Here is a 121,896-nt window from a genome sequence, read left to right as displayed (position 1 = left end):
ATTTCCCAGAGGAGCACTGGACGGCCTTTTCCGTCTCTTCATACCTACTAGGCAGTTTCCAGAAAGAGAACCCCTGCTGACCCATTATGCGCTAGAATGGAGTCAAACTAAGTAATGCAGCTGTGCCATCTAGTGTATATCATGTAAACTGCAGGACCAAACCATAGGGAACTGCATGTGAAGGGTTACCATGGACAAGCGGCTGTACACAAGCCCAGCATCACAGCAGTGAATGCACAGAGGTGTCTATGATGGTGCTTGGAGTGTCATTCTTGGACTGTAAACAAGTGGAAGCAAGTGTTGTGTACACCTGAATAACAGTGCAACATCTCCCGTTCGGATGGCTGGACATGGGTGTGGTGATTGCCTGGAGAGCAGGGTCTAGCCAACTGTATCGGTGAGTTGGGTAGACAACAGTGAGGTCTGCAGGAGGTTCTGTTATGGTGTTGGGTGTTTCTGCTGGGAAGGACAAGGGCCATTGGTTATATTGAGGTCCACCCTCAACATCAATGGGTGCAGACATTCCAGACAATGTGGCATCACCTACCCTGTGCCAATACTTTGGTACAGCTCCATGCCTATACCAACATGACCGGGCACCATGTCATACAGCACACCGTGTTGAGGCTTGGTTTGAGGAGCAGAACGTCTGCGAACTTCATTGGCCAACCCAAAGTCTGAATCTCAATCCCATGGAGCATCTTTGGGACGAACTAGAACGCTATATTAGAGCATGCCCAAGACGCCCATCATCCCCCCATCACTATTTGAAGCTCTCCTTCAGGACTGGAGGCAAATTCCTCCACAAATCTACAGGAATTTGGTGGAAAGCGGTCAATGAGAGTCACTGCAGTCATGGAGGCCAAAGGTGGTCCAACAACGTACTGAAAAATGTGGATAAAATCAAATTTCATCAGCTTATGATAGAATGGTAGAGTTGGAAGGGACCTCCGGGGTCATCGGGTCCGACCCCCTGCTCACTGCAGGATTCTAATACTTTTGCCAACATAATGTACTATAAATCCTAAAAATGCAGCCCTAACCTCACATATAGGGAGACATTAGATCTTGACATATGGAGCCATTATAGGTCTTCTATAGAAGAAATGGATAATAAATGAAGATACGTGGAAGCCAGGAGTAAAGTTTAGAAACATGCCGTCATTTTATTACAAAATGTACAAAATGCATTCTTCCAGTAGATCAAGGATTGGTTCTATACATACAAGACAGCTGGTAAATGCCCGCTGGAGCAGTCTTGGAGACGGGCACAGTGTAGTACATACATGTATAATAACAGTAATCTGACCACACGTGGTAACAAGTAATGACAAGAACACTTAAAGGGGGTCGGCTGATACATTTTCCCCTGCAAGATAAACGAAGCGCAGAGCGGACACCGATGGGGTCACCTGTTACCACCCATACATTGTTCTTAGAGGGGAGATCACGGCCCTGAACTCTCCACAGCTGGTAATGCAGGAGTCCGAGAGGACGAGTCTCCCCCTGCTGGTCATGTGCAGTTTTCTAGCCAATCATAATAGTAAGGTTACTCATCTGCCGTGTGATTGGCTAGAAAGCTGCACATAACCAGTGGAGGAAGACTCCTCCTCTCCTCCGCCTGGATCTCAGACAAGCAGCATCTACATCGGGAGCAGATAGGATCTTGCCGCTTTGATCGTCCGTTTAGTGCATCTCTAGGCGGTCGGCGATGCTGCAGTGATGCCCCCCGATCTCGAGCACTGCAAGTAATAAGGTCCTTCACAGATCACATTTAAGGTGATAACCGGCGTTCTGCAACAGTCGTGTCACATTCATGCTGCTCTTTTTCCTCCTTATATAGTAAAATTCCTCTAATCCGGCATTATTGGGATCGGATAGGTATCGGACTGTCAGACATGAAGCAATCGTTAACAGGACTGACATATGGTGATAATACAGTTTACAGGATTGTAGAGTTACAGTAACGCGTTAAAGGTCAAGTTAACGTTTGCTACATCTGTGAGATATTCCACATCCTAGTGCCGGACTACCAGACTGGATTATCAAATGCTGGATTAAAAGAATTCTCTCATGGATAACTTCTGTCTTTGGTATAAAGTATATTCAGCATTACACAGCAGCAGCACAACTATGTATTAAGATTTGTGAACGCCCCTGCCTCATATTGCATAACCGTAAAATATGGCGCCCCTTTGTCATTGCTCCGCCCATTTTCTCACCTAAAGGCTATGCCCACCTTTACTGCCATTTTTTTTTTTGTATTGCCCCGATGCATATAAAATGTGAAAATTAAGCAACTAGTTTTTAAATTAAAAGTGTAAAAAGTTCCCGTTTTGTGCCTACAGCTCCTATGCAGGCTCATAAGTAAACTTGGTAACAGATAAAAACCCCATGTAGTCTGATGTGCAGCTATACGATCTTCAGGAGGTCCCCTGCATCTTGCAAACCCATCACATGTATGTTTGCGCATAGCCCAGTACAGACAGAAGGGAATATGAAAGGCCGGATCAGACTACACAGTTTGTAGTCTGTTACCATGGAGATGCATTATTCTGCATAGTAGCTGTATACACCGAGTGAGAAATATTTAATACCCATTACAAAGCTGTTTAACGTCTCTTTTTTCATGTGTTGACACAGTAAGCAGTCATAAAGGTGGGCACAGACTTTATGAGGTCTGTCAATGTGTTGTCACACGTGAGTATGCGGTCGGTCGACCCAATCAATAGAATCGGCATTCATTTTCACAGTTTACCGCTGGTTTACTTTAAAAAGGGGACTGTACATACATTGTACATTCACAACATTACTGATGTCCTAACAGGGAGAGCCCTCCTTCTATGAGTTGTGGGGAAGAACTAATCTGTCCCTGACTGGCACTTTGGAAGGTTGGGGCTCATCTGTCCCTGACTGGCACTTTGGAAGGGTAACATTTAAAGGGGTATTCACATGTTCTATCATGAGATATGCCATAACATTATGAGAGTCTCTAAATACCCAAAATATGAATGGATCAAAGTTCCCACGGCGTTCCCCCTCCCTGCAGGAACCGCAACACAACCCCAACTGTGCTCCAGCCATGCAAACCATTCTTCATCAGCCCTATATGCAGCCATGCATTGGTTGCCTTCATCTCAAGCTTACTGGTCTGGTTGCTCCCATATACCAACGTGCCATTTGGCAACAAGGGAATCACTTGTAAAGCGCCCCCCACTGTCCTGCAATCAATAGGATTTCTCAAGGAAGCGATTATAATCAGATGGGTTTGAGAAGCGATGCAAACAGGGCTGTATAACTAAGAGGCTAAATAAGCTCCCCTAGTGGTGGCTACAGGTATAACAAGATCTTTAACGTGTTACTTTATGGTTAGACGGGACATCTGGAGCACCAACCCCTCCCTATTATGAGATATTAAGACAAGTTTCGGCACAGAATTTTAGACTTTGAAGTAGTGATGATGGACTGAACGGCCATGAATGACCTAGTGAGGCACTGGTTGCTATATTCTGGTGAGTCAATGTGCCGTGTATTGGATGGATGCACTAAAATATACATGTAAAAACAGAAAAAAAAAATCCTAAGGAAAAATAAGTCAGAACGGTCGCGCAGTTAGATGCAACACCCCGATTCTGGCGCTTAGGGAACCTGCAAGAGACATAAAAACAAAATAGACACATGAAATGTTGGTACTAACCAGGAGCCACCATCACCAATGCAAACGGGCGCAGAGCTCCAAGGGTGAGCGCTACTGAGGTTAACCGTGGAGGGCGCCCTCTAGTGTGTATTGCATGCTTTTAAAAATGCTCCATACAGGGATTGCTATAACCCATGAATGATAGGGTAAGTCATGCACCCACCCTCCCGCTACTCCAGACCCCTTCCTCCCATAGTATTGTATAGGAGCGGTCTCTGGACCCGCCCCTGTAGTGTGAGGTAGTGGGGGAGGGATGCCCAGAAAGATATGAAGACGTCCACGATCAGCCTGTAGTGCATAGGGTTGGGTAGATATGGCTTTGGACAGTTGTTGGGACGTCGGCCATATTTTCAGGTTGTGTTCAGTAACTCGAGCAGTGCGCCGACTGCGCCGAAGTAACCCTGAAATTAAAGGGGATGCGGATCAGTAACTTGCAAGTTAGGATTCACTCTTGACAGACTTTTTTTTTGGTAAAGCTGGGTGTCAAACATGGCTGCCATTGCATTTCCTGCAACTATAATAGAAGGCCCTCATGCAGACGTCTAGGAAAGCTGGGTGCTGTAATAGCAGCCCCATGCGACATCTCTTAGCTTTCTCAGAAATGCCTGAATGGAACCTATAACAAGCTTGACAGAAGAGATGGCCATAAATGTTCCCCTTGTAAGGAGTCAAATTTTAAACCCCCCTTTGAGACTACAATCCTAAAGGGGTTTTCTCACTTTTTGCTATTGATTACTTTTCAGGATAGGTCATCAACAGCAGATCAGCGGGAAGGCGCTGCTCAAATCCCTGCTGATCCCCTGGCCCGCGGTCAGTGCATTCTGCATGGCTGGTCAGCACTGAAGGTCTAACAGACCGTTATCACTTCCATCGATTTCAATGGAGTGAAGCCATCTAATCCATTTCCAGCTCCAACCCCGACGACTACATCCAGCCCCGCTGCGCTGGCCGCAGGCCAGAGGATCCGCTGATTGGCAGGGATTCCTAGCGGCGCATGCCCGTTGATCTGACATTGATGACCTACCCTGAGCAGAGGACATAAATAGCAAAAAGCGAGAAAACCCTGTAAGTCTACAGTCAATATCGATGTCCTTGCAAAAATGGCGCCAAAGTAAGCGTAATTCAGAAATGGATGACACTTTCCTCCCTCCTTAAATGACATCACATGTAGAAGGGCAAGGAGGTAGGGTCCTCACAACTCACCTCATGCTCCAAGAAGAGAGCTTTCAGCTGCCCCTTGGACCAGTAGTCCATTGCATAGGCCAATAGCTTGATGGAAATGGTATTAATCCTGAGGAAGTTGCCCACAAACACCACACGGCTGATGTTCTGTAGGAGGCAGAAAAACCGAGAAGTCACGTTTACCATCATAAGTGAAAATGGTAGGTTTGTGGCGGTTTTACAGGGTCGGCTTAGTCAAGAGCAGAGACTGTGATGATAAATGGTCGTAGGAATGTAATACTGATGTGCGGCCACTAGAGGGAGCCTGAGCTCACTGGCAGAATCTATAGGACGAGGGGACTTCTGCTCTTTCATAGCCCTGTACAATGCTGCTTGACTTAGATGCTACAAGGCAGCACTGTAAAGAAGCTGAAAGCTCAGAGCAAAGCGGCACATCGCAGTCCTGTACTGGAGACACGGCAGAGGATCGGACTTTCTGGATTAGCAGATTAGCTCTGGCCATATCATACCTCGTTCACTGCGCACATCCTGGCTAAGGATCCGATGTTATTGGTTATGGTGATGAGGGTGGCTCGGGCCAGGTCTTCCTTGCTCACCAGATCCCTCCTCTCCTTGCTCATCATGTTCCCAAAGCTGCAGAAATAAGAGAAGGGTAAGGGGGGCGGCATGGGGTGGCACATGTGACTTCTGCCCCATACCCCTGCAATCTGATGTGCCCATTACTACTCCTCACCTGGAGGCCACAGCGTAGCCCGGCAGCCCGAACCTCTCGTAGTCTCCTCCGTAAATGTCCCGCACCAGCTTGTCCACTTTGGTGCTGTCCCCCAGAGCGGCCATCTCCAGAGCCTCCTCGAACGTGGAGCATCCGGTCAGAAGACAGCAAAGGCCAAAAAACGTGCCGCCGCCGAGACTGAGGAAGAAGACCGAGGCAATTAAGGACAATATGGCAATGTCCAGCATTCATTTCAGGAAGCGCACATTATATAGTGCAGCACCAGTTGGCGTGGATTGGGGCCACCACGCCAGGGGAAAGTGGCTTCTACATGACCCAGCCGTACTCATAAACCAAGGGGGAATTTATTAAGACAGGCATTTCCTAAGCTGCTTTAACCCTTTGCAATCCAATTTTGGATTCAGGGTTTCCTAGGGGGCTTTCTCTTTCTGCCATTATACAATGGCACCATCTGCTGGCTAGAGCCAGTACTGCGGTATGGGACATGCTGGAGAGGCCCCCGACAACAGAGCGGCCAGTAATCTACAGTAAGAATACCCTGACGGATGTCTTCCGACATTGGAGCTGTACAGCCTTCAAATGGGAATGTCTTTAGAAGTCAGACAGTGGAATGGAAAGGGTTAATGTGAATCCCGCTGGAGAAGGCAACGCCAAACATACCGCGGCACAAACCTCGGCACAAACCTCTTAGTACATTTGGCATATGCTGGGCCTCCCGTGTGACAGCCGTAAAGTAGTGCAGATTTTCACTATAACTTCGGCCAGTTTGTGACGTAACTTGTAGTTCACCTGTTAAGCCATCCATAGCCCCGCCCTGTACTAAGCCCTACAAACTTTTATTTAAAGTTTTTTTTAGTACTGAAAGTGGCAGAAAAGAGCTAAAATAAATAAATAAATTCCGCAATTCTAGTGATGGACGGTCCTTTATGAGTATTAAGTGTCTAATCGTGTTTTCCAATGGCTCCCATCACCCAAACCACATTTAATGCCCTTTTGGCTACTAGTAGTTCAGACCTTCCCCTGTAGCAGGTTGTCTTTCCATAGGGCAGCAGAGGCCGATGACAAATCCACCTACACACCAACTAAAATTCTAGCAGTTTTGATAAATGTGGTGTAAGATTCTGCAGTCTTCCCTCTAAGGCCTCCTTCCCACGAGCGTGAAGGGCTCCGCCGCGTAATATTCCGCTGCGAAGCCCGTCACGGCGCCCCCCAGAGCCCCTATACTTACCTGCGGGAGATAGCGTGAAATCGCTTCCCCGCCCACCGCCGCCGCGTCACCGCCCGTCACCGCCCACCGCTGCCGCGTCACCGGCCGTGTCACGTGCACGGCCGGCCGTGTCACGTGCACGGCCGGCCGTGTCACGTGACGCGGCCGGCCGTGTCACGTGACGCGGCCGGCCGCGTCATATGACGTCATATGACGCGCGGCGGTGGGAAAGCGTTTTTTCACGCTATCTCCCGCTGGTTACAGCGGGAGATAGCGTGAATGGACGGCTTCCATTGACTTCAATGGAAGCCGTCAGTGCGTACAGCCCGTCCTCACCCGCAGAAAATAGAGCATGCTGCGGGTGAGGACGGGAGAAATCGCGATGCGTAATTCCGCGGTGGAATTACGCATCGTGAGCATTGTGCTATTAGGTTCAATAGAACCTAATAGCTGCGGGCAACGCAGCGGATTTTCGCCGCGAATTACGCGGCGGAAATCCGTTCGTGGGAAGGAGGCCTAAGGCAGTCATGTGAGGCTGACATTTCTTGTAACTCACCTTTCAGCTTCGCAGTGTAGACTAGGACAGTATGAGCAGAGCCATCTCATTATCATGTATCGGCTCTACTGTATTTTCTGGTATAGATACAAACAGTAACACAGAGAATGCTCTGTATGCATCCACCTAGGGCCCTTTTACAGTGAATGACTACCAGTCATATTCTTACTGGATAGCGGAAATCATTGCTCAGCATAATCTGAGCGGCGGACGATAATTTATAAGTCGTTCGGATGATACAGACATAAAAAAAATTCAATAATAATCATTGAACGACGATTTGCTTGTATGAACAGGCCGTCACTAATCTATGAACCACAGCCTATCTACAGTGAATGGAGGCAAGCAGGCCGGAATGATCCTCAGCTCGCTCCATCTTCAGTCACTGAGCGGTGGTCACTTCTGTGAAGAAGCACAGGAACGATCATCACTAGAACAATCGACAAGCAGAGGTGCCATGTAAAAGAGCCCGTAATCCCTGGTGTACGGGGGAGGGGCTATACGCCACCACTTCCTGTTGACAGATATAATCAGAACATTTCTCAGTCAGTTGACTCCCATTCATGTCAGCGGTCATACAGCACCCACAAGATAAACATTCCCTTCTGTAGACTTAAAGGGGTGCGCCCATCTTGGGAATCATATTTTAGTGCTCGAAATTACAAAACAAGGCGCTCAGCCATAAGAGGTTTCCTTCCAAACTGCTCCGTTCCTCAAACATTGCAAATATTGATTCCTTTGCCCTCCGGTTGTTTACTGCTCACTGCCAGAGAAACAGACCACCTCTTCTATGGACAGAAACAGCAGAGGTGGTCGGGGCTTGCGCACTTCTCAGGAGCGCATGCGCACTAGCTTGGGTCTGGCCAAAAGCCTCCATCCTCCTCTGCCATTTCTCTCCATAGACCCGATGGTCAGCTACCCCTTTAAATCTGACTGATGACACGAACGTTACAGGTAAATGATGCTAACAGCTTGCACTCTGCCAATACCTACAGCAGGACCCCCGATACACACCTTGTGCCCGACACCCGCTTATAGTCATTCTGGGAATACACCGCCAGGATACTGACTCCCGATCCAATATTAACCAGTAACAACGGGTAAGGGTTCTTCAGGGTGTACGGGATTTTCTGGCACTTTTCAGGATCCTTTGGATTTTCCAAGTAGAAACACTGAGATTGTCCATTAAACCCAACGGATTCAATGAACAGAACACCCTTAATGAGACAATCCAACTCGTCAAGCTTCCAAAGCTGAAGTCCTCCAACCTGCAGACAAGACAATGAATCAGACACCATTCCAATAGACAGAACTAGAGCAGTTATATTCTTGTACATAGGGGGCAGTATTATAGTAGTTATATTCTTGTACATAGCAGCAGTAATATAGTAGTTATATTCTTGTACATAGACGGCAGTAATATAGTAGTTATATTCTTGTACCTAGGGAGCAGTATTATAGTAGTTATATACTTGTACATAGGGGGCAGTATTATAGCAGTTATATTCTTCTACATAGGGGGCAGTATTATAGTAGTTATATTCTTGTACATAGGGGGCAGTATTATAGTAGTTATATTCTTGTACATAGGGGGCAGTATTATAGTAGTTATATTCTTGTACATAGGGGGCAGTATTATAGTAGTTATATTCTTGTACATAGGGGGCAGTATTATAGTAGTTATATTCTTGTACATAGACGGCAGTAATATAGTAGTTATATTCTTGTACCTAGGGAGCAGTATTATAGTAGTTATATACTTGTACATAGGGGGCAGTATTATAGCAGTTATATTCTTCTACATAGGGGGCAGTATTATAGTAGTTATATTCTTGTACATAGGGGGCAGTATTATAGTAGTTATATTCTTGTACATAGGGGGCAGTATTATAGTAGTTATATTCTTGTACATAGGGGGCAGTATTATAGTAGTTATATTCTTGTACATAGGGGGCAGTATTATAGTAGTTATATTCTTGTACATAGGGGGCAGTATTATAGTAATTATATTCTTGTACATAGGGGGCAGTATTATAGTAGTTATATTCTTGTACATAGGGGGCAGTATTATAGCAGTTATATACTTGTACATAGGGGGCAGTATTATAGCAGTTATATACTTGTACATAGGGGGCAGTATTATAGTAGTTATTTTCTTGTACATAGGGGGCAGTATTATAGTAGTTATTTTCTTGTACATAGGGGGCAGTATTATAGTAGTTATATTCTTGTACATAGGGGGCAGTATTATAGTAGTTATATTCTTGTACATAGGGGGCAGTATTATAGTAGTTATATTCTTGCACATAGAGGGCAGTATTATAGTAGTTATATTCTTGCACATAGAGGGCAGTATTATAGTAGTTATATTCTTGTACATAGGGGGCAGTATTATAGTAGTTATATTCTTGTACATAGGGAGCAGTATTATAGTAGTTATATTCTTGTACATAGGGGGCAGTATTATAGTAGTTATATTCTTGTACATAGGGAGCAGTATTATAGTAGTTATATTCTTGTACATAGGGAGCAGTATTATAGTAGTTATATTCTTGTACATAGGGAGCAGTATTATAGTAGTTATATTCTTGTACGTAGGAGCAGTATTATAGTAGTTATATTCTTGTACATAGAGGACAGTATTATAGTAGTTATATTCTGGTGCATAGGGAGCAGTATTATAGTAGTTATATTCTTGTACATAGAGGGCAGTATTATAATAGTTATATTCTTGTACATAGAGGGTAGTATTATAGTAGTTATAGTCTTGCACATAGGGGGCAGTATTATAGTAGTTATATTCTTGTACATAGGGGGCAGTATTATAGTAGTTATATTCTTGTACATAGGGGGCAGTATTATAGTAGTTATATTCTTGTACATAGGGAGCAGTATTATAGTAGTTATATTCTTGTACATAGGGGGCAGTATTATAGTAGTTATATTCTTGTACATAGTGGGCAGTATTATAGCAGTTATATTCTTGTACATAGTGGGCAGTATTATAGCAGTTATATACTTGTACAAAGGAGGCAGTATTATAGTAGTTATATTCTTGTACATAGTGGGCAGTATTATAGTAGTTATATTCTTGTACATAGGGGCAGTATTATAGTAGTTATATTCTTGTACATAGGAGAGCAGTATTATAGTAGTTATATTCTTGTACATAGAGGGCAGTATTATAGTAGTTATATTCTTGTACATAGGAGAGCAGTATTATAGTAGTTATATTCTTGTACATAGGGGGGCAGTATTATAGTAGTTATATTCTTGTACATAGGGGGGCAGTATTATAGTAGTTATATTCTTGTACATAGGGGGGCAGTATTATAGTAGTTATATTCTTGTACATAGGGGGCAGTATTATAGTAGTTATATTCTTGTACATAGGGGGCAGTATTATAGTAGTTATATTCTTGTACATAGGGGGCAGTATTATAGTAGTTATATTCTTGTACATAGGGGGCAGTATTATAGTAGTTATATTCTTGTACATAGGGGGCAGTATTATTGTAGTTATATTCTTGTACATAGGGGGCAGTATTATAGTAGTTATATTCTTGTACATAGGAGGCAGTATTATAGTAGTTATATTCTTGTACATAGGAGGCAGTATTATAGTAGTTATATTCTTGTACATAGGAGGCAGTATTATAGTAGTTATATTAGGCAGTATTATAGTAGTTATATTCTTGTACATAGGAGGCAGTATTATAGTAGTTATATTCTTGTACATAGGGGGCAGTAGTATAGTAGTTATATTCTTGTACATAGGGGGCAGTATTATAGTAGTTATATTCTTGTACATAGGGGGCAGTATTATAGTAGTTATATTCTTGTACATAGGGGGCAGTATTATAGTAGTTATATTCTTGTACATAGGGGGCAGTATTATAGTAGTTATATTCTTGTACATAGGGGGCAGTATTATTGTAGTTATATTCTTGTACATAGGGGGCAGTATTATAGTAGTTATATTCTTGTACATAGGAGGCAGTATTATAGTAGTTATATTAGGCAGTATTATAGTAGTTATATTCTTGTACATAGGAGGCAGTATTATAGTAGTTATATTCTTGTACATAGGGGGCAGTAGTATAGTAGTTATATTCTTGTACATAGGGGGCAGTATTATAGTAGTTATATTCTTGTACATAGGGGGCAGTATTATAGTAGTTATATTCTTGTACATAGGGGGCAGTATTATAGTAGTTATATTCTTGTACATAGGGGGCAGTATTATAGTAGTTATATTCTTGTACATAGGGGGCAGTATTATAGTAGTTATATTCTTGTACATAGGGGGCAGTATTATAGTAGTTATATTCTTGTACATAGGGGGCAGTATTATAGTAGTTATATTCTTGTACATAGGGGGCAGTATTATAGTAGTTATATTCTTGTACATAGGGGGCAGTATTATAGTAGTTATATTCTTGTACATAGGGGGCAGTATTATAGTAGTTATATTCTTGTACATAGGGGGCAGTATTATAGTAGTTATATTCTTGTACATAGGAGGCAGTATTAAAGTAATTATATTCTTGTACATAGGGGGCAGTATTATAGTAGTTATATTCTTGTACATAGGGGAGCAGTATTATAGTAGTTATATTCTTGTACATAGGAAGCGGTATTATAGTAGTTATATTCTTGTACATAGGGGCAGTATTATAGTAGTTATATTCTTGTACATGGGGGGGCAGTATTATAGGAGTTATATTCCTGTACATAGGGGCAGTATTATAGTAGTTATATTCTTGTACATAGGAGCAGTATTAGAGTAGTTATATTCTTGTACATAGGAGCAGTATTAGAGTAGTTATATTCTTGTACATAGGAGCAGTATTATAGTAGTTATATTCTTGTACATAGGGGGCAGTATTATAGTAGTTATATTCTTGTACATAGGGGCAGTATTATAGTAGTTATATTCTTGTACATACGGGGCAGTATTATAGTAGTTATATTCTTGTACATAGGGGGCAGTATTATAGTAGTTATATTCTTGTACATAGGAACAGTATTATAGTAGGTATATTCTTGTACATAAGCGGCAGTATTATAGTAGTTATATTCTTGTACATAGGAGGCTGTATTATAGTAGTTATATTCTTGTACATAGGGGCAGTATTATAGTAGTTATATTCTTGTACATAGGGGGCAGTATTATAGTAGGTATATTCTTAGACATAGATGCAATTTTAATCAGATATGTAAGTGGTTATCTTGAATAACAAAGTGACAGGCTGTGACCTTCTTTGTTTATCGTGATGTTCCGTTTGTAACCGGCTCCTAGATTCAGACTTTTCTCATGTGGTTGTGTCCCTTCCAGTAATACTGTACAAGTTCTATGTCCGATGCAGCTTCCCTCATTTGCTCTCATGTATCGCCCTTCCTAGACTGATTTCTCCTTCTACAGCTCAGGAAGGATCTCCTCTCACTTGTGTAGAGCCATTGTTGCTGAGGCTTGTGGGGTTTCCCTGCTAACTGCCTTACATCTGCTTTCCTCTCCGTCTATAGGCCACCTGAGGTCTCCTCTTTGGATGCTTTCCTCACTCTGATCTGCTCTGTACAATGTTCTCTCCTTCCCGGCTGCCATCGCTAAAACAGCCCCTATGCTCAAAACAAAAAATTATCCATAAAGGCCAGATTTGACCACAGCAGACTTACCAAAATGTTGTTGCTAAGTTGGAAAGTTTATCTGCAGCCAGCTGAAGATACATGTTTGTGTGGATGTCGTTAGTCAGTCAATCACTTGTCATTCTGCATACGCCCCACGGACAACTGATCAGTTGGAATTCGGCTGATCACTATCTTACAGAGAATACAGGGTGTAGTCATAAAGTCGGCTCCCGCCTGTATCTCACTACTGGTGTCCTATATAGATATAACACTAGTGTACTCGGATAGGAAGACATAGATGTACTACATGATGCATGGCGCACGGACCCCTGGGGGCCCCGGAACATGGATTTCAATTTTGTGTTGTGTCACCTCTAAGAGTAAAACCCAACTGCAGAGTTGAGGAGCAGCATGTGAGAAGCAGAGTCCTCTCCAAGTCCTGTGGGACCCCCGCTGTGACCCATGTAAGGAAAGTGTTCTGGAAGCGGCCTCAAATCTGCAGTGCCTACAATATTACAACCAGACCTCTGTGCCCCCCTCTATGTGAACGCACCCAGCAGCGGCCGCTATGTAAGGGTTAACCTCTTTGTTCCTTGTCAGCTCTGCTGCTAATTAGGTAATCAAGGTTTGCTACTATATATAATCTGCTCTGCACTCATTAGGGCTTACATGTGGATATATAGTCCCGGGCTGTGGATGGCGCCTCCAGCAGACATGTTCTGAAGCCCATTACAGCTCGTCCTTACTTGCTGATCCTGGTACTTGTGGTACTACACCCATCATACTGACTACCTTCCTGTCTCTTGGATGCTTCATGCGATTCACGAACCGCTCTCCTGTCCTGACCCTCGGCTCCATCCGACAGCTCCTTGTCCTGTCCCCTCGTTCCGGTCCGGTCACTGCTACTGCATTCGGTTGCCAACTTTTTTGGGAGCCACAACCTAGTAAGTCCCTGTAGTAAAGTTTATACCTCCCCACGGGGTTATCTGAGCTATTAAAGGGGTTTTCCAGGGAAATACTATTGATGCCCTATCCTCAAGACAGGACAGAACTAGTTTACTGACCGCGAGTCCGCCCCTCAGGATCCCGGCCAATCAGCTGCTCCGGTGCCTGCTGTCAGCACTGCTCCAACCCTGGTGTGGTGGCCGGTGCTTGTAACTGCAGGCACCAATCCCACTGATTTCGAAGAGCGCTATGCCTGCAGTTACAAGTGCCAATGACTACATAGAGGTTGAAGCAGTAGCTTCCGCTTTGACTTGTGTGTAGCAGCCGTGGTGGACCCCGGTTGATCAACTATTAACGTCCTATCCTGAGAATAGGTCATCAATAGTGTTTTTGCCTGGGAAAGCCCTTTAATGTTGTTAGCCAATGTCTGATTGGAGGTGATCCGACCACCACTGGTCAGCTGTTTGGACACGAACAAGACCGCAAGCCGATGTTACCAATGAGCAGCACCGCGGCTGATGAGTGAGGATGCCGAGACTTGAATCCCCACTGATCACATACTGGTGGCCCATCTACTGAATCCAAAGCTGCGGCTCCAACCCAACAACGTGGTTGGCTGAATGGATGACAATCAGGATGGTAATGACTAACGAGGACATGAGAGAGGTCGGGATGAGATCCCACAAGACCACAGAGGCTTGTAAGTTGAGAAAGAAGACCAGGAGACAAGACTGTTGCCCGATGGGGTATCACGATAGACACACACTTCCTAGTTTAGGATGAAGATATTTACAGATCTTGTAGAGCTTGACCCAAGGCACCCAACCTTTAATCACACGACAGAAGTGGTCATGGAGCCCGGCCCTCACCACGTTCTATTCTCGAGAACGACACAGCTTGTCCCTCATGATACTTACGGTTAAGAACTCCTCTTCAAATTTGTAGGCCCCCCCGCCGGTGGCACACAAGGACGTGTGAAGGCTGGAGAACTGCTTGTCTCGTGCCATCTGGATGAAGACAGACATGTCATGGGTGGGAAATCGGATGAAATGTAGGTTTCCCTTGCGACCACACAAGGTCAGATCCTTCAGTTCCAGGTGGACGTCACGTAAACCGGTTTGCCCATAAGCCACGTTTGACATCAAGTACTTCCGGATGCTCTTGAGGCTTTCCACTTCTTCTTGCTCCTCTTCAGCCGTGATATCTCTGGGTTCAAAATAGACAAGTTTGACCAGCGTCCCACCAATATCCAAGCCAAACCAAGGGAAGGCTAGGACAAAAGACACACACGTTATAGTCTCCGAGGGGCCAAGGAACGGCAGCATTCTTATGTCATCGGAGATCAGCCATACCCTACACAAGAGGTAAATATGGGGGATTGGTGGTTCGACCCGCTCTCAGCACTAGGGGTGAGCTGCTGACAGGTCCTATTCAGGTCACTAGTAGCCACATAGAGCTGTAGACAGATCGCCCCCTTGTTGTGACAATAAGCAGATAAAATTTTAACATGCAAGTGCGGGGAAGAAGAATGATGGCTGGCGGCTCGGGATGTGATCAGATTATGGCTAGTCAGCAGCACGGCTCAGCCGATGGATCACTCAATAATCATCACAGCACGATCCCAGCCAATCAGGGGAAAGAGTGATTTATCTCCGACTCCATGATGCTTCCTGTAGCTGTCCAGAGCAATTATGTTACTGCTGCCCGGTCAGGAATATAACAGCACTTTTTGGGGGAAAGACGGTCTCCTTCAGCCCCTCCTCATTACAGACACTGCAAACATCTATGACCCCGCCCCAGCTCATTAGACACCCAAAACATCTATGACCCCGCACCATCTCATTACAGACACTGTAAACATCTATGACCCCGCCCCATCTCATTAGACACCCAAAACATCTATGACCCCGCCCCATCTCACTACAGATAGCCAAAACATCTATGACCCCGCCCCTTCTCATTACAGACACTGCAAACATCTATGACCCCGCCCCATCTCATTAGACACCCAAAACATCTATGACCCCGCCCATCTCATTACAGACACTGCAAACATCTATGATCCCGCCCCATCTCGTTAGACACCCAAAATATCTATGATTTCGCCCCTTCTCATTACAGTCACTGCAAACATCTATGACCCCACCCCTTCTCATAACAGACACCCAAAACAGCTATGACCCCGCCCCTTCTCATTGCAGGCAGCCAAAACGTCTATAAAACCGCCCCTTCTCATAACAGACACCCCACATGATACCGCCCCTTCTCATATCTAAGATTTCACCTCTTCTCGTTACAGGGATCCCAAAATCTTTGACCCCGCCCCTTCTCATTTGACTTTCCGTGCTGTTTCTATGATCCGACCCCTTCTCATTCTCCTCCCTAGGTCTAGGACACTTCCCATTTTTATTACATATTCCTTGCTGTATCTATGACCCCTCCATATCTGTTTCTTTTATTATAAATCCCTTCCTGTATCTATGGCCCCGCCCCTTATAAGACACCTCCCTGGATCTAGGCCCCACCCTTCTCATACATTCTTGACTGTATAAACAACCCTGTTCCCTCATTAAGCCCCTCCCAGTATCTACGACCCTGCCCCTTCCATATATTGCTTCCACCCTGTATGTGTGACCTCCCTTCTGGTTACGGACACATACATGCATCTATGACCCCGCCTCTTATAATACATTACTCGCTGTATCTGAGACCACACCCTCTCATTAGACTCTGCCCTCCATGATCCTATCTGTGACCCCACCTCTTTTCCTTATTCACTATATCTGACCCCCCCATTCTTGGAACATACTTTTCCCATTATCTATAACCACACCCTTTCTCATTATAGACACCTCCCTGTATCTAGTACCCCGCCCCCTCTTGTTAGACTCCTCCCTGTATGCATGTTCCTGTCCCTTGTCATAGAACCCTCCTTATATTTGTAACCCTGCCCCTTTGCATAATAGATTCTTTGTACCTATGACCCCACCCCTTCATTCTACTTTTCCTGTATCTAGGACTCCACCCCTCTCTTTAAACTCCTCCCAGACCACCCCCCCGCTCATAAATCCCTCCCTGTATCTGTGACCTCCTCTCTTCTCAGTATGGACATGTATCTACGATCCTTCTCATACAATCCTTGTTATAACTATGGCCCACGCCCTCTCAATAGACTCCTCCCAGTATCAAGCACCCCATACCTTCTCTACAGACACCTACCTTTATCTATAACCTCATCCCTCCTTATTATACACGTCACCCCCATACCTGTTCCCTCCAGACATTATTAAATGTTACATAAAGCCTCAATTTCAAAAGGGGGTGGAGTTAAGGCGGGGCCACACTATAAACAGGCGCAGCTGTAAAGAGACCGTAAATGGGGGGGCCATTGCGAGAAAGGTGTTCAGGAAGAGGGAGGGGGAGCAAGATTTTACTGACCAGAGAGGGCGCTATGCGTATGGATGGGTGATGGAATTAAAGGGGGTGTCCACAATTAGAACGAACACCATAAAAAGAAAGTATGAAGAGGGGCTGATAACAAGCAGGTCACATGACTGCGGGAGGCAAGCAGCTAGAAACACTGGCAACATAAACAGAAGCCCTATAATAATGGGCTGCCACTCCTGACATAACCCCGCCTTCTCCATATACCCCGCCCTCTTCACGCCCATTTGCTTTAGGTACGCCCCTTCACGCATCGCTAAAGCCCCTCGTCTAGGTATAAACACGGAAATGACCACGCCCCTTATGCACGCCCCCCACATATAACCCCCTGCGGTCCGGCCTCCCCCCTCCGCACACACCAGTACCTACAACAAACATGGCGCCCCCGCCCCGTACAGCCCCCGACTCCCTCCCGTCACTTACGCGGCCTGTTTTTCCGCAGGGAGTCGAGGCGCGGCCGAGCCCGGGGGACGGAATTCAGTCTCTCCCGGGGAGCTCCGGCGGACGCGGACGGACCCTCAGCGGAGCTGATTCTACGTCGGAAGACCGAGTCCTGTCCTCCCGCCTCATCGTTCTCAGCGCCCAGCGGACCGTTCTGCGCCATCACCACCCGCCGCCGGCTCCCAGCAGCAGCCCGTCACTGACGGATGGCGCATGCGCTCTCAATCCTGCCTGCTCTGAGGAGCCAATCAGAACTCAGAGAGCGAGTAACTGACGTTAACCTCTACCTATCGCCGTGGAGAATGCTATGGCGGCGGGCGGGGCTTGTCGGTGAGTGACAGCTGGGTGGTTTCCATGGCAACGGCAGAGGATGTCAGTCAGGAGCCTCTGGAGGGGCTATTTTTGGAAGCAGAAGAAGCCGAGCGTTCAGTGTGCATCCTCATTGTTACTGGGGAGAACAGGAGCCCTCCCCGGTCATGTGCCGGCCGGAGAGCGGGCGCTGGGGGCACTACGTGGCCGGAGAGGAGATGTAGATGCCCCCCGCCTCATAACAGAATGGCGCCGAGCGCTGGGAGGTAGCAGAGCGCTTATATCTGGGGGCCATTAGCTGCGTAACGGAGAATCGGGGCTAAAATGACAAATATCAGACATTGTATATAGCGATGAGATGAAAAACGTAAAGGAGTCCGTGCAAAACGCCATAATTAGGACATTCAGTCACCATCGTGTCGGTAAATGGCGCCAAGTGTGATTTATGACCACAATTATGTCCGTTTCTGGCGTCTTCATAGGAATTAGTTCCGTACCGTATTATTTTCGAGAATAGAAAAATGGCGGCAGAGGAGGAGCGTAGATCTGGTACCGTTATGTTCACACGTAGCGGAAACGCTGCAGAGCTTCTGGAGCAGAGAAGTGTGCGCCAAAATCCGCTGAATTCACATCGAAAACCGTCAGAATCCACGGGTGGTGTCTCGTAACGATCCGCGGATCCGCAGCTGATTTCAGGCTGGCCGGCGCTCCTCTCGTCCCACAAACCCGCTGGGAACTGCTACTGGGCGCCATGAGGCGGCATCACATGGATGCCAGCGGCCGCGCTCCGTAGGAATGCCAGTCCGCAACTGGTGTCGAGCCAAAATCCACAGCAATGGCGCAGGTTTTGACTCTGTTTTTGATGTGTAAATACAGATTTTGCTGCCGCATTTCTGCTACGTGTGAACGTTCCCTTAGAGCGACCCCCATTCCGGCACTGTCGGGGGTGTATTACCAGCAGTTCTTCTCTGCCACCCCTCTGGTTCCGGCACTGTCGGGGGTGTATTACCAGCAGTTCTTCTCTGCCACCCCTCCGCCACTGTCGGGGGTGTATTACCAGCAGTTCTTCTCTGCCACCCCTCTGGTTCCGGCACTGTCGGGGGTGTATTACCAGCAGTTCTTCTCTGCCACCCCTCCGGTTCCGGCACTGTCGGGGGTGTATTACCAGCAGTTCTTCTCTGCCACCCCTCCGGTTCCGGCACTGTCGGGGGTGTATTACCAGCAGTTCTTCTCTGCCACCCCTCCGGTTCCGGCACTGTCGGGGGTATATTACCAGCAGTTCTTCTCTGCCTCCCCTCCGGTTCCGGCACTGTCGGGGGTATATTACCAGCAGTTCTTCTCTGCCACCCCTCCGGTTCCGGCACTGTCGGGGGTGTATTACCAGCAGTTCTTCCCTGCCTCCCCTCCGGTTCCGGCACTGTCGGGGGTGTATTACCAGCAGTTCTTCCCTGCCACCCCTCCGGTTCCGGCACTGTCGGGGGTGTATTACCAGCAGTTCTTCTCTGCCACCCCTCCGGTTCCGGCACTGTCGGGGGTGTATTACCAGCAGTTCTTCTCTGCCACCCCTCCGGTTCCGGCACTGTCGGGGGTGTATTACCAGCAGTTCTTCTCTGCCACCCCTCTGGTTCCGGCACTGTCGGGGGTGTATTACCAGCAGTTCTTCTCTGCCACCCCTCCGGTTCCGGCACTGTCGGGGGTGTATTACCAGCAGTTCTTCTCTGCCACCCCTCCGGTTCCGGCACTGTCGGGGGTGTATTACCAGCAGTTCTTCTCTGCCACCCCTCCGGTTCCGGCACTGTCCGGGGTGTATTACCAGCAGTTCTTCTCTGCCACCCCTCCGGTTCCGGCACTGTCGGGGGTGTATTACCAGCAGTTCTTCTCTGCCACCCCTCCGGTTCCGGCACTGTCGGGGGTGTATTACCAGCAGTTCTTCTCTGCCACCCCTTCTGTTCCGGCACTGTCGGGGGTGTATTACCAGCACTTCTTCTCTGCCACCCCTCCGGTTCCGGCACTGTCGGGGGTGTATTACCAGCAGTTCTTCTCTGCCACCCCTCCAGTTCGTGCACTGTCGGGGGTGTATTACCAGCAGTTCTTCTCTGCCACCCCTCCGGTTCCGGCACTGTCGGGGGTGTATTACCAGCAGTTCTTCTCTGCCACCCCTCCGGTTCCGGCACTGTCGGGGGTGTATTACCAGCAGTTCTTCTCTGCCACCCCTCCGGTTCCGGCACTGTCGGGGGTGTATTACCAGCAGATCTTCTCTGCCACCCCTCCGGTTCCGGCACTGTCGGGGGTGTATTACCAGCAGTTCTTCTCTGCCACCCCTCCGGTTCCCGCACTGTCGGGGGTGTATTACCAGCAGTTCTTCTCTGCCACCCCTCCGGTTCCCGCACCGTCGGGGGTGTATTACCAGCAGTTCTTCTCTGCCACCCCTCCGGTTCCAGCACTGTCGGGGGTGTATTACCAGCAGTTCTTCTCTGCCTCCCCTCCGGTTCCGGCACTGTCGGGGGTGTATTACCAGCAGTTCTTCTCTGCCACCCCTCCGGTTCCGGCACTGTCGGGGGTGTATTACCAGCAGTTCTTCTCTGCCTCCTCTCCGGTTCCGGCACTGTCGGAGGTGTATTACCAGCAGTTTTTCTCTGTCACCCCTCCGGTTCCGGCACCGTCGGGGGTGTATTACCAGCAGTTCTTCTCTGCCTCCCCTCCGGTTCCGGCACCGTCGGGGGTGTATTACCAGCAGTTCTTCTCTGCCACCCCTCCGGTTCCGGCACTGTCGGGGGTGTATTACCTGCAGTTCTTCTCTGCCACCCCTCCGGTTCCGGCACTGTCGGGGGTGTATTACCAGCAGTTCTTCTCTGCCACCCCTCCGCTTCCAGCACTGTCGGGGGTGTATTACCAGCAGTTCTTCTCTGCCACCCCTCCGCTTCCGGCACTGTCGGGGGTGTATTACCAGCAGTTCTTCTCTGCCACTCCTCCGGTTCCGGCACTGTCGGGGGTGTATTACCAGCAGTTCTTCTCTGCCTCCTCTCCGGTTCCGGCACTGTCGGGGGTGTATTACCAGCAGTTCTTCTCTGCCACCCCTCCGGTTCCGGCACTGTCGGGGGTGTATTACCAGCAGTTCTTCTGTGCCTCCCCTCCGGTTCCGGCACTGTCGGGGGTGTATTACCAGCAGTTCTTCTCTGCCACCCCTCCGGTTCCGGCACTGTCGGGGGTGTATTACCAGCAGTTCTTCTCTGCCACCCCTCCGGTTCCGGCACTGTCGGGGGTGTATTACCAGCAGTTCTTCTCTGCCACCCCTCCGGTTCCGGCACTGTCGGGGGTGTATTACCAGCAGTTCTTCTCTGCCACCCCTCCGGTTCCGGCACTGTCGGGGGTGTATTACCAGCAGTTCTTCTCTGCCACCCCTCCGGTTCCGGCACTGTCGGGGGTGTATTACCAGCAGTTCTTCTCTGCCACCCCTCCGGTTCCGGCACTGTCGGGGGTGTATTACCAGCAGTTCTTCTCTGCCACCCCTCCGGTTCCGGCACTGTCGGGGGTGTATTACCAGCAGTTCTTCTCTGCCACCCCTCCGGTTCCGGCACTGTCGGGGGTGTATTACCAGCAGTTCTTCTCTGCCACCCCTCCGGTTCCGGCACTGTCCGGGGTGTATTACCAGCAGTTCTTCTCTGCCACCCCTCCGGTTCCGGCACTGTCGGGGGTGTATTACCAGCAGTTCTTCTCTGCCACCCCTCCGGTTCCGGCACTGTCGGGGGTGTATTACCAGCAGTTCTTCTCTGCCACCCCTCCGGTTCCGGCACTGTCCGGGGTGTATTACCAGCAGTTCTTCTCTGCCACCCCTCCGGTTCCGGCACTGTCGGGGGTGTATTACCAGCAGTTCTTCTCTGCCATCCCTCCGCTTCCGGCACTGTCGGGGGTGTATTACCAGCAGTTCTTCTTTGCCACCCCTCCGGTTCCGGCACTGTCCGGGGGTGTATTACCAGCAGTTCTTCTCTGCCACCCCTCCGGTTCCGGCACTGTCGGGGGTGTATTACCAGCAGTTCTTCTCTGCCACCCCTCCGGTTTTGGGCCCTGTTTTTGGCTGTCCAAGATGGCTGTAGTAATTTTCCATCTACCTAATGCACACTGTGTGTAATCGGTCGGGGACGATGTTGCGACACAGGTTCACAATGGCGCGGCGATGACAGATGGAGGCGGAGACAGCAGGGTTTTTTAATAAAAATCTGCTTCACTGAAGGATTAGGCGCTTACACTTCCTCGGAGGGCGCGGGGACGTGGCATAATTAACCGGACGTCGCACACAAATATCACGTCTCCAACATACATTGCGCAGTGGGCGGAGTCACTGCAGGGTAAATCTCTTCTCCTCTCCAAGGGCGACAGTGCACTTCACTACTTCACTCTTCACTTTTGCAGCCTAATGAGCCATTGGTGTCAGAGTACACCACAACTTTTTGAAGCTCGGCGTCACTGCGAACACGAACACCCCTTAGATGCCAATCATCATCTCCATACAGTCTCCTTGACGCCAGTACTCAAACTAGCGCGGATCGCCACTTCCTGCCCCCCTTACACTTTGCATCATGAACCTTCACATCGCTCACCATACTGCACCCAGTATTACTAACTGGTAACTATTAACACATCGCAACCCGTGCTTTGAAGTCCCTTTGAGGAGCCGCTCCCCGGGTCCCATCCGTCAGTCGTGGTCGCTGTCCTTAGTGTGTGCATACTACTGTCGTTGGACCGGTCTCTAGCAGCTTGCTCCTGCATCCAGATCCTAGGTCATGACGCCGTCATCTACTTCAAGGACGGAGTCCCCTGCAGGAAAGGAGACTCCCTCTCCTTCCATGCCACGCTGCATCATGTTTGGTCCCTGGTCATCGGGTCCTTTTTCCAGACACATTACTGTGCTGCTCTCCCGTCATGGGGACAGCACCCTGGTCACCACTTTCAATGGCCGCTGCCACGTCTCTGTGGCCTTCCTGCTACACGATCTATCCCCTACTGGCCACTCTCCTAACAGCCCCCCAGCATGGGGAAACTGCTGCTGTGCTGCTATGAATGGCCTCTGCCACTTCATGGCCGTTGATGCTGTTGACTCTCTCCCCATACACTTGTGATGCAGCTCTAAAACTTCTCCATCTGGCCAAGATGGCCGTTGACATGTGACCTGGGGGGTGTGGGTTAGCCCTCATACACAGCCCAAGTAAATAGAGCTGTGTGGAGCTTCATGAGTTAACCCCTTAAACTCCCCCTTATATGTCCACTACTCTGTGACTGGCTAGTGTTGATCATGTGAGCAGATCTTGCCAATCGGAGAGCAGTGCACTGGGAGAGTTAGGTGGTTTGAAGACTGTTGACCATCCTGGACAGTTGTAAATGGGACCTAGAAATGCCAGAACGTAGGGAGGGCACAGGGCAGATAACAAGTGCAGATAATATACCTTCCTCTCCTTCTAGGCCTGGGACAGAAGTTTGTTCTGAAACTAAAAAGTGGATTTAAAGGGGTATTCCGGAGACTGGGCGAAAGTTTCAGAAGCTCCCTAATGTTTCCACTTTTTGTCATTATTCCAACCATTCATCTTAATCAACGAACTGAACTTCAGCACTTTTTTGCCGACTACACCGCCGCTCCTTTCCAGCCAGCTTCAGATTTCCACACTGTTATTTAAACGGCTGCCGGGGAGTGCAAAAACTACATCTCCCACAATGCTCCACTGCCAGTTACTGACGAGTGTGCATTCACAGCTGTGATCGTTCCCAACAAGAGAAACCAAGTAATCTTGTAGATATGATACCTATTAATGGCCAACAAAAATACATGATGTTATAGCGAGCTTTCCAACCTCTCAAGGTCTAACCTGAGAAAGGACCCTGAGCAGTTGGAAAGCTTGCTATAACATCATGTATTTTTGTTAGCCATTAAAATCATATCTACAAGATCACTTTGTTTCTCTTGCTGGTTTCTTTTGCTCTACTGGCTAACACCGTACCAAACTTTTTTAATTTCCCGACTGTGCAAACTACGTCATTAGAGAATGTGAAGGCACTGAGCATGCTTGACAGTAAAACAGTGGAGCTTACAGGACGTAACCATTGGGTACCTGCAAATTGTGACTGGCATATCTTGGTCACAATATAGGTATTGCCATCATTGGTGGGTCTAGGTAGAGCTTTCAGGTTGCAGCTAAGTAAACTCAAGCTACATCTTGGCAACAATTGTGTTTTTTGCCCCTAAGTAGCCATTTGCTCTCTAAAATGTCATTCATGTTGGGATCTTAAGAGTCGGGATGAAGTCATGTGACATTGCATTCTTTGGGGTTGCACTACGAATAAACCATAGCAACTACAGTGACTCCAGTCTTCCACAATGTTGGCCATGGTGACCTACCAGGTCGGTTCATAGATTATAATGGGCCTTCCCATTCTCCACTGAGTAAAGCCAATCTTGGTCAACAGCAGCCGAATGCAGAAGTATTCTGTCACAAATTTATGCCTGTGCCATTGATAGTTTTGGCACGAGACACCGTTACAAGGGTAGCCTCATTAGGTCAACCTCTTAGGGGATATTGATTTCATTGAGGAGGGTCTCTTGCCCAAGACCGTGCAATTTATGAGCTTAGAATGGAGAGCAGCTGTATCAGGATCAGTGGATGTGGACCTGCTGTGCCACACATTTTTCACTGGCATAGGGCCAAATCCAGAGGTGAGACCCAAGGTCCCCCCGTCTTCATGCTTTAACCTTACTAATTGGGATGTGGACTTTACTACTGTGGCTCCAAGCTGTTACTTGAGACGTGGTCCCAGTAATGTGGTGGTTGACTCAGCTATATACCAAGCTGTGATACCTGAGTGTGTAAACAGGAGTGTAGTCAGACATTCGAGGTCAGAGGAAGGCAACACAACTTAAGGGGGCTATACCAATGACATTGTTATCTCTATCTGGACGATAGGGGATAACTAGTTGACCGGCAAAGGTCTGACCGCTAGGACTCCCACCGATCGGCGGGCCCATGTCCCTAAGAGACTGGCAAAATGAATGGAATGGCAATATGCATGCTCGTCCACCGCTCCATTAATTTCAATGTTAGTGCTGAAAATAGTCGAGTTCAATCTTCGGAATGCTCTTTGAAATGAATGGAGTGGTGGCTGAGCATGTGCGCTGCCACGCCATTTTTCTTCGCAACCTGTAGGGGTCCCAGCAGTTGGACCCCCACCGATCAGCTAGTTATTGTCTATCCTGTGGATAGGGAATAACTTAATGTAACTGGAGTACCGCTTTAAGAACTAGGGGCAAGCCAGAGGTCAGAAAACAGAGAATGGGTTCAGGGTCAGCGGCAGACAGAAGTATAAGGAGCCGTGCTCAGGAGCGGAGATGGGAATTAAGTCAGGATTAGCCGAAATTAGGAACCCGAGAGTCTGAATACACTTAAATAGCACCTTAAGCAGAACCAAAAGACCACACACTCAGGCATCAGGTGAGGGTGTCTGATATAGCCAGTGGTAGCAGTGGTGCACGGACGGCTTCCATTGAAGTCAATGGAAGCCATCCGACCCGCGGCCCATCCACAATTGACATTCCGCGTCATTGCCTAGCGACGGTGTGGGAAAAATAAACATTTTTTAAAAAAATCTGTACTAGAACAGATGGCGGCTCACAGTACAGATAAAGAAGTATGCGGAAACCTACCCGTTTGTGTGCAGACAGCCTAACAGTGACAGAACATTTTAAGTACGATTGCCTTAATCGGTTACCTTATTATCTGATTGGTTTTCTGTTTTTGTTTTCTGTTTTGTTTGTCTCAAATCCAAAATAATATTATTGCAGGAAAGTAATAACCTTTTGTATGTGTAGTACCCCAGAGTTCGGGTCCCACAGCACTGCTATTGCTATTTAATGTGAAGTGTGTATATATATGTTTGTAAATGTGTATAATGTTAACCTATGTGTATGACTTTAAATGGTCAATAATGGGTTAACTTTCGGTGTACCTAACACTGCATGACTGTGCATAAGACTCAAAGACCTCACAGTCACCCATAGCTAGCCTGGGATTGGATAGAGAGGGTTTCCCTAGCTCAGGATTGGTGGATAGGATAGGTATAAAAGATAGAGAGTAGGCGGGGTTAGCCAATTTAGTTCTGGAGATAGCTGAGAGAAAACAGCCAGAGATAGAGACCAGGGAGTTACATGGAGAACATCTTCACGAAGTCTTCCACAGGAAACATCTACCAGAGTCAGTGCGGTGGGAAGGAAACCTCTAAAGTGTAATTACAAAATCAAGTTTAATTTAGAGTGTCAGTAGGAGGGAGAAACAGAAACAAGCAAGGTTAAGCCAGCAATCAAATCCCAGTTAACCCTTTATAGCTCAAGTCAGCTAACTGAATCTGTAGTGAATGATCCACATGCATTCTGTGACCTAAATAATGTCACCGCAATGGACCTCATGTGGCACAGAGTGTTAAGGCAGCAGATGCAGTTCTAAGCTCTCACTCACAACCTGAAGGTCATGGTTCAGGTAGCCGGCTCAATGTTGACTCAGCCTTCCATCCTCCCAAGGTCGGTAAAATGAGTACCCAGCTTGCTGGGGGTAATAAATAAATTACCTGAGAGTGCTGCGGAATAAAGTCCCTTTCTCTATCTTCCCTGGGAATGGTGTAACCGCTATTGCGACAAAGAACTCTCCTAATATAGTTGTAATTGTGTTTTCATCTAAAGTCTGCTTCCTGAAGTGCTTCCCACCACCTACAACAACTGCACTGAGGTACTACACACCACTACAGGAGTGAAAGGACTACTACCCCCTTTTTTGTTTAGTTCTCCACTTTTTATATTTATTATTTTTGCTTGGAATTGGTCTTTACCCATTTACGGACTGGCGTCACGACAACTAACATTTTACCCTACCAGATTCCGTGGGTAGCAGGCCATAACAGCTGTTGTTGTTTATTTTATTTGAATTATTATTTTTACTACTGGCTTAGGTAGGCCCAATAGACCCCATTTTTGCCATTTAACAGGAGGAGCAATAGACCCACCATGACTGCCATCTCAAATTCCCCTCGCTGCTTAATACCTCCTAGGTCTGGGTTGTTATAGAAGCCAAATTTTGGCATCACGAACAGGATGAGCTTCCGCGCTTTAAACCAGCATTCACACAGGATGCGATTTTTGATGCGGTTTACTTTTACACTAGAGTGGAGTCATCTGAGTGAACAGTCCTCGGACCCTGAACCTAAGACAAGTTCCATATCAACTCTCTGAGCCTTATGGAGGAAAGAACAAGGTTGTGGATTCTCTGAGTTTGAATGCCTAGTAGAGTAACGTATTCCGGAAAATAATAGTGTATTTATTCAGCCATCTTGAAAATCTGGATGTCAGTGTTACTGAAAGTCTGGAAAAGTAACTTTATTGAAAGAAAAGAAAGTCAAGAGAAAGTGTGTTTTACAGTGTTTCATACTGTGATTAAGAACTGTTTACTACTGTACTGCCGCATCAGCAAAATCCAGAATGGCGGCTAGAATGTGAAAAATTGTAACTGCGCCACAGCTTCAGAAAATGGCACTCAAGCGCGGGGAAACTTCTGCATCATCTTCCTACAAAAGCCAGCGAAAGCACAGAATACATCTAGCTAAGCCCCACCACTGGGCAGTCCTGCATTCTACTAGTGCCAAATCCCTGCTGGACAATTTCCGTCTTGTCCCAGCCAGAGAGGAGACAACACCTGCGCACCTCCACGACCAAAGACTGCTATCCTTTCATCGCAAGATGTCTTCACGGTGGAGGCCTGTCGACTACCCCTCAAAGCAATCTGGCTGGACTTTTGGGGACGAACCCCAGATCCTTACGCTGATACCAGACAAGCCTGAGGCCTCTTCTGGAGGCCGTGGTTCCCTCGCTGAGCACTGTGATGTTCCCACTGCTAGCAGTGGAGCTGCCGCTGCTGATAGCGCTGCTGGCCTGGGAGTAGACAAGGGACTAGGTAAGCGACTTTCATCGGCACCACTACTCCCACAGATCCCTATGTTGCCGCGGAGATCCCTGTCACTCCAGGCCTCAATCCTCCTGCCGCCACCGTCAGTCCCTTGGACCCCACTAAAGATGCAAGCCCAACCACTTCTGCAGGCTTGCAGGTGAACAAACCTTCTTCTCCCCTACGTGTGGGGAAATATTTAACGACGCCAAACAGAATGTCACGGTAGCTAAATGGAAGGCCGTCAGGGAGGTAAGTCAGCGCCTCGGTCATCCCAAAGCCAAGGCGATGTATGTGAATTTTCTCCGTCGACAGTAGTTCAGGAGAACTGTCCACCAGAAGGCCTCATTTAGTGTATCATGATAAAGCTCCATGATGAGGCGCTTTATCCGTCATGGAGAGTGTCTCCATCTTCATCCGGGGTGGAGGGAGCTAATTTGGTTCCATGGCCTCTGTCACTGGATTTCCCTCCCATGTGGAAACTTCGGAGGAAGATGAACCACCCTAGTGGCGTCCAAAATAAATGTTTATGCAAAGGACTCCCGTTATGCAGGGCCTTTAGTTATCCTGAGGGCCCTTGATGTTGAATTATTTAGTAGTGGCAGAGACTTTTGTGTTCAGGTTGATACATTCCTGCTACTGTTTGTTGTATTTTTGTGTTCTTCACTAAGACTCCCGTCTAGGTTGAGCAAAGTTGTTTCAAAGACCTGAAAGAGATTCCTTCTACAGTTGAGCCTTTCTTTATCCACCAGATCATTATGGACGTTAATGATGTTCATTAACGTCATTATGGCCTCTTTCACACGGGCGACAGCGATGTCACCGCAAGAAAATCACAGCGATATCGCATCGGTGCTCTGCGTGATATCACTGCGTTTTCTCATGGTGATATCACAATTTTGTGTCGCTACAAGGTCAGTTAATTGTTTTTGCTATTGGATTGTATACTAGGAAGATATAGCCTGCTGCTAGTATAAGAAGTGAAGGGGTTAAGTGAAACCATTTCTATATACAGAGAGTGATACGAGATAAGACAGAAGATAAGATAGTCCCTCAGACCCCCTCTTGCATTCCTTCTCACTGAAATCATAGGGTTTCATTGTATATTCTAGTTATACCTTAAAAGGTGTAACTTATGTTAAACATTTTAGTTGTAGCCTATCATGTATTTTAATTATTCTTGGAGGTATATACTTTTCCTGTGATGTCATTTATGGTATATAAACCACATTCAACTTTGAATAAATTAGAAATCATTTGATACCGCATCAGGCTGGTGGGATTTGTATTTCTCCTAAGGGCTCATGCTTTCTACACGAGATATGAGATTGTCTTCTCCTTGGTAAACAAATCAAATTCTCCTTACATACGACTTTGTAGCACTCTTTTGCTGGGATTTTTCTGGTGGAGTGCAGGGGGAGGGTTGAAATATAAACCCTACCCCGAAGATAAGCCCTAGGTGCCTAAAAAAAAAACATCACCTAAAAGGCACTGTTAGGCTCCACCTCAGGTCCCTGGCAGACTTGCTTGTAGTTTTCCCTCAGAAGTTTGAAAAACCCCACCTTCAGGAAGCGCTTGATGTGATTTGCTCTCGAGCGCCGCGGCTCAACAAATCAGAGCCAACGCTTGCTAAACCAATCACAGCCACTGTGACTACCATCTCAAATTACCCCTTGCTGCTTAACCCCTTAGTGACCACCCCATAGACTTTTTAGGTCCTGCTTTAGTAGACTTTAATCCCCAGGTTTGTAAAAACACGCTCGCTCTGGGGATTAAAGCCACATGGGCTAAGGACGTGACAGCTCCCTGCTGTCAGCTATTTGAGGTAGCCGACAACCTGGAGCTGTCATGGGGGGCCACGGAATTTGTTGTTGAAGATGATATTGCATGACTGCTAAAGCTAATCAGAGGCCACAAAATCAGCCTTATGAACTCCTGGGATCATGGCACCCAGGTTGTGGCCGCTGATGCCAGGATGGGTTGTGATGCTGCAGCCTCTGATTGGCTGCAGAGATCACGTGATATCTGGTGACATCATCTTCAACCAGAAACACCGTGAGGACAGTGGGAATACAGTGCCAGATCATCCTGAGCCTGAAATTTGTCAATGTAAAAGGATCTTAAACCTAAAGTTTATCTAAAACGCATTACAATGGCCCTTTCTGTAAAGATTGGAACGTTGACTGCAAATTGAGGTTTTTGTAATATGGACAGTTTATGGGAAATTGCATGAGATATCAATGTGTTTTGCCCGATATGTATTTTTCTCGGATGGTTGCAAAGTAAAACATAGGATCGTAGCGTTTACCATTGCATGCATACATATTAGATAAAAGTCAATCAAACCAGCTATGGAATCATCAGTGATCTAACAGGTGTGAGGGCTTTTGTGTAGTTGACCAGTGCCGAATGCCAGAGGGGTAAGAAAAATGAGCATGTTGGATTTTAACTGTTTTCTAGGAGGAGCCATTTCAGGAAGGGGAGAGGGTGATCGTAGAAAACACAGTCCTTTGGATTTGCGTTAGAAAGTCCAAAAAAATATTTTCTTTTGTAATAACTACTGTCCCAGGAACCGCCAACAACAACTTCCAACACCAGGAACATTTCCACACATTCATACGAGGGACGTTAGCAGATGCTTTGTACTTTAGGTTTAAAGGCCCTTAAGTCCGTTAGATCTAGTTTTGTCGACTTTTCCATAGGAGGTATAAAGAAAGGCAAACAGAAGCAACTGTGATTGTAATTAACACTGTTCTTTCGAGATCCCTTCCCTCTGCCTTTTTGCTAGAGTTTTGCGGTGTGCTCTCATAAGTTGGCTCACTGGTATTTGGGGTTTTCCTTGGCATGTTCCTCAAAACATCGTCATTGCCTTTCATGAGGTCTTCTTCAGGACTCTCGCTGAAATGAAGACTATAATGACTAAAATCTCTACTTTCAAAGCTGTTCTCCTCCGGCTGCTTTGATGAATGATCAAGTGGTCTACGACGTCGTGAGTTGGACTTCGAGTCAAACGAGAAGTCATTCTCCTCCGGACTTCTTCTTTCTCTTGTCTGCAAGCTTCGGTTGTTAGGAGTGCTTGCTGGTGGAACTGTATCCCGTGTGATGGATCTAGAAGACCGATTGTTAATATTAATCGAATCATTGCTCTCTGTACAGTCACTTATTTCAAATTTAGGGCTACAGGACATTACTGATGACACCCCACTTCCAGCTGTGTCATCTCTAAACCCTTGTGCAGACAGCAGCACTCCTGGTTTACTGGGACAGTCTTCATTAGAATCGTTATTGTTGTCCAACGGTCTGCAAGAAGAACCTGAAACAAGCTAGAATGACATAATGCAAACCAGATGTAAACAGTATAGAATAAGAATAAACGTAAAATCAAACGAAAATTCTGTACAATTATGACGAAACTAGATTTATATAGTCTTTTATTATGTTTTACTACTTCTTAAAAATTTAGAACTTAAAAAACAATGCCTGATGTCATCATATTCTGCCCCCCATTATTTTATTTTTTCATTGATAGGGGTGGGTGGGCTTGTTTTTTTTTTGCGGTTGGGGGTGGGGGGGGGGGGGTGGTAGTCATTTTTATTGGTACCATTATGGGGTAGTTACAACTTTTTGATTGCTTTTTACTTACTTATTTTTTTGAGTGGCAGGATAACCAAAAAAGGCAATTATGGGATTGTGTATTTTTCTCTTAAGTTTGTGATAAATATTGCAATATTTTGATATTTTAGACTATAAGTCGACAATTATGTTAATTATTTTATGGGTTTGATTTTTTTTTACGTGAAAACTGAGAAATGGGGATTTTTAACTTAATATTTTTTCCTTTTCGTACTCATAGAGGACTTGGGCTTATGATCGTTTGATTGCTTGTACATTAGTTCAGTATTGCAGTATATTGTAATTTTACTGGCAGTCTGTTAAGTCTTGCCACAGGTAGGGCTTAATATGCATCCATGTATGACAGCTGTGGGAGCCTTCATTAGGATGTGCGCCATGCCAACACACTGGCACTCATGATTACATCGAAGGAGGCTGATGAAGCGTTGGAGGAGTTCCCTTAAGCTAGCTGCTTAGACACCACGGTCAGTATTGAAACAGTTAAATGGCTGCAATCGAAGCTAGCTTCCACTTTAGCCATTGCTGGTGGTCATCAGAAACAGCTGATAGCCATCAGGGTTACTGCTGCAGTCTGTGTGATGATGGAGGCATGTGTAGCCTGCCCCCTATATCAGCATTCTTGCTGTGCTACTGGTTTAGCAGCTGAAAATAAGTTGACAGCTGTCCTTTAACCAAGTGGTTTTCAATGTGGGCGTTATTGCCCCCTGGTAGGCATTTTTACTTCTCACAAGGGCGGTGGAACGAAAAGGGGTGGCAGGGGGGTGTTGGAAATAAAGGGGGCCGTAGGGGGCCGTTCTGTGTTTGCTTTGTTGATTTTTTTCGTCTAGTAACTACATTTTTCTAAAAATTAGTAGTGATATCTCGGTTTTCGTCGATAATCCGTCTGAAAGCAATCACTGAAATCTGAAACAGACCAAAACCGAGGCAATTATTTCCATATGAATCACTTACATGTAATGGAAGTTGTGTGTAGCCTGCACGCCTCTATCATATAATGTATGACTTTATAACTCCATGACTCCGCTACAGATCAATCACACTTCATAACACTGGATAACCTACAGCACAACCTAACCCGCTGTATTCCATAATGCCGCTGATTGGCTGGAACCGCTTCAAACTTTCAGTTGTGTGGGTCTCTGGGAGTTGTAGTCCTAGTGGAAGCCAAGCGTTTTTTTAAAATACTGATATAAACTACAACTCCCCGAGACCCACACAATTGAAAGTTCCAGCCAATCAGCAGCATTATGGAATACAGCGAGTTAGGTTGTTCTTTAGGTTATCCAATGTGATCTGTAGCGGAGTCATGGAGTTATAAAAGTCATACATTATTATAGGATAGAGTGACATAAGCAGTGCATTCTTGAAGCATACTTTATAAAAATGGCTGAGAAGAAGAAATGCCGTAAATATTCAAATGAGTACTTCAAATATGGATTCATCCTTTCTCCTACAAACGGACAACTTCCCTTGTGCCTCGTTTGTGAAAAGGCACTTTTGAATGAAGCTATGAAGCCTTCGAGACTGAGTGATCACCTTGTAAAAATGCATTCAAAGTGGGTAGGAATATTTCATTTTTCCAAGATTTAAAGTCAAACTTTGAGAACTGCGGCACTGTAGGCAAGCTGTTTAGTAAATATAACCTTAATGCTGACAAAGGCCTCCCTGCTTCCTATAAAATATCTTTATTAATAGCGCAATGTGTCAAATCATATACTATTGTGGAAACACTTGTAACCACCAACACAAAAGGCTCCTCTATTTACAAAAGAGTGGAAGAATTTTTCCAAGAAAAAAAAACACCCCTTTAAGAAATGTACTTGCTTGTGCAACCCACGGAGCTGCATCCATGATTGGTCGATATTGCGTATTTATAGCCCATTTAAGATCTGCTATACCTGGCATAATGGCAGTCCACTGTGTCCATCGGCAGCATCATGTTGCTAAACATTCATGTGAGAGATTGCATGATTCTCTGCGCTATGTAATTAATGCTGTTAACAAGATAAAAGCGCACTCTTTGAACGAACGTCTTTTCCACAAGCTTAGTCAAGACCATGACGAAGAATTCAAATGTCTACTCCTACACACCGAAGTGAGGTGGCTGTCCAGAGGCAAGTGCTTACGATACTTCTACGAACTTTTGACATAGTAATCGAGTTTCTTCGGCTGATTGACCCAAGCCTTTGTGATGCAATCGAACTACGACGTCTTGCCATTGCCTATCTCACAGACATATATGACAAACTCAACGAGATCAACACAAATCTACAAGCAGACAAAATGAATTTCATTAAGGCTAAAGGCATAATCTCTTCCTTTAATGACAAACTGGACCTTTATACCAATAACCTGAGTCGATGCAAGTTCTGTCAGTTTTCGAGTCTTCAAGAAATTGCAGGCAAAGACGGAGACAAACTTCAATATGCAGACTTTTTTTGCTCACACCTCAAACAAGCCAAAGAAGACATGCAAACTAGGTTTCATGATCTATGTACCCTTGAAATACCAACGTGGGTACTCAATCCACTTTCAGCAGACGTAGGAGATTTCATCCCAGGTTACAAGCGCAGTTGATCGACTTGAAACACGATAGTGAAGCCCAAGCATTTTTCCAACAATGTGGCTACGAATGTTTTTGGGTGAAAGTGAAGAATTCCTATCCTATTCTGTGGCAGGAAGTTAAGTTGCTCGTGTTAGCTCTTTCATCTACGTACTTAGAGGAGAGGGGCTTCAGCGCGGTTCAGCAGCTCCTGACAAAAGCGAGAAACAAACTTCAGATATGTGTAAGGGGCGACTTGAGACTGCGGTTGACGAAGAAAGAAGCAGATATCGCAAAATTGGCGTCCGCTCATCAGGCCCAAGGCAGCCATTAACCCCTTCCCGCTCCAGGGCGTAAGTTTACGTCTTGGCAGCGGGGTACTTCCCGCAACAGGGCGTAAACTTACATCCTGGGGATAGCGCGAGATCACATATGATCTCGCGCTATCCCGCAGCGGGAGACGGCTGTCAGTCACAGCCTGCTGCAACAGTGGAGGGGCATCGGAGATGCGCCCCCGCTGTTAACCCCTTCCCTGCCGCGATCTAAGTAGATCGCGGCAGGGAAAGAGTTTATAGAGGGAGCGCGCTCCCCCTGTGTCTTCAGCTGGCTCTTGCGATGTTATAACGAGAGCCCGGCCTGTTGCCATGGCAACAGGACGCCAGACACTGGCGTCCTGTAGTGCCAATGCCTATGATCGCTGCATAAGCGATAAGGCATGACAGGGCAGTAGCCCTGCCATGCTTTATCACAGCGATCAGCAGTACTGTGGTCAAAGTCCCCCAGGGGGACACAAGTTGTGTGTAAAAAGAGATTAAAAAATGAATTAAAAAAAAAAAGTTAAAAAAACCCTTTTTTATGCTTTTTCACATATTAGCATAAAAAAAGGTTAAAAAAAATGAAAACCCCACATATTTGGTATTGTCGCGTCCGTAACGAGGCATACAATAAGCTGCACATGGTTTTGAGTATGCACGGAAAAAAGCATACAAAAAAACGCTAAAAAACTGAGGCAAAATGCTAATTTTTAGCATTTTGCCTCCCTAAAAACGCAATAAAAGTGATCAAAAAAAGCCGTATGTACCCCAAAATGGTACCAATAAAAAGTACAGCTCGTCTCACAAATAATAAGCCCTCATACAGCTCTGTACATAAAAAAAGGTACAGGACTTTGAATACAGTGATTTAGAGAAAAAAAAGATTTCCAAAAAAAGGATTTCTATTGCAGAAAAGTGGAAAAACCCCCAAAAAAGTAAGAATTTTGGCATCGTTGTAACCGTACCGACCTGCAGAAAAAATGGATTGTCTTATTTATGCTGCATGATTAACGCTGTAAAAAAAAAATCTATGGCAGAATTGATGCGTTTTCTCTCCCTGCTATCATAAAAAAAATAATAAAAGTTTTACAATATAGTCAATGTACCCAAAAGTGGCACCGATAAAAACTACAGTTCGCCGTGCAAAAAAAACAAGCCCCTATAAGGCCGCGTCGACGGAAAAATAAAAAAGTTATGACTTTTGATAAATGGAGAAGAAAATCAGCCAAAAATCATTGCATCCTTAGGCCCAAAATAGGCCGTGTCATTAAGGAGTTAATGACAAAGATTGATTGTGGCAAAGATTATTATAATCAGTCGAATTTCATTGTTCTTGCATTCTAATTAGTCTACTGGCCATTACGGATTAAGGTGTATTGTATCCACAAGTAACCGGTGTTTAAACATTTAGCACCTACATTTTAGCAGCTAAAATTGACTAAAGTTCTTCTTTGGTAATTTTTAGAGACGTGTCTTCACAATTAAAGGGGTTGTCCCGCGCCGAAACGGGTTTTTTTTTTTTTCAATAGCCCCCCCGTTCGGCGCGAGACAAACCCGATGCAGGGGTTAAAAATAAAAACCGGACAGAGCTTACCTGAATCCCCGCGCTCCGGTGACTTCTTACTTACCTGGTGAAGATGGCCGCCGGGATCTTCTTCCTCGGTGGACCGCAGGTCTTCTGTGCGGTCCATTGCCGATTCCAGCCTCCTGATTGTCTGGAATCGGCACGTGACGGGGCGGAGCTACGAGGAGCCGCTCTCCGGCACAAGCGGCCCCATTCAGAAAAGAAGAAGACCGGACTGCGCAAGCGCGTCTAATCGGGCGATTAGACGCTGAAAATTAGTCGGCGCCATGGAAACGGGGACGCTAGCAACGGAGCAGGTAAGTGAATAACTTCTGTATGGCTCATAATTAATGCACAATGTACATTACAAAGTGCATTAATATGGCCATACAGAAGTGTATAACCCCACTTGCTTTCGCGGGACAACCCCTTTAATGCTAATCTGTTAAACACCATCAAACTTTCCAAAAAAGGTATTCGGTATTTTAATTTGTACTTTTAACTTTGTAAACAAGGTAAACTTTGAGTGGGTTTAACCCTTTCCAATCCACTGTCTGACGTCTGAAGACATTCTGATCGAAGGCTGTACAGCTCTGATTTCGGAAGACATCTGGCAGGGTATTCTTACTGTATATTACTGGCCGCTCTGTTGTCGGGGGCCTCTCCAGCATGCCACATACTGCAGTACTGGCTCTAGCCAGCAGACGGCACCATTGTATAATGGCAGAAAGAGAAAGCCCCCTAGGAAACACTGAATCCAAAATTGGATCACAAAGGGTTAAATTAGTAAGACATAGGGGGCGCTGGCCACCATCCCAATACCTAAAGGGGGCGCTGGGCTGAAAAAGCTGAACCACTGTTTTAACCCATTTTATCTAGAGGACAAATTTTGGTCTTAATGGCCAACCAATATTTCAGTTTTTTTCATCCTAGAGTCATAACTTTTTAATCTTTCTTTCGACATTGCCGTAGGAGGGCTTGCTTTTTACGGAGCAAGTTGCATTTTTTGGGTACATGTAATATATTGTATAGCTTTTATTCATTTAGGTGGTGGGGGGAATGGGGAAAAAAACCAAATTTTATTAAATTTTTATGGCGTTCAGCATGCAGAACAAATAATGTGATTCTCCGAGTCGGCATGATTCCGGCGATACCGAGCTTTTATCGTTATTTTTAGGTTGGGCTATTTTCATACTATAAACGCACTTTTTCTAAAGATGTGATTTTGTCGCCTAGCCTTTTTATTTTTCCATCGGCGGAGCTCTATGAGGGCTTGTTGTTTTGCAGGATGAGCTCTAGCTTTAATGTATCCCATTTTGGGAACATAACATTTCAATCAGTTGATTCTGTTTTTTCTGGAGGCATGATTAAGGTCAGTCCGATTATGTCAAATACCGAATCTATATACTTTTTTAGTATCTTGCTACGTTTCCAAACTTTAAATAAAAAAAAAGAAAAGATGTATTTCTTGTACCGTCGCAGTCAAAGACGCCTAACATTTTTTTTTTTTCGGCACTAGTGCTGTGTGAGAGTTGTTTTTCTTTTTTTTTGGTACTTTTTATGGTGCAGTTTGACGATCTGCATTGCTTTTTAATTGCTTTCTATTACGTTTTTTCGAGAGGTGAGATATGCAAAATCAGCAATTTTCGACGTGTTTTTATCACAGTGTACACAGTGCAGGTTAAGTAATAAGTATTAACATTTTTTACGTAAGTCATTACGAACAAGGTGTTAACTAAATTTGTGGTCTTCATTTACATAGTAGGGGGAAAGATGCGGTTTTGACTTCATTTTATTTTTTTTCATATAATTTACTTTTTTTTAACAGTTTCCTCAAGTTTTTTTTTTTTTGTCTCTCTAGTGGACTTGAATGTCATTACTTTTGATTGCTGTTCTAATACACCGCAATACTGAAATATTGCAGTGTATTATATCGGCCTATGAAGCTCAGCAAGAGGCTGAATCTCATAGGCTACAGTAGATAGCAGACCTGGAGACTATCTTCAAGCCTCCAGCTGCCATAACAACTCATCTGGATTCTGTAATCACATCAAGGTGGCCCGATGGGTGACAGAGGGAGCCCCCTGTTTTTTAACCTTTTACGTTGCATGTAAAGTTAAATGGCTGTAATAGGATGTTTCTTCCGTCCGCGTCATTAAAGCTGGAGCCTGGCTGTCAATATTCTGATTCCGCGATGTGAAAAAGATCATGCATCAGATTAAGGCCCGTTGGTCACCGTTGTAGAAAGGCATATTGGTGGTGATTAAGGGGTTAAAGTGCACGGGTTGTTTCAGGTGCCTTTTCAGAATTAGCTGCCATGTGGGTACGTTACCCGTCTGTCCCATAATGTAACCAAGATCTCACCTGTGGATTAGCTGGCCTTTCCCTGTTCGGCTCCTCTTGAGCAGTTTTTCTGTTTGCAGGACCGTATCTTACGGGTCGGCTGTCTGACACGCCCTCAGCCTAAAACACAACATCGTCAGAATTATTTTTGATCGGTTTCCTTATTATGTAACTAGCACCCCAGTATATACAAGTCGTTAGTATTATCTGGTTTAATTATTTCTTTTCATCTAAAACTTTCTTGAATCCTTCACTTCAAATGGGTCATGTGATCTCATTGTAACCACCTGGGAATTACTTGACTCTCTGTTCTCCCCAGGAGCCACTATTACATTCACCAGAACTTCATGTATGATGAAATGGCATGGACTGTACCACACAGGCAATTCATGGAGGGACACAAAACTCCTATGGCCGGCTGCACACGGACAGGTTGGATTCCAGATCCTGCACTGGAATCTGACCCTGTGCCTGGGAGGTGACCCCGCGTATCTGTCATTTTCTGTGCTGCGTATGTTTTGGATGGCTCGCCGTTGGACATGCGCAGCACAGAGTTTTAATTTTATTCTTAAACCCCTGCTTTACCTGCGTCATCGCCTAGCGATGATGCGGAATCCGCGACCTTTCCACAATGTCAATTGCAGTTGATTTCCACTCGTGTGCTGGAAAAAGCGCTTTTCCTTAGCATGCTATGGAAGGTATTTGCTGCGGAACCTGGAGGCGGACGCCTGCTCCAGATTCTGCAATGCAAATCCGGTCGTGTGCAGCCGGCCTATAACAGTTACGGATGATGATTAGAGGCTCCTGTCATACATTTATAATGAAGGAGATCACAGCTCATGCTCCTTGACTCCATACTTATGGTCTTTAGCTTATTTAGGAAAATATAGAGGGTAATGATAATCACAATGTCCTCCAAGCAGGCAGAGATAGTGCTGGCTTTAGCTGTTCCCAGGTAAAGCTAGCACCATCTCTGCCTGTGGGAGGACAGTTATAATGGTTTGATCCTGTGCTGATGTATCATGGGATTGGTAGCACAGCAGAGGAAGATAAAGCAGGAAGAAATCTGAACAGCAAGACGGCATGTGAGAGGTATCAGACGGGGCTGCACTGCATGGAAGTGACTGCAATATACATAGGAGACATCCAGAATGTGACAGACAATCAGGTGAGGGGTGTAGTGATGGAAAAATGTGTTTTCATCGGAGTGGCCCTTTAAATTCAAATTACAAGATGGAGCAGGGACCACTTTGGCAGTTCATAATAAGGATTTCACTTATCAGAAAGTAGCCGTCCCCTCACATAGTGTTGTTAACGCTATTTTGTCCTTCAGATTGCAGCGTTTTTGGTTTATCTTGGGTTTTTCAACCCCATCTTGCAAGAGCCATAATTTTTAAACTTTTCGGCAATGTAGCGGCACGAGGGCGGATCCTGCGGTAATTGTGCCTGCGGCAATCAAAGACATTTTGGATGCAGCTTTGGAAGTGAATAAAGAATTAGACCTAGATTGGATGCAACGAGCCATCGTATTGGTCGGGTTCTCACCCTGTGAATGCTGGACTGCTCGCTCTGTTCTTCACTTCCCTCACGGTCCAGCTGTCTGGCGTTAACAGTCATGTAGGCGGGGTCTGGTTCTGGAAGGGTCTCTGCCTGTAGTAAGGGACAACAGACGTGCGTGTAAAGGGCTTAATGAGGAAATGTCACAATCTCACATGGTAATAGTAAGTCACTAAACCCAAGTGCTGAGAATTAACTGAATGCTTTGGCTATACTAATTTAACCCCTTAGTGACACAACCTATTGTGGTTCTAAGGGTGCAATGATTTTTGGGGGATTTTCATCTCCACTTTTCAAAAGCCATAACTTTTTTTTATTTTTCCGTCAACACGGCCGTATGTGAGCTCTTGTTTTTTGTGTAGTCTTTATTGGTATCTTTTTGGGCTACATACGCCTTTTTTGATCACTTTCATTGCGTTTTTTGGGAAACGGAATGAACAAAAAAGTCATTTTGGTTCCATTTGTTAAGCTTCTTTTTTTTACAGCGTTCGTCTTGCAAGATAAAAGGTGGTTTTGATTTATAGTTCGGGTCGTTACGGATGCGATGTCACACGTGCTTTTGTTTTTTTTTTATTAAAGAGGGGAAAGTGCATTTTTTTATTTCTATATTTTTTACAGCCGGCCCATACTAAAATGGCGTGGGCTCAACTTCTGAGCCTGCGCCATCCATAGGACGTAAATTTACATACTGCAGAGGGAAGGGGTTAAAGGGATACTCCAGGATTAGAAAATGGAATCTATAGTTTGTCTCTGGTATGTATAGTTTGTCTCTCGTATTGCCAAGCCCCGTGGGAATGTGCTATTCTGTGAATGAGGCTAAGTGCAATACCAGGCAACTGCATAGCCAAGGGTGGCGCTGTTTCTGAAAAACATCAGAACATTATGCTTATTTGTAAATGCGGCACTCATTATTTGGGCCCCTAGACAAGCACCAGAGTGGATCAATAACTGGTGCATCATTTTAAAGGGGTTTTCCGAGACTAAGTTATAATGACCTATCCTAATAGTTGATCGGTTGGGCCCCTTGTAGATCATTTTATTGCTGGGCCATATGAAGTCGATGTGTTCCTGGAAACACATAGCTCCATACACCCTACAGTGGCCACGGATGGTACTGCAAACATAGTTCCCATTCACTTAGATAAACCTCAATGGCAAGTGGTTAGTATTGGGGTGACCGAATGGGACTGTTGGGCCCAGTGGAGGATCCTCTTATACCCTGGTGGTCCAGTCCAGTTCTATTTTCAGCAATGGATGGTTTGGGAAGCTGACTATCCACAAATAAGGACAAGCCGCACTTGCAATAGAAGTGCTTCCCTCTCGTTTCTCACCTTGTCGCACGTAGGTTGACCCCGCTGGTTGTTGGCCCCTCCTTCTCTGCTTATAGAAGGACTGTAAGAAGAAGTAGTCGGAGTCTCTGGAACCTTTTTGGAACGAGTACAATTAGTGTTACACAACAGGTTATTGGCCGGTGTGCGATATCAACATTTACCCTTCTGATATATACCAGCATTTTTTGGTTGTAAAATGAACATCTCAAGTAGACCGACCTTTACTGGAGGTTCATTCTCAGAGGACGGTTGGATGGACACCTCTGTCTGCGGGTGTTTGAAGCTTGGAGATAAACTACGACTAGGTAACGGATCATCCCCAATATGTAGATTTTCTGAGATCGAAGCCTCCTATAAAACAATCACATAAAAAATGTGAATTTTTGTCACTATTTCTCTGCGTTGGTCTGTATGGATCCCAACCCACATACAATAGGTGACCATGGGAAAAGAAGTGCCGCAAACAGCTGACGCCGCAGAACTCTAGCCTTATACATCACCAGAGCCAGAGATAACAGCTTATACACCAATCAGCCATAACAGAACCACCTGCCTATTATTGTGCGGGTCTTCCTTGTGTCATCAAAATAGCTCTCATCCATCAAGACATGGACTCTACAAAACGTTTGAAGGTGTCCTGCGGTACCAAGGCATTAGCAGCTAGTCCTGTAAGTTCTAGCTGCAGCCTCCATGGATTGGACTTGGTTTTTCTAGCACTTCCCACAGATGGTTGATCGAATTAAGATCTGGGAAATTTGGAGGCCAAGTCATCACCTTGAACTCTTTGTCATGTTCCTCATTCATTCCTGAACAGTTTTTGCACAGTGACCAGTTGCACTATCTTCTGAAATTAAGAAATACCGTTTCTAGGAAGGTGGGTAGTACGTGTCACATTCACATGAATGCCAGGACACAAGCACCCAGAAGAACATTGGCTATTACGCTGCCTCCACCAGCTTGTCGTCTTCTCATAGTACATCCTGGTGCCATCTCCTTCCCAGAGAAATAAGGAACACACCCCCGGATGGCCATATGATGTAAAAGGAAATATGATATGTCAGACCAGGCACCTTCTTCCATTGCTCCATGGTCTAGTTCTGATAAGTGTGCATTGTGGGCGCTTTTGGTAGAGAACAAGGGTCAACATGGACACTCTGTGGCTCCATTAACTCTTCTGTAGGATCAGACTGGACGTAGAAGCATTTGCTTCCTATGTGTATCAATTAGCCTTGGGCTCTCCTAACCCCGAAATCGATACACTGGATGTCCTTTCCTAGACTACCTTTGGTAGGTACTAACCACTGTATAATGGGAACACCCCACAAGACCAGCCTTTTGAAGATGCCCTGACCCAGTTGTCTACACATCACGATTTAATGCTTGTCAAAGTCGCTCATACCATTATGTCTAGCAGGTCTTCATGCCATCAAGACATTTACTTCAAGAGCTGACCGATCACTGGCTGTACGAAATATCCCACCATAATTGCTATTTTCATAAGATAACGTCACGCACTTCATCAGTCAACTGTTTTAATATTATGGCTAATTGGTGTATGACCTAATGCAAAATCTGCACAACTTCCCTATAACAATCATTTGTTATTCAGCCCTCCCCCACCCAGGTGTATATTTACGCCCTGGGAGGTATAGAGTTTCCGCGAATAGGCATACAGTTACTGACAGTTGGCCTTCCGCTACAGCGAGGATTGGTTGAGAACACCGATTGCGAATGTTGATCAGGGAGCCTAAAAAATTCAGAGGGAGGACGCTCCCTCTGTGCACATCATTAGCTCTCCGCCATGTAATCACAGAGGTCTGATGGGTTGCCATAGCAACCTGGCACCAGGCAACAGCATCTGGGTCTGCCATGGTCTGTGATCGCTATCAGAAGCAATAATGCATTGCAGTACAAAGTTACTGCAATGTATAATCAGAGCAATCATAGCATTGCAGTTTCAAGCCCCCAACAAGGACATAAAATAGGTAAACAAAAAGAAAAAATAATAGAAATAAAACACTGAAAGTACCATATATTCCAGCGTATAAGGCGACCTTTTAACCCCGAAAAATCTGCTCTGCAGTCAAGGGTCGTCTTATACGTCGGGTATACAGTTGCCTGAAAAAAAAATGAATGCTCACCTCCCGCGGCGCTGCTGCAGGCTGTCTCTCCCCCGTGCACGCCGGCAGAGCATTGCTTTCTGCAAGCGGGGCTTGAAATCCCTGCCTCCAGAAAGCTAATGCTCTGATTGGCAAACTCAGGCAGCGTCAGGCAATGAAAGCTGGCGCTGCGTTAGCCAATCACAGCCATTCAATGATGTCAGCATGCATGGGGGAGCGAGAGCCTGCAGCAGCGCCACCGGAGGTGAGTATTCTTTTTTTTTTTTCACACTGTATTCCCGGCATGTAAGACGAAAAGACAGGGGTCGTCTTATACGCCCTGTCATCTTATATGTCGTAATACACGGTAAACCTTTTTTGTGCAGTTTCCCCTCTTTTGTTTAAATAATGTCTTAAAAAAACATGTTGTTGCATCAGTATCAACCTATACAATAATGAACACACTTTTTATTCTACACAGCAAAAACATGGATCCAAATAGCTATTTTTGTTCATGTCACCTAAAAAATGCAATAAAAGTGATCAAATAAGCCATATGTACCCCAAACTGGTATCAATAAAAACTACAGCCCGTATCGCAAGAAATAAGCCCTTAAAAGGGTCCTGTCAATGGAAAAAGAAAAAAAGTTATCGGACTTTCTACGAAGCAAAGCAAAATAAATAAATAAAAAAGAGTCTTAGTCTGTAAAAATGGAGAAACCTAGAAGAGAAATGTGTAATTTTAGTTATAATTGTACCGACCCGCATTTATGCTGTATGATTATTGCTTAAATAAAATAAAATAAAAGATGGCAAAATTGTTGTTTTTTCCTCCCTGCCCCCCAAAAACATTTAGTAGATTTTATACAATACATTATTATGACCAAAAAATGGTACCAATAAAAACCACAGCTCGTCGTGCAGGAAACAAGCCCTCGTATGGCATGTCGACTCACGAATAAAAAAGCAGAGATGAAATTCCCCAAAAATTGTTGCATCCTTTTGTCCAAAACAGGCCCTGTTACTAAGGGGTTAAATCACAATGTGACATATTACACCCTTATGTGACAAAGGAGCCTCAGTGCCCCCTCTACCTGGGTGACTGCCACCTTTGTGCCACCTATACCCACCTCATTATATATAACTGGTCTACAGTAGCACAGGGGTTGGCAGTCATACTGTATGTTCTTCAGATCACAGTGTGTAGAAGAACTTACCTTCTGTATAGGGTCATCAAAGGTTGCTGAGTGGTGTGGAGTGGATTCTGGGACTGGACTTCTAGCTGTATCCTCTTTTAACCTACTTTCGTCCAAGGTTATTTCTGATGAAACATCTGGGGATCTGGGTGGAGCAGGCGGGTTTGGTCTGAATGGAGGAAGGTTTCTAAACTCATGGTTTTGTTGGGATGGTGACGTTCTGATGGTCTCCTGTTCAGGTTGGTTCTGGTTGAACCTTTGAGAAGAACCTGGCTGTGTGTCTAGGGAGGCTGATGGCATCTGTCCTGGGAGGCTGGAGCGATGTTCTGGATTGTCCAGAGGTGGTTGCCGGTTGTTGTGGTTCAACGATAGAGGGAGGGATTGAGGAGAAGACCCCCTACCTGCGAATAGAATAGATATCAGTACAAGGATGTTGCGCATATCTTCCCGATGTGACCCCCCATAACTCTGTTTACTGACACTCAGATACAGAAACTTGATATCAATAGAAACAGAAACTCAAAAACTTGAATTTAGTAAAACCATCTACCATAAGACGTCCTTGTTGGCCATAGCAACCAATCACAGCGCAGTTTTCATTTCTCAAGCTGCTGGGTAAGATGAAAGCTGTGCTGTAATTGGTTGCTATGGGCAACAAAGACATCTTATGGTAGACAGTTTTGCTAAATGAGGCCCAATAGCCTTTATTCTGCCGTAGTCATCGCTAGGGGCATATGAGACACAATGGCTACCGAGCAAGACAGGAGAGCCGCCGACTGTGTGGAAGATTCTGCGCAAATGTTTGTGAGGTTATCCCTGACGATCACAATAGTTACCGACCCTGAAACCGGACGACAAAGTGCGGTGACGTTCTTTCTGCGAGAGTCGGCAGACTGGGATGGAAAGCGATGGTGTCATGGAGGCTTTACTGCTTAGTGATGAAGCCGCCTCCCACCTTTCTGACTTTTTTTTAAATCAAAAAAGAAGAAAATGCCAAAGTTAAAGTAGATTCAATTAATTCATGGAGTCCTTTAGGAAATAATATATTTAACTTGTAGATTCAAAAAGATCCCCTCTGTTTTATCTCCTGGAATGTGTTTGGAATATGGGTTGGTATCTGCTCAATCGGGGTGACTCGCAAAAGTTTGGGGTCAGGTATGGGCTAGGGAAGAATGTCTGGAAATCACTCCGTAGTGCGAACTTGAGGATTCTGTTCGATGTAGGTTTATTCATTCTCTTATGTAATGGCTGAAATGTTCGGCCTATGTATATTGTGAATTGCATGGCCATTAGATGAGTTAAATGTCGTAATCCGACTACAATTTAGGAAAGACTTAATAGGGTCTTCATCCTGGGTGACTAGCGATGAAAAGGTCATCAGTTTAGGGAGGGGAAGATACTGGAGGGTTTAGGGGTCTTTATGTCTAGACTATGAGGAATTAATGAATTGCGTAACGTTTAGGATCTCCTATACATGATAATGGGAACTTTAATAGTGGATCACTCTGAAGGATACGCCAATGTTTTCATTTATAAGTGGGATTATAGGTGGTGATAAAGTTATGTGTGTAATTATGGTTGTGGTTGGGAATACTTTCTGGTTTTTTGCAGAGATATTCCTCTTGAGTCAAGAAGCTAGCCCTGAAGAGTGCATTATTCACTAGGCTCTTAGGATATTTCTTCTGTGTGAAATGTTTCTGAAGAATGGTAGCTTGTTCTCTAAAAGATGCTCTACTTTCTGCGAATACAACTAAACTGTCCGACAAGAACGTTCCTCAGCTGGGGGGTTAATGTGCACTTGTATAGTCAAGAAAACTGTTGACATCTACCTCCTTGAAGTGGGTCTTTGTGCAAAGTTGTTTCTTACATTCAAAATAAATATAGAGATCCTAAAGTATAAGTGGTTGAGTTGGAAGGGACCTCCAGGGTCATCAGGTCCAACCCTCTGCTCAGTGCAGGATTCACTAAATCATCCCAGACAGATGTCTGTCCAGCCCCTGTTTGAAGACTTCCATTGAAGGAGAATTTACCACCTCGTGTGGTAACCTGCTCCACTCATTGATCACCCTAACTGTCTAATATCTAATCTGTGTCTCCTCCCTTTCACTTTCATCCCATTGCTTCTAGTCTTTCCTTGTGCAGATGAGAATAGGGCTGATCCCTCTGCACTGTGACAGCCCTTCAGATATTTGTAGGCAGCTATTAAGTCTCCTCTTAGCCTTCTCTTCTGCAAGCTAAACATTCCCAGATCCTTTAACCATTCCTCATAGGACATGATTTGCAGACCGCTCACCATCCTGGTAACTTTTCTCTGAACTTGCTCCAGTTTGTCTAGGTCTTTTTTAAAGTTGGGTGCCCAGAACTGGACACAGTATTCCAGGTGAGGTCTGACTAAGGAAGAGTAGAGGGGGATAATACCTCACGTGATCTAGACTCTATGCTTCTCTTAATACATCCCATAATTGTGTTTGCCTGTTTTGTTGGTCAGAATAGTCATAAGTAAAGTTCAACCACTCCATAAAACAATCTATTCCCGATGTATCACCTTTCCATATGAAAAATAATCAATGAAACAGCGGTAAAACACTATACTCTTCGCAAATCAGCGTGAGGGAAGTAAAATGGTTTGCTCAAAATGACCCATAAAAAGATTAGCATATGAAGGCGTGAATTGCGTTCCCATAGCACACCCCTTTATTTGTTTGCACAGAGTTCCTCCAAATTCAAAAACATTAATGTTCCGTATACACATTATACACTTCAGTAGAAATTCCTTTTGGGGCGTTGGCATCTTTGTGTCAAAAGCAAGGAAGTGATCTACCACTGCCACCCCTTGGTCATGGGGGGTATGTGAATAAAGGGCTCACACATTGGCAGTGACAGAAGTGATCCTAGAAAAATCTACATCTAAAGTGTTTAACACACAAATCAGTTGTGTGGAGTCTCGTAGGAATGAGGAGAGTTGGACCACCCACTTCTCTAAATGTAGATCGATCTAGTGGGACAAATTACTAGTGCAGGCATTAATTCCTAAAAGAATGGGTCGACCTGCTGTATATTTTTGGAAGGTGGTAAAAAAATGGAAGAGAGGATTCATCTACCATCAGAAATTGCCATGTCTATGAGTTCATCATAGTTGGCCTTGAGTTGAGAGAAAAAAGTTGGTGTCAGAAAGAATATTGAAGGCTTCTTTAAGATAATCGTATTTATCCTGAATAACGACTCCTCCCCCTTGTCTGCTGCCCTTATGACAATATCATAATTCTTACTTAATGCACTCAAAGAATGCCTTTCCACAATGGTTAAGTTCTTCATAATGATGCATTGCGCAATATATTATGTAGAACACTGTGGAGCGATACATAATGTTATCATGCAATGCTCCTGTATACCGAACCCTCCTTTGGAGGGATATAATGTACATATCATTTGTGTTTTTGCTGCACAAGACATGCCTTGGACTCCATCTGTCACCACCAAACAATCCCATACCATCCACTATTTCATTACACTGTAAGCAACCTTCTGTTACATTTGTGCATCACCAAAATGTCAAATGAAGACATAATGACGTCCGCTATAGACGAACATAAATTATATATATATATACACACACACACACACACAACTAGCTGATAAGCTGATATGCTGATATACCCGGCTTCACCTGAGTTAATTTGGTACTGGTGTTCATCTGGTGTTCAGACGGGAAATCTTATGAAGTCGTGGTTACTTTAGAGATACCGAAGAAAAAAATATGTTCAGTATTTTGCATGGTTCTTTGCGTTACCCAGAAAACACCACGTGGAGGTAACCATGCGACGTTTCCTTCATATAAAATGAGATCAGGAAGTGAGAGAATTAGATTCCGTACGTAAAATTTGGACGCCAATTCTTTTGCACTTAGAATTGAATAATCGAGTTCGGACCCATTAGCTTTTCCTATTTATGGCATAATCAATGCTCGTGTCAAATGTCATGTTTCTACGACACCGGGAAGTGAAAGAATTAGATTACATACGTAAAATTTGGGCGCCGGTTCTTTTGCACTAGAATTGAATAATCGAGTGGGGACCCATTAGATTCTCCTATTTATGACATAATCTATGCTTGTGCCAAATTTCATGTTTCTACAACATCGGGAAGTTGGAGAATTAGTGGCGAGTCAGTCAGTGAGTCAGTCAGTGAGGGCCCTCACTGACTCACTCACTCACTCACTCGTCAAAAGTTCTCCAACTTCCCGATGTCGTAGAAACATGAAATTTGGCACAAGCATAGATTATCTCCAATATAGGAAAAGTAATTGGGTCCCAACTCGATTATTCAATTCTAGCGCAAAAGAATTGGCGTCAAAATTTTACGTACATAATCTAAATCTGTCACTTCCCAATGTCATAGAAACTTAAAACTTGGCACAAGCATTGAATATGTCATAAATAGGAAAAGCTAATGGGTCCCAACTCGATTATTCAATAAGATGCGCAAAAGAATTAGCGTGCAAATTTTACGTACGGAATCTAATTCTCTTACTTCCCGGTGTCATAGAAACTAGAAATTTGGCAGGAACATTAATTATGTCAGAAATAGGAAAAGCTAATGGGTCCCAGCTCGATTATTCAATTCTAGCGCAAAAGAATTGGCGTCAAAATTTTACGTGCGGAATGTTATTTTTTCACTTTCCGGTGTCATAGAAACGGGAAATTTGGCACGAGCATTGATTATGTCCTAAATAGGAAAAGCTAATGGGTCCCAACTCGATTATTCAATTTTATGCGCAAAAGAATTAGCGTCCAAATTTTACGTGCGGAATGTAATTTCTTCACTTTCCGGTGTCATAGAAACAGGAAATTTGGCACAAGCATTGATCATGTCATAAATAGGAAAAGCTAATGGGTCCCAACTCCATTATTCAATTCTATGCGCAAAAGAATTAGCGTCCAAATTTTACGTACGGAATCTCATTTTCTCACTTTCCGGTGTCATAGAAACGTGAAATTTGGCAGGAGCATTGATTATGTCATAAATAGGAAAAGCTAATGGGTCCCAACTCCATTATTCAATTATAGCGCAAAAGAATTGGCGTCGAAATTTTACGTGCGGAGTGTAATTTTCTCACTTTTCGGTGTCATAGAAACGGGAAATTTGGCATGAGCATTAATTATGTCATAAATAGGAAAAGCTAATGGGTCCCAACTCGAATATTCAATTCTATGCGCAAAAGAATTAGCGTCCAAATTTTACGTGCGGAATGTAATTTCTTCACTTTCCGGTGTCATAAAAACAGGAAATTTGGCACGAGCATTGATTATGTCATAAATAGGAAAAGCGAATGGGTCCCAACTCCATTATTCATTTCTATGCGCAAAAGAATTAGGGTCCAATTTTTACGTACATAATCTAAATCTCTCACTTCCCAATGTCATAGAAACGTGAAATTTGGCACGCGCATTGATTGTGTCATAAATATGAAAAGCTAATGGGTCCCAACTCGATTATTCAATTCTATGCTCAAAAGAATTAGCGTCCAAATGTTACGTACGGAATCTAATTTTCTCACTTTCCGGTGTCATAGAAACGTGAAATTTGGCACGCGCATTGATTGTGTCATAAATATGAAAAGCTAATGGGTCCCAACTCGATTATTCAATTCTATGCTCAAAAGAATTAGCGTCCAAATGTTACGTACGGAATCTAATTTTCTCACTTTCCGGTGTCATATAAACGTGAAATTTGGCACGAGCATTGATTATGTCAAAAATAGGAAAAGCTAATGGGTCCCAACTCGATTATTCAATTCTAGCGCAAAAGAATTGGCGTCGAAATTGTACGTACGGAATGTATTTTTCTCACTTTCCTGTGTCATAGAAACGGGAAATTTGGCACGAGCATTGATTATGTCATAAATAGGAAAAGCTAATGGGTCCCAACTCCATTATTCAATTCTATGCGCAAAAGAATTGGCGCAAAATTTTATGTGCGGAATGTAATTTTCTTGCTTTCCGGTCTCATAGAAACGGGAAATTTGGCATGAGCATTGATTATGTCATAAATAGGAAAAGCTAATGGGTCCCAACTCCATTATTCAGTTCTATGCGCAAAAGAATTAGCGTCCAAATTTTACGTACATAATCTAAATGTCTCACTTCCCAATGTCATAGAAACATGAAATTTGGCACAAGAATTGATTGTGTCCTAAGTATGAAAAGCTAATGGGTCCCAACTCGATTATTCAATTCTAAGCGCAAAAGAATTAGTGTCCAAATTTTATGTACGTAATCTAATTCTCTCACTTCCTGATGTCATTTTATATAAAGGAAACGTCGCATGGTTGCCTCTACGTGGGGTTTCCTGGGTAACGCAGAGAACTATGCAAAATGGTGAACATATGTTTTTCCGGTATCTCTAAAGTAACCACGACTTCATAAGATTTTCCGTGTGAACACCAGATAAACACCAGTACCAAATTAACTCGGGCGAAGCCGGGTATATCAGCTAGTCTATATATATATATATGCACTGGAACATAAGGAAAATAACAAATACAGAACAGGAAACACTCTCCCTAACCAACTTTACCTTAGTGGACCTTAAAGAGTAATTCTCCCAATAGGGATGGCCCAATGTCTTCAACCTAAGGAACTAGCCTGCCCATAGATGGAAGATAGGGAAGAAAGCTTAGCAGATGGAGATGCTAACAGGAATAGTAAAAGACATATCTGACAGAAGTCTACTGTCAAACCAACACCACGGACAGTACAGGGTACAGGCATCCATTGTTCAGGCGTCTGCCCACCAATGGATAGGGGAATCAGACAAAACTTGGCTCATGTGTCCATCAACCAACATACGGGTGGCAGCAACCAGGATTCAAACAAGACAGGACTTAGACCAAACAGCCAGAGGTCCCTACAGCAAGCATGCATATAGCAGAATAACCAGCACCCATGTGAGGGCAGGACCGGAATAAATACACATCCATTATGGACGATTAGCCGGCTAGGGAAAACATCTCACTGTCGACCAATAGTCCACACACTACAGAAGATACTGAAACTTAGAAGGGAAAAGGGGAACATAAGACACTGACAGACAACACCCAAGGGAACTTCTGCAGTAACAGGTAACACCCAAGGGAACTTCTGCAGTAACAGGTAACACCTAGGGATTTCCAGCAGACAACACCTCAAGGACTTTCTGCAGTGACAGGAAAGAGGCATCCAACTGCACCTAAGTCATATTCACGTGAACCAGGCTGATGTAGAGATGTCACCTCAGTTCCCCTACCTGATGGCAGCTGCCATGCTGCAACACTTTCCACCCACATAAACCAGTCTATAACTATCCAGTTAACCCTGTTTCAAGAACTCTAAAATGGTTCCCTAACCCCCTACAGACCGGGGTATCGAGACTAAAATGTCCCAGTGCACATACACTGCCCTCACCAGAAACATACATATTGCCATTAAAGCTGACACCGACACTCCTAACTTGGTCAGCGGTGACGCATTCATTGTCTCCCCTGCTTCTCTATAAATATAGATCATTATGAAAACCCTTCCCCAATGCAATGGGATCAGTGCACTATGTAACGTCTATGGAGGCCAGCACAACTGTCCCCGCGTTTCTTGTCAGACACCATAGTTATAGGAATAGTTATACAGTATTACTCACGTGTTGGAAGCTGATGAGAAGAATAAACTCCTTCAAACTCTTCCGCCAGTTCACCATGCCCACATTTCTTCAGCGCTTCTATAAAACATGTCACCCAGTTGTCCCGTCCTCTCAGACTGAGATAGAAATCTATCACTGAAGACATGTTGCCCTGATTCCTCACATAGGCATTCAGCTTCTCCTGTAAACATACGTACAGTACTGTATATTACATCCATGGAGTTATATGAACGCTCAGCTACTGCATTTTACAAACATGACCCTATGACAATGCTTCCTGCTCCTCTACTCTGGCAGCTTAGTGTTGTCATAGGGTCTCGGAATTTTAACAAATTTTTTTTTTCGTTCCTTTACCCCTGCTAGGAAAGTTAACCTCTTCCCGACAGCATATATTATAATGTTATCCTGCAGTCATGGAGCGAGCTTAGATGCTCCTAGAGCTACCATGTATAGATGCCTATCAAGCATGATTAAGCAACATTAAGAAACTTACAAGAAACATTAAGAAACGTATACAGAACAAGAGACTTTCAAGTTCAAGTCCCTCGTGGGAACTTAATAAAATGTAAACAAAAGATTTATTAACTTTTTTTAACAGTAAAAAAAAAAGTAAAATATAAAAATTTCAACAAAACCCCCTTTTCATATGTTGTCCATTAAAAAAAATCTAAACAATTAAAAATACCCATATGTTTGGTATCGCCACGAATGTGAAGGTACAAGCTACTAAAACATGACAATATTTATCCGCATAGTGGAGGCCGTAAAAAACAAAAACCGCAAGGTACAAAATGCCATAATTGCAGGGCTTTTTTTGCTATCCGAGCTCCCAATTGATGACTAGTGAAAGTTCAAGTTCTCTGTGGGGACTAAATGAAACATGTAAAAAAATATTTAATAACTTATATTTAATAGTAAAGAAATGTTAAAAATATTACGAGTTTAAAAAATTGCCCATTAAAAAAAATCTAAAAAGCCCCAAATGTTTGGAATCACCCGTTACATAAAAGTACAAACTATTAAAACATCACAGCATTTATCCGCATAGTGAAGGCCATAGAAAAAATCCCGTCTCCCAAAAAAATTCAATAAGGTCACTCACTTGTTCAAACGGGAATCGGCTCGTCTAAAAGGACCTTTAGGCCTCCTTCCCACGAACGGATTTCCGCCGCGTAATTCGCGGCGAAAATCCGCTGCGTTGCCCGCAGCTATTAGGTTCTATTGAACCTAATAGCACAATGCTCACGATGCGTAATTCCACCGCGGAATTACGCACCGCGATTTCTCCCGTCCTCACCCGCAGCATGCTCTATTTTCTGCGGGTGAGGGCGGGCTGTACGCACTGACGGCTTCCATTGCAGTCAATGGAAGCCGTCCGTTCACGCTATCTCCCGCTGTAACCAGCGGGAGATAGCGTGAAAAAACGCTTTCCCGCCCACCGCCGAGCGTCATATGACGCCAAATGACGCGGTCCGGCCGCGTCACGTGACACGGCCGGCCGTGCACGTGACACGGCTGGTGACGCGAGGGCGGTGGGCGGTGACGGGCGGTGACGCGCGGCGGTGGGCGGGGAAGCGATTTCACGCTATCTCCCGCAGGTAAGTATAGGGGCTCTGGGGGGCGCCGTGACGGGCTTCACAGCGGAATATTACGCTGCGGAGCCCGTCACGCTCGTGGGAAGGAGGCCTTAGGGGGCCTTCACTGAGGTGGAATTAGCCCGCAATCTGCACCATAACGCGTGCTAGATTCCGCACCACAATCAGCAGGGCCATCAAAATCTGCTTGTTTTTTGTGGGGCGAGTTGTATTTTTTGATGGTATCCTTTAACATACCATACAATGTAACTTGTTAAAAACTTTTGATGTCAGAGCGACACGTCAAGAGTTTTGATCAGTGGAGGTCTGAGTGTTGAGATCCCTGCTGATTGCTGAAATGAAAGGCCTGCAGCGCACACCCAAGCACTGGGTCACTTCCGCTATCTTACCTGTCTGTCTGCTCCCCTTGGCAGCTAAAGGAGGATGCATAAATGTCTATTGAAGTCTATGTGATAGTCCTCAGCTGCTTAAGGAGCCGACAGGCAGTGAAGACAGCTAAAGTGGCACAGTGCTTCATTGCAGCTCCTTCGTTTCAGCATTCAGCAGGGGGTCTCCACACCCACACTGACCAAACTTTTTTGACAAGTTGCTCTGTTTTAAAAAAGTTCAGTTACTCTTTAACCCCTTAAGGACCAAGCTGTTTTGTACCTTAAAGGGGTTGTCCCGCGCCGAAACGGGGTTTTTTTTTTATTCAATAGGCCCCCCGTTCGGCGCGAGACAAACCCAATGCATGTGTTAAAAAAAAAAAGTTTAGTACTTACCCGAATCCCTGCGCTGCGGCGACTTCTTCCTTACCTTACTAAGATGGCCGCCGGGATCTTCACCCACGATGCACCGCGGGTCTTCTCCCATGGTGCACCGTGGGCTCTGTGCGGTCCATTGCCGATTCCAGACTCCTGATTGGCTGGAATCGGCACACGTGACAGGGCGGAGCTACGCGATGACGCGTAGAAGGGGGCGGAGCCAGGACACCGCTCGTGCCGAGACCCAAGAGTAGAGAGAAGACCCTTCTGCGCAAGCGCGTCTAATAGGGAGATTAGACGCTGAAATTAGACGGCACCATGGAGACGAGGACGCTAGCAACGGAACAGGTAAGTGAATAACTTCTGTATGGCTCATATTTAATGCACGATGTACATTACAAAGTGCATTAATATGGCCATACAGAAGTGTATACCCCCACTTGCTTTCTCGGGACAACCCCTTTAAGGACCAGACACTTTTTAGGGATTTTACCTATGTGGCGGTTTTACTGCTCTTTTTTTTCCTTTAGCTACCAAAATTATTTTTGCTGCGTTTGTTTTTCCGTGACATATAGGACTATTTTTTTTATATCTTTTTCACTGACTTTTTTTCCCGTTTTTTAGTTTTATTGGGGGTAAAAAGCTAAAAAAAAATCGTTTTTTTAACATTTATAATTTTTTTTAAAATTATTTTTATATTTACACTAAAATAAAGTATGGGAATGGGTTCCTCTATTTATTTCGGACGTTTTGATATATAGTATGTATGGTTTTGGTTTATAGGGCGCATACGGCGACGGTTTTTGTTGGCGTCTGCTTTGTGTTATTCTCTTTCTTATGTATGTATTGTTGTTTTATTCTGTTATTTTGTCTGACTGATGTATGTAATTGTGTTTTTTACTATCTGTGTCCCCCATGACGTCATATAAGACCTCTGGGGGACATTCACATTTTTTTTTCCTTATTTGACACTTTCCCACTGTAGCTGGGGCGTCCATAGGAGCCCTAGTTACAGGGGAAAGCCACCCCTGTGGTGACATTAGTCACCTGCAGAGCTGCCAGGGTCTAGTCTGACCCTCCAGCTCTGCACTAGCAGGGAATCCTGGGAGGTCACATGACCCCCCGAGGCTCCCGTAGTGAAAGACATCTTACTTTCACTTTCCCCATACAGTGCTCAAGCACTGTATATCAGGGAAGCAGAAGGCAGGAAGGGTTAAAAACCCCTTATGCCTTCTGCTCCGGGTTATCAGCTGTCACTAACAGCTGATAACTAGAGATGAGCGAACACCAAAATGTTCGGGTGCTCGTTATTCGGAACGAACTTCCCGCGATGCTCGAGGGTTCGTTTCGAACAACGAACCCCATTGAAGTCAATGGGCGACCAGAGCGTTTTTGTATTTCGCCGATGCTCGCTAAGGTTTTCATGTGTGAAAATCTGGGCAATTCAAGAAAGTGATGGGAATGACACAGAAACGGATAGGGCAGGCGAGGGGCTACATGTTGGGCTGCATCTCAAGTTCACAGGTCCCACTATTAAGCCACAATACCGGCAAGAGTGGGCCCCCCCCCCTCCCAACAACTTTTACTTCTGAAAAGCCCTCATTAGCATGGCATACCTTTGCTAAGCACCACACTAGCTACAACAAAGCACAATCACTGCCTGGATGACACTCCGCTGCCACTTCTCCTGGGTTACATGCTGACCAACCGCCCCCCCTCCCCCCCACAGCGCACACCAAAGTGTCCCTGCACAGCCTTCAGCTGCCCTCATGCCACACCACCCTCATGTCTATTTAGAAGTGCGTCTGCCATGAGGAGGAACCGCAGGCACACACTGCAGAGGGTTGGCACGGCTAGGCAGCGACCCTCTTTAAAAGTGGCGGGTCGATAGCCCACAATGCTGTACAGAAGCAATGAGAAATAGAATCCTGTGCCACCGCCATCAGGAGCTGCACACGTGGGCATAGCAATGGGGAACCTATGTGCCACACACTATTCATTCTGTCAAGGTGTCTGCATGCCCCAGTTAGACCGGGCTTTTTAATTCATAGACACAGGCAGGTACAACTCCCTATTGTGAAGTCCCTGTGGCCCGACAGCATGGGTGGGTGCCAGGAAGCCACCGGCGGTACATAGAAATATCCCATTGCATTGCCCAACACAGCTGAGGTAGTAATGTCGTGCGTAATACAGGTGGGCTTCGGCCCACACTGCATGCCCCAGTCAGACTGGGGTTCTTTACAAGTGGACACATGTAGGTTAAACTCCCTGTGGACCCACTGCCTGGGTGGGTGCCAGGAAGCCACCGGCGGTACATAGAAATATCCCATTGCATTGCCCAACACAGCTGAGGTAGTAATGTTGTGTGTAATACAGGTGGGCTTCGGCCCACACTGCATGCCCCAGTCAGACTGGGGTTCTTTAGAAGTGGACACATGTAGGTTAAACTCCCTGTGGACCCACTGCCTGGGTGGGTGCCAGGAAGCCACCGGCGGTACATAGAAATATCCCATTGCATTGCCCAACACAGCTGAGGTAGTAATGTCGTGCATAATGCAGGTGGGCTTCGGCCCACACTGCATGCCCCAGTCAGACTGGGGTTCTTTAGAAGTGGACACATGTAGGTTAAACTCCCTGTGGACCCACTGCCTGGGTGGGTGCCAGGAAGCCACCGGCGGTACATAGAAATATCCCATTGCATTGCCCAACACAGCTGAGGTAGTAATGTTGTGCGTAATACAGGTGGGCTTCGGCCCACACTGCATGCCCCAGTCAGACTGGGGTTCTTTACAAGTGTACAGATGTGTTAAAAACTCCATGTGCACCTACAGCATGGGTGGCTCCCTGGAACCCACCGGCGGTACACAAAAATATCCCATTGCATTGCCCAACACAGCTGAGGTAGTAATGTCGTGCATAATGCAGGTGGGCTTCGGCCCACACTGCATGCCCCAGTCAGACTGGGGTTCTTTAGAAGTGGACACGTGTAGGTTAAACTCCCTGTGGACCCACTGCCTGGGTGGGTGCCAGGAAGCCACCGGCGGTACATAGAAATATCCCATTGCATTGCCCAACACAGCTGAGGTAGTAATGTCGTGCGTAATACAGGTGGGCTTCGGCCCACACTGCATGCCCCAGTCAGACTGGGGTTCTTTACAAGTGTACAGATGTGTTAAAAACTCCATGTGCACCTACAGCATGGGTGGCTCCCTGGAACCCACCGGCGGTACACAAAAATATCCCATTGCATTGCCCAACACAGCTGAGGTAGTAATGTCGTGCATAATGCAGGTGGGCTTCGGCCCACACTGCATGCCCCAGTCAGACTGGGGTTCTTTAGAAGTGGACACGTGTAGGTTAAACTCCCTGTGGACCCACTGCCTGGGTGGGTGCCAGGAAGCCACCGGCGGTACATAGAAATATCCCATTGCATTGCCCAACACAGCTGAGGTAGTAATGTCGTGCGTAATACAGGTGGGCTTCGGCCCACACTGCATGCCCCAGTCAGACTGGGGTTCTTTACAAGTGTACAGATGTGTTAAAAACTCCATGTGCACCTACAGCATGGGTGGCTCCCTGGAACCCACCGGCGGTACACAAAAATATCCCATTGCATTGCCCAACACAGCTGAGGTAATGTCAGCTGGAATGCAGGTGGGCCAAAAATTAATTTGATTACACTGTAGGCGAGGGCCCACAAAAATTGCTGTATCAACAGTACTAATGTACATCCCAAAAATTGGCCATGGCCAGCCAAGAGGGCAGGTGAAACCCATTAATCGCTTTGGTTAATGTGGCTTAAGTGGTAACTAGGCCTGGAGGCAGCCCAGTGTAACGAAAAATTGGTTCAAGTTAAAGTTCCAACGCTTTTAAGCGCATTGAAACTTATAAAAATTGTTCAGAAAAATTATTTGAGTAAGCCTTGTGGCCCTAAGAAAAATTGCCGTTCAGCGTGATTACGTGAGGTTTCAGGAGGAGGAGCAGGAGGAGGAGGAGGAGGAATATTAGACACAGATTGATGAAGCAGAAATGTCCCCGTTTTGGATGGTGAGAGAGAACGTAGCTTCCATCCGCGGGTGCAGCCTACGTATTGCTTACGTATCGCTGCTGTCCGCTGGTGGAGAACAGAAGTCTGGGGAAATCCAGCCTTTGTTCATCTTGATGAGTGTTAGCCTGTCGGCACTGTCGGTTGACAAGCGGCTACGCTTATCTGTGATGATTCCCCCAGCCGCACTAAACACCCTCTCCGACAAGACGCTAGCCGCAGGACAAGCAAGCACCTCCAGGGCATACAGCGCTAGTTCAGGCCACGTGTCCAGCTTCGACACCCAGTAGTTGTAGGGGGCAGAGGCGTCACCAAGGATGGTCGTGCGATCCGCTACGTACTCCCTCACCATCCTTTTACAGTGCTCCCGCCGACTCAGCCGTGACTGGGGAGCGGTGACACAGTCTTGGTGGGGAGCCATAAAGCTGGCCAGGCCCTTAAAGACTGTTGCACTGCCTGGGATGTACATGCTGCTCGATCTACGCACATCCCCTGCTACCTTGCCCTCGGTACTGCGCCTTCTGCCACTAGCGCTGTCGGCTGGGAATTTTACCATCAGCTTGTCCGCAAGGGTCCTGTGGTATAGCAACACTCTCGAACCCCTTTCCTCTTCGGGAATCAGAGTGGGCAGGTTCTCCTTATACCGTGGATCGAGCAGTGTGTACACCCAGTAATCCGTCGTGGCCAGAATGCGTGCAACGCGAGGGTCACGAGAAAGGCATCCTAACATGAAGTCAGCCATGTGTGCCAGGGTACCTGTACGCAACACATGGCTGTCTTCACTAGGAAGATCACTTTCAGGATCCTCCTCCTCCTCCTCCTCCTCCTCAGGCCATACACGCTGAAAGGATGACAGGCAATCAGCCGGTGTACCGTCAGCAGCGGCCCAAGCTGTCTCTTCCCCCTCCTCCTCATCCTCCTCATGCTCCTCCTCCTCCTCCTGTACGCGCTGAGAAATAGACAGGAGGGTGCCCTGACTATCCAGCGGCATACTGTCTTCCCCCGCCCCCGTTTCCGAGCGCAAAGCAGCTGCCTTTATGGTTTGCAGGGAATTTCTCAAGATGCATAGCAGAGGAATGGTGACGCTAATGATTGTAGCATCGCCGCTCACCACCTGGGTAGACTCCTCAAAATTACCAAGGACATGGCAGATGTCTGCCAACCAGGCCCACTCTTCTGAAAGGAATTGAGGAGGCTGACTCCCACTGCGCCGCCCATGTTGGAGTTGGTATTCGACTATAGCTCTACGTTGTTCATAGAGCCTGGCCAACATGTGGAGCGTAGAGTTCCACCGTGTGGGCACGTCGCACAGCAGTCGGTGCACTGGCAGCTTAAAGTGATGTTGCAGGGTGCGCAGGGTGGCAGCGTCCGTGTGGGACTTGCGAAAATGTGCGCAGAGCCGGCGCGCCTTTACGAGCAGGTCTGACAAGCGTGGGTAGCTTTTCAGAAACCGCTGAACCACCAAATTAAAGACGTGGGCCAGGCATGGCACGTGCGTGAGGCTGCCGAGCTGCAGAGCCGCCACCAGGTTACGGCCGTTGTCACACACGACCATGCCCGGTTGGAGGCTCAGCGGCGCAAGCCAGCGGTCGGTCTGCTGTGTCAGACCCTGCAGCAGTTCGTGGGCCGTGTGCCTCTTATCGCCTAAGCTGAGTAGTTTCAGCACGGCCTGCTGACGCTTGCCCACCGCTGTGCTGCCACACCGCGCGACACCGACTGCTGGCGACATGCTGCTGCTAACACATCTTGATTGCGAGACAGAGGAGGAGGAGGAGGAGGAGGAGGGTGCTTTAGTGGAGGAAGCATACACCTCCGCAGATACCACCACCGAGCTGGGGCCCGCAATTCTGGGGGTGGGTAGGACGTGAGCGGTCCCAGGCTCTGACTCTGTCCCAGCCTCCACTAAATTCACCCAATGTGCCGTCAGGGAGATGTAGTGGCCCTGCCCGCCTGTGCTTGTCCACGTGTCCGTAGTTAAGTGGACCGTGGCAGTAACCGCGTTGGTGAGGGCGCGTACAATGTTGCGGGAGACGTGGTCGTGCAGGGCTGGGACGGCACATCGGGAAAAGTAGTGGCGACTGGGAACTGAGTAGCGCGGGGCCGCCGCCTCCATGATACTTTTGAAGGACTCCGTTTCCACAACCCTATACGGCAGCATCTCAAGGCTGATGAATTTTGCTATGCGGACGGTTAACGTTTGAGCGTGCGGGTGCGTGGCGGCGTACTTGCGCTTGCGCTCCAACAGTTGCGCAAGCGACGGCTGGACGGTGCGCTGAACTACACTGCTGGATGGGGCCGAGGACAGCGGAGGTGAGGGTGTGGGTGCAGGCCAGGAGACGGTAGTGCCTGTGTCCTGAGAGGGGGGTTGCATCTCAGTGGCAGGTTGGGGCACAGGGGGAGAGGCAGGGGTGCAAACCGGAGGCGCTGAACGGCCTTCGTCCCACCTTGCGGGGTGCTTGGCCATCATATGTCTGCGCATGGTGGTGAGGCTGGTGGTGGTGGCTCCCCGGCTGAGCTTTGCGCGACAAAGGTTGCACACCACTGTTCGTCGGTCGTCAGGCGTCTCTGTGAAAAACTGCCAGACCTTAGAGCACCTCGGCCTCTGCAGGGTGGCATGGCGCGAGGGGGCGCTTTGGGAAACACTTGGTGGATTATTCGGTCTGGCCCTGCCTCTACCCCTGGCCACCGCACTGCCTCTTGCAACCTGCCCTGCTGATGCACTTGACTCCCCCTCTGAAGACCTGTCCTCCTGAGTAAGCGTTGCACACCAGGTGGGGTCAGTCACCTCATCGTCCTGCTGCTCTTCCTCCGAATCCTCTGTGCGCTGCTCCCTCGGACTTACTGCCCTTACTACTACCTCACTGCAAGACAACTGTGTCTGATCGTCATCGTCCTCCTCACCCACAGAAAGTTGTTGAGACAGTTGGCGGAAGTCCCCAGCCTCTTCCCCCGGACCCCGGGAACTTTCGAATGGTTGGGCATCAGTGACGATAAACTCCTCTGGTGGGAGAGGAACCGCTGCTGCCCAATCTAAGCAGGGGCCCGAGAACAGTTCCTGGGAGTGTTCCCGCTCCTGAGCAGGTGTTATTGTAGTGGAGTGAGGAGGCGGGGAGGAAGGAGGAGCAGCAGACAGAGGATTCGGATTGGCAGCAGTGGACGGCGCAGAACTGCGGGTAGACGATAGGTTGCTCGAAGCACTTTCTGCCATCCAGGACAGGACCTGCTCACACTGCTCATTTTCTAATAACCGTCTCCCGCGTGGACCCATTAATTGGGCGATGAATGTGGGGACACCAGAAACGTGCCTCTCTCCTAATCGCGCAGCAGTCGGCTGCGACACACCTGGATCAGGAGCTTGGCCTGTGCCCACACCCTGACTTGGCCCTCCGCGTCCTCGGCCGCGTCCACGTCCTCTAGGCCTACCCCTACCCCTCAGCATGCTGTATTACCAGTGATTTGATTTCACAGGCAGCTAATAAATTGGCGCAAGACTGCAGGCCAAATATAATTTTTTCCCTTTTTTGAAAACGAAAGGCCCCACTGCCTCTAGTGAATGAATAATCTAAGTTTAATAACTGTGCTGTTTTCCTGCTAATGTGTCACAGAATGTGAGGGTAGCAGAGTTATTAACTGTGGCAGAGCAGGTATTTTTTTTCCCAATTAAGGAAAGCAAATGGCGAAGCCAGGAGTAAAACGTAGCTGGGTGCGTCTGATTTTTACAGGTTGCACACGCAGCCGACACGTATCCACCGGCGTTAGTACGGACAGAGGCGGGACAAATAGAATTATTTTCCGTTTTTTTGCACCAAAAGGCAGCACTGCGTATATTCTATGAACATGAGAAGTTTAATAACTGTGCTGTTTTCCTGCTAATGTGTCACAGAACGTGAGGGTAGCAGAGTTATTAACTGTGGCAGAGCAGGTATTTTTTTTCCCAATTAAGGAAAGCAAATGGCGAAGCCAGGAGTAAAACGTAGCTGGGTGCGTATGATTTTTACAGGTTGCACACGCAGCCGACACGTGTCCACCGCCCTTAGGACGGACAGAGGCAGGACAAATAGAATTATTTTCACTTGGTTTACAAGCAAAAGGCCGCACTGTGTATATTCAATGAATAACAACTGTGTTGTCGCCCTGCCTACACAATTCTTTCCCTGCAGTATCAATGGAGGGTGGAATGCTCTGCAGAGGCGATTTTGAGAAGCAAAAAAAAATGCAGCACAGCTAACAGCAGCCTGGACAGTACTGCACACGGATAAATATGGCCCTAGAAAGGACCGTTGAGGTTCTTGAAGGCTACACTCACTCCTAACACTCTCCCTGCCTATGCAGCACTTCTGTCCCTAATGCCGGGTGCAACGCTCTGCAGAGCCGATTTTGAGAAAAAAAAAATGGCACTGCTAACAGCAGGCAACACACAGCTATCAGTGGCCCTAATAAGGACCTTTGGGGGGTCTTGAAGCCTACACTAACTACCAATTCTTTCCCTACAGCAGCTCCGGTATAAACAGCACTGTCCCTCATCTAACTCACACGGCATCTGAGGCGAACCGCGGGAGGGGCCGACTTTTATGTTCGGGTGACACCTGATCTTCCCAGCCACTCACAGCAGGGGGGTGGTATAGGGCTTGAACGTCACAGGGGGAAGTTGTAATGCCTTCCCTGTCTTTCAATTGGCCAAAAAAAGCGCGCTAACGTCTCAGGGAAGGAAGTGAAAGTAACCAGAACACCGCATGGTGTTCGTTACGAATAACGAACATCCCGAACACCCTAATATTCGCACGAATATCAAGCTCGGAAGAACACGTTCGCTCATCTCTACTGATAACCCGTTCCTGCCTCTGACTGATTGCAGAGGCAGGAGACTTCGAGCACCGCCGTAATTTTACTATCGGTGGTGCTCTAAGATCAGGACCAGCCGCCGTAAATTTACTGTGGCTGGTCCTAAACGGGTTAATCGTTCAAACTTTTAAGAACACAGTGGAACCAAATATGGTTTTTTTGCCACAATTTTGATTTTTTAATTGGAAAAGTAATTTTTGGGGGAACTTATTTTTTTTAGGTTTTTAAACATTTTATTAACTCTTTTTCTTCATCTTTTATGAAACGTGAACTCTCTTGAATGCTTGTACTGCAGTATTTCAAAATAGCACTATATAGTACTGTTGCCCATTAAGTCCTGCCACAGACATTTATACACAGTAGCCCTGTAAGCCTTCACTAGGCTCTAGGCTGCCATGTTGGCCCATCTGCACACTAATATTACATCACAGGAGGGAGCTGATGAGAAGTGGAATGAGTGCCCGCCCTCTGGCTGGCTGCTTAGACGTATGACCGCAGCATCTATATAGTTATTGGCAGCTATCGGAACTAATTGTAGACACACACAGCAGGTGGTTGCTGGAAGATGAGAGATTAGATCTAACTGGAAGCAAGCAGAATTCTGAAAGGAGCTCTGGAAGAAGATGATGTACAAATGATACAGGACATTATGTAACTGAAGATCAGGTCAAGGAAATCACAGCAGGATGAGCTGCAAGGTTACAAGGGTAGCAAGGACCTAGTTTGGTGACTGAACTGGAATGTAACTCTTACCACAGAATACATGGAGAGGCAGTCCGTCATGTGGGGTAAGAGCTCATTAATTTGTATCATTTGCAGACGACTAAAATTTCGTTGCAGATACTTCATGAATTCATCCTCCGCAAAACCCATCATTCACCCTAGGAAAAAAAAGAAGAAAGTCAATGGAGTCACAAATCAATCAATCCATCCATTCCTTCCTTCATTTAGCAATGCCCCCTTCCGTCAAGGCTTCTGTCTACCCACACATCTCCTCATCTGCCCACCGGTCCGTCTAGTCTTCTGTCTACCCACACATTTCCTCATCTGCCCACCGGTCCGTCTAGTCTTCTGTCTACCCATACGTCTCCTCATCTGTCCACCCGTCCCTCTAGTCTTCTATCTACCCATACGTCTCCTCATCTGTCCACCCGTCCGTCTAGTCTTCTGTCTACCCATACGTCTCCTCATCTGTCCACCCGTCCCTCTAGTCTTCTATCTACCCATACATCTCCTCATCTGTCCAGCCGTTTGTCTAGTCTTCTGTCTACTCATACGTCTCCTTATCTCCTTATCTGTCCAGCCGTTTGTCTAGTCTTCTGTCTACCCATACGTCTTCTCATCTGTCAAGCCGTTCGTCTTGTCTTCTGTCTACCTATGTATCTCCTTATCTGTCAAGCCGTTTGTCTAGTCTTCTATCTACCCATACCTCTCCTCATCTATCCACCCGTCTGTCTCATCTTCTGTCTACCCATACGTCTCCTCATCTGTCTACCCATATGTCTCCTTATCTGTCCAGCCGTCCGTTTAGTCTTCTGTCTACCCATACGTCTACTGTTCTGTCTACCCATACATCTCCTCATCTGTCCACCCATCCATCTAGTCTTCTGTATACCCACACATTTCTTCATCTGTCCACCCATCCGTCTAGTCTTCTGTCTACCCATACGTTTCCTCATCTGTCTACCCTTCTGTCTACCAATATGTCTCCTTACCTGTCCAGCCATCCGTCTAGTCTTCTGTCTACCCATACGTCTCCTCATCTGTCCAGCAGTCCGTCTAGTCTTCTGTCTACCGATATATCTCCTCATCTGTCCACCGGTCCGTCTAGTCTTCTGTCTACCCATACATCTCATCTGTCCACCGGTCCGTCTAGTATTTTGTCTACCCATGCATCTCATCTGTCCACCGGTCCGTCTAGTATTCTGTCTACCCACACGTCTCCTGATCTGTCCAGCCTTTCCTCTACTTTTCTGTCTACCAATACGTCTCCTTATCTGTCCAGCCATTCGTCTAGTCTTATATCTACCCATACGTCTCCTTATCTGTCCAGCCATTCGTCTAGTCTTATGTCTATCCATACATCTCCTTATCTGCCCAGCCATCCGTCTAGTCTTCTGTCTACCTATACGTCTCCTTATCTGTCCACCCGTCCGTCTAGTCTTCAGTCTACGCATACGTCTCCTCATCTGTCCACCCGTCCATCTAGTCTTCTGTCTACCCATACGTCTCCTCATCTGTCCAGCCTTTCATCTACTCTTCTGTCTACCCATACATCTCCTTATCTGCCCAGCCGTCCGTCTAGTTTTCTGTCTATCTATACATCTCCTTATCTGTCCAGCCATTCGTCTAGTCTTATGTCTACTCATACGTCTCCTTATCTGCCCAGCCGTCCGTCTAGTCTTCTGTCTACCCATACGTCTCCTCATCTGTACACCCGTCCATCTAGTCTTCTGTCTACCCATACGTCTCCTCATCTGTCCACCCGTCCATCTAGTCTTCTGTATACCCATACGTCTCCTCATCTGTCTACCCTTCTGTTTACTCATACGTCTCCTTATCTGTCCAACCATCCATCTAGTCTGCTGTTTAGCTATACATCTCCTCATCTGTCCAGCAGTCCATCTAGTCTTCTGTCTACCCATACGTCTCTTCATCTGTCCACCCATCTGTCTAGTCTTCTTTCTACCCAAACATCTCCTTATCTGTCCACCCGTCCGTCTATTCTGAGGTCTATCCATATATTTCCTCATCTGTTCATCCATCTTAACAACCAGCCATCAATTTTTCTGTCCATCATCTATCCATACAACCAACCATTCATCTGTCAATCATCCAGAAGAGGTGGTTGCATCCGGACCCTGGAGCCTCAAGAGAGAGATCTCTTTTCCCATATGAGATCAGTACTATGAATATAGCATGGTGACCCAGTTTCAGATTTTGTATTGGGGCCCAACTGCTTCAAATTACACCTTTAATTGCTGGGATATGCTCTAACTTGCTAATTGCAAGGACCCTTTTTGATCTCACCTACATTCTGTAGGGAGAGGCATCCTTTTGGTGTTTTCTCTCCACAGTACCACGGTGCATAGAACTCTAATGCATGTACAGCGCCCAGACAGCCATAGTATTGGGTAAGGGAAAATTTAGAAGGAGGCACAATGCTTCACAAAATGCCACAGCCCGTTCATTCCAGCAAGCAATGGGGTCCCAGTAGTCAGACCCTCACATTCTTAGCAATATGTTGTCACTTGCTATAGCCAAAATACCCCTTTAATGACCTCATAGATGACTTACAGAATACCATTTCAATGTTTGCAAACTATAGTAAAAGGGACGTCTGACTGGGGCTCCTGATAATGCTGGCAAATAGCTGATTTTGTAAAAGAAAACCTTGTCTGGCCAGACATTTCCTAACTCTTATACCAGTCGCCTACCTCCATTCATAGAGTACAGGCAGTCAGTCAAACATTGGGCAACTCCTGTTTACACGGAGCGAGACGTCATTCAGCAGTCGTTCCTTTTCAGTGAGCTGAAATGAATTGGCTAGCAACAACTGAGTGACTTCTCAGCCTGCCAGGGGCCGTGTGTACATGGGCTGATAGTCATCTGCAATCGCTCCTTTAAGCTATTATTCGGACAACTATAATACTTAAGGTTACAAGTAGAGATGAGCGAGTGTATTCGCTAAGGCAAATTACTCTAACGAGTAGTGCCTTATGCGAGTACCTGCCCGCTCGTCTCTTAAGACGGGCGGGGAGCGGCGGTGGAGAGTGGGGAGGAACGGAGGGGAGATCTCTCTCTCACTCTCTCCCCCCCGCTCACTCCCGCAACTCACAGCTCTCCCCCGCCGGCACCCGAATCTTTAGAGATGAGCGGGCAGGCACTCGCATAAGGCACTACTCGCTCGAGTAGTTTGCCTTAGCGATTATGCTCGCTCATCTCTAGTTACAAGATAACTAATTCATACAGAGTAAGGGCTTATGTCCACAGGCGGGTTTGAATTCCGGAATCCACGTGGGGCACCCGTGTGGATGATCCGCAGTTCAAACCGCCCAAAGACAATCCTGGGAGCCCACAACTTAATTAAAGCATGCAGATTTATTTTGCGGACCTTCTGGTCTGGAAAACAAATCGCAGCATGCCCCATTTTGCTGCAGATCCCTCATGGACAGCTTCTATTGAAGTCAATGGAGGCCGTCTGATCCGCGGCACACCCGCAGCTGTCACTGCAGGCGTGCTGCGGATCGTGTGCAAAAGCAGGAGATTTTTAAAAAATCTCCACTGCGCATGTGCGGGGGTGTGCCAGTCGGCGTGCCTGCCCACATACATGGAGGAGAAGACGGACGACCCGCACGCCAAGCAGAGGATCCGAAATGATGAGTAATGTCCTCATGCCGTGGGCAGTGTGGGATCCTGCGGTGGGGCTCGGGCCCACGGAACCTGCCCCGCCCGTGGACGTGAGACCTAAAAGTGAAACTAAAAGGAACATTGGGATGTTGGTGAAAAGTTTAGAAACCAACGCCAGACAGCTGTGGCTAAGGCAAATAAACTGATGAAGGCGTTGAATTAATCAAAGTTGCTTTGTGTGTGTACATATATACACTCTTTGTTAAAAACACTCCACCATTAAAAGAAGTTGTCAGTTTGCTGTAAACCTCGTCCTGCAGTTCCATCTCCGGCAGATATATAAATGATGAGTTGTGGTGATTAGATGAAAGATCTTGTCACTGGAGGCCCTAAACGTGGTTCCCCTCTTGGCCTATAAAAGGCTCTCGGAGGCTCCTTGTGTGTAGTGACCTCTTCTTCTGCTTGTGTAGAGCTTGCTGACCACTAGACCCTCTACGATGCAGAGAAGAGATTTCACCCCGTTACCAGAGTCTGAGAGGGGCGCATTATTGGGATGTGAGAAGCTGGATGGTCGTATCGATGAATTGTCCCCCACCGGGCCGTTCTGACCAGACTGTTAGGTGGTGTTGGGACCAGTAGATTTGTGAGTGCTTAGGATGCCCCCGACAGACCACCAGTAGAAAGGAGCGTCTGATCGTCCGACAAGCACCAGCAGCTCCAACTGTTCCATTGTTCACCATCCAGAGACAGGTGGCGCCATCATATCCAGGTGTGCTTTGGGCACTATATAGATATACTAATAGAGCGCCTATCCCAGGATGGCAACTGCAGTCTATATATCTTAATAGGCTCAAGAGAATTATACAGTGGAATTACAAATAATAGTTATAGCGCAAAGGCATCAAAAAGAAAATCTGTGCTGCCCAGAGCAACCAATCACAGCCCAGCTTTCAGCAGTAAAAGAAATGAAAGCTGTGCTGTGATTGGCTGCTCTGTACTTCCTTCCTGTGTGCGTCCCCAGAGAGCACTGTCCAGCTTTTGGTCAGCAGGCTGGTCCTGAGAACTGAAAATAAATTTTAAAAAGGCCGCTCCCAGTTGTTTTTACTGAGCGTGCCCGACCTGTAGTGCTGGAATGTCTACAGGACGTATCCATGACAACCCAGGAATAAACACGTCTGAAGTGTAGAAGGGAATGGTTTATAGAGCGACGGACACAAAGTCCAAAGTAGAACCGCACTGCAGACTGTAATAACATTTAATTAGCATTCAGTTGACAGAAACTTTACATAACTGGAATACCCCTTTAAGGCCATGAAACAACCCAAAACGGGAGGATAGCAGAAACCTCGGTGCTTCCTAGAAGGGTTTTCCCACTGTAGACGGCGTCGTCATATACACAGGATACACTATACAAGTCTGGTGGTGCACGGCCCATGCATCTCTACAAGCGGGGTCCCCCCGAGGCTGGGGGTGCAACATATATAGTATATCCTATAGATACATAGCACTTGTCTATAGTGGAAATACCCCTTTAAGAGGCCCTTGGATTCTAGCCATCGTGCACTACATAAACGACTAACTGCCGTCCGATAAATAGCGGCATTAATGGTCTATAAAGGTAAAGAACGTCATTCCTACTTGTTGTCGTGTCCGTCTCCGGCCAACTGCTAGTTAACACGAGACCCAACGTCCCTACTTGCAGAGACTTCCTGGAGCAGACACTGTAGAGCCCTCCCCAAAGCTACCAGCAGAGGGCCGGGATTGGCACCTGCCTGTGCCTGTCAACAATTACATTGCTTAACTCTCTCCCTGCCAGTATAATGCCAGCTGCACACAAGTTAGCAGAGCTGAAAGTCGCTGACTGCAGACGAGCTGCAGGGATGAGCGAACAATCATGGGTTTATGCTCTGATCTAATGATCTGCAGCCTTTGGCTTTCCAGTTTCTACACAACTGCAAGCCGGGAGTTGTAGTTTCCCCACAGCTGGAGCGTCATAGATTGTAGATGAGAGTATTATATACTAAGATGAGCACTGGTTGTGTAGGAAAGCCTCTACAAGCAGAATAGTGAGTGCAGCTCTGAAGTATAATACAGGATGTAACTCAGGATCAGTACAGGATAAGTAATGTATGTACACAGTGACTCCACCAGCAGAATAGTGAGTGCAGCTCTGGAGTATAATACAAGATGTAACTCAGGATCAGTACAGGATAAGTAATGTATGTATACAGTGACTCCACCAGCAGAATAGTGAGTGCAGCTCTGGAGGATAATACAGGATGTAACTCAGGATCAGTACAGGATAAGTAATGTATGTACACAGTGACTCTACCAGCAGAATAGTGAGTGCAGCTCTGGAGTATAATACAGGATGTAACTCAGGATCAGTGCAGGGTAAGTAATGTATGTACACAGTGACTCTACCAGCAGAATAGTGAGTGCAGCTCTGTAGTATAATACAAGATGTAACTCAGGATCAGTACAGGATAAGTAATGTATGGACACAGTGACTCCACCAGCAGAATAGTGAGTGCAGCTCTGGAGTATAATACAGGATGTAAGTCAGGATCAGTGCAGGATAAGTAATGTATGTACACAGTGACTCCACCAGCAGAATAGTGAGTGCAGCTCTGGAGTATAATACAAGATGTAACTCAGGATCAGTACAGGATAAGTAATGTATGGACACAGTGAGTCCACCAGCAGAATAGTGAGTGCAGCTCTGGAGTATAATACAGGATGTAACTCAGGATCAGTACAGGATAAGTAATGTATGTACACAGTGACTCCACCGGCAGAATAGTGAGTGCAGCTCTGGAGTATAATACTGGATGTAACTCAGGATCAGTACAGGATAAGTAATGTATGTACACAGTGACTCCACCGGCAGAATAGTGAGTGCAGCTCTGGAGTATAATACTGGATGTAACTCAGGATCAGTACAGGGTAAGTAATGCATGTACACAGTGACTCCACCAGCAGAGCAGGGAGTGCAGCTCTGGAGTATAATACAGGATGTAACTCAGGATCAGTACAGGATAAGTAATGTATATTACACGGTGACTCCCCTAGCATAATAGTGAGTGCAGCTCTGCAGTATAATACAGGATGTAACTCAGGATAAGTAATGTATGTACACAGTGACTCCACCAGCAGAATAGTGAGTGCAGCTCTGAAGTATAATACAGGATGTAACTCAGGATCAGTACAGGATAAGTAATGTATGTACACAGTGACTCCACCAGCAGAATAGTGAGTGCAGCTCTGGAGTATAATACAGGATGTAACTCAGGATCAGTACAAGATAAGTAATGTATATACACAGTGACTCCACCAGCAGAATAGTGAGTGCAGCTCTGGAGTATAATACAGGATGTAACTCAGGATCAGTACAGGATAAGTAATGTATGCACACAGTGACTCCACCAGCTGAACAGTGAGTGCAGCTCTAGGGCATAATGCAGGATGTAACTCAGGATCAGTACAGGATAAGTAATGTATGTACACAGTGACTCCACCAGCAGAATAGTGAGTGCAGCTCTGCAGTATAATACAGGATAAAACTCAGGATCAGTACAGGATAACTAATATATGTACACAGTAACTCCACCAGCAGAATAGTGAGTGCAGCTCTGCAGTATAATACAAGATGTAACTCAGGATCAGTACAGGATAAGTAATGTATGTACACAGTGACTCCACCAGCAGAATAGTGAGTGCAGCTCTGGAGTATAATACAGGATGTAACTCAGGATCAGTACAGGATAAGTAATGTATGCACACAGTGACTCCACCAACAGAATAGTGAGTGCAGCTCTGCAGTATAATACAGGATAAAACTCAGGATCAGTACAGGATAAGTAATGTATGTACACAGTGACTCTACCAGCAGAATAGTGAGTGCAGCTCTGGAGTATAATACAGGATGTAACTCAGGATCAGTACAGGATAAGTAATGTATGTACACAGTGACTCTACCAGCAGAATAGTGAGTGCAGCTCTGGAGTATAATACATATGTAACTCAGGATCAGTACAGGATAAGTAATGTATGTACACAGTGACTCTACCAGCAGAATAGTGAGTGCAGCTCTGGAGTATAATACAGGATGTAACTCAGGATCAGTACAGGATAAGTAATGTATGTACACAGTGACTCTACCAGCAGAATAGTGAGTGCAGCTCTGGAGTATAATACATATGTAACTCAGGATCAGTACAGGATAAGTAATGTATGTACACAGTGACTCCACCAGCAGAATAGTAATGCAGGATGTAGGATCAATACAGGATAAGTAATGTAATCTACTTACATTGTGACTTAAAAGTCCATTCACACAGACTGATCGGTCGTGAACGTTCCTCCAAACATTCATTCATCCGACAGTCAGGCTGTGTAAAAAGTCAACGATCAGCTGACAAACAAATGAATGCTTGTCTATCGGCTGGTCATTTTCATTCATGCTCACCAGCAACCCTCACTGATTTGGCGGTACATCTCCTGTGTAAGCAGTGAAATAGATGTACAGTGGATTACATGGATGACTATAATAATGATCGTTGAACTCCATAGTTGCAAGTCGCAGCCTGTGTATTACGTTCGTGTGGGCAACTAAGCACCAGGCCCACACGAACGTCACCCAAAAACACCGGTTAGGGACAACTGAGCCTGTGCTGCAAGGAAAATGACAAGGCCCTACCTACAAAGCAGGGCGATCGCCTCGATAAAGGCGGCCCCACACTGAACCTGAACAACCACACCCAGCCACCTCAATTAACCCTCACCTGTGCAGGTGTGCTCCTGGAACCCTGTAGAACAACAAACTCCAGCAAAGCAACCTAACACTGTGTAAACCAAGAAAGCGCTGATCAAAGTGCTTGTTGATCGGCCTTCATTTATACGGAGCCGAGAATTGGCCATGTATAAGCACCCTCTTTCATTTAGGCCTCCCTCACACAAGCATATGTGGTTTCATGCCAATTGTGTGAAAAGGGAAAAGCCATGATCAAGTTCCGATCTAAATAAGCGTTTTCTCGTCCATTTACCTGAGTGGCTGCGGCGTATTAGCGAAAATATAAGCTGCAGTGCAGAACTCCCTCAGTCGGCATAAATCCTCGGAATGACTTCTAATGGTTAACTAGAAGCAGCTGTAATCATTTTGCAGCGGTGGACGCTGCTAGACTTCCTCCTCTCCTTTTTTTTGCAGCACCCATAAGAGTCTATGGGAGCCTCCAGCATATCTCGGCAAAAGATAGGGCAGGACCTATATTTTCTGGCAGCGTATAAAATCGGTCGCTGTTTTTGGTGTGTGTGCCCCCTGCAGCGCCTACTTCTTTCTCCTCTCCTCTTGCGAAAGAAAGGTGGAGAGGTCAGGAGAGGTGGGGAATAGGATCCCGGACGCCCACACTGCCGTCAGTGTATGCATCCGGCAGTGGTGTCGCTGAGTGATTACCAGCCAGGGAACCATGGCGCCCCGGCTAGTAATCACTTTAATGGTGACCCTGCGTCCCGAAAGCAGGATAAAAGCAGGACAGATGTCCTGAAAGTGGGACAAAAGGCTGTTCTGCTTAGGGACCCTGGGGAAAGCGGGACACAGGGCCCAAAAGTGGGACTGTCTCATCTAAATTGCGATGTCTTAACAACCGCCCATACATTTTTTGACAGCGGCCCTTAAGGGTCTTTATTTTGCGGCGCTGTCTTCTGATGGTGGCTGCTTCACAAGCCTGGTGCGGGTCTCCTGTGATGGGGAGAGTGGATGCTTGGCTGTTTGATGACAGCTAACACCAGGGACAGAAGAAACCTTTCATCCCCGTTATTTAACCTTTTCCAATCCACTGTCCGACGTCTTCCAACATTCTCATTGAAGCCTGTACAGCTCCGAAGTCGGAAGACGTCCGGCAGGGTATTCTTACTAAAAATTACTGGCCGCTTTGTTGTTGGGGGCCTCTCTGGCATGCCACATACTGCAGTACTGGCTCAAGCCAGCAGTTGGCGATATTGTAAAATGGCAGAAAGAGAAAGCCCCCTAAGAAACCATGAATCCAAAATTGGATTGCAAATTGGATTGCAAAAATCCTTTACACGCTGCGGTCAGTGCAACTGCAACATGTAAAAGGCTGATGGAGGAGGGCTCCGATGGGTTTCTATGGCACCTGGAGGCTTGAATATAGCCTGCAGATCTGCCAGCTGCGGTGGCCAATGGGGCTGAGCCTGTCTCAGTAGAGCAGACAGTAATAGAGGAGTGCCAATATCACCATGACAACAGCCGCGAAGGAGGGAAGAAGACTGCAGAAAACATGATCTCTGGTGCGAGGAGAGCGGCGCTGAGGAGGAGCAGCGGCAGAATTAGCGCTGAACTCCTCTCATCGGCCCTCCCTCTGTTTATGGCAGCAGATGTGGGGAGACATCAGGGGCCCAAGTATGTAGGAGGGCCCGAAAAAGGACTGAGAGCCAGCCAGTATGCCTGCCATTGGGACCATATTAGATGCAGGTAAGTATAAAAATGCAAAAGTGTCTTTGTGTGTGTGTATATATATATAGTGTGCGTCTGTGTGTATATGTACATAACAGTGTGCGTCTGTGCGTATATACATATAATAGTGTGCGTCTGTGCATATATACGTATAATAGCGTGTGTCTGTGCATATATATATATATATATATATATAATAATAGTGTGCGCTTGTGTGTGTGTAAATATATGACAAGGCCCTACTTAGAAAAGCAGGGCAATCGCCTTGATAAAGGCGGCCCCACACTGAACCTATATATTATAGTGTGTGCCACTGTCCACTATGGGGGACCCTATTACCAATAGGGGGCACTATGGAGTTCACTTTTACTAAATAGTCTTACAATTGGAATCGGCCCTTTGAAGGCAACCATAAGGCTGTTGTGGCCCTCGGTGAAAATTAGTTTGACACTGTGGTCTAGGTGACGTGAGGTACCGTATTTTTTTGCTCTATGAGACGAACTGCCCCCCCTTCCCCCCTGAGTGGGGGGAAAAAGTCAGTGTATGTTATAGAGCGAACGTGCTGAAATTCAAGTTTGCCGGCGCGATCACGCTTTTAATTTGCGATTGTGCAAACTAAATTCTGGTCGCTCAAACAAAGTCGCGATCGTGCAAACAAATGCACAATCATTTACTAGTTCTCTCACCTCTGGTTTGCCCCCCCTTAAGTACCGCTGATTGGTGGTGAGTGCCTGCGGGAACTGCTGCTGCTCCCCGCCTCCACCAATAAACAAACTGGAGCAAGTTCAGAGAAGAGTTACCAAGATGGTGAGCGGTCTGCAAATCATGTCCTATGAGGAATGGGAAAAGGATCTGGGAATGTTTAGCTTACATATAGAAGGCAGAGAGGAGACTTAATAGCTGCCTACAAATATCTGAAGGGCTGTCACAGTGCAGAGGGATCAGCCCTATTCTCATTTGTGCAAGGAAAGACTAGAAGCAATGGGATAAAACTGAAAGGGAGGAGACACAGATTAGATATTAGACAGTGAGGGTGACCAATGAGTGGAACAGGTTACCACGGGAGGTGGTGAGTTCTCCTTCAATGGAAGTCTTCAGGCAGAGGCTGGACAGACGTCTGTTGGGATGATTTAGTGATCCTACACTGAGCAGAGGGTTGGACCTGATGAGCCTGGAGGTCCCTTCTAACTCTACCATTCTATGATTCTATAACTGCCTGTTTACTCTAAATGGCAGAGGGCAGCCAGGAGCAATATTGTCCCACTCCACCTCCATGAACTGATTGATCATCATTCTTGTGTGAAAGTACAAGAGTAATTATAGCTGGAACGACTGTCACTTAAACACCCGACAATCATCCCATGTAGAAGGACCCTCATGCTTCATGTCACACAGTGACCATGTCCCTCTACGTGCCCCCACAGTGTTCGGGCCTTTTTACATGGGCCAATAAATCATTAACATTCCTGCATCCAGCGGGAATCTGAACAATTATTGTTGTGTGTAGATGCCCCGACTGAACAACGAAGGACAATTTGTTTGCTTCTTGTTTGTTGCTCTGTTTATGGATGCGAAAAAGCGGAACGACAGATCGGCCCGTGTAAACAGGCAGTCATTCATCAATGAAAGACTGCCTGTTTACTGTTAATGGAGGCTGCAAGAGATCTCTGGCCTGCTCTGCCTCCATTCAGTGTGTTAGAGACATTCAAAGGAATGCTTATATGCTGCTGGGCTCCAAATTAAAGTGATATGACCGGTCATGAGAACGCAGGGACACACAGAGATGGTGGTATCTGTGGAGCATTCTGGTTTATTCTCTCATATACTCAATCTTTATAAGATTTTACAAAGCGAGTGGCTTTATGCCAAATACAATTAAAATTATTAAGCACATATTGTGATATAAAACATATCAGCCTCTTATCAATATGTCCGCCTCTGTAGGTGTTAATCTGGAGATACATTCCTGTAAGCTTGTTAGTAAGTTTCGGCAAAAAGTATCTAAAGATAAGAACAGGACAGAAACCTCGTGATATTCCAATTAATGTTTCCAGGTGGATCATTCAAACTGAAATCATACATATTTCCAGGTAAAAGTTGAAAACCCTACAATTATATATATATGTATTATAGCAGACAAGCAAATGCAAAATGAGACAACATGGAGTCTTTGTAGTCCATCTTTAAGGGCTTTAAGGGCAGCCCTTACAAGTGAGCAAGGCTTGTTCCTGTCTAAAAGCATAGGAAAGATTATCTCTGGGATGACCTGTCATGCACCTGCGCCCAACAGGCCATTCCATGTAAAAGTGTCCTTAGATCTCTTACCTGCTCATGAGGATGTCTTGATTTCCTGTACAGGAACCTCCCCCAACAGCACAACGGAGTTTGACTCCTCCCACACATGTGGCTGATCATATGCTCAAGACGTCTTCAAGAGGTCCTTTTATGCCTTCAGCAGCCCAACTATACATATGGCTGGTCACATGATAGGTCCTTGAGCTCTAAGGGTGAGACGAAGTTCCACAACCATGTACAGTACGGTATAAGTAAATGGGGTTATAACAAACCCTATTTACTTGCATCGGGAAAAAATCGGCAGCATGCCCTGTTTGTTGTGTAAAGGAGCACAAAACAGTATGAAGATTACATATGGTATTTAATTATTAGGAAATAGAATGGGGGGTGATAAGGAGGTACGGGGCAGGAGATGTATACGATAGGCAAAGTGGTAGTGTAGTGGCCCGGAGGGTCCCCCAGGATAGCCACACAATCATCAGCCATGTGGCACCTGGATATGTGCTCCTGTAGAGACATAGAAGGTGTCATACGCCTTAAAAAGCCTTTTCTTTTCCCTGTCTGCACGAGTTTAAGCTATCCGCCCGGGAAACAGCTTGCTGCTTGTCATTCTAGCCCTGATTGGTAGAGGGGGAAGGGTAAGAGTCAAGAGCAGGAAAATGAGCAGGGCAAGGCAGGATGTGAGGATGGGTTGGAGAGAAAGTGCGGGAGAGAAGACAGGAAGTGAAGGCGGAGTTAGAGGAAGTAGAGAGGAGGTTTTCATCGGAGGAGGACGTGAGAGGAGGTGCACAGCAGAGCTGCAGAGGATTAATGTTGTCCGAAGGGGAAAGCAAGAGTTTTCATCCCCTAAATCAAGCACAGTGTTGGGGGAGAAAAAGTTGGACCCATCTACACAAGAGTGAATTACACGAGCCCCTGTTAAAAGTAAGGCCAAGTGAAAGTGGCCCATCTTTAAAATAACTTCATTAACTGCATAATACTCCTGTAGAGGGTAACCCTCAGATAACTTGGACTCACAGAGTAACTTTTAAATGCAAAAAAAAAGAGAAGATGAAGATAAAACTGTATTGTGTTAAGCTGAAACTTGGAGCAATGTTATTTTTGAATGCAAACAATACCTCTGCATGACTGATGAACTGTACATGTTGTTTCTGAACTTTACAAAAAAAGCTGCAGTAAACTGTGTACCTCCGGTTTGCAAGCAAAACTACGAGGACTTTTGTCATTTATTTTCTTTGGATACATTAGGAAAGAAGTACTGGTGTTACGTGACAAACCGCCATTAATAATTACTCCCAGTAGTAAACCTTTTGCCACTGCGCACGACCGAGCCAGGCCCTTTGCTGCAATTGTCAAGAGGGATCGCAGAGCCACCCATGAACTCCATCTTGTTTACCCATGGTCTACCCCACATTGGCTCGCCTACGCTCAGATGTCGCAGAAGGTGTGGGGAGCCATAGGGAGGGGCAGGGGGCATGTTGTGAGGCGGTGGAGCTGGGGGATTAGATCAGGAGATTTAGTATGCCTCCCTGAAGAGGTGCATTTTTAAGATGCATGCGAAGTTCCTTGCGTCGGGGATTGTTCGGATGTTTTGGGGTAGTGCCTGGAGGCAAGTATGTGAGGATCATATCAGAGGAACACTTAATCTAAATGTGTTGGCTGATCGGAGTGTGCGGGCTGGGTGGTGTACGGACAGGAGGGGGGCGATGTACTGTGCCGCAGCACTATGGAGAGCTTTGTGGGTGATAAGTTTGAATTTAGTTCTGTAGCAACTGGCATAGTATGGAGACAACCAAGAAGCGGATGGAAAGGGAGATGAGTCTAGCTGCCACATTTAGTATGGATTATAGAGGAGAGAGTCTGGTGCGGGTAAGGCCAATGAGCAGCGAGTTACAGTAGTTGAGTCGGGAATGGATGAGGGTAACAACAAGTGTCTATTGGGTGTCAGTGGTGAGAAATAGATGGATTTTAGCTATATTTCTGAGGTTCAGGTGGCATGTTCGGGTCAGGGATTGGATGTGGGGGGTGAAGGAGAGGTCGGAGTTCAGTGTGACCCTAAGACAGCGGGCTTGCTGTTTGGGGGCTATTATGATGCCAGATACTGGAATGGAGATGTTGGGGGGAGGTCGGTTGGAAGGCGAAAAGATGAGAAGGTTAGAATTCATAATTGCAATGAGTGAATTCCACTGTGAAAATCCACCCCAAAGTCCACACACAGATTTTGTTGAAGATTTACTTAATTAACCTGAGGTCAGTTTCCTCACCTAAACTCCACAACTAAAAACCGTAAACTGTTCTTGAATGGGGTTGAAAAAGGCTTATTCGCTAACAGCAGAAAAAAATCTACGGATTTGAGTGAGGCTGCAAATTTTCAAATCACTAGCTTGTTGTAGAAAATTCAGTGCGCATTTTGTTCATTTAACCCCTTAGTGACCAAGCCTGTTTGCGCCTTAATGACCAGGCCAAATTTAGCAAATCTGACATGTATCACTTTAACATGGAAAAACACCTGAAAGGTTTTGCATATCCAAGCGATTCTGACATTGTTTTTTCGCCACATGTTGTACTTCATTTAGGCGGAAAAAATAGACCGATAGAATTTGTGTTTATTTATTAAAAGCGCCAAAATTGGGAAAATTTTGAAAAAATCGTCATTTTTTCACATTTCCAACTGCAATATCTTAAATATGTGCAAACATAATATAGAAATTTTTGCTAAGATTTATATTTCCACCCGTTTACTTTATTTTGGGCGCACATTGGAAAAACTTTCGTTTTTTTTTAACCATTTAGGAGACAAATTTAACATTACTTTTTAGCATTTTGAGAAACACTTTGTTTTCCTGCACCAAGCCAAGATTGGAAAGGCTTGAGAGTGTCAAAATAATAGATAAAAAATAACCCCATTTTAAAAACTACACCCCTTAGTTTATTCACTGAGGGGTGTCATGAGTATTTTGACCCCACAGTTTTTTTTCAGGAATTAATTCAATTTAGAGGAGAAAAAGTAAAATTTCATATTTTTGCAAATCTATCATTTTAAAGACATATTTTTTTCCCTATAGTTTACATGAAAATGAGGATTTACACCCCAAAATGGATACCCCTGTTTCTCCCGTGTTCAGTAATATACCTATTGTGGCCCTAATATTATATCTGAGTCCACAACGGGGCCCAAAACGAAAGGAGTAGTCAGTGTCCTTCAGAACAGAAATTTTGCTTGAAGTCCTTTTAGACCCCATAGCACACATGTAGAGTTCTTGAGTGCCCAAAACCATAGAAAACCCCCACAAATGACCCCATTTTGAAAACTAGACCCCTTAAGGAATTTATCTAGGGGTGTACTGCATATTTTGACCCCACAGTTATTGAATGATTTTAAGCCAAGCAAAAGGAAAAAATTAGAATTTTTGTTTTTTTGGCAATTCGGTCATTTTAAAAACAGCTTTTCTTGTACAGCACACATATGAAGGAAGACTTGCCCCCCAAAATGGATACCCCTGTTTGTGCTGTTTTCAGTAATATACCCATTGTGGTCCTAATCTTATGTCCGCATGCACAACGGGGCCCAAAATGAAAGGAGTAATCGGTGGCTTTCAGAACATAGATTTTACTTGAAGTCCTTTTAGGCCCCATTGCCCACTTGTAGAGTTCTTGAGCGCCCAAAACCATAGAGAACCCCCACAAATGACCCCATTTTGAAAACTAGACCCCTTAACGAATTTATCTAGAGGTGTACTGTGTATTTTAACCCTACAATTTTTGAATAGATCTAAGCAAAGCAGTAAGAAAAAAATTACGATTTTCATTTTTTGGGCTATTGCGTCAATTTAAAAACAGGTTTTTTTGTACAGCACACATATAAATGACGACTTTTACCCCAAAACGGATACCCCTGTTTGTCCCGTGTTCAGAAACATACCCATTGTGGACCTAATAGACTTACAGGACACATGGCTAGGCCTACAATAAAAGGAATACCCGTTAGATTTCAGGGTACAACTGAATAAATTCCAGGCCCCATTGCCCACTTATAGAGCCATTGAGCGGCCAAAACGATAAAGAACCCCCACAAATGACCCCATTTTGAAAACTAGACCCCTTAACAAATTCATCTAGGGGTGTACTGTGTATTTTGACCCCACAGTATTTGAATGAATCTAAGCAAAGCAGAAGGAAAAAGTTACGATTTTCAATTTTTTTGGCAATTTTTTAAATTTAAAAACAGTTTTTATGTACAGTGTACATAGGAATGAAGACATTCACCCCAAAATGGATCCCCCCGTTTGTCCCGAGTTCAGAAACATACCCACTGTGGCCCTCATCTTCTTACAGGACCCATGGCAAGGCCTATAAAGGAGGGAACACCCGTTGGATTTCAGGGCACAACTGAATAAATCCCAGGCCCCATTGCTTATTTGAACGGAATAAAAATTGACTCCCTAAAATTCCCCCCCCCTCCCCCACACACACACTCCGCGCCCTTTTTGGCATTCGCAAATCTTAGATAAAAGTAATAATGTGAACTGTGTAGTATTTCCGAAGACAGGGGTAATTACGGAGGCTGGTTGGAATGGGCCCATGGGGCAATAAAACCGGTATCCGCCCTCCTCTCATGCTTTTTGGGGGTCATTTCTTGACCTCAGTAGCGGGTATGGGGTGTAAAAAGTGGCGTTCCGTGAGTCTCCGTAAGCTTGATGAGGTGCGGCGGTCTCACATAGAAGGCGCTCAACAAGCTGCTCCTGGAACTGCAGGAAGGCGAGCGTTCCCGGGGCTTCTTGTAAAATACGTATCACAGGTAGCGGACGGTCTGAATAACACCGGGCTCACACAGCCGTAGGCAGAATCTGCTTGCGGAGGCCAGCGGATCCCATCTGTGAGCCCGGCTGTGACCCTGCGTACGGCCGAGTAATGTACTGCGCATAACTGTCTACTCACACAGGCGGTCATGCGCAGTACCTTTTTTTTGTTTGTATTTCCCGCACCGTCGCTTAGCGATGATGCGGGTACCCGCAGCCCGTATACAACGTAGTTGCGTATGGGCTGCGGGTATATCCGCGACCATGGAGCACAATGGCCTCTATGCTGCGGTAAAATAAAACCTGCTGCGTTCTCTTTTCTGCGAGTGGATTATGCAGTTCCGACCCGCTAATGTGAGCGGAATTGTGTAATCCAATGCGATTGATCTGCGTATTACCGCAGATCAGACGCATGCGGAATCCGTAATTCCTATCCGGTCATGTGAGACCGGCCAAAGGTAGATCGCTACCTTTTTATCACGTGACCGGGGACCGCCCAACGAGGCCACCCGTCACTGCTCTAGGCTCTCGGCGACCGTTGGTCGCTGGGAGCAAGGAGATTTTAAGTTTCCTGGGCTCCCCGACTCCTGCGCATGTGTCCGGTGTTTTGCCGGCGGTCGCATGTGCAGAATCCGGGTAAGTTCACGGATGAGGATCGCGTTGGGGTGCAAATATGGAGGCCTCCGGTAAAAAGTTTCATCTCCTCTCACCGATCGCATCGGTGAGGGGAGATGAAACTTCAAATTTTTTTTAAAACTTTTAGGTGATCGCCATTATCCATTGGATAACGGCGAACACGTGATCAGGAACCGCTCACCGCGGCCCCCCGTGAAATCTCCGGGCTCTTGGCTCAGTTTTGTAGCCAGGAGCAGGGAGATTTTCAATTATCCTGGCAATCCACAGCTTTTGCGCATGCGTCCGCCATTTTGGCGACGGGCGTGTGCGCAGAAGCTGGGGTAAGGTCCGTGGATAAATCTGGGGGCCTTATGTGCGTACTTTGATCCTCCCTCACGGATATGATCCATGAGGGGAGATGAAACGTACACTTTTTAAACTTTTTTTACTTTTTTTTTTTTTTACTTTTTCACACTTTTTTTTTACTATACATGATCACTGTCATCCATTGGATGACAGTGATCATGTCTCCAGTGACATCCCTCTGTTCCAGGCTACACATGGCAGCCTGGAGCAGAGAAATTCTTAATTTCCCGGGGCTCGAGCCCGTCTGTGCACGCGCCCGATGTCAATCATCGGGCGCGCATGCGCAGACGGGGATTCGGGCACCCGGGACATCGGGGACTACTTAGGTGAGTATTTTCACCTCCCCTCATGGATCGGATCCATGAGGGGAGGTGAAACTAGCACTTTTTTTTACTTTTCAAACTTTTTCGCGATCGCCGCTATCCGATGGATTGCGGCGATCGCAGGCCCGGGGACCGCTCACCGCGGTCCCCGGTAACCCCTCCTGGTTCCCGGCTACCTTCAGGAGCCGGGAGCCAGGAGGTTTTGAATTTGCCGGGGGCTCTCGGGCTTCTGCGCATGCGCGTGACGTAATCGTCTGGCGCGCATGCGCAGAAGGCCGCCGGGAGGACCAGATCTCCGGGGGACACCGCCGACAAGACAGGTGAGAATTTTCAGCTCCCCTGATGGTTCCGATCCATCAGGGGAGCTGAATATCTAACTTTTGGGGCACTTTTATTTACTTTTTTGCGATCTGCGCTATCCATTGGATAGCGCCGATCGCAATGCCGGGGGGGGGGGGGTCCCGCAGCCCGGGATGACAGCTCCATGCTGTCGGCTACCTGCGGGCACCGACAGCATGGAGCTGTCACGTCCTCAGCCCACGGGGCTCTATTCTCTGCAGGACGCATGTTTTTACGTCCTCAGAGAATAAAGCCCACTTGCTGAGGACGTAAAAACACTATGGCCCGGTCGTTAAGGGGTTAAATGTAATGAGTGAAATCCTGCAGCTAAATTCATACCAAATCTATGACACAATCATGTATGAATTCAAATGCGGAGTTTGGTGCAGAAATGTTACACTGTGTGTGAAAGTAGCCAAAATGTATCATCTCTCCTATAGCAATCTGCCTCCTTTCATAGTCAGCTGTTTCGATGCCCCGTCTTTCTTCCTTATTGCACCCGGGGCACACTACCCACCTGCCTCCCACAGCTACATCCCTGCACTGAATGTAAACAATTAAAGGGAAACTGTCACCTGCCTTAAGCATCATAAACTAACTTAGTGCTGTTAGGGCAGAAATATAGCATGCCAATGCATGTCCATGTACTGTGTCTGTGTGAATTAGACAGCACATGGACTGGTGTCACTTGCGAATTGCGGCCAAGTCACTTGGGTGCAACTTGCACTTACAACTATTGTGCACTTAGTCTTAGAGTCTTTAATTTTTAGAGGGGTTTTGTCTGGGGTCTATAGCTATTTAGGGGTTTGGTTTAGGGTCTGTATGTTTTTAGGAGTTTGGTCTGAGGTCTGTATCTGTTATAACAGATTTACTTTGGAGTCCATATCTATCTACGGGGTTTGGTTTGGCGTGTGTATTTATTTAGGTGGTTTAATCTGGGATCCTTGTATATTTAAGGGGTTTGGTCTACGGCCCATATCTATTCAGGGGGTTTGGTTTGGGGTCTGTATTTATTTAGGGGGTTTGTTCAGGGGTCTGTATCTATTTAGGGGATTTGGTCTGTTTTCTGGTATTCTATAGTTGGCAAACGTGAGTAAAAGTAGTTCTGCTTCTGTTTATGCCATTTCAGTTTACATGTGGGGCTCCTGACTTTGGGGCCCTCAGATTTGTAGTTACATCTAATGTTCATATGTATGTTTATAACCCAGGTTGGATTTTTGCCTGATCTTATTGTTTCTTTGAAGATAAGTAACGTCAGAGGAATATGGTGGCCACTTATCTAAAGCGACGACTAGTGGGTGCAGGATGACAAGACAACAGGGCAGTACAATACAGACCAGTATTTGCAGACCTCCACAATATGCAGAACTTCAGGTTGGGCACATTGTTATGATTTTGTGACGTCTAGAATTTTCTAGGGAGTTTCCAGTTTATCAGAAGGGAGGAAGATGACAGTCAGCGTTATTAAACAGGAACAGCCAGCAAAAGTGAAAGCCCGTCGTCAGCTCACAGATGGCTGGAAATTCCATTTTCCCACGCCTTAAATTGAACAAATCCCTTGCAAATACTAATCTGGCTGCCATTATACTCCCACAGAGGAGTATAATGTTACCCAACTTTTCTTGAGCCCTGAATGGTTTCTCTCCCAATTATGGAGCGAGACATCACCAGCTGTCATGTTGATCACTTCCTGCATACGCTTCAGGAGTCGGAGAAAGTTGTGTAGTGGCCTGAAACTCGTATATCTGGCCCCTCCATGATTGTCATACATGTCATCTCTTCAGTGTGGATGCACTGTGTAAATTGTCTTGTCTTTAGTTATGTGTATTGCACAGCTGCAGCATGTAAGAGGTTAATGTCTGTGAATGGCTAGGATATGTCTGGAAATTGTAACAAGTGTGTCTTGTCACGTGGTGTTGTATGATATAAATATGAGTGAGTGAGGAATGTCTGTGTCCTTCTATTGTGTTCCATCTGCTTCATTGGTTGAGAGTGGAGTGGAGTGCCGGACAAATGGGGGTACCTTCAACCCTCATGTGGTGAATGGATGGAAGCAGAAGAGGTATCCTGAGGTCCCCAATTCCAGAAACCATCTTTAAGGAGTGAGAGAGGAGAAGGAGTCCGCTGTGCAGCCAGTAAGCTACTAAATCTCAAGTGAGTGTCTACAGAGTGTTGTGTCCCACCCTGGAGTTATCCTGTATCCCGGAGTTTGTGTGTCCAGGAGCGGAGTCATACAAAGAGTAACTGTAGGCCCGGTTTCATCCTGTGTCCTCCTCCCTGACCATCCTTTAAACTGTCTTTTCTGCACTGGCGTGTAAAGCTGTATTCTACAAGCGAGAAGTAAAGTTTTCCAGTCACTGCCCGTTCCCAGTGATTGAGTTTCCAAAATTAACCATGTGTGAGCTCTATTATTTCTACCGCCAGAAAATCAACGGTGTGAATGAACGGTGGCGTCACGAGTGACAACGTCTTCAGTCCACTACACCCATACACAGGTAACTGCTGTCCCAGCATTGCCTGAAAGAGGCCTAGCGGTGCCTTAGCCAAGGTTACATGCGTTCCTCCGGGGACGAGTCTGGTAGAGCCACTATGACAAGTGCCATCTCTACCCCACCAGCTCCTCAGCGCAGGTCACTGCAGGACACCACATTTGGGTGATATTTCCTCTGAAGGCATGGAGCAGTGGAAGCCAAAATAGCAAATACCCAGCTTTCCAACTACCCTCATTCCAAAACAACAGAATATAGCAAAGTCCTGGGTTCTATTAGAAGAGGTTCTTAGAAAGTTTCCTGAGTCCTAAATGTCATTTGCCCAGTTAGGAAGATGAAAGGGCAAAGACAAGGCATCTGGTCAACACAAATTAAAAGTTTGATCCTCTTAATTTATATCCAGCATTAATGCATTTTGAGGCCTTTAGCCTCTTTTGCAGAAAGCTGGGGGCGCACACCAATGCTCTTGAGAGGGATTTTTAGTGTCACCCACAGAAGCTCACTATTTCTTTATGGGTGACACTAAGAATTGCACTCGGAAGCATTCATGTGCACCTCCAGCTCTCCGAAGAAGAGGCTATAGGCTTCGAAGTGCGTTACAACTAGATACAACAAAAGGGGAATACATTTAGCGCCTCTTGATTCCAATTAGTAAGACTGCGCCAAATTGCATGTCTTGGCGAATCTTTCCATCACTGCTCATACTGTTTTGGATGACATCAAACTGTGGATGACAGCACTTTACCCATCTCTTCACCCATCATACCCAATATCCAAGTTGTTTAATTGCTTACATGGCCTATCAGGCTCACAGATCCACTCACATGAACCCGTGTCCGTCCCAAATGGAGCTTCTCCATCTCTTTCATGACAGCCATAAAGGCATTTTTTTTTAAATGATTTCAAATAAAAACTTACGTTTTGTGTCATCTGTTACAGGTAACTTTTATATTTTATTGTGGAACTCCGCGTCCCAACATCTAGAGAGAAGCAGCACTGTGTGTACAGAGGACGGGTGGAGGATGGATGGATACATAGGAGATATAGGAGATAGATAGATAGATTGATATGAGATAAATAGATAGATTGATAGAGAGATATGAGATAGATAGATAGATAGATAGATATGAGATAGATAGATAGATAGATAGATAGATAGATAGATAGATAGATAGATAGATAGATAGATAGATAGATAGGAGATAGATAGATAGATAGATAGATAGGAGATAGATAGATAGATAGGAGATAGATAGATAGATAGATAGGAGATAGATAGATAGGAGAGAGGTAGATAGATAGATATGGGATAGATAGATAGATATGAGCTAGATAGATAGATAGATAGATATGAGATAGATAGATAGATAGATATGAGATAGATAGAAGATAGATAGATAGATAGATAGATAGATAGATAGATAGATAGATAGATAGATATGAGATAGATAGATAGATAGATATGAGATAGATAGATAGATAGCTAGATATGAGATAGATAGATAGATAGATAGATATGAGATAGATAGATAGATAGATATGGGATAGATAGATAGATAGATAGATATGAGATAGATAGATATTGGATAGATAGATAGATAGATATGAGATAGATAGTGAGATTTTGTCATGTTAAAAATTTTTACAAAGCTGAATCATTTCGGATTTATTTCCACCTTTACTGTACCCCGTATCTGTACAATTCCATTGAAAAACAAACTGAAATCTTTAAGGGTGGAAAACGTAAAAAGAAAACTAAACTAATGTGTGCACACCCTAAAACTAATGTTTTGTTGCTGTACCCTTAGTCTTTTGGGGGTAGGTATCTATCAGCATTACACATCTTGACTTGGCAATCTTTGCCTACTCTTCCATGCATAAGCCCTCCAAATCTGTCAGACTGTGAGGGCATCTTGTGTGTAGCGCCATCTTAAGGTCAACCCACAGATCTTCAATGGGATTCAGGTCTGGGCTCTGGCTGGGCCATTCCAAAACTGTGATCATCTTCTAATGAAGCCATTCTTTTGGTGATTTGGAGGTCTGCTTTGAGTCATTATTGTGCTGAAAGGTGAAATTCCTCTTCATCTTCAGCTTTTTAGCCGAGGCCTGAAGGTTTTGTGCGAACATCGACTGGTATTTTGGACTGTTCATAACTGACTCCATCTTGACTAAAGCCTCAGTTCCAGCAGCAGAAGAAAAGCCCCCTATATACTTCTGTTGCCACCATCTTCACTGTGGATATGGGGGTCTTCTGGTGATGCGCAAGTTGGCTTTGTGTTAAACATACCTTTTGGAATTACGGCCTACAAGTCTCCGCTCGGTCTCCTCAGACATAACACGTTCCCCGCAGACTTCTGGCTTGGATGGTTTTCTTTGTTAAAAATGTCTTCCCTCTCCCCTCCTCCCTCACAGCCCAGAGATATGAAAAATATGGGAGTACTTGCAAAAAAACTCCTGCAGCTCCTTTAATGTTGCTGTCGGCCTCTTGGAGCCTCTCGGACCAAGTTTCTTCTGTTTTTTTCACCAGTTTTTGAGGGCCGTCCAGTTCTTGTCATCATGTCATCCTCTTCTTCACTGTGTCCTATGGTATATGTAATGTCTTGGAGATGTTTCGGCCCCCTTCTCCTGACTGACACCTTCCAACATTTAGACCCCTTTGATGTCTAAGAAAATGTCAGGAAAATCCTAGAAAAGCCGAACTTTTTATGGAACCAGAATCCCTGTAAATAATGGCAGCGGAGTGTTGACTACTAATTATCAGGAGGTTAATTGTGATTGGCTAATTCTGAACCACATCCCCGAATATCAGGATAGAAGGAAATACTCCGCGCTCTCAGGGAAAGACTCCAATGCTCCTTCCATGATGATTCAATAAAGTCATTCATTTTAATGCAACGCGTTTCGGCGTATATCAAATGACTTTTTCAAGCATAAAAACAATTCATTCTTACTCCCTTTACATATAAAATATAATTAAAGCTAATCATGCCTAACTTACACACTAGCAGACGTGTGGAAAACATGGTGGATTGGCACTTCCGAGTTCCCGATGCAACCCTTACTACGTCATCATGCTTCTTGGAACGCAGCGCTATGTGTGAGGCATACATGTGTGCCATAGTAAACGTAACCACGTAACACACTTAATATAATGTCCGTCAATCATTCTAATCCATTATAGAAACTTATTACATCATACTATATCATTATCAATGCTTCCTTAAATCAACTGATTATTCATAAAGAATAGAACAATAATCTAACCAATAAATTTCATACTTAAAAGCATAATTATCATCCGTAGCAATAACAAATAATTAATTAATAAATAATTATCCAATAAATTAATTAATAAATCATTAATTAGTAAAATAGCTAATAATTAATTAGTAAAATAACAATCTGTTCATTCAATAATCAACTTTACAACTAAATACATTCCACCTGTTTAGACTAGTTGTTTTCTAGTAAACACAACCTCATTATCCTCTATTCACAGAGAGGGCAGCACAAGTCGACTGAAAGTTTGAAAAAGCCCTATTCACAGACGTGACTTGGTTAAAAGTAATAAATTTTATTAAGTTTTATCTAAAAAAACACGATTGGGCACAACAAAGGACACAACACAAAATCTAAGTTGTAATGGAAAGGCGTTAACCCACCAAATAGTGGATAGAGAAATGATTGGTGGGTTTCAAAATTACAACTTGGTATTACTTCTGATACTCCGTATTTCTTAATGTCGCACGTCACATAGGAATACAGTCTGCATGGGGGCTGTTCATGGATTTCCCAAAAACCGGAACCCCAATTAGATATCTGTAGTTTTATTAATATAATGACAGAATTCGACCAGAGATACTCAGGTTGCGGAAAGGTGATGTTCAACCTGAGGAAGTGAATATCTCTGTCAAAAATACTGCCTAGTGGGCTGAAAAGTTTTTAACAGCTCAAAAGGACAGTATGTCAAGGAAATTGATTTTAGTCAATTTTTATTCCTTATGGCCAGTACTCCTACTCGTGGCGACAATGTTTGAGCAGAAACTTTCAGATTGCAAGAAAGTGATATTCAACCTAAGAAGATAGTTATCTCTGTCAGAGCTTGTTGCCTAGTGAGCTGAGACTTGTGAACGGCTCAAAAGGACAGTGTGTCAGAGATTTTAATTTTGTCAATGTTTTTTACTCATTATAAACAGTACTCCCACTCTACGCGTTTCACCACTGAGTGTACGTGGATCCTCAGGAGACTTAGTACTTAGAGAGTAATAATAACAACAATAATGTTTACAGAGTTATAATGGTAACCAATTAGGGTATCACTCCATAGATAGAGTATCACTAAAATATTTAATCCTCAATCAGGAAATGAGCTCTTAGCGTTCAATTTGAGCTAGTAGGGTTTAACCTCGGTGAGGGGATAGATAAAGATTGTAGGTACAAGGTTCATTTCTTTCAAATGTTAAACCCTTCTTCTCTATCAATCCTACTTTCAATAGTCCCATGCCAGGTGTAATGGTCAATAGGATCTCCTTACAATGAGAGTAGGGATAAAGAGTACTACATGCATGAGATTACTGGGTTTGGAATTTTGGTCTGGAGGTAATAACTCTAACAGATCCAAATCCCCTATAATTGAGTGAAGGAGGTTTCAAGTCCTAAAGTCCTTAACTACTCATGCAAATACAAGCAATGAGGCCGTTAGCATAGCAGGACAAGGAGTCAATCCTCCCTAGGTACAGAGGAGTATTTTTCCCTACACCCTCCTTTCTTTTTTCTATCTTTTTTCCCCCTTTTCCTCTCTCCCAGTAAGCTCAAGGTTACTGCATGGACAGCAATCCCTACAGAAAGATAGAGTGCTCAAGAGGTCAGAGCATGACATAGGTTAGTTCCCATCGCCTTAGAGTCCCATCCCTAGAAGGAAATACTCCGCGCTCTCAGGGAAAGACTCCAATGCTCCTTCCATGATGATTCAATAAAGTCTTTCATTTTAATGCAACGCGTTTCGTCGTATATCAAATGACTTTTTCAAGCATAAAAACAATTCATTCTTACTCCCTTTACATATAAAATATAATTAAAGCTAATCATGCCTAACTTACACACTAGCAGACGTGTGGAAAACATGGTGGATTGGCACTTCCGAGTTCCCGATGCAACCCTTACTACGTCATCATGCTTCTTGGAACGCAGCGCTATGTGTGAGGCATACATGTGTGCCATAGTAAACGTAACCACGTAACACACTTAATATAATGTCCGTCAATCATTCTAGTCCATTATAGAAACTTATTACATCATACTATATCATTATCAATGCTTCCTTAAATCAACTGATTATTCATAAAGAATAGAACAATAATCTAACCAATAAATTTCATACTTAAAAGCATAATTATCATCCGTAGCAATAACAAATAATTAATTAATAAATAATTATCCAATAAATTAATTAATAAATCATTAATTAGTAAAATAGCTAATAATTAATTAGTAAAATAACAATCTGTTCATTCAATAATCAACTTTACAACTAAATACATTCCACCTGTTTAGACTAGTTGTTTTCTAGTAAACACAACCTCATTATCCATTTCACATTAACCCTTTCCGATCCAATTTGTATTCTGAATTTCCTAGGGGGCTTACTCTTTTCCTGCCTTTATATAACAGCGCTATCTGCTGGCTAAAGCCAGTACTGCATGAGGTGACACGTTGGATAGGCTCCAACAGCAGAGAGGCTGGCAATATACAGTAAGAGAACCCCGACGGACGTCTTCCAACATCGGAGCTGTACAGCCTTAAATCATAATGTCTTCAGAGGTCAGACAGTGGGTTGGAAAGGGTTAAACCCGACAATTAGCAATATGCATTATTGGGATCTTATTAAAGGGGTTGTCCCGCAAAACAAAGTTGGGGTATACACTTCTGTATGGCCATATTAATGCACTTTGTAATGTACATTGTGCATTAATTATGAGCCATACAGAAGTTATTCACTTACCTGTTCCATTGCTAGCGTCCTCGTCTCCATGGTGCCGTCTAATTTTCAGCGTCTAATCTCCCGATTAGACGCGCTTGCGCAGTCCGGTCTTCTCTGTGTTGAATGGGGCGCTCGTGCTGGAGAGCTGCTCCTTGTAGCTCCGCCCCGTCACGTGTGCCGATTCCAGCCAATCAGGAGGCTGGAATCGGCAATGGAACGCACAGAAGACCTGCGGTCCACCGAGGGTGAAGATCCCGGCGGCCATCTTCGCAAGGTAAGTAAGAAGTTACCGGAGCGCGGGGATTCGGGTAAGTACTATCCATTTTTTTTTTTCAACACATGCATCGGGTTTGTCTCGCGCCGAACGGGGGGCTATTGAAAAAAAAAAAAACCCGCTTCGGCGCGGGACAACCCCTTTAATAGATTTTTTTACCTATATAAAAAGTTTTGTTAAATATTCTAAAAATAATAATAATAATGTAATAATGATTCTACTCATGATATAATATGATAATAACAATGCTAAACTTGTTTAATAGTAGCAGAATTATCGTACCTTGACGAACTGCTCCTGCGATTCATTTGGAACAAAAATATCGGAAATAGATATAATCTAGAATTAATCATTATAACAATGTATGTCGTAATTTATAAACGACACTTTTTCTAATGTTTCATTTAGACCATTTAGTATTAATGTATTTAATTTAAAAATCCGAACCTCTCTCCAACACGTAGTTCCTGTATGGATTCGGTGTATATGTGTTCAATCGGAGTAACTGCCCCATGTGTGGAGATAGCATCATCAAATCCGAGAGACATCCTGAGACGCTACACACTAAGGACCCACAGGTTGGCCATTGAATCAATGCGGCACAGATCAGGAAGAGCAACCTGTGCCAAGAGTGGCAACAGGATGCCACATCGCCCACTGCCAGATACTCACTCCAGGAGACTCTGATCTCCGCCTGAACTTCAGCTCCGTGGAGGAGGAAGAAAAGCTCGACATCCTCCTGTGGAAGAAGAAAGCACAGGGGCCCTAGCAACACAATATGTCCGTGCCTGCCATAGACTGACAGGAACGTGATATGCCAAGGATGTATATACCTCAGACATGATATGCTATGTACGTATATACCCCCTACAGGATAAGCCATGGACGTATATAACCTCTACATGATAAGACATGGACGTATATACCCCCTACATGATATGCCATGTACGTATATACCCCCTACAGGATAAGCCATGGACGTATATAACCTCTACATGATATGCCATGTACGTATATATACCCCATACATGATATACCAAGGACGTATATACCCCCTACATGATCTGCCATGTACATATATACCCCCTACAGAATAAGCCATGGACGTATATAACCCCTACATGATAAGACATGGACGTATATACCCCCTACATGATAAGCCATGTACGTATATATACCCCCTACATGATATGCTAAGGACGTATATACCGCCTACATGATAAGCCATGGACGTATATAACCCCTATATGATAAGCCATGGACATATATACCCCCTACATGATAAGACATGGACATATATACCCCCTACATGATATACCATGTACGTATATATACACCCTACATGATATGCCAAGGACGTATATACCGCCTACATGATATGCCATGTACATATATACCCCCTACAGAATAAGCCATGGACATATATATACCCCCTACATGATAAGCCTTGTACGTATATACCCCCTACATGATAAGCCATGGACGTATATAACCTCTACATGATAAGACATGGACGTATATACCCCCTACATGATATGCCAAGGACATATATACCACCTACATGATATGCCATGTACGTATATACCCCAGACAGAATAAGCCATGGATGTATATAACCCCTACATGATAAGCCATGGACATATATACCCCCAACATGATATGCCATGTACGTATATATATACCCCCTACATGATATGTCAAGGACGTATATATTGCCTACATGATATGCCATGTATGTATATACCACCTACAGAATAAGCCATGGACGTATATAACCCCTACACGATAAGCCTTGTACGTATATACCCCCTACATGATAAGCCATGCACGTATATAACCTCTACATGATAAGACATGGACGTATATACCCCCTACATGATATGCCAAGGACGTATATACCACCTACATGATATGCCATGTACGTATATACCCCAGACAGAATAAGCCATGGATGTATATAACCCCTACACGATAAGCCATGTACGTATATACCCCCTACATAATAAGCCATGGACGTATATAACCTCTACATGATAAGACATGGATGTATATACCCCCTACATGATAAGCCATGGATGTATATAACCCCTACATGATAAGCCATGGACGTATATACTCCCTACATGATATTCCATGTACGAATATACCCCATACATGATATGCCATGGACATATATACCCCCTACATGATAAGCCATATACGTTGTGAGAAGGTGACCGGCAAAGTGCTGGAGGGCATATATATTTCGCCTAGGGTGCTCTCCTATGAGGCTTTGGGGAGCACTTGGCCAGGTACGTGCCACCGAGCAGCCTGGGCTCGGTGGAGGAAGCCGGCAGTATGGTGTCAGTAACATTAAGTTACTGACACGCTGTAGTGGGTAGGTGGCTCCAAGCCACATAATCCGGGCCGGCTTTTCCTGGAGTGACCAAAGCGAAGGGTGGGATGGTCACTCCCACGTACCAGGTGGGGCTGGTACCAGGCCTTATAAAGCCTGGGCCTACAGGGCCTAGAGGGAGAGCTGAGACCTTTGCAGGTCTGAGAGCTGAGACCTTTGCAGGTCTGAGAGTCCTGGCTGGCTGTGTGCAGGAGCCATTTTGTTACCAGTACGTAGACAGGAACGCTACATGTATAGTAAGTGCTCAGACGAGCAGGATTTACTTTATGTTTGCCTGATGTTAAGGCTGTATTTTGCTTTGTTTGCTTGGAAATAAACCCAGGCAACGCCTGGACTAAAGACTTTATCCTATGTGTCACTGTCTCTGACTGCTTATGCCCAGGTTGCTACCGATCCTAAACGCTAATCCCTCACAATATATATACCCATTACATGATATGCCATGTACGTATATACCTCCTACATGATAAGCCGTGGCTGTATATACCCCTACATGAAATGCCATGTACGTATATACCCGCTACATGATATGCCATGGACTTCTACCCCAGATGTGTTCATATGCCCCAAATCTTGAGCCCAAATCCCTCCCCCCTATCTGTCAATAACTATTCCCCACTTGCTTTGGGAGTGTAAATCATGGCCCTCACATTTTTTCAGTAGCCTCCTTACCAGAAATGGCGGATGCATGTGCAGAAGCCATGGAGGGCCTAGGCAATGTAAAATCTCCTTGCTCCCAGCTATAAAAGGTAGCGGAGAGCCTAGAGCAATGACGGGAGGCCTGGTTGAGCGGTCCCCGGTCACATGATCGCCATTATCCAATGGTATAAAAAGGTAGCATCTACTTAGGCCGGTCTCACGCGACCGGATAGGAATTGCAGATTCCGCAAGCGTTTGATCTGCGGTAATATGCGCATCAATCAGATGCATTGGATTACACAGTTCCTCTCACATTAGTGGGTCAGAATTGCGGAAAACGTTTTCGGAAAACAAAACGCAGCATGTTCTATTTTATCACGGATATCCGCAACATGCAGCCCCTTGTGCTCTGTGATCGCGAATATACCCATATGTAACTACATTGTGTACGGGCTGCGGGTGCCCGTGTCATCGCCAAGCAATGGCATGGAAGATACAAACAAAAAAAGGTGCACTGCGCCTGACCGCCCGTGTGAGTAGGCAGTTATGCGCAGTACGTTACGCTGCCGCACGCAGGACCATGGCCGGCTCACTGCTGGGATCCGCTGTGTGCTTCCACAAGTGGATTCCGAATATGGCCGCGTGGGCCCGGTGTTAATCAGATCGCTACCTGTAATACGTAATTTACAAGAAGCCTGGGAACGCTCGCCTTCCTGCAGTTTGCGCCTTCTGTGTGAGACCACCGCCCCTCAGCAAGCTTACGAAGCCCAACAGAGCGCCACTTTTTACACCCCATCCCTGCAACTGAGGTCAAGAAAAAACCCCAAAAAGCCGTGAGGAGGAGGGGGGATACTCGTTTTATTGCCCCATGTACCGATCCCAACCAGGCCTCTGTAATTACCCCTGTCTACGGACATACCACACAGTTTACATTATTACTTTTATCTAAGATTTAGGGAATGACAATAAAAGGGGAGGGGGGGGGGGGGGCGATTTCTTGGAGGAAGTCAATGTTCTTTTCTGCACAAATGTCCAATGGGGCCTGCAATTTATTCAGTTGTGCCCTGAAATCCAACGGGTGTTCCCTCCATTTTAGCTTGAGCCATGTGTCCTGTAGCTGGTTGGCGCCACAATGGGGGTACTGCTGAACACAGAAGAACCAATGCTACAAAATTTGGGGTGCCTCTCCCCTGTTTTCCCAGCTTGAAACAAAGAAAACTGTCATCAAAGTCACATATTTGTGAAAAAAATGAAAATTTTATAGATTTTTCACCTGCTTTATAAAAATTTTTGCAAAAAACTGAGGGGTCAGAATGCTCAGTAGAAACCTAGATAACTGGGGTAAGGGGTCTAGATTTTAAAATAGGGTCACTTATGAGGGGCATTCTATGGTTTTGGCACCCTGATGGCTCTACAAGTGAGCAATGGGGCCTGGAATTAATTCAGTTGTGCCCTGAAATCCAGTGGGTGTTCCCTCTATTACAGACCTAGCCATGTGTCCTGTAGGCAGATTGGGGATACAATGGGTGTTCCCTCTATTACAGACCTAGCCATGTGTCCAGTAGGCAGATTGGGGATACAATGGGTGTGTTTCTGAACATGGGACAAAAAGGGGATCCAGTTTGGGGTGAAGGTCTTCATTCATATGTGTGCTGTACAAAAAAAAACCTGTTTTTAAAATAACCAAATTGCCCCAAAAATTAAAATCATAATTTTTCCCTTCTGCTTTGCTTAGGTTTATTCAAGAACTTTAAAATACACAGTACACCCCTAGATGAATGCGTTAAGGGGTCTAGTTTTCAAAATGGGGTCATTTGTGGGGGTTCTCCATCATTTTGGCCGCTCAAGGGCTCTACAAGTGGGCAATGGGGAAAAGTAGAAGAGAAAAGAAGTCTGGGCCTGGTGTCATGATATAGTATTTTCGGTATGCAGCCACTAAGGAGGCACTGTTGTTCTCCCCCCCCCCCCCCCCCTGTTTATCTGCCGCGTGCAGGGTCAGCTCCAGCAGCTCCTGCGTGCTCCCGCCGTCCTGGCCGCGTCTAACCTTTGCTGTCCACGGAGAATTGACGGCGAGTGCGCATGCACGCCAGGAAGGAGGATGCATGCGCACTCGCTGTTGACTCTCCAAGGACGGCAGAGGATAGATGTAGCCCGGGCAATCAGTGGGCAACTTGCGACGCGTCGACCACCAGTACCTGGCGCCCAGCATGGTCGGAGCAGAGGTGGAAGCTGGCACTTTGCCAGCTTTTGCCCTGCGATCGGACATCTGCCAGAGAGGAAGAAGAGGAGCAGCAGCCTCCCGGTGACCGGCCCCGTACGGCACAGGTGAGTATGTTTTTTTTTAATGACAGAACCCCTTTAAGCCAGTATTGCGGTCCTGCGTGACCGGCTATAAACAGCACATTTTCTTTGACTACATGTTGGAATGTGTAAAAATTTCAATAAAACTATATTAGACATAAAACTCGCTGTGTTTTGCTGCTGGTATCACAAAATTATTTTTTCTCCTGGTGAGGCGGGCCCCCCCGTAGGGCTAGGGCCCCTGGCCATGGGTAAGACTGCCCCCATGTGGGGGTCATGGTGTAAATACTTATTTGTTCTGCCAACAAAGTTTCTTTGAACTTAAGTTGCTATCAGATGGAGGCGGCTGCACACGATCGGGCTGCATTCTGGATACAGGATCCCAGCGGAATCCGACCCTGTGCCCGGCCGGTGACCCAGCGTACCTGTCTCCTTACCTGTACTGCGGATGGTCCGGCCAGTGAGACGTTAAATATGCGCAGTACAGATTTTCCCGCGCCATCACTAGGTGATGGTACGGAATCCGTGACCTTCCGCCATGTTAATTTTCGATAGGCCACGGTTTGGATGTCTTCCATTGACATCACTGGAAGCCGTCTGTGCAGACACCGCACTAAAATAGAGCATGCTGCAATTTTTCCTCCGCGAGTGGAAAATCGCAGCTGATTTTCACTCGTGTGCAGGAAAAGGCACTTTTCCATAGCATGCTATGGGCGGCATTTGCTGTGGAATCTGGAGGCGGACGCCCGCTCTGCATTCCGCTCTGCAAATCCGTCCGTGTGCAGATGGATGGAGTCTTTGGTCCCTGCACCAGGCTCTAGCTGTGACTGCTACCTATAGCAATGCCCATTGGTAGGATCAGATTATGCAACTCCTCATAAGCAAAGTGCATGTCGGACCCAGCAGCAGACAGACCTCAGTAGGTCAATAATTGCAATAATGTAGTGCACATCTGCCACCTACTGGGAGAATTGAGAACTGTGCTCAGCACCTGTGCATATGTAGGAATTATGGCCACAGCTGATCAATGACAGATAGATAGATAGATAGATAGTATAGAGATAGATAGATAGATAGATAGATAGATAGATAGATAGATAGATAGATAGATAGATAGATAGATAGATAGATAGATATGAGATAGATAGATAGACAGATAGATAGATAGATAGATAGATAGATAGATAGATAGATAGATAGATAGATAGATAGATAGATAGATAATAGAATCATAGAATGGTAGATTTGGAAGGGACCTCCAGGGTCATCGAGTTCAACCCCTGCTCAGTGCAGGATCACTAAATCATCCCAGACAGATGTCTGTCCAGCCTTTGTTTGAACACTTCCATTGAAGGAGAACTCACCACCTCCCATGGTAACCTGTCCCACTCATTGATCACCCTCACTATCTAATATCTAATTTTTGTTTCCTCACTTTCACTTTCATCCCATTGCTTCTAGTCTTTCCTTGTACAAATGAGAATATGGCTGATCCCTCTGCACTGTGACAGCCCTTCAGATATTTGTAGACCGCTATTAAGTCTCCTCTCAGCCTCCTTTTTTGCAAGCTGAACATTCCCAGATCCTTTAACTGTTCCTCAAAAGACATGATTTGCAGACCGCTTACCATCCTGGTAGCTCTTCTCTGTACTTGCTCCAGTTTGTCTATGTCTTTTTGAAAGTGTGGTGTCCAGAACTGGACACAGTATTCCAGATGAAGTCTGACTAAGGAAGAGTAGAGGGGGAACATTACCTCACGTGATCCAGACTCTATGCTTCTCTTAATACATCCCAGAATTGTGTTTGTCTTTTTTGCTGCTGCATCACATTGTTGACTCACGTTCAGTCTATGATCTATTAGTATACCCAAGTCTTTTTCACATGTGCTGCTACTTAGCCCAATTCCTCCCATTCTGTATGTGTTTTCTTCATTTTTCTTGCCCAGATGTAGGCTTTGCATTTCTCCTTGTTAAATACCATTCTGTTAGTCACCACCCACTGTTCAAGGTTGTCTAGATCTTTTTGAATACACTCTCTCTCTCTTCCCTAATGTTAGCTATTCCTACTTTGTGTCGTCGGCAAATTTGATCAGTTGCCCATCAATTCCCTCCTCCAGATCATTTATATAAATGTTGAACAACACTGGGCCTAGGACAGAGCATTTACCCCACTTGATACATTCTTCCACTTGGATGTGCAGCAATTTATGACCACTCATTGACTACGATCACTCAGCCAGTTGTGAATCCACCTAACAGTTGCCTTGTCAATCCCATATTTGGTCATTTTTTTCAATAAGTATAGTATGAGATACTTTGTCAAATGCTTTACTAAAGTCAAGATATACTATATCCACCGCATTTTCCTGATCAACCCAGTCGGTGATTCAGTCATAGAAGGAAATTAGATTTGTCTGGCATGACTTGTTTGTTACAAACCCATACTGGCTCTGATTAATTACTCCATTTTCATCCAAGTACTTGCATATATTCTGTTTAATAATTTGTTCAAAGATCTTTCCCGGTATACAAGTCAGGCTCACAGGCCTGTAGTTTCCTGGATCCACCTTCTTCCCTTTTTTGAAGATGGGCAAATGTTGTGCCTTTTTCCAATCTTCTGGGACTTCTCCTGTTCTCCAGGAATTTTCAAAGATTATGGTGAGTGGTTCAGCAATTACCTCTGCTGCTTCGATAGATAGATAGATAGATAGATAGATAGATAGATAGATAGATAGATAGATAGATAGATAGATAGATAGATAGATAGATAGATAGATAGATAGATAGATAATCAGGTGTCCCTTGTGCCTTTATAATTCAGCTTTGCAAACAATGGCAGTCGCCCAGATAAGCAGTACCAGAACAATGACACACAATGCTCAGTTAGCACCATATAGTATTCATAAATTAGTAACTACAAACCTAGATATACATGGAGTGGACTCAGCGGTGAGCAACCAGGGAGCAGGCAGGTGTATCACTGTACAACTAGCCAAACAGAGTCCATGTGTGGTGAAAAGCTGCTTTCCCACAAGTTCATAGTCGCTCTTAATTTAAGGAGTAATAAGGTGAAGTCTCCCCTGCAGGCTTCTTCCTGAGATTAGCAGCTCACACAGGCAGACAGAGGAGTACTGTGCAAACTCAATGTCATATAACCTCAGGAACAAGTCTAATCAGGTCGTCCTCCAGTGCCTGCCCTTCATGTTTATAAAGGGTGGAGAACAAAATCACCCAAATCACTGCCAGAACCAGACAGAATATCATCTACAGTTTATAAACCGAAATCATCACTACAGTCACATCAGTACACATCACCCTGCAGTATTACAGTAGTTATATACTTGTACATAGGGGGCAGTATTATAGTAGATATATTCTTGTACATAGGGGCAGTATTATAGTAGTTATACTCTTGTACATAGGAGGCAGTATTATAGTAGTTATATTCTTGTACATATTGGGCAGTATTATAGTAGTTATATTCTTGTACATAGGGGGCAGTATTATAGTAGTTATATACTTGTACATAGGGGGCAGTATTATAGTAGATATATTCTTGTACATAGGGGCAGTATTATAGTAGTTATACTCTTGTACATAGGAGGCAGTATTATAGTAGTTATATTCTTGTACATAGGGGGCAGTATTATAGTAGTTATATTCTTGTACATGGGAGCAGTATTATAGTAGTTATATTCTTGTACATAGGGGCAGTATTATAGTAGTTATATTCTTGTACATAGGAGGCATTATTATAATAGTTATACTCTTGTACATAGGAGGCAGTATTATAGTAGTTATATTCTTGTACATAGGGGGCAGTTTTATAGTAGTTATATTCTTGTACATAGGGGGCAGTATTAAAGCAGTTATATTCTTGTACATAGGGGGCAGTATTATAGTAGTTATATTCTTGTACATAGGAGGCAGTATTATAGTAGTTATATTCTTGTACACAGGAGGACAGTATTATAGTAGTTATATTCTTGTACATAGGGGGCAGTATTATAGTAGTTATATTCTTGTACATAGGAGGCAGTATTATAGTAGTTATATTCCTGTACAAAGGGGGCAGTATTATAGTAGTTATATTCTTGTACATAGGAGGCAGTATTATAGTAATTATATTCCTGTACATAGGGAGCAGTATTATTGTAGTTATATTCTTGTACATAGGGGGCAGTATTATAGTAGTTATATTCTTGTACATAGGGGGCAGTATTATAGTAGTTATATTCTTGTACATAGGAGGCAGTATTATAGTAGTTATATTCTTGTACATTGGGGGCAGTATTATAGTAGTTATATTCTTGTACATAGGGGCAGTATTATAGTAGTTATATTCTTGTACATAGGAGCAGTATTATAGTAGTTATATTCTTGTACATAGGGGGCAGTATTATAGTAGTTATATTCTTGTACATAGGAGCAGCATTATAGTAGTTATATTCTTGTACATAGGGGGCAGTATTATAGTAGTTATATTCTTGTACATAGGGGGCAGTATTATAGTAGTTATATTCTTGTACATAGCAGCAGTATTATAGTAGTTATATTCTTGTACATAGGGAGCAGTATTATAGTAGTTATATTCTTGTACATAGGAGCAGTATTATAGTAGTTATATTCTTGTACATAGGGGGCAGTATTATAGTAGTTATATTCTTGTACATAGGGGGCAGTATTATAGTAGTTATATTCTTGTACATAGGAGGCAGTATTATAGTAGTTATATTCTTGTACATAGGGGGCAGTATTATAGTAGCTATATTCTTGTACATAGGGAGCAGTATTATAGTAGTTATATTCTTGTACATAGGGGGCAGTATTATAGTAGTTATATTCTTGTACATAGGAGTAGTATTATAGTAGTTATATTCTTGTACATAGGAGTAGTATTATAGTAGCTATATTCTTGTACATAGGGAGCAGTATTATAGTAGTTATATTTTTGTACATAGGGGGCAGTATTATAGTAGTTATATTCTTGTACATAGGAGTAGTATTATAGTAGTTATATTCTTGTACATAGGGAGCAGTATTATAGTAGTTATATTCTTGAACATAGGGAGCAGTATTATAGTAGTTATATTCTTGTACATAGGAGGCATTATTATAGTAGTTATATTCTTGTACATAGGAGGCAGTATTATAGTAGTTATATTCTTGTACACAGGGAGCAGTATTATAGTAGTTATATTCTTGAACATAGGGAGCAGTATTATAGTAGTTATATTCTTGTACATAGGGGGCAGTATTATAGTAGTTATATTCTTGTACATAGGGGGCAGTATTATAGTAGTTATATTCTTGTACATAGGAGGCATTATTATAGTAGTTATATTCTTGTACATAGGAGGCAGTATTATAGTAGTTATATTCTTGTACACAGGGAGCAGTATTATAGTAGTTATATTCTTGAACATAGGGAGCAGTATTATAGTAGTTATATTCTTGTACATAGGAGCAGTATTATAGTAGTTATATTCTTGTACATAGGGGGCAGTATTATAGTAGTTATATTCTTGTACATAGGAGCAGTATTATAGTAGTTATATTCTTGTACATAGGGGGCAGTATTATAGTAGTTATATTCTTGTACATAGGGAGCAGTATTATAGTAGTTATATTCTTGTACATAGGGGGCAGTATTATAGTAGTTATATTCTTGTACATAGGGGGGCAGTATTATAGTAGTTATATTCTTGTACATAGGAGGCAGTATTATAGTAGGTATATTCTTGTACATAGGAGGCAGTATTATAGTAGTTATATTCTTGTACATAGGAGGCATTATTATAGTAGTTATATTCTTGTACATAGGAGGCAGTATTATAGTAGCTATATTCTTGTACATAGGGAGCAGTATTATAGTAGTTATATTTTTGTAGAGTGTTCCAAAACAGGACCAACAGTGTCCATGTAATGATGAGGATGTAGGGGTTTTTCCAGACTCACACATGTATGATTGGACAGGACCTGGTGTCTGTGTATTTTTAATCACAAACTGGAGAAAAGCTAAAATTTGTCATAGATATTAAACAGACCTCTGTCTGACCCCCACCCAGAGGCAGGAGGAGTTCAATTGGAGAAGATATTTGGGAAAAAGCATATAAGGGATCCTACTTTCATACGATACAAGATTTTGCTCCATTAGGGTGAATGCACACGTGCGGAAATTCCACAGCGGGATTTCTCGCAGAATTTCTGCCTGTGCATGCTGCCATAGGATTTCATCAGTTTATACAATCTCATGCAAACGGCCGCGATTTGACCGCGTAAAAACTCGTGCGTAAACAAATCACGGCATGTCCTATTTCTGTGCGAGCTTCGCAGAGACCCGCTCAGAAACGTCATCGCTGGCGCGCCGGTTCTGTTCTGCGTATGTGACGGCTGCCACCCAGCCAGCACATACGCAGAGCAGCGCAGAGTAGGAGACGCTGCAAGAGGTGAGCCGCGGGTCAGTGCTGGGGCATGGGTCGCATCCCGCTGTGAGAATTCTGGCAGTAAGATCCGACCCGGCCGTCTGCTTGAGCCCTTACATTGTTGTTTCTGGTAGCTCAGAATTATCTGATTAGTAGATATGTTGCATTTCCTCTCTGTATTGTGTAAACACATTGTAACATCTGTCACATGTGTGACCACTGTGATGACACAACAAGCTTTCAACATGCCAATATCACATGTCACCAGTATGTTCGGGGCAACACATCGATTATAGTGGTGGCGATTTCTGTCAAGTGTATCACCCATCTGCACAAGATGCCCAGAAAAACCTAACCTAGTTTGTGAGGGCTCAGCTGAGGGCACCCACTATATGGCCTTAATAAATCTGGTATCTGGTTGTGCCAGTAGGAGGGAAAGGTCAATAAGCAGCAAGTGACAACTGACCAGAGCCATAGGACCACCAACCTCAGCAAATGCAGAAGTGAGGATATAAACCGGAACATGTTCCTATTGGGCGGTGTTCTCCTTTAAGAAGACACCTGCTTAACGGCATAATATACACAATTTAGTCCTGAAAACAAGTCGCCAAGTTCAATAGTCTATTTACTAAACAGTAAAGAGCTGGATTACTAGAGAAACCCCCAACAAAGTGCACAAAGATCAAGGCCACCATGTTATAGTCCACGACTGTCATGAGCATGATGATCATCCAGCCTATTATTTACTATGCTCAGCTTAATAGTCCATTAGGCATCATGCATGCAAGGAACAATTCATGGCGCCACTGTTCACCTATTAAGACCACTTGCATTGTCCAGGTCCGTCCTGCTGCAAATCAGCTCTGATCTGGTGAAGCCTGGACTCCATATGTCTTCTGAAGTTGGCTTGTGGTATCTGGCACCAAGACATTAGCAGCAGATCCAGTAAGTCCTGTAAATTGTGAGATGTGGCCTCCATGTGTTGGCCTTGGTTTTCCAGTATATCCCATGCATGCTCTATTGAATTGAGATCTGGGGATTTGGAGGCCAAGTCATCACCTTGAAGTCATTGTCTTGTTCCTCAGAGTATAAGACTACAGCGATCACATTGCTTTCTTCCCATAGTGCATCCTGGTGAGTTTCCTCCCCAGGTAAGTGATGCACACGCACCCAGCTGTCCACATGATGTGATGGAAAATGTGATTCAGTAGACTAAGCCACCTTCTTCCATTGCTCTGTGGTCTATTTCAGTTTGATGTCCACATGTCCACTGTTGGCGGTGGGCAGGGGTCAGCAATGTCACCAATGTCATAAAGAAAGAAGAGGCCTTCTCCTGTCAACCCTTCCAAATGATCCATACGTGTTCCATCTTCTTCTCATTGGACTGTCAAATGAGGCCTGAGATGTAGCTCTTGGGTTTCCTGCGTTTTCTCTGAGTATTACACAGTCTGACTTTGGAGTGAATTTGCAGGGGTACTCACTCCTGTGAAGACTGGTAACGGTCTTGAATGTTTTCCACTCGTAAATAATCTTTCTAACTGTAGAAAGATGGACTCCAGATTGTTTGGAAATGGCCTTAGAACCCTTCCAACAAAAATTGCCTCTCTACGACCATTGCCGATGTCTTTACTTTTTGGCACTGTGTTAATGCATGCCTGAATGCTCCAAACCAGCAAACTGCTAAAACGTCTGGTTTAATAAAGGTGGTAAAACTTGCCTATGATGGGTTAATCAAGGGGATTTGATTAGCAGCAATGCACTGCTACTTATCCTCTTAATTCCTATGGAAGCAGTAAAGTTGTACCTAATTTTTCACACACTGCTTCTGCATTTTGACCTTGTTTTTGTTATATAAATAATGACACAGTGGAATTTGTCACTTGTTGTGCATCTGAGGTCTTATTTACCTAATTTTAAGTACACCCTCAAAGGGAGTGTAGTTAGTTTTTCTCAGGACTAATATATATATATATATATATATATATACGCACTATTGTATCCCAAGCCTAGGGCACGTTTCCAGCATTTCTTTTCCCTTTGCATCTACACCCTAAGACTTGGTACATTCCTCCCTAATATTCTTGATGCTATCAGTCCTAGTAATAATGGGAATGAGTTGTGATTGTCCTGGATGGGGTATAGGGAGCACCGTGTACCTCTCGCCTCACTGATGTTGCAGGATTGTTTTCTATTACATTTCCTCATACATTGGCTCGGCCCACGCAGTGATGGTCTCCATTGTTATTAGGTGATGAGTGCAGTTCTCTGTGCTCCAGGGATGGAGGCTTCCTCTGCCAAGTCATATAAATAGATGATACACTGGCTGGCTCGGTGACTTCCCCTCTAGCGGCTCCTGGTCGGGTGTAATAGAATACATATTTCATGACTGTCCAGAATAGCACACCCTTCTACTAATAGGCAGGAAATTAGACTTCCTCTTTATATGACAGAACCGGTCACCCGACCTTTGTTCCACTTGCTGTATGGTTAAAGGCGGCACATTACCAGGCAGCTGAGCGTCATTCAACACTACATCTCCCATGATGCAACACATCCTTGTTGGGAAAGGGAGTCTTAGCCAGAAGCGCTTAGGGACCTTTCCCAACAAGACGGAATATTCCGTAACAGCATTGTAGACTACGGCCTCCTGCGGAATATTCCGTACCAGAATCTAACCTGTCGATTCCGATGTGGGACTGAAAATATCAGAGTTCTGACGGCAATTTCACATCAAAATCTCCAATCGTCGGATGGACCTTGGTGTGGAATCCCAGGACGGCGTGTTTTGCAACATTGTTCCATCCCGTACGAGAGGTCTGTTAATCCCTAGTCTAAAAAAAACCAGCCCCTTCAGCTGACCACTTATGACTTCACATATACCATAGAGGAGTACTGTGAAGCTCCTCAGCAGTCACATGACATACAGGGTACCGCTGTCCTCCTCTGTAGCAGTGGACTCCTTAGGCCCCCTGCACACTACAACCTGGGTGCAGTCATAACCCCACAACCTCTTCTAGCCACACAACATGTGATCCGACCATTTAAAGGTTAAAGGGATTGTCCTGGACTTTAGGCTGGCGATCGGCCGCTTAGGATTCCCACCGGTCCGCTGGTCACCTGGCAAGCTGACAGATGTAGACAGCTCTGTCCATGGTGCATCAGCCTACGTTGGTATTGCAGGCGCAGCGACCATTTGCTCTGCCTACAGTGACCGCTGGCCTGATATCAGCTGATTGGTGGCGATCCGGATCAGTGGCCCTTGCCGATCAACTATTGATGACCTATCCCGAGAGTCCCGGACAAGCCATTTAAAGGGATTTTCTGTATGACAGCATACACAGGACTGGCTCCAGGATTATGTGGGTCTCTTAGATGATTAAGGCCTCATGTCCACTAGAAAAATACAATTTGCGCAGAATCTGCTGCAGATTTGCTTTAACCCCTTCCCGCAATAGGACGTACCGGTACGTCCTGGAGATAGCGAGAGATCACATATGATCCCGCGCTATCCCGCAGCGGGAGCCGGCTGTCAGTCACAGCCGGCGTCCCGCTGCAACAGCGGGGGGGCATCGGAGATGCGCCCCCCCGCTGTTAACCCCTTCCCTGCCGCGATCTAAGTAGATCGCGGCAGGGAAAGAGTTCACAAAGGGAGTGGACTCCCATTGTGTCTCCGGCCGGAACTCGCGATGTCATCGCGAGAGCCCGCCTTGTCACCATGGCAACAGGAGGCCAGACACTGGCGTCCTGTATTGCCTATGCCTATAATCGCTGTACAAGCGATAAGGCATGGTAGAGCAGTAGCTCTGCCATGCCTTATGACAGCGATCATAGGCACCGTGCTGCAAGTCCCTCAGAGGGACTCAAATTGTGTAAAAAAAAGAAAAAAAAAGTGTAAAAAAAAGAAAAATGTAAAAAAAAAGTTAAAAAAAACCTTTTTTTATGCTTTTTCTAATATTAGCATAAAAAAAGAGAAAAAAAACTAAAACCCCACATATTGGATATTGACGCGTCCGTAACGACGTGTACAAAAAGTTGAACACACTTTTTATTTTGTACGACAAAAAGCGTAAAAAAAACGCTAAAAAACAGAGGCAAAATGCTAATTTTTAGCATTTTGCCTCCCAAAAAATGCAATAAAAGTGATCAAAAAAGCCATACATTCCCCAAAATGGTACCAATAAAAACTACAGCTGGTCTCGCAAAAAATAAGCCCTCATAGAACTCCGTACATAGAAAAATAAAAAAGTTACAGGACTTTGAATGCAGCTATAGAGAAAAAAAAAAAGATTTCCAAAAAAAAGGGAGTTTTATTGCAAAAAAGTGTAAAAACCTAAAAAAATATAACAATTTTGGTATCGTTGTTACCGTACCGACCCACAGAAAAAATTTTGTGTGTCATTTATGCTGCATGATTAACGCTGTAAAAAGAAAAAAAATCTATGGTAGAATTGATGCGTTTTCTCTCCGTTATCATAAAAAAAAAAATTTACGATATTGTCTATATACCCAAAAGTGGCACCGATAAAAACTACAGATCGCCACGCAAAAAACAAGCCCTTACACGGCCGCGTCGACGGAAAAATAAAAAAGTTATGGCTTTTGAAAAATGGAGATGGAAAAATACCAAAAAAGCGCTTGGTCCTCAATGCCAAAATAGGCCGTGTCATTAAGGGGTTAAATAGTATTTTTTTTGGCATGCGGATATCTGCACCTATTGATAGCAATGTGGGTGATCTGCGCGGAATCCGCGGTAAAATGGAGCATGCTGCGTTTTTTTCCGGCGCGTGAAAAACACAAATCGATTAAAATGCCATCGGCGGGTGCAAAATTCTATTTAATTGACCGCGGATCGCCAACGATTCCCTCTGGGCAAAAGTGAATGCGGATTTCACCCACGGAATCCATAATTCAATTTTTCTAGTGGACATGAGGCCTAAGTCTCAGTGACATGCTTTCGAGCCCCCTGATTTTGCCTCCCTTTGCCGCCTACAACTTAACTGTACCGCCCCTGCAACAAAGTAAGTTTGGACCCCTCTACAAAATAATTGTGACCCCCTTTGTGGCTCCTCCCACAATGTAACTGAACCCCTCTACATACCCCCCAACATTTTGGACTGTGAAAGAGGGGCACTTACGGTTTACTGTGTGACAGCTGCATTTTCCCTCCATATCTATGTACTTGGATACTTTTAATTTAAATATTAGCACAAAACTGATCCGAATATAGGGGTGTTTATGATCCAAATCGCCCCGATGACGGAATAATCTGCAAATTAGATGTACCCTGTTTCCCTGAAAATAAGACGTAGCATGATTTTCCAGAATTTTTGAGGATGCAAACTGATTTTTCAGGCTTTTTGAAGATGCTTGAAATATAAGCCCTACTCCAAAATTAAGCCCTGCTAACAGTTAATTAAAAAAAAGTCAATTCAAATAGTGTCCAGGCAGCTATACATGTAAAAAAGTTAAACCTTTTTGAACAAAAATTAATATAAGACACTGTCTTATTTTCGGGGAAACGCGGTAGTTAGGAACCATATAGATCATGGAGCGATACAATAAGTTATTGACGCAAAACTATTTCCAAGGTCAAAAGAGGGACACTTCAGGACTAAAGAGGGACTAGGGTCAAAAATAAGGCCACTTGGGAGGTCTGCCTCTATGTCCTCCCACAGCGTAATTGTGGCCCCTCTGTTGGTCCCCAGCCGCCGTCCAAAGCCATGCGACTTAATTTCTCACACTGAAACGGCATAGCAACACTGCATACACGTCACATCCACAACCATGGGAAGTCCACAGCCATCAACCAGCAGACTGTGCAGCTGTGCAAACTGCAGCATCAAAGGGAAGGGCTCTGCGTTGCCACCTAGTGGTCAATAGTGGCATGGACAGAGGGGAGCAGAACCAGGGATCCTCCACCTAATGACAGTGTGCTCCACCCTGCGGCTGCCGCTCCCTGCGAATATCTTCACAAGGCCGATTCTGTGACCAATCCGCATCCTATTACGTGCCGCAGTCTTTCAAGTCTGTGTACGGAAAAAAAAGAAGTGACGTGTCGCGGATTCTGCGCCGTATCCATGTCAGGAATTTCACGTACGGAATTCACATGCGGATCCACGATCTCACATTTGCAAAGCCGCAGCAAAAATCTGCCGTTGGATTTCTGCCGCGGTTTTTAACCCTTTCCAATCCACTGTCTGAGGTCTAAAGACATTCTGATTGAAGGCTGTACAGCACCGATGTCGGAAGACGTCCGGCAGGGTATTCTTATGTCCCATACCGCAGTACTGGCTCTAGCCAGCAGATGGCGCCATTGTATAATGGCAGAAAGAAAAAACCCCCATAGGAAACCCTGAATCCAAAATTGGATTGCAAAGGGCTTGCACTCCACCGTGTGATTGCTGCCTGAGGGTGCTTTTAGGCGGATCGTGTTCTTGATCCAATCTATTATGCGCCAATTTCTTTAACACGGTCTCAGATTCGGCTTACGGGACAGATTCGGCCTGTGTGAGTACGATCGGTCACCCGCACAGACCGGCTGTACACACGGGGAGATATATCGATGATCAGCGGTAACTGCGCGGTTAGCCAGCTATCAGGCGTCCGCTTGTTCATGTCTGTCGGGCGAATGAGCATTCACGAATCAGTTCTTGTAAAAGGACCCTAACCCCCCAAGCCAGATTCACACGCATGTATTTGGGCGCATGTAATACGCATAAAATAGAACCCGTTGATTCCAATGGGTTGGTTCACATTTCGTGTACGTAATTCCGTTGCGCAAAACAATACACAGCTTGTTCTATTGTCCGGCACATCTTGGACCATTTCATTGGCTGAGAGCATCGGAGCGTGCGAAAAGGGCACGCAAATACACATGTGCTCACGTGACTGCGGAGTAAGGCGGCGTTACCCGGACGAGTGCCATACGGATCAGAGAAGGTCTCACCTACACGGCGCTCACTTAATTGGTGATTTTCAGGCTTCTGTGACGCGTTTCGATGTTAAAAATGCGCAATTCACGTCACTGTACTTTATTCACACGAGTAAAAAAAAAAAGATATGTGCTTTAACCCTTTCCAATCCACTGTCTGACGTCTAAAGACATTCTGATTGAAGGCTGTACAGCTTCCAATGTCGGAAGACGTCCGGCAGGGTATTCTTACTGTATATTACTGGCCGCTCTGTTGTCGGGGGGCGTCTCCAGCATGTCTGATACCGCAGTACTGGCTCTAGCCAGCAGATGGCACCATTGTATAATGGCAGAAAGAGAAACCTCCCTAGGAACCCCTGAATCCAAAATTGGATTGCAAAGGGTTAAATCGATAGAACGAGAAAAAAACGTTTCCATAGGAAATTATCTGTGGTTCTCGCAGCGGAATCACCCAAAAATAGGACATGCTGCGTCATTTCGGTGCGAGAGAAGGAACGCTTGTGTATATTTATCCATTGAATATAAGGGGTTAATTTCACGCACGAGTATGACTCGTATTCGCACAGCCCGCTTTTTACCACGGTGTTTCAAGCACCGCACTAATTGCGCTAGGATGGCTCTGTTGGTGTTAATGGGGCATGGCACACCTGCGCTCGGACTCCGCGATTTTCGAGCGCCGTCTGCTTTATTTTCACACGTTAAAAAGTGCTGTAAAATTGCGCCAAAAACCGCAAGAAATCACGGTAAAATGCTGCGTTTTGTAAACGCCTGTGTGAGAGCGGCCTTGGCGCCTCTGGATGTATACGTACGTGTTAGGGATGGGGGGAATAGATAGTTGGTGCCCTTCAGGCATTTAAATGCAATGATCGGCAATTGGAGGTCCCGAATGCCCCCCCCAGCGAGATCACAAGGTGCATTGTGGGTGCTATGGCAGAGGGGGGTCTGCTGGACGCTCCCAGGCCTGCCATGTAATTCTCCCTATTAAGACATGCCTGTGGCCTGTCTGAATAGAATGCCAGCAAAGATACCAATAGTAAAGTACTGCAGTATATGGTATAAGCGACCCAATGACCACAAGTTCAAGTCCCCTCAGGGGGCTAAAAACCAAAAAGAGTAAAAATATGAGAAACGAAAAACATAAAGGATTGTAAAAGTCTAAATCGGTCCGCCTTCCCGTATTTATAATGGAAATATCAGAACCTATTTAGTGTCGCCACATCCCATCTTTTAAAACAACCCATTATTTATCCTACATGGGGAGCGTTGTTAGAAAAAAAACGTAAAACCCCAGAATTGCGCTTTTTTAGGTCACCGTGTTTACAAGAAGAAATGTAATAAAAAGCAAAAGTGTATCAAAAACTTGTAGGAACTCCAAGTGGTCGCAGAAGAAACCGCAGCTCGTCCCGTAGAACACGAGCCCCGCTATGGGTTATAATAAAGGGGTCTTCCAGGCAGCGCCGGCTGTTGGGATTCATGGGGTCAGAGCGGAAGCGCTGCTCCACCCCTGTGTAGTGGCCGACGCTGGTAATTACAGGCGCAGCTCTCATTGAAATCAATGGCCCCCGACTGCAATCACAAGCGCAGTGCCCACTGATGTCATTGAGAGCTGCGCCTGCAACCATGCCCTTCGCCCGGTGTAATCCGGCACTCACAGCTGGCGCGGCCTGGAAAACCCCTTTAAATGGCAGTTTTATAAACTACAACCCATCCCGCAAAAGAAAAACGCAGACAGCCAACACTTCGCCAACCAAGTACACCGCTAACAACTTTTTTCAAAGTGGCGAGAAGAAACCAAAACTGAAGGTCATCTGCGTCCTTAAGGGTTAAACCCTAATCATGGAGGCAGGGCGGCGTACATCTGCCGCCGTCAGGCGCGCGTTCTCATACGTAATTATCAGACGCGTCCGCCGCACACAGCCACATATTTTACCATTTCGGTTTATGCACAAAAAACATTCGATTAAATCTTTGAACTTGAGAATATTTTTACGGACTATAATAAACGTGGCGAATAAAGACAGCGGTCGCTGGGGCGTAAAGGCGTAGCCTGCGGGGGCTGATGGATGGCGCAGGCTACTGCTAGGATGGCACTGATGTAGCAGAGCCGGAGGAGCAGCACAACGCGCAGTGTGACCGGCCGCCGTGCCTATAGTGTGTGGGCGTGCGGCAGGGGGCGTGGTCACAGGGCAGAGGGCGTGATTGGCATCGGCGCGCGGCGCTATGAATGTTGCTTGGGAAGGGGCGTGGTCAGAGAAGTGATCGTCAAAGCGCGCAGCGGGGAGGGGGCGTGGCCGTGAAGTAATGAATGCGGAGGGGCGTGTCCGGAGGGAGTGATTGACAGGCGCTGCTCCCAGCTTGCTCCGTCGTGCACGGTTCGCCCTCCCTTCCTCTGTGCACAGGCATCATGGCGGATCACACAGTGCTCTAGCAAGCACACCCTCCTGCAGACCCCCTTCCCACCCCACCCCACGGGCCCCGGCGGGCCACAGGGCCACCATGAGGCTGCTGCACTAGCCAGGATCGCGGGTGATTGCTGCGGCCGCCTCTCCTGCCACCCTCCGCTGCTGGATTGTAACTTCTCCGGGACGAGGATCCTGCACCCAGCACCCTGGATCACCGCACCGGATCCCTAGATCACTGGATCCCTGATCTCTGGATTCTTACATCGCTCGATTCCCTCCCACCGATACTGGATCGCCTGCAGCAGATCGCCGGATCCCTGCCCCGAGGGTAAGTGCTGCTGGGATCCATCACTTGTGGATCGGGGATCCTGCATGTCAGGGATCCCCCTCCCTCGCTGGGATCGGGCCTGGCTGTGTTAACCCCTCCCTGCCCTCGCCCTCCGGTGCTGGAGCTGCTCCCGGGGGTCATCCGCAGGAACGCCCTGTTCTCCACATTTTTGCTCCGTTACGCCACATTCCTCTTCCCATTTATTTATTTTTTTCCGTATATTTTTTTTCCTTTGGCTTAATAAGTGTTCCGTGAGACGGCGGCGCCGTCCGTGAAATGTGGCGAGGAGAGGGAAGTGTGCGGATGGAGCTGGACCGCCCCGCAGACCGCTCAGGAACGGGGAAAGATCTTACGGAACGGCGTAGAGGCGACTAACGTGAGCGACAGATCGCTGACCCCGCAGCCTTGTGCATGGGACCGCCCTCCGTATTCTGGGATCGCCCTCCGTATTCTGCGTGCTCGCGCACACGGGCGTATTTCGGATGTTTATGATGTACCGCAAAGATTTAATCAACCTTTTTTTGCGTAGATTGAAGTGGTAGAATATCTGCGGCGGGCGTCGAATAATTACATATAACGCGGCGCTAACTTATATTAGATCTGCGGTTCTCACGCGCTTTTAAAAAAACCGCAGCGCGTCCTGTTTGGTGATTATTAATGTGCGCCGTTATAGCCTGCGGTTATGCTTATTGGAGGTGTACTGCGTGCGTGATACAGCGGTGTGAGCGAGCGCCAGGTGGTGTCGCCTGGACGCCATCTAACGTCTAGGATGACCCCCACTTAGTTGGCCGACGGCTGCCGTGGGAAGGGGTGAGTCGGGGCCTGATCACGGAGTGATCAGTTTGGCGCAGATGCGGGCGGTCGCTCCGGCGACAACCACTGCTGTGCGTTTACAGATCGCCGCTAGTGCATGGTGCCGGAGCGCGGGGGTCATCCATAGTAAGCAGGCTGTCCTCCATGTGTGACCCGCTGCCTGTTCGCACGGACCGCTCCACCGTACTGATCCGCCGGCCGCTCTGTCACGTTTACAACGCACGATAATGGCTGGGCGCCGGACCAGAGCGTACCGCCCGGCCCAAAGGCACATTCACGTATTCGCCGTATCTCCGTGGCTTCTTACTGACGACTGGTGACTAGTCCCGGGCTCACACTTGTGCCCTGAGCATGACTGTTGTATACAGGCTCCGCCCACCGCGCTCTGGGAATAGGCCGACCAGCCTCTCAGGGCTCTAGAAAAGCTGAGTGACGCGTTGTAATGGCTGCCACGCAGCGGAGTGGGACACTAGACGAGGGGATGATGGATGTGTTGGAGGTACGGGGCGCACTCTGCAGCCCCCTTCCTGTCCGGTGGCTCTGAGGGCGCCGTTACATCAGCCTCTGGCTTTCAGGTTCTCACAGATCCGTTTTTTTTATGGCGCAGACTGACAGAAAAACGTGGGCGATTCTTGTCAGATTCCGGTTGTTCCGTTTCTATCGGCTTTTAACGATGTCTTGTGTTTCTTTATGGCGCGCTCGCCTCCATCACCCATTGGTTATATCATGGCTTCCTCACACGAGCAGATGCGCGGGAAAATACAGCATGCCGCCATCTTGTTACCGTGACCGAAATGCGCAGGAATATGCTCGCCTGCGAACGAACACATCGAAATCAGTGGGTTCTGTGCTCTGCGAGTCCCATAGATACGCCCGTGTGAAGGAGCGCCAAGGCCTGGCGCACAGGGGCGGGAAAAATACACGACCTCTGCGCGCAGAACTCGCACGTTGTAGTAACCCACTATTTACGGTGCGCAGGTTTTTTGTTGTGCGATGATATTTTTGAGCGCCATCTGCTATTTTTTAGGGTTTTAGCGCTTTTTAATCAATGATGGAGTGTGTTAGAAAACGCCGCCAAATGCTGTAACATGAGTTTGAAAACACAGCGCAAAATCGTGGTAAAATGCGGTTTTGCGCTGCGTTTTCTGAATGTGTGCAAGCGGTCTTAGACGCGGTCTTCTGCGGCAGTTTTGGGGGCGGTATCCACGCAGAAAATCTCACTTTGGATTCCACCATGTGAACATATCCGTAGGGGACGCTCGCTTGGATCCGAACCAAAACCTGAAGCCCGTTTTGCGCGGTGGATTTTTTTCAGCGTTTTTGACACCAAACCGCAGCTGCTTACACTTTTAATTAAAGGGGTGAAATCTGCTGCGAAGCCGCCTTTAAAACTCACACCAAAAGTCCAAAATTTGGCGTGGATTTTGATGCAGAATTTGACATGGCTTTCCCACTGCAGCCGTTCCACTTCGTTTAAAGGAATTGTCCGGTTGGCAACTATTGATGGGCCTAGCCACAGGATAAGCCATCAGTAGTAGATTGGTAGAGGCCTACTGCCCACCACTTTTGCACTGAGCTGATTTCTGCACGAAGCAGACAGCTCCGTTCTCGCTGCAGTGGCCAGACCTGGTATAACAGGCAAAGTTCCCATTCACTTCAATGGCAAATTGGCCTGCAGTACCAAACCTGGCCACTGCGGTGAGAACGGAGCTGTCTACTTACTGCAGAAATCTGTTTACTGCACGATCGTACCGACCAAGGGCATGATTACCTGTTAGGCATTCTGAGCGGCGGACCCCCAATATTGCTGCCCCCAAATTTGTGACTTTTAAACTCAAGAAGCCGTGCGCAAGCGCCTGATAAGTCACAGCCTATATTTTTATTAAGTACCATAAACTGGGAGAGATCGTGCCGTGGGGGTCACCTGCTGCACGTCAGCGGGCAAGGTGTTGTCGGGAGACCCCCAACCTCGTTCACACAGCCGTATTTGTGCTGCGTATAACGCGCGCAAAATTGGCGTGCGTAATATGCAGTGAATAGAGCCCATTGAGTTCAACGTGTTCCTTCAGATGGGCGCTTTTTTTAACAAGCTGTGTGATTGCGAGAAAAAATATGCGCCATTTTCTATCTTGTGCGCATTCGAAATCCGACGGCCCCAGTGGTGCAAACGTAAATTTTTTACATTTTTGTAAAAAAATTATTGCATATTTATCTGCGTGCGCAAACATGGTATATTTGTGCCCACAAATACGTAGTAGAGCGGGTAAATTACGCCCGCCCGAGCGCTTTTCGCCCGCGCAAACGCCACTATCTTTGCAGCCGAAATGTGCTTACACCCGTGTGAACCCGCCCTTCAGCCGGAGGGGGGGGGGGGGGGATAGTCGCGTTGTACGCTCGCTCAGGCTGTGATTGGCCTGATGTCCGGTAAAAACCATAAAGCTGATATTTGCATATTTTTGGCGCAGGTTTGCGAGTCGTTCCGGCATATAGATCTGTGAACGGCTCATCAATCGCTTCGCGGTAATAATCGGGAAGAGTCATAAAACGACGGCTGCTGGACGTGAGTCACCGCACTTGGAAGAATCGCTTACTGTCCGGCGTCCTCGCTGCGCCAAATTGTAGTTCTCTGTAGTGAACGCACAAGAAATGGAAGCTGCCATTGATTCACTACAACACCCAGCATGCCCTCACGGCTCATTAGAGGAAAGCGCTCTTCACCGTTCCCCCATAATGCATCAGTTTGTGGTTGATCAGCCTGATGTAACCGGCGGCTCCTCCTGAGAGTCTGATTCTTCTCGCAGCTGGCAGTTTGTTACAATTTCATGTCCGATCCTCCGTACATCAGCATCGGTTTTGTCGCAGATTCCGCACGGGCTCCACGGCGGATCCGCGTCTCATGGCTCTCATTCAGAATTGCGCGGTACCTAATATGCTGCGGATTTTTAAATTCACGTGCGCAAAAATAAAGTGACGTGTCAATTCTTGGTGCGGATTCCACGCTGGTTCCATGTCAGGACTTCGGCATTCGGCTGAAAAGCGCGCGGATCCACGACTATATATTTGCGCAGGTCGGCTGCCGGTTTCTGCCGCTGTCACTGGATTCGGCATCCAGGTGTAAAAATCGGCGTCGGCTGCCACTGTGCGAACACGTACGATCGGTTACAATGTATCGGCGCACATCTTCGCCTAAAAGTCGCGTGGAACCTCTTTTACTGATTTCTGCGAAGATGCCCGATGAAATCGCGTAGCGCGGCGCCCCGTTTTTGCTGGCGCTAAACCAATGGACTCCATTAAAGCCGGCGCTGGTCATTTGGCGCCGTTCGGTTCACAGGGCGGATCTGTGCGGTCAGGATTTTGTGACCCGACTCGACCCTCGAATTGAGGAACTGCTGTCTATGAACTGAAAACTTGTGTGCGGTCTCGCTTCCGGGTGCTGACTGTCTAGTTATTAGTATCAGCGGTTACACTTGTGACGCCTCATCTCTCTCGGGATTACTGTGAGTTATGATTTTCAACGCTTCATTTGGCTGATAACAGGGAACAAATAACTGCACAGTAGACTATAGACTAGGTATAGACTGACTCCTCTCTGTTACATTGGCTTGTAAGCTCTAGCAGGCTGAATGGCAGCTGCCTGGCATTGAGTAGAGTGTTTCCTGACTTTTGCCTTTCTGGATGGAGATGTTCTGCTTGCGAACAGAAACGCGGCGCACGTTTCATCCCTTTAATTGAAGGCGTGAAGCCGCGGCGAAAAACCGCCATGTGTGAACCGCAGCTATGCTCATGCAGCGTAATTGATGGGCGGACAAATGGCGCATCAAAATGCGCCCCTGTAAATTTCTAGGCGTGGCTTCGCATCCTAATACGTGTCCGAACTTGGGGATGTATATTTTGGCGCACTTTTTGAAGTCCCGTTGATTGTAAAGTAAATATCTTATGTGGAAAACAAAAAAAAGTGAGCAGTTGGACGGGCGCTTCGTGTTTTATCACGAGGGTCCTTCTAGATGAGCCGTTTTCTCGTTTGACCTCTTACTACTTTTTTTTTTTCGGGGATGTGGACTTCATGTTGAATCCGCAGCACGCTTTGGCGGTGTGAACATATCCTGAGAGTACCAGAAACGCCAGCCAAAGAGCGGCCCCGGAGGAGAGCCGCCATACAGGAAGGCGATGTGTCGGCCACAATAGATGCCCGCCCTTTTGGCTATTAAAATGCGCAACGCGTTTCGTTGGAGGAGAGAATTCCGAGAGCTGATGCTGCTAGAGGATTCTATAGAGAGTCAATGTATGGAGTGTTGTGTGTATTCGGCCCCCTATGGTGTCGCCAAGAGCGTTGCTATGCCGGGGGTCTCGCCCCGACTCATTCGCCCTCAATAGCCCATTCATTGCTACTGGTATAAATCACGGAGAGCAAACAAGAAGAGATACTTGGATTAAAATTTGGCGCATAATAAAGCAGCGTTCCTGTGCAGGAGGCCACACATAAAGCATCCAGTGTTAGGCGGGCTGCAGAGGCCTCCCTATACGGCCCCATTGTCATCCTTCATCAGTCATTCTATCACTTGGCCGGCTGAGCGGCGCTGAAACGCGTTGGTATGTGGTGGGGGTTTCCAACTGGCCCTACTGCTGCCGGCGGCCACTGTGGCTCTCCCGGTCTTGTACAGAACAGCACTGTCCTCTCACTTATGAGATGATGGCTTGTATTCTCATCACATTATTAGCACATCATCACGTGGGAAGATACTGCTGCTCCCAGGGTGAGGAGTAAGAGCGGATATGGTATTATCACATTGGTGTTGCTGGGGATGCCTGTATATTCTGCAGTGAGGCAGCGTGGTCTGCAGGCTGGAGGGGGGGTAGATTATAATTGACTGGTTTCACCTTACGCCAGCGCTAATTAACGAGGCTGAGATTCTTGTCTCTTGCTGATGCTGCCAATTTATTTTGCTTGAAATAAGCAAAAAAAAAAAAGTGATTGTTTTTAGGTCGCATTAGATGAAGCGCTGGAATGAAATATCTATGATAATGTTTGTAGCTCGCCACTCAATGCTGAATCGCTGCGGCAGGACGGGCGCTGCCATGTTTTATCACGACCGTAGATGAGGGTCCTAGACGATCCGGTTCCTCGTTTGAACAGCGAGTGACCTCACCGCTGGCCTCTGCTTATACCGGCAGACCCCTCGTTGGCTCGTCCACACCAGAATCGTTCACAAGTGACAGAGCCTGAATGAGCGCTGTTTAAGCGGGTGCTCGAGGGCGAACGAGCTAGCGGTGACGGTATTCGCTCTTTCAAACGCGAAATCCGCTCATCTAAAGTTTTCCGATGAGTATAAACATAGTAGTTTCTGCCTGTGCAAATAGCCGGGTTAGAAAACATGACTGCTTTCTTCTGGAAACAGCGCCACACCCATCCACAGGAAGTGTGTGGTATTGCTGCTCAGCCCTAGGCACTTCAATGGAGCCAAGCTGACGCAGTTTATGGAAGAAAGCCGCCATGTTTTTCCAATCCCAGATAAACCAAGTGGTGACGGCAGCATCCTTTCCAGGGGGACCCGGGCCTTTTATGCATCTGGAGGTCTTGTCCGGGACTTTACTACTGATGAGCCATCCGCAAGACCGGTCTTCGGTAGTTGATCAGCGGGGGTCCATCATTTGGGATCCCGCTGATCAGTTGATCGAAGTGACAGTGGTGGTCAGGTGAGCGCCGCTGTCCCTTCAGTTCATACCAGGTACAGCGCCATATGTTGTATATTGCAGCTCGGTCCTGTTCACCGTGACGCGTAGCTGAAAAATGACGCGGGTTTTCCGCAGAGGTAAATTCCGTGGCAAAATCTGTCGGATTTCGGCAAAAGGCGCGGTCAACAATATTCACCATCATTGTGGATTTTGACTGCGCCCCCTGCAGCCGACTTCTGTAGATGCCACGCTCCCTCCGACGGCCCATGTCTTTGCGCTCTGTGCCCCCCTTACCGGGCACCTGGAGGCCTCTACGGAACGCCAGTGCATTATAGCTTCTCTCTGATTGGCCAACGCTGCTCATGTGATCTGCACTGGCCAATAGGGGAGCCATTGACAGGTAGTTCAAAAATGATGGCAGCCATCTTGATTGCTGGAAAACTAGACCACAAGTCGGTGAAACGGAAGGACCGCCATGAAGTTTAACTAAGGCGATCTACTACTCAGGTCCGGGGGGAAGAACTTTGTTCCGAAACCGGAAGATCGCTTTACGTGGGCGAAGACAGGCCGGGCGGACGCGAGCGTGATTTAATCGCATACTATGCGTGCGCACACAACACGCGGTGGGTGGAGTCAGACAGGATGTTGATTCTCATTGGTCTCGTCACACTTGCATGTATTTATTGCGTATAAAACGCGCAATATGTTGTATTTTACCGCGTATTACACGTGATAGAGCCCTATTGTTCTCTACCGGTGCTTCCGAAAATGCTGTACGTGCGCAATTACACTGCGATATCCGGCATTTTTTACGCATGTTGCTAAGAGACATGAGTTAAAATTTAAAGAAAAAAAACCCGATCCGTTGCGATGCGCAGGCGTATGCGACTACAAACACGGTGATATGCAGCCGCGCACGCTGGAAAATCGCGGCGCTCTATCATACAGTCGTGAGAGACCGGCCTGAGAAACATATGGGAACATGGCTGAACTTGGGCAGAAAGCGTACTGTAACATGGCTGCCGCGCCGCGCTGATAAGGGGCACCCCGTGATAGGTGGCTGTAACATGGCTGCCGCGCCGCGCTGATAAGGGGCACCCCGTGATAGGTGGCTGTAACATGGCTGCCGTGCTGATAAGGGGCGCCCCGTGATAGGTGGCTGTAACATGGCTGCCGCTCTGTGCTGATAAGGGGCGCTCCGTGATAGGTGGCTGTAACATGGCTGCCGTGCTGATAAGGGGCGCCCTGTGATAGGTGGCTGTAACATGGCTGCCGTGCTGATAAGGGGCGCCCCGTGATAGGTGGCTGTAACATGGCTGCCGTGCTGTGTTAAGGGGCGTCGCGTGATAGGTGGCTGTAACATGGCTGCCGTGCTGTGCTGATAAGGGGCGCCGCGTGATAGGTGGCTGTAACATGGCTGCCGTGCTGTGCTGATAAGGGGCGCCCCGTGATAGGTGGTTGTAACATGGCTGCCGTGCTGATAAGGAGCGCCCGGTGATAGGTGGCTGTAACATGGCTGCCGCGCTGCACTGATAAGGGGCGCCCCGTGATGGGTGGCCGTAACATGGCTGCCGCGCTGTGCTGATAAGGGGCGCCCCGTGATGGGTGGCCGTAACATGGCTGCCGCGCTGATAAGGGGCGCCCCGTGATGGGTGGCCGTAACATGGCTGCCGCGCTGATAAGGGGCGCCCCGTGATGGGTGGCCGTAACATGGCTGCCGCGCTGTGCTGATAAGGGGCGCCCCGTGATAGGTGGCTGTAACATGGCTGCCGCGCTGTGCTGATAAGGGGCGCCCCGTGATAGGTGGCTGTAACATGGCTGCCGTGCTGTGCTGATAAGGGGCGCCCCGTGATAGGTGGCTGTAACATGGCTGCCGTGCTGATAAGGGGCGCCCCGTGATAGGTGGCTGTAACATGGCTGCCGCGCTGCGCTGATAAGGGGCGCCCCGTGATAGGTGGCTGTAACATGGCTGCCGCGCTGTGCTGATAAGGGGCGCCCCGTGATAGGTGGCTGTAACATGGCTGCCGTGCTGTGCTGATAAGGGGCGCCCCGTGATAGGTGGCTGTAACATGGCTGCCGCGCTGCGCTGATAAGGGGCGC

The 121,896-nt window shown here is 45.8% G+C and overlaps 3 protein-coding genes across 5 annotated transcripts in view; 1 reads left to right on the top strand and 2 right to left on the bottom strand.

The window, feature by feature from the left end:
* Positions 1 to 1,141: 1,141 nt before the first annotated feature.
* On the bottom strand, positions 1,142 to 18,047 carry LOC136572397 (pantothenate kinase 2, mitochondrial). 2 transcript variants are annotated; one of them, XM_066572929.1, is made up of 7 exons: positions 17,816 to 18,047; positions 14,866 to 15,218; positions 8,390 to 8,643; positions 5,613 to 5,789; positions 5,389 to 5,512; positions 4,901 to 5,026; positions 1,142 to 4,098 (listed from the first exon to the last, which is right to left on the bottom strand). In XM_066572929.1, exons 1-7 carry the CDS (start codon positions 17,994 to 17,996, stop codon positions 4,048 to 4,050), a joined length of 1,266 nt encoding a protein of 421 aa, XP_066429026.1. In that variant the 5' UTR covers positions 17,997 to 18,047; the 3' UTR covers positions 1,142 to 4,047. The 2 variants fall into 2 exon arrangements, with proteins under 2 accessions (XP_066429026.1, XP_066429027.1); XM_066572930.1 differs by having other exon boundaries at positions 14,866 to 15,154; positions 17,816 to 17,951.
* Positions 18,048 to 30,303: 12,256 nt separating this feature from the next.
* On the bottom strand, positions 30,304 to 69,668 carry MAVS (mitochondrial antiviral signaling protein). Its single transcript, XM_066572928.1, has 9 exons — positions 69,577 to 69,668; positions 64,342 to 64,469; positions 52,364 to 52,544; positions 44,714 to 45,093; positions 41,617 to 41,748; positions 41,398 to 41,490; positions 40,055 to 40,159; positions 38,531 to 38,629; positions 30,304 to 31,436 (listed from the first exon to the last, which is right to left on the bottom strand). The coding sequence occupies exons 2-9, from the start codon at positions 64,462 to 64,464 to the stop codon at positions 30,792 to 30,794; spliced, it is 1,758 nt and encodes a 585-aa protein (XP_066429025.1). The 5' UTR covers positions 64,465 to 64,469; positions 69,577 to 69,668; the 3' UTR covers positions 30,304 to 30,791.
* A 43,291-nt stretch (positions 69,669 to 112,959) lies between these two features.
* PTPRA (protein tyrosine phosphatase receptor type A) overlaps positions 112,960 to 121,896 on the top strand; it is a 123,444-nt gene continuing 114,507 nt past the window's right edge. For both annotated transcript variants that reach the window (XM_066572927.1, XM_066572926.1), the window contains exon 1: positions 112,960 to 113,310. The gene's annotated coding sequence lies outside the window, so the exon portion shown is untranslated. The remainder of the gene's footprint in view (positions 113,311 to 121,896) is intronic.

This window comes from Eleutherodactylus coqui, chromosome 7 (assembly GCF_035609145.1).
Source record: "Eleutherodactylus coqui strain aEleCoq1 chromosome 7, aEleCoq1.hap1, whole genome shotgun sequence".
In the NCBI taxonomy this organism is placed as follows: domain Eukaryota; kingdom Metazoa; phylum Chordata; class Amphibia; order Anura; family Eleutherodactylidae; genus Eleutherodactylus; species Eleutherodactylus coqui.
Note: the sequence above shows the minus strand (reverse complement) of the source record. Positions and strands in the feature narration are given on the sequence as shown.

Bases quoted from the DNA above. Each gene is read 5' to 3' on its own strand.
- LOC136572397 (XM_066572929.1), bottom strand. From the start codon at position 17,996: ATGGCGCAGAACGGTCCGCTGGGCGCTGAGAACGATGAGGCGGGAGGA. The intron at 5,513-5,612 runs GTGAGGAGTAGT...TTATTTCTGCAG, and splicing joins GGCTACGCTGTGGCCTCCAG to CTTTGGGAACATGATGAGCA. The intron at 5,027-5,388 runs GTATGATATGGC...TGCCTCCTACAG, and splicing joins GGATGTGCGCAGTGAACGAG to AACATCAGCCGTGTGGTGTT.
- MAVS (XM_066572928.1), bottom strand. From the start codon at position 64,464: ATGATGGGTTTTGCGGAGGATGAATTCATGAAGTATCTGCAACGAAAT. The intron at 45,094-52,363 runs GTGAGTAATACT...TTCTATTCGCAG, and splicing joins TTCTCATCAGCTTCCAACAC to GTAGGGGGTCTTCTCCTCAA. The intron at 38,630-40,054 runs GTGAGAACCCGA...GTTGTGTTTTAG, and splicing joins AGCAGTCCAGCATTCACAGG to GCTGAGGGCGTGTCAGACAG.